Source organism: Sphaeramia orbicularis, chromosome 1 (assembly GCF_902148855.1).
Source record: "Sphaeramia orbicularis chromosome 1, fSphaOr1.1, whole genome shotgun sequence".
In the NCBI taxonomy this organism is placed as follows: Eukaryota; Metazoa; Chordata; class Actinopteri; order Kurtiformes; family Apogonidae; genus Sphaeramia; species Sphaeramia orbicularis.
In genome coordinates, this window is record NC_043957.1 from 48,841,888 (window position 1) to 48,986,066 (window position 144,179).

Below are 144,179 nucleotides of genomic sequence, written 5' to 3' on the forward strand. Positions count from 1 at the left end.
TAGCTGTGATTTACTAAGTGTATCTCAGTGAAACGAAATGTCTCCTCTTAATCCTAGAGAAAAAGGTGATGTGGAAATGAGTGAAAACAGTCACTGAAGATCATTTATCTGCAGATTTGCTCCTCTCCTGATCATTTTTTTTTTTTTTTTAGAAAACAGGTCCCCAGAAAAGAAGAAGAAGAAAAAAAAAAGCACTGATGTGTTTTTAATGGTATCAGTAAAATTTCACCCAAGAATAAAAGTTTACCCGTTAACAGAGTGATTCAGCTTGTGTTTAACTTTATTCAGAGGGCGACATGTTCATTTATAAATGAACATCAGTTAAATTATAATTATAAACTAACATCAGTTAAAACTAGTGCAAATAAAAAATTCTGCATGCGAGTCGGATTAGATGAATAAAAAAGGCTGGAGGCATTGTGCACTGTGGAGTGTCAGATCAACAATACTATTGTTTTAATTAGATGAAGTGGTACACAATGCATAAGAATCCAGAGCATAAACAACTGGACATTTCAAATAAAAATACTTCACATAGAAACAACTTAAAAACAGAAATGTAAAAAAAATGTGCTGAGCAAAAAAAACCCAAAAAACAGTAAAAACAGGTTCTAAAACGCCAACTCTTCAGTTATGAGTGTCGACAACAAAAAGGCAAGCAAAGTCATTAGTGGACGGCGTTCTGTTGTAAACATAAGGTGCAGGCTCTCTTTACGACAACAGCATTTTTTTAGTGTAATCATCATTTCTAAGCACAAACATCTTCCTTCAAATTCCTATCAAAAGGTGTATTTTATAACAACGTGACAGTTTTTCTTTCATCACAATTTTCTTCCTTATTGAGATTAAAAATTAGAATTATCGGGAATACTATCAGTGGTGGGAGTTAGTGTGAAAAAGGCAAATATGGTCTGCTGAGATGCATTACAGAGAGCCCAAGTGATGGTTAGCAATTCATGAAATTTTCACAGCATCGGATGTTTTGTTTTTTTTTTTTTTTATGGCATCAGCTGCGAAACAAAAACATGTTGCGATTAGCAGCAAATGGAAATGTAAAGTAAAGAAGCAATAGTTTGATTGTATGTCAGGTGATCGTACGTAAACTATTAATATCCCAGTTTGGATTTGTACTTTTATCTGTGGACATTTACATCTACATAGTCTAAGAGTACTAGAGATTACAATATTAACACCTATGCATAATGTCTTATAAAGTACAGCTACTACATGTACACATCGATTTGTTCTGAGCAAACCTTATATTACTGTCGTGTTCCCCCCTAGTGATTATTAGAATAAAAGTCTTTCACATCTGGTAAAATACATCGTCAAGATTATTTTTGGTCACAACTGTTCAACTATCATACACGTACGTTTTACATTTACCTTCAGTCTCCTCTAAAACTCACTGACGTCTTTACACCAATGACTCATAACAGCGTTTCCCTTTGAAAACAGTCTTTGTGTTGAATCTCAGCCAGACAGTGAGATCTCATAGTCACTCATTGACAGGGTTCGACCAACTTTCCTCACATTCTTGGCGTTGGTTATACGAGCGGCCACCTCCACCGGCTTCTCGAAATAATGCACCAGGGCCTGTTCGGTGAGCACAGACGCCAGGAACTGCTCGAAAGTGATGGCCCAGTCCTTATCGATGCTCGTGCTGTGGGGCAGGCCTCTGTCGTGTGACCCGCCGCCGTGACGCCTGTTTCCTCTGTCGCCGTTGGAACCGCTGTCGCTTCGTACCAGCACCGTGTCGTCCGCGATATCCTCACACTGCAGCTTCTCATCCAGCTCGTGGGAGCCAGCGCTGAGCACCGAGTAAGATGACATCGACGTGTCATCTTTGGTTTCGTCGTCAGATATGAGCATGGCGGAGGACGTGCCCGTCTCTTTGGGCGAAGAATCCTCCAGTTTGATGTCTTGCATAGGTGGCAGCTGCTCGCACCCTTCGTCTCCTTTCCCCTCGTCAAAAGGGCTGGACTTGTTCTCCAGGCAGGTGGGGACAAACATCTGCACCTGGTCCTGGTCCTGCTGCTGAAACACTGCATCAGGACTCGCTTCCTGCATCGGTTTGGGGTTTGTAAGATCCCTCATGCACACGCTTGTTTCTGATTTAGTCTCTGGATTGTTGTCCTTTCTCGCAGCGGAGGAGAAGAGCTTCCCCACCTCCCCCATTTCCAGCAGCAGACTGGTGACCGTGGCTGTGGCGTGATACAGCTCCTGCTCTGCCACATCCTCGCTGAACATGCTGTAGAGCGTCTTGCAGAGTTCGATGAACTGGCTCTGGAGGACAGAAACACAATGAAGGTCAGTGGCGGTCTCCAGGGTTTGACGGTGCGCTGGAGACCTGATTAGAAAGGAGTGGAAAAACAACTGAATGTGCGGTTTACTCCTTTTTCATCACAAACACAGTTAAATTTCATCTTGATTCACTTCAGTCCAGTTGGAAACATATTACTGCTGCTGCTGTTTTCTATAAAAACACCTCTACCGGATGGATGTAGTGTACAGTGTTTATGGTATGGAGAGAATCACATTCAAACTCAGAGATAAAACTGATATTTTACAGAAAATTGGTCAAAGTGCCTCATTGACGTTGTAACTGTGAGGCCGGACTTTGTATAATTTCAATGGACCCTAAAACGTTACTGTAAAGGAAACAATTTATATGGGTATACGAGTATATTGATGTATGTTGACTAGATGCTGCGCTAATGTTAGACTCTCCCCGCTGCTGTCTGTTTGTTCTGTTATTGTAAGTATTTCTGTTAAGTGTTTCTCAAAAACAAAAATGAAAAGTAAATAAAAAAAAAAAAACACCTTTACCTTCACACTTATGCTATATACAGGGTGGGGAAGCAAAATTTACAATGAACATTTAGTTGTTTTTTCTCAGCAGGCACTACGTCAATTGTTTTGAAACCAAACATATATTGATGTCATAATCATACCTAACACTATTATCCATACCTTTTCAGAAACTTTTGCTCATATGAGTAATCAGGAAAGCAAACGTCAAAGAGTGTGTGATTTGCTGAATGCACTCGTCACACCAAAGGAGATTTCAAAAATAGTTGGAGTGTCCATAAAGACTGTTTATAATGGAAAGAAGAGAATGACTATGAGCAAAACTATTAAAGAGAAAGTCTGGAAGATACTATTAAAGAAGAATGGGAGAAGTTGTCACCCGAATATTTGAGGAACACTTGCGCAAGTTTCAGGAAGCGTGTGAAGGCAGTTATTGAGAAAGAAGGAGGACACATAGAATAAAAACATTTTCTATTATGTACATTTTCTTGTGACAAATAAATTCTCATGACTTTCAACAAACTAACTGGTCATACACTGTCTTTCAATCCCTGCCTCAAAATATTGTAAATTTTGCTTCCCCACCCTGTATATATATATATACACACACACACACACACACACACACACACACACACACACACAGTTGGACGTGCACTTCAGTTACACACCTTAATTTTTACCTATTAAGGTTTTATTTGTAAAGCCTTAAATTAGTCATATGTAATGTTTACGCTTTAAAATCTAAAGGTGACATAATAGTGTTAAAAAAAAAAAAAAGAGTTCTGACATAAATGTTGAAGACGTCTGTGTATTGCAGATATGAACTAAATCAGGCCAATATTATGCTGTGAATGTATACAACCACTAGGGGGAGTAGTGAGTTACTCTGCCAGTCATGTATGATGGTGAAAATGAACACAAAGGCTACAGGTGTAAAAAAAAAAAAAAAAAAATCTATCCATCTATATATAAAATAAAGTTGAAAAAAAACAAAAACAAAAAAAAAACCAAGTGTTTCTTCTAAGCAGGTGAGTTTGATTAAGAAGTTTATGAAGGTATACACTAACTGTTATGTTATTACATTTGTTGATCCGTGGTTCAGACTAAACTGTGACAGCTCTGACCTTGTTTGGACGATTCCAAACAGATCTTTAGTGCGTCCGTTGATAACAAAAAACGTACAAAAATCACAGGTGATTCGTGCTTTTACTGTGGGTGTTTTGTGCCTAAAACAGAGCTGAGCTAATAGAGTTACTGTAGGCTGTACATTATTGCCTGAATTTTCTTCTTAATGCTCTTTAACAGACATGGTCTAAACAATGACAATAACTTTCTACTTTATTCAGTGAGTGCATATTGTTTATTTGTTGGTGTTTCTTAAGCCCTGGGTGTGTTCTACAGATATAACATGGAACTCCTTTAAGTGCCAATATGCCACCACTTTATTAAACTGGTTGCAGCGTCATTATTGAACACATACTTTGCCACGTACATTAAAGCTTATCAGAAAAGTATCAAAACATCAATTTATAACTATGATTACAATTTTCTTTTTTTTGGACTGTAAATGTTTTCATTGTGCTCTGTTTGTTTGTTGTTTACTGTTTCTATCATTATTTCGTGTTTACTCTGTGCTATTTGTGCTCCCAGTGTCACTGAAAATTAGGACAGCCCCCATCCCTCCCCCCCTGCAAGAGCTGCACATGCAGATCAAACATGTCAAAACTATTCTTTTATGTTTCTTCTGTGGTGGAAAAATTTACTTTTTATATTTTATACTCTTTATATTTTATACTGTTAGTACATCTTCTTTTAATGCTGAGTCATTATTCATTATGTGTGATGTTTACCACTCTGTAACACCCCCAACCCAGGAACGGAGTTCTTGCCTTGAGTTAAAACCCAAACACCTAAATGTCTGAATGTGTAGATAGAGGATGGCGCCTGCACTCCAGATTGGATCCAAGCAAGGTTAGAGTGAAGAGGTCATCATGACCTCTTCACGGAGCAGAGAAGGAGTAGTAGGGAGTGGTACGATGTACGTAAGGAATGACATCATAGTTTGAGGGGGTTGGATTTGGTTCTATATAATCTTTAGTTTTCTCTTGTTTAATCAGACTTCACTTACAGAGTTTCTCTGTGATTGACTTCTCAATAAATGCATTTATTTATTTGAACTCTAACTTTCTCTCCTCCTCTTTGTGTGTGGGTTATCAGTTGAACATTTCCATAGCACTTCATTGCTGCAAAAATAACTGTATTTCTTAAGGCGTTAAGTAACTTAGAGGTGATTAATGGTGGAGGGTGTCCTGTTCTTCTCTGATGTACTGTAACTGGTATCACAGGATTCTACTGTACCTGATTGAGCTTTGGCAGGTCCTTTGTGTTCTCCAGTTTGGACCTGCTCTCCTGGTTCCACAGTCTCAGGTAATGACGATATTCAGGAGTGTTCAGTTTCTTCACTGTAATATTTACAATGAGTGTATTATCAGTACATCAGTCACAAACTCACATTATGGATTTATACAAAAGGTACAATAAGCGGCAGCCCAGTAAAAGTGTACTGGTAAATAAATTAAATCAACGTTGTGCACATTGAGTGTAGCTACTACTGATGAGGATGTCGTTTCAGACACGCTGCAGTTTTCAGAACATGAGAATCACACTGATATTTTGACCTGCCAAACTCTGACGACAGTTGAGTTACCTCACACATCATCTTTCTTCTTGTCGGTAAAATGGAGTGCAGTGCGTTGTACGAGGTTTCTATATTTAGCCTCACCTTTCTCAGTCTTAAATGTAACTCGGACAAAGCCATCATCCTTCTCACTTCTGCACTTGGAGTCATGGCCTGGAGACGAAGCAGGACAAATGTTAGACATTAATCCTTCAGTTCAGTTAAATGCTAATTTAGTACGACACTCATATGATCCATTTCCAGTCTCTGTACATTTACCGTAGCTCTAATTCCTCTGCCCTATTTCTTTGCTCTATTTCTCTACATCTGGAACAGCTAACTATTTAAGTAACGCTCACATAAACCGTATTATTAACACTTAAATAATGTGTGACTTGTGATTTTAATGCACCGTGTATCTAAATTCCTGTTGCTCTCCATGAACTAATTTTAAAGCCATGGTGGTTTCATGTGATTACTTGTTTTTTTTTACCCTTAATGAAGTGACAGATACCGTTAAATGTCGCTCTTAATTGTGAAATAAACCCTGATAGTGCGAGATAAGGCCTGAACTTGACTACTAACTAAAGAAATCAATAAGAAATCAATTTAACAAAACTTATTACTCATCTTACAGAGTCTGATCAAATATATGGATCTGAAATGAATATGTCAATGAATCCAGCAGATTTAATGACACATAAGTTAATGTGTGAAGTAACAGTGAATTCCAATTCTCTAACTTATGATCAATGGATCACATGCTGCCACAGTGAGTTAGTCATGATGAACAATAATTCATCATGCATCCTGTATTAATTCATCATGAGTCACACATTGACTGAGCACTAATGTGTGCAATATTTACCACTATTTAGTTCAGTGTTTAGAACAGTATCATCCTTATCATCTAAAATATAATGTAAAAAGCTAAAATAAAGCTAAATCTAATCCTAACAGCAGTTTTCAGCTCAAACAAAGTCTTCAAACATTAGATATTTGCAGGCTTGTGCCTTACACATGTTTAACCTAAATACAGTCGTGAAAAAAATTATTAGACCATCAAAAGTCATCAAAACCAATGGTTATGCAATCAAGTACTAACTCCTGTGTGTATCATGTGACTAAAACAGACAGAAAAGAAAACTTGGAATACCTAAAAGCACTGTTTTGGTCAGTACAATGCCATAGATATTGATGTAAGAACTGAAGTGATTTTGGTTATTATCAAGAAAACATGGAAAATGGCTAGATATCAGCTCTGAAATTAAACTCTAATGAGCTATTTTTGTTGTTATCATTAGATTTGTCCAAACAAATGTACCTTTAGTTGTACCAGGCAATAAAATGAACAAGAAACTGAAGAAAACAAGGGTGGTTTAATAATGTTTTCCACAACTGTATCTAAAGACTTGTTATTGTTGCTTTGATAGGTCAGTCTGAATAATGCAGTCTGTAGTTTCAAGGTTCATTAATACACATAGTTTCCATGCAAACATATGACATGTCCATGACCATCAAAATGACAGCATGAGTCATTACTGTACAAAACAAACACTGCAGTGTTTTATTTGTCAAAGAAGAAAACAATGATACTTTTTCTGCTGACATTTAAAGGGGACCAGTATTAGTCATGCTTTGTGCTTTGTGTATTACTTATAAGTAAGAGATGTGCAAAGTCAGTGAAAAAAAAAGCCATAAATGCACCACACTGGACATTTTTTATGTGAATTACATGCGGGGGTAGAACCTATAGGAAGCAGTCTGGGTGATGGAGTGCAAGTAAACAAATAGCAGTCAGTGAGTGAGACTGAGTGGAAAGCATGTGTTTGTGTTTGTTGTTTGTGCAGCTTTGTACTCCGCCATTGTCCTAGACATGTGACACCACACTGGTAACATGTCTATGACCACGCCTGACTGACGGACCAGTGACTTGGTACTCATGCATACTTGACAACAGGCTACGGCGTAAGTTACCTGATGGATCCGCTAGTATTATATGTGATCTTTTGAAATACCTAACAATGAAAATTCATTACAGGTACCCTTTAAGTTTCACTTGAAGGTACGGGAGACTTTTGTCACCAATTTTTCATCAAATCTGTAAAACCCCAGTCATATCCTCAGTATCACAAATCTCTAAGTCTTTCTGTGATTACTCACCTGAATCTCTTCCCTGATGGTGAACAATTTCAAGGTGTACTCCACCATAAACAAACCATTTGTTTACAGAGCTGGAAGGTAACTCGGGCATCTTCAGAATTTTGTCGCGACATGCATTGTGGGAAGCGGAGGTTCGCGCAGCCTATGAGCGCAGCTGCTTGGCAGTGGCAGCCATAGACAGCGGCAGCTGCAACAAACACAATGAGGAAATGACTGGAGCTCCGTTTCCCTCCATCCGTTTCCGTGTTTCAGCCGTTTCCACTTCATGTTTATTTCATCCATATAATATCAAATGGTTGCACTGCCATTGCTGCTGCCAAGCAGCTGTGTGCATAGGCTGTGCAAACCTCCACTTCCCACAATGCACATCGCAACAAAATTCCGAAGATGCCTGAGTTACCTTCCGGCTCTGTTTGTAAACAAATGGTTTGTTTATGGTGGATGGCACTTTGAAATTGTTCACTGTGAGGGAAGAGATTCAGGTGAGTAATCACAGAAAGACTTATGGATTCATGATACTGAGGATATGATGAGGTTTTACAGATTTGATGAAAAATTGGTGACGACAGTCTCCTGCACCTTTAATGGAAAGTAAAATACTCTTTCTAACAAACTGATGTAAAATCATAAACTATGTATGTGCTTTTCTCACACAAGGGACAAACTTGTTTAAAGAAGTTCATCAGGACTTCTTCTGTTTTGCATGAAATAAAAGGTTTTATTTAACACTATCACATTAATTAAAGATACGTTCTGATCCGTAGTTCTTACCAATGGATGTTTCTGGTGTGATGTCTTCAAAGAAGTACTGGGTGGCCTCAAAGGCAGAGTCGGGTTCTTCCTGTTCATGAGTGATCTCTGAGAGGAGAAAATGCAAGCTTTTACTGCATGTACTACTGCAAGTGTTCTCACCATTTTACTTGTCATTTTATCCAATCTTCTGCAGGATCATCATATTATTAAATGTTAATAAAAGCTGAGAGTTCATTAAACTGAGAACTCATTTTAAACCTAAGTGAATACTTAAAATGTTCCTGTTATGCTGTATTAAAAAAAAAAAAAAAACGTGCTGACAAATGAAATCCAAAGAAAGCCAACTGCCTCGTGAAGCGACACAAAGCGCTGACTCTTCAGTCGGGCAGCTCTTTTATGTAAAGCTAATAATCCCACTCCACAGGAATTAATTGTATTCTAAAGTCTAATTATTTTTACTGGAGCGTTGAGTCCACACTCACTCACCTGGTAAAACGTGCATTTTGTAGAGGAGTTTGAGCTTCTCAGTGAGATCCCCATGACAAAGAACACCTACAAGACAAAACAATAAATGGGATTCATCACCCTGCGCGCAACATCAATTATAACTTAAGATGCGAGTCCAGGATTCCAAGGCACAAAACAACATTTGCAAATTCAGTGTTTTCATGTGTGGCCATGCGACAGTGGAACACATTACCAACGGAGCTGCTAACAATTACAAACTATCACACATTTTTCCACAAGGTGAAAAAACAGCTACTCTCTAACCAAACCTGTAGTTATAATGTAACATGATATAAAGATGCTTTGAGTGTGTGTGTGACAGACTGCAGTGGGAGGAATCAGAGTGAATGGTTGGATGTGAATGATTTTTTTTTATATAGAAGGAGTTATAGAAATGCATCTTACACTGTTCTTTGCTTATTTTAGTTTTTATTTATACCTGCTTTTTTAACCCATAAAGACCCAGAGTTACTTTTGTGTGAAATCCAAAATATTTTGTTCTCTATATTTAACTTTTCTCAATTGATTTATCCAAATTTATTATGACATAATCCTCTGTATTTTTAGTTTTTCAGTGAACATTAGGTATTTTCCTGTATTTAATTTACTGATTATGTAAATGTTCATAAAAGCTCAGATTAAAGTTGAAGGTTATATCAAAAACAGAGAAAACTGAAGAAAAAGTGACTTTTTCGGCAAAATACATCATTAACTGAACATATAACAACTGCCTATGGCCGCTTTTATTTATCAAACTCCATGGGTTTCACTGGTGAATCAATGTTGTAGAAGATGACAGTGTTTCTACGGTAACTACGGAGCCTCTGAATGTCCAAATGGGTCATATCTGATGACCATGAAAAGATGACAAACTGTATTTTACCTGAAATACTTCAACATACTGATAGGTTTAGTGGTTCAGAAGTTATTAAACATTTTAGATCAGTAGATGGTCTTGGTCGTCAGTGGCTGTTTGGGTCTTTAAATCAGCACTAGTGCAACAACCTGGAACACTACATCTGTCCTGTTTAAGGTTAATGTATATTGTGCATCATCCCTATCTAGATAAATAAATAAAATACAAAAATGACTTAAAACTCCATGAAACTCTTTTTCACTCACCCAGTCCGCTGATGAACTCTCGGAAGTTGATGAGGGCGTCTCCGTTTTGGTCCAGAAGCCTGAAGAAGCGCAGCGCCAGTGGGTCCGAGTGGGCCCCGTTGGCCCAGGGGAACAGCAGGTTGAAGAGGCCCTTGAACTGCTCCACATCGATGCGGTACTGCTCCAGGTAGGGCAGGCTGGGGTCGTGGCGCTCCGTGGGGTTACTGCTGCCGCCCCAGTAACAGCTGGTTAGGTGCTCAGCCTGAGGACCACAGAGGAATAAAAAGAACATAGCATTCATTTGCAGCACATAATAAGGATAAATAAAGACAAGGACAAAGACTGTTTTTTTGTTTGTTTGTTTGTTTTTTCCTCTTTTTTACTCCAGTATCACTTACACTGGTGTATGAATGCGTATGAATGTTCGGTGGTGGTCGGAGGGGCTGTTTGGCGCGAATTGGCAGCTGTGGCTACATATGCAGTTTACCACCATCAGAGTGTGAATGTGTGAGTGAATGAATAATGGATCCATAATGTAAAGCGCTTTAGGTGACTTGAAAAGCACTAATAAAATGTAATCCATTATTATTATTATTATTATTATTATTATTATTATTATTATTATTACCTCTGCCAGGAGGTATTGTGATCGCTTTGCTTTGTGTGTGTGTGTTTGTTTGTTTGTTAGCAAGATAACTCAAAAAGTTACGGACGGATTTTCATGAAATTTTCAGGAAATGTTGATACTGGCACAAGGAAGAAATGATTAAATTTTGGTGGTGGGCCACCCCTGATCACCACCAAAATTTAATCATTTCTTCCTTGTGCCAGTATCAACATTTCCTGAAAATTTCATGAAAATCCGTCCGTAACTTTTTGAGTTATCTTGCTAACAAACAAACAAACACGCACGCACGGGAGGCAGATCTGTCTTGGCGGAGGTCTGTGCTCTCAGAGTGCTTTTCTGGTTATTATTATTATTATTATTATTATTATTATTATTATTATTATTATTTTCCATAGTTCACATGTTTATTCACATACCAATTCACCATTCTCATCCATTTATCTGACAATTACATCTGAATCACACAGACAATACAGAAAAGGATGATTGGTTGTTTGGTCCTCCCTCAGCAGTACAAAAGATGTAATTTATACAATACAAAATGAAAAACTAAACTCCCAAGAACAGGAATGCTGAGGTGCAAATCTGTGATATTAAAAAGTTTAAAGAAAAAAAAAAAACAGACACAAAAGGGTTAAAAAGGAAAAAGGGATGAAATGGACATAAGACATGGCCTTAGAAAAACAATGGTTGAACTGGTGTGGCATATCTAATCCATCTTTCCCATCTTTTCAAAAACAGACCTTGCTGTAGTCTTATTGCAAAAGTAATTCTTTCATCTTAAAAAGTCATAAATTATGTCAGTCCACTTTACTGTAGGTTTTTCTACTTTTGGCCACTTTCTTGTTATCTGTGTTAAAATCTGAAATAAATATTTGTCATTAGAGGAGACATTTTCTGATGGTAGAACTCCTAAATATAACGATACAAACTCAAAAGGAATGTTTCTCTGGAATACTTTTTGTAAAATTGTATAGACCTCCTACCAGAAAGGGAACAATACTAAATAAAACCAGAATATGTGAAAATGATTTGCCTCGATGCATTGGCACTGTTTCCAGCATGTAACTGAACTGGTATAGTGTGTTTTTTGAGCTGGAATGATGAAAAATCTAATAAGGTTTTTCCAGCAAAACTCTGTCCATATTGTTGAATTTGAAGTTTCCCATTCTATCTCTCTTAAGTGTTCCAAATCTTCTTCGTTTAGATTTCCTTCCCTCTCCCATTTCAGTTTTCCGTGCAGTGACATGCCTTTCATTCGTTGTAAACCCCTATAGAGTCTTGAGATGTGTTTTTTTGTCCCGAGTCTGAAGCATATGTGTCCATAAGTACTTTTAATAACATGTTATCTCACTCCTCTTGTTTGATCTCTTTCCCAAAGACTGCTTTTTTTTAAATAAATAAATGTGGCTTGACTAATGAATTATGTTTACAAAGTAGAAACATTACAACACGGCCTTTGGAAAACAATTTCACTCTTGAATAAGTTGAGTCATTATCAACGCTGTCCCAATACAAAGTGGCACAGTGTTGGAAAAAATTAATCTTGACTGTGTGTTTATGCAGGCCTGCAGCACATGAGGAGCTTAAACTAAATGATAACAGATGAAGAGACACGTAAAACAAAGGGCTTTTATGGATTTTATTGGACATGCCTCCTTGTGATTTCCTCTATTTTATTTATTTATTTATTTTTTAATTTTTTATTTATAAAGAGCACTTACAAATGACAATGCCACAATCTGTTACATTCTTCCTCATACACTTATTTATCTATTTATTTATTTATTTATTTATTTATTTATTTATTTATTTATACCATAACATTTACATATGAACAGTCACAGATCATCAGAGTATTTCTCCATGTAGCTCTTTCAGATGTTTTTAGACCTTTAGGTAAACATTGGTGAGAACTATTTTCCACAAGAACATTGGAAGCTTTCACATTGGAAGGTTTTTCAAAGACAAAATTCCTGTGTAGCAGTATAATGAAATAAAAAAGGGTTCAGGTTAAAGGTCATAGGCAAAAGAGAGAGAGAGAGAAAAAAAAGTCTAGATCAATAAGACACTGTTTCCTGACCCTTTTCCAATAATTTAAGAGAAGTCTGGTCTTATAGGTTTGACATACTCAGTCCATTTACTCCAGATTTTGTAAAATTTCTCTTTCTGGACTCTAAGGGAATATGACAACCGTTCCATCATGTAAATTTCATGAATAATATCGATCCATTCATCTATAGTCTATGTTTTATTTTTAACTTAATGGCTGGACTTTTGTATCTAGAGCAGTAGTTCTTAACCGGGGTTCGATCGAACCCTAGGGGTTCGGTGAGTCAGTCTCAGGGGTTCGGCGGAGGTCAAGACACACACTCGACTCATTAGTCGGGTGTGTGTGTTGGGCTAGGTCCGTGTATGTAAACAAACGGCTTCGGAGACTCTTTCTCTGATTGACATCCAATATACGCAGTGTATTGTTGTTGCTTATAGCACTACAACACATCCGGAAGTGTTTATAATCTCTTCCACTCGTCTGACGATGAATTATTTGAGTATTTTCCACATCGTTGTTATGATTTTTGCTACTTCCTGTTAACCACGGAGGCAGCCATGTGTAGCGTTTGTTTACATTTTTCGGTCACCGCACTGGTCAGTTACAATAATGTGACAACCGACGCACCGCCGCGGATGGAGAAATCGTATTACGCTAAAGCCGAGCTAGTGCCGTAATAAAACAACGATCACAAAAATACTGAAGGAGTATAACGAGAACTTTTTTTTTTGATACACTTCATGCAATTATCTTTTTTTTATGTCAAAATTGCGTGGTTCGGAAAGTTCGGAGCAAGATGAAACGAAAACCGGGTTGACATGACGGCCTACACATACATATACACAACAACAGAAGTCAGACTGATTTGCAGTAAATATTCATTATTATTGGAGCCTGATGGAAATTAGGTGATGGGTGTGTGTTAAAATGTTAAAAATGATAAATAGCATAAATACAATAAGTTCATTATTGGAATACATAAGGTTAAAAACTAAAACCATTTCAGTGTGGTAGTATTAAAAAAGATCACGTCTTTGTGAAAAGGTATGTAATTTGTTGTGAGTTCATGCACTGTATTGGTTTTGTTCTTTGAACACAGTGATGTTAATGCATGGTTCATTTCGTGCACCAGTAAAACATATGCCTGTGTCATGAATTTGAAAAAAAATCATATTGTATTTTTTAATAAAGAAGGGTTCGGTGAATGCACATATGAAACTGGTGGGGTTCAGTACCTCCAACAAGGTTAAGAACCACTGATCTAGAGGCTGTAAATGTGAAGCCTCAAAGCAAGAATTTTCAGTCTATAACTCACCTTGAAGAGAACGTAAAGCTCCTCCAGCTCATCGATAGTGAAGGCAGTCTCTGTTACAATAGTTCTGACCTGAAACATGATAAAATTACATTAAGTATAAATACAAGTTAAACAATTACATTGACTGTGAAAGGAAAGCAAAAAATGACTAGAAAGTGGTGCCATATCGATGCTATAATATTCAACATAACTGACTGAGAAATGCTCTGATATCTGCACAAAAGGCTGAGTAAGTGCATTACAGTTCAAAGCTGAGTCAGAGGACAGTATTTAAAAAGATTTAACATATACGGGTTAATGTGTCCTTACCACGTTGCGTTTAGTTGTATCTTCAATTGTCTGTATGACCCGCAGCCGCTGTTTAAAGCGCATCTGTTCAATCACATCTGCACGGATCGAGCCAAATTTCTGAAAAATAAGATAAAAAAAAAAAAACATGGACATGTCATTATAAGTCAGCCATAGTAAAAGTGGGCGTGGTCAAGGGCGTCACAGATGGACTGGACAGCCCGCTACTTTTTGATTCATAACTTTTGAACCAGATAAATTTAAGATAAATATTACACATAATCGGAAAGGTTCAAATGTTATCTTAAACATACTCAAAAGGCAAAATTTAGTTTCAAATGTTCTTGAATGAAAAGTATCAAAAACTACTGCGTCACAAATGGGCAAAAAATTAATGCCTATTTTTTGCATGACTTACAAAGTTCTCAAAAGTGAAGTTCCTATGACATTTTCATCCTAAAATTTAATCAGTATATACCTTAAACTCTTTTCAACCTAATTATTGGTTAGAGGCTAAATATATTTTATCATACCTAAATAGCAAGAGTTTTGAAAAATGGCAGTGTCACGTACGGACAACAAAAGTAAATATCAAACATTTTTTATTTCAATTATCAAGATCAAATAATTTTTTCTTTATAATATTTATGACATACAAATAATATCAACATTATATTCAAATGTATTTTGCATAGATATATGTATTTATTAATTTTAAACACTGACTTAAATAATATAACAGTCAAATATCAATGTATTTGGAATAAAATCAGTTTATTTATGAGTTTATAAAATGAACCCAGAATAACAGCAGAAAACGTTGTCACTTTCCAAACATTTCACACTCATAAAACTCCTCAAATTTATTTATTTTTTTACAAATTTTTTCTCATTTCAAAATACATTTCCCTGAAAATATAAGTAATTACCTACCCCAAAATATAAGTTTGGTGTAGATTATTGTAATTGAATTTTTTTGACCTAGGCCCATATTCCTAAAGATTCTAAGTGCAAAGAGTTGCTCCTAGTGGCCAAATTCTAAGAAAATTCTTAGAATCATGGTGTTTTCTTAGAATTTCCCCTAAAAATGAAGAGTAGATCCTATCATATTGTGAGGCAATTTGTTTTTCACACATTTTGTAGGATAATTTTAAAGTATAGCTTACTATTCATTTGACAGATAATTTTTTTTATGTGAAATATTATTTACAATTACACAGTCTTCATAAGATTAGATTCTATGATTAAGTTTATCAATTTGAGGGTCCATCCCTTGCCCATTATCACCAAAAGTATATTTCTTTCTAGCTTTTAAGATCAACCAATCACAGCTTTTGAAATGATGACTCATACCTAGCAAAATAAAAAGCTATTCCTAAAGAATCCTAGCCCTGAAGAGACCTCCTAAGGCACAGGTGTCAAACATGCGGCCCGGGGGCCAAATCCGGCCCGCCAAAGGGTCCAGTCTGGCCCCTGGGATGAATTTGTGAAATGCAAAAATTACACTTAAGACATTAATCCTTTTAGTTCAGGTTCCACATACAGACCAATTTAATCTAAAGTGGGTCAGATCAGTAAAATACTATCATAATAACCTATAAATGATCACAACTCCAAATTTTTGTCCTTGTAAATGTAAAAATTTTCCTGTCATTTTACTGTATTTACACTAAAACAAACTAACATTTCACAACAACATGAATAACCTAAACCAATATGAACATTTTAAAATGTTTGAAGTGTAATTTTAACAATATTGTGCCTGTTATTAAATCTTTTGCATATTTGTTGATCTACTGTGATCTGTAAGTTGTAATTTACACATTTAAATGACAAACTGGGACATAATATTGTTAATATTGCACTTAGTTTTTTTAAGAAATTTCAGTTTGTTCGTGTTATTCACATTGTTTTAAAGGATAGTTGGTAGATGTAAACATTTTCATCTCATAATTTTACTTTTTTCGCTCTAAAACATAGAGGAAAGTTTGGAGATGACATTATTTCTATATTATTATGTTATTATTTCACTGGTCTGGCCCACTTCAGATCAAATTTGGCTTAATGTGGCCCCTAAACTAAAATGAGTTTGACACCCCTGTCCTAAGGTGAGATCTGTTCAGAGCAGGGAAAAGGACTTTTAAGGGGCTTAGCAGTTCCCTAAGCAGAGGACAAAATGGCCGACAGAAGCAGCAGGAGGGATATTCTGCAAACACCGGATGAGAGTGAATTAACCCTTTCATGCATGAATTATAAGAACCTCAGTCAATATTTTTTTCTTGAGTGATTTTATTCCACTTCATGCATGAAAAAAAAACATGCAACTGATTTTTATTTTTTTTTTTTTAAATAAACATTTTTTTTCATGGAGTTACAAAAATGTCCACTCAGTTGGACATCATGTGTTTAATTTTTTTAAGGAAAGGAACATGTATTTAAAACCCATCATCAGAAAGTATGATAAGATAAGATAAGATAAGATAAGATAAGATAAGATAAGATAAGATAAGATAAGATAAGATAAGATAAGATAAGATATACTTTATTGATCCACCAAGGGGGAAATTGAAGCTTGTACAGCAGTGCAAGACAGTATGGGTCAATACAATAGGAAAATAAAGAGAGAAAAATATAAATAATATAAACAAGTGTGTTAAAGTGGCTAAAGTGACAAAAAATGGCAATAATAACAATAATAAAGTTATATACTGTGTGAAAACGATGATATAAAAACATTTTTAATGCCGCCAATCTGATGTTTTCTCACATTTTAACATACTCTAATACTAGTTATTACTCACTTCATGGAAATAACATGCAAAAAAACAAAAGATTGATTTTTAATTGATTCACACTCAAGCATGTTAGTGTAGATCAGGTTTATCCAGAACAGCACAGTTACAGTAATGGTCTGAACGTCAGTGTATTATGGGATGGTGCATAAGTGTCCACTGTGTTGGCTGATATGAACCTAAAACAACAAAACCCATGAATATACAAGAGAACAGCTGGAGAAGAACTGTCCACTGGAGTGACCACTGTGCATGAAAGGGTTAATTAAACGCTACAGATTGGATCGTGCAGGAATCATGTTTGTGGTTGATCTCATTACAGATGCGCTTACTTCTCCAACCCAACGCCACAATGCAATACCAACCCAAATGAAAGTCATCACAACACTGAGGTATTTGGCAACAGGGAAAATGCAACAATGCAGCAGTGATGACCTGGGTCTGTCATAACCCTCCATCAGCAGGGTCATCACCCAAACACTGGCAGCATTGTCACAACCACATATTGTGAGACAATTTGTTTCATTTCCACTGGATGTCCGCACTTTACAAACTCACAAAAGGGCATTCATGGACATCGCAGGATTCCCCGGTGTTGTGGGTGTAATCGATGGCCCCAGTACCAAAACTGAGTTGAAATGTTGAAAGTTGAAAGTGCAAAAATTACCAGCATGCCAATTAATATGAGCAAATAAATATAACTATGTGAATACTGTGCAAGTGGGCCTGAGTTTTTTCACACATTTTGTAGGATAATTTTAACCCTTTCATGCATGGTGGTCCCTACAGTGGACAGTTACTCTACAGCTTTACTCTTGTATATTCATGGGTTTAGTTGTTTTAGTTCCATATCAACCAACACAGTGGACACTTATGCATCATCTCATAAACTGCAATTCATACCATTATTGTAACTTTGCTGTTCTTGATTGGTTCTTGAGTGGAAATCAATTGTTAATATTTATTTTTTGCATATTATCTCCATGAAGTGAGTAATAACTAATATTAGAATATGGTAAAAATGTGAGAAAACATCAGATTAGCTGCATTAAACATGGTTTCATTTCACTGTTTTCATATCACTTTATGATATTGGGTTTTAAATACATGTTTCTTTGCTTCAAGAATAAAATTCATGCTGTAGCTGAGTGGACCTTTTTGTAACTCCATGAAAAACAGGTTGATTTAAAAAAAAAAAAATGCAATCACATTGTTTTTTTTTTTTCATGCCTAAAGAGGAATAAAAACACTCAGGAAAAAAAAAATCTTGATTAAGGTTCTCATAATTCATGCATGAAAGGGTTAAAGTATAGCTTACTATTCATTGAACAGATATTTTCTTTTATGTGAAATATTATTTACAATTACACAGTCTTCATAAGATTAGATTCTATTATTAAGTTTATCGATTTGAGGGTCCATCCCTTGCTCATTATCACCAAAAGTATATTCTTTTCTAGCTTTTAGGATCAACCAATCACAGCTTTTGAAATGATGACTCATACCTAGCAACGAGGTCAACCACACCTCCTCACTAAGATAGGAATTTCTGTCCGTTCCTTGCTCAGAGTTCTCTGAGAGTGTTCTGGAATCACTCCTAAGCTAAGACTTCTTGCTAGGTTACGTGAGGAGCTCTGTGAGAGGATTCTCAGAATCTTTAGTAATACGGGCCCAGATGTTTACCTTCCCTTGACTTCGCTCAAGTGGAAAAATACCAAAGATCACAAACCGGCTGTAGGGATTCGCCAGTAGATCGACAAATTTTACACTGTGATCACTATGTCAACTTAAATGGAAATTCTTAGTGAGTGAAAAGAACCAAACGAATAAAAACAAAGAAGACTTTCACATCCTTCTGTTTTACCCTCACATTTCGTCCCCTCTGGAAATTACCCATCTGAGAATGAGTCATTCAGCGTCTCCCACATCAGTAAAACCACCCGATCAAAAAAGGTATGAATGTTGAGTAATGCAGTTATGTCAGAAGCAGTGTAATATCAGTTGTTTACAATTTTCTAAAGTAAACTACATTTCCACTACACATAGCTACATAAAAACTGAAGTAATAACACATCTATCCAGAGGGGGAGACAAACTGCTTCTAAAACACCAATTTCTCTGGTTTTCAACACTGGGTAATTAAATCTCTAAATGCTTCAGTGATCATTTTAATATAAAACCATTGTTGTGACTGATACCAATTTAAGCATAGTAACAATAACTAAATACAATCTATGATTAAAATCTGTTGACACATTCCTCTAATAATAATCTAACTAATAAAAAAAAAAAAAAAAAAGGAGATTGTTGGATGATAACTGGATCTTCACAGTGTGATGTTAACTATTAAACACAACAATCACAGTAACAAGTTGACTGATGTTTCCTCCAACAATACAGAGTTTGACATTTTTAGAGAAACACTACAATAATATATTTCACTTCAATTTTACATCTAAATATACTGTACATTATTTAACTAAAGTATGACTAAAACTAAACCCATTTTCCTGTGCAAATTAATAAAGCTTTGTACAATGTTTACATTAGTAAAAGTACTGGATTGTATTTCACAGCTGTCATTGTTCACTTCTTCAATTTTAGTAAAGATTACATTTTATTAAAGTTACGATTAAGACAGCAAACAACAGTTGTTATCTCATCTGATTCTATGTATCTGAAGCTGAGGATGTCAAAAAACAAACTAAAAAAATGACACAACAGCAAAAGGAATGACAATAATGACAAATGTCAGAATATAGTTTTATATTGTGCTAAATATTGTTGCATTGGTGTGGTTAGTTTTGTATATTATCAATACTGATGTTTATAAACTATATGGACAAAAATATTGGGACACATCATGTCTACAGTTTGTAAGATGTCCTGTTCATGCTGATTTGAGTGAAACACATCAATATTTCCATAATATTTAATGGGAGATTTTTCTTCCTAAGTGAGATGTGAAGAAAGTAGATGGTTAGTTGTGGTAGAAAATTATTATTTACAGTCAGAGCAGGAAAAAATGATTTAGAAATTTAGGGGTAGAACATTTAAATAGCAATGATGACTGAATTGTGCTGTCAAACAATCAAAATCTTTAATCAGATTAATCACAGGGTTGCTGTGGATTAATTTTGATTAATCATGATTAAATATTTATTTTTAATCTATATTAATCGCATTTCATTTTGCATGAGCGAACAGACTCAAGAAAGAAGGGAATATATATATATATATATATATATATATATATATATATATATATATATATATATATATATATATATATATATACATATATATATATGTATATATATATATGCACTTAATGTGCTTATTAAACACCTTCAACAGTTTCAGCAAAACAACTTGAAACAGCTATTCCGTCTTGTATTTTTTGTTTTCATATTTCCATCCAGAGGGCCAACGTGCTGTTTAGTGTCGTCCATCTTTATGGGTTGGTTCTGCTGCCTGTCACTACCGGATCAACTGTCCATTTGTTCATGCATGACGGTAACTCTACGTGAACAAACTACCTAAAATGCGTTGGCAGGGACGTTCACAGTCATTCTGCGCTGCAGATGGGTGAACTGTATTAAAATTTTTAATCAGATTAATCAGAATGATGGATTAATCCATGTTAATGTGTTAATTTTGACAGCCCTAATAAAATTCAATCAATCAATGTTGAGCAAAATTAAGTAAAAACTATCTCTGAGGCATTTTGGAAGCAAAGATAACAATTTTCACAAAACTAACCAATGCAATGATATTTATCAGAATCAACAGATGACATATCATGTTGTTTTTTCATGTACTGTAGATAGTGGGTATTACGATGGCGACTCTGCACTTATCAAAGATCTGAGGAAGGTGTGTGGATCTGTTTTCTGCTCTAGAAGAATGTAAACAAACCTAAAATATAGATGTGAGTTTACACTAACATCCGCCTTTACCATTAACCTGTTAAACCCTGACCATATTTTCGGGGGAAAAACGCCTAAAAAGACATACCCAAAGTAAATGAAGAATTACTCCACAATAATAAGGTTCATATGGGTGTTCTTGGTGTCTATGGACATTTAGAGATCTCACAGAATCTATTCCCATTGTCTAAAATATTGTATCTATTACTATGCCTGAGTAAACTGTAACAAACTCAAAGAGAAATTAGAATTTTTTATCCTCGCCTGTTTTTTTTCGGCTGGATTGACGATGATATGCATAAATTAATTGTTCGTGTCGGAGATTTTTAATAGCGTATATTTCACCCCACAAAGATTAAAAATCATGTTTGAACATTAAAGTTTGTACTAAAACACACTTTCGATGTACTTTTATTAACATTAGGGTCTAAACTTTGAGCAAAAGTTGAAAAAAACATCCATTGTCCTGATTTATTATATTTTTATAGCAGATGAATAGTAACCCTTTCATGCACGAATTATGAGAACCTTAATCAAATTTTTTTCCTGAGTGTTTCTATTCCTCTTTACAAATGAAAAAAACAACGTGATTGAAAAATTTCGTCTGAAAAATACATAAAAATAATAAAAAATAAAATAAAAAATAATGCAAAAAAATTCAAAAATATGTTAAAAAAAATAATAATGAAAAACAAAAATTCTTATGAACGTATTTTTCATTAAGTTGCAAAAATGTCCACTCAGCTGGACACCACACGTTTAATTTTTGATGCACAGAAACATGAATTTAATGATAAATTGTGTGAAAACTATGGGGAGGTCTTGTGATTCTGGGGGTTTATCCTCAGGAGAGATCTACATAATGTTACCAATTTATGTCAGAAAAGACATGTAGTGTCTTAAAACTTTAATAAAGATATGTGTAAATAAAAAAAAAAAAAAAAAAAAAAAAAAGAACAACAAAATCCATGAATACACAAGAGAACAGCTGTAGAATAGCTGTCCACTGTAGTGACCAGTATGCATGAAAGGGTTAATATAATTTTTTCGGCCCGCGGGCAGGCTGATAGGACTAAAGGGGTTTTAAAGTTAAATACCTCATAGGAGCTGCGGACCAGTTTGAAGATGTCCACCTCTGGATGTGGTTCTCCATTGTCTGTCAGTAAAGAGTGCAGGTGGGGGATGGGAGGGAGGGTGCTGTCCTTATTGGTTACACTGTCCAAGTACCTTCAATTAAAAAAAAAAAAAGTCAGTGTTAAAATTACCAGAAATAATCAAAACAAACTAATCTTAACTACTCCACCATCTCCTTCACCTGCCCAGTACAGTCATGGCCTCGCCGTCGTCTTTGCAGCCCAGCAGCTGGTGGATGTTAGCGTGCAGCACGGAGAGCGCCAACTGAAAGATGACCTTGATGCCGTCGTAGAAGAAGCAGTCCACCACCACCACCGCGCTCTCGAACGGCATGACCGACAGGAAGAGGGTGAGGAACCAGGACAGAGAAATGGTGGAGATGACCCCCAGGTCCTGCATGCAGTCGTACAGCTGGGGAACGTACTCCCGGGCCAGTTCCTCAAATACCCCCTGATCCACCAGAGCTCCTGGAGAAAGGGAACCACGAGGAGAGGATACTGACACTTTAATGGAGAAAGTGACTATTTTTGGTAATTTTCGCATACATTACAAGACAGTGACAGCAACAGTTCCAGTGAGGACAGTGAATCACCAATCTCAGGTCCAGTGTGGTCTACAGGGTCTGTAAGGTCCACCTCTGCATGAACAGTGAGTGGACCTGCTTTGTTAGGTACCATGAAGTAATGGTACTAATGTAAGGAATGATGTTCAGAGGGAGAATGTGGATGTGGACAGGGGTCTGGATCAGCACTTACACTGTAATGTTGTAATAATAATAATAATAATAATAATAATAATAATAATAACACTGGTCTACAAGGAAAATGCTTCCAGAATAAAAGTAATGAAATTTTACCACATGAGAGTCACTGATAAAGGAAAATCAAATCAAAAATGCTGGTTGGCTGAACTTTCCAAGATACAGCCTTGGGTCAAAATGTGAAATTCAAGAATTAACGAGAGAATGGGTTTGACTCAAAAGGAATATTTGTCTCAGAGCTACAAGATCTACTTCAAAACACTGTCTGCACATTAGAATACATTCACTTTACAGGTTCTATTTAGTGGAAGATTTATCAAACTATTATATAAATGTACATAAACCAATATATATGTGTAATAACACTTTATCATATACCTTGAAAACATCAGCAAACCGGCACTTTTGTTATTTATTTTCCAATTAATCTTATTAAAATACATAACATTTAGCACATTTAATCTCTGAAGCAAATCATTTCTAAAAAAAAATTGTAGACCAGTGTAATAATAACTTTACTTGTATAGCACCTTTAAAAATAAAGTTTACAAAGTGGGCAGACAGAGGGCAAAACAGCAGGATACACGAAGCAAGTAAAAACACTAAAACAGAAGCAACACAATTAGAGAGATGTATGAACAAATTAATAATCAGACAGGATCAAATTTAAAAATTAAAATTAAAAATTAAAAGTTAAAAAGGGACAGACATCACATAAAAGCACGTCTATAAAAATGTGTTTTAAGAAGTGATTTAAAAGATGTCACTGATTCCGCAAGCCTTATCTCCTCGGGCAGGCCGTTCCAAAGTCAAGGGGCCCTGATGGAAAATGCCCGACTTTCGATTTAAGCCTCAACTTTGGAACAGCCAGGAGTCAGTAAAAGTGATGTTCTAATGTTCTTAAACATTTGTTCCTTTCATCTTATGTGTTTTTCTTGTATGCTTTACGTTCGCCAAGGAACAGTGGAGGTTATGTTTTCATCGGAGTTTGTCTGTCTGTCTGTTTGTGTGCAAGATAACTTAAAAAGTTATGGACGGATTTGGATAAAATTTTCAGGAAATGTTGATTCTGGCACAAGGAACAAATGATTAAATTTTGGTGTATGTGTGTGTGTGTGTGTCGGGGGGGGGGTGATCTGCCTTGGCGAGTGCTTTTCTAGTTTTATATTCACTTTGTGGATTTTTTTTTGTTTGTTTTGGCCACTTATGGGTAAGTTACCAAATACGGAAACTTCATTGACCTTGATTTTCTACATAGCAATAACGTTTTTTTTTTTTTTTTTTTTAATTTCACAAAAATAATAGTCTTGTTATGTGCTCCAATAACACACTAAGGTTGAAAATTTGAATTTCAGAGTATTTCTATGAGTGACCTATGAAGGGTTAATCATAAAGGGTCTGTCAGTAACACAAATTATTTACATTAGTTACGGTTAGGAACACATGACTCCTGATAATTAATGCAGGATGTATGTAGGGTTGTCACGATTATGATGTGGAACTAGTCAAGAAAATAGGACATTTCTATTTGTTTCATTAAGCGTTTTTTTTTACTGTTCTCTGTAGGAAGAACAGCACATATTCTATTTAGTACTTTATTATATTTAACCACATAAGACGCTATCAAAAGATGAGGACCTGTACGTTAGTTTCTATCCAAATGAATTGCAAAGTTTAACACAATTTTCAGAAATTTGGAAGAAGAAAATGTAAATACATCCACATTTCCATCTACTACTGTTATGCAAATATTAAAAGGTGGTTCATCATCATGGTTTAAAAGTTTGCCCATTAAAAATCTTATTTCATACAATAATGGTGAATATCTGCGGCAGCCTCAACTGAACCGCTGGTCTAAATCAAACCTTTCATCTTGTTAAAGCCTTTGTCTATGACGTCTTTCTGCAGCGGTCTATACATAGCAGCATTTCTTGGCTGTTTTTCATCTCACATAATTACCATCTTTCGTTCTTCTCACGGAGAGACTCAAATAGACACTATCAGGATGTTGTGATCTGGATCCGTGGAGCTGAAACGAGTTTAATCGGCTAATTTAGTGTCATATCAACTAATGGACCAAGTCACTGTGCATTAACTTTCCTTAACTGAAGATCAAGTGAGTGTGAAGTGACCATTTAAAGGAGTGGTATTTTGCTTTTTTTAATGGAATTATGCCTTTTAAAACATTTCCCTGTGGTCTACATAAACTGTAAATGCTATGCTTGGGTCTGAATTTTTCATTAATTCAACTCTACAGGTCCATCTTCAACCCTATTTCTGAATAATGACACCAGAAAGGTTGTCTTGAGCGCTGGCCCTTTAAATGCACATGAGCCACTTCACGCCCCGCCCCCTCCAGGTTGTTGGCCGTGCTTTCTGTCCCGTTCAACCAACAACTGAACATTTTAGGTAATTGGTTCGAAGTTTGGACATATTTTCAGTTTTTACTACAACCGCTGCTGCTGACAAACAATTATGTTGTACTCAGAGAAACGTTCGTCCGATGTCTTGACCTTATATGTGCAAATGTCATGATGTAACTAGTTATAGACGTAACAAATTAAGAAGGAATTAAAATGGGTTGTAGGAATCTACTCGATTTTCGCCAAAAATGAATATAAAGATAGCTTTGCAGCACCTGGAGGGTTCAAATTCAAACTTTATGAACTGTTAGGGTCCAAATACACAAATAAATGAACCAAAGACTAATAAAAGTGGGTTTAGCAAAATATGAGCCCTTTAAAGCCACAGTGATTAATTGTTTGTTCATGGTCAGCAAAAGGAATTCATGATACATCCTGCATTTTTTCCACACATTAAATAGTCGAGTCATGCACTGGTTTGTAGGGCTGTGCAATTAATCGAAATTCAATTACGATTTCCATTATTACACTCAACGATTACAAAAATTATGTAATTGAGAAAAAACGATTATTAATTTTGAGTTGTTTTAATTCACGCGCACGCAAGCTACCATGAGCTGCTCCGCCCCGCCCCCCTCTAAGCTACAGTTGCCAGCTAGCCGGCAGGTCCACCCCACCAGGAAAGTCGTACCTAGTGATCTTGAAAAATGGCAAGAGAATCACAGGAGAAGCGCTTGGTAAACAAAAAAGGCAAGTCAAATTTAACTGTACGGAATCACTTTGGGTTTGATGAAGAAGACGAAGAGCAAAAACACATCACGTCCAAAAAGTGTTTGGTAGTTGTGTCCGCACCGACTGCTAACACAACAAACCTTTTTAACCATTAACAAGTTGAACCACCGCTACCTTTATGATAATCTGATGAAAAACCAAAACACAAAAAAAACAACAACTCCGTCTACAACTTCGTCCGCAATGCAATCTTCAATCTCCGAATCTCTTTACGCTGCAACTCCCTACTCATCAACATCGGAGAGAAAAGATAACAGAATCCATTGGCCATGACCTGGTTAAAGGTATGTGCTCCATAAACACCATTGACAACTGGGGCTTCAGACAGATGGTGAATACACTGGACAAACGCTATGTTTTGCCTTCAAGACATCATTTTACACGAGCTGCTACTGCACTGAACATACTTGAATTTATAATTTGCACTTTACGTAAGGTTTTTTTTTTTATTGCTCCAGTTCTATGGCAAGTCTATAGCAGTTTAATTACAATGCACAATTTGTTTACAAAAGGAAACATACTTGAATTTACAGAATACTTATTTGCATTCAAAGATTTTTTTTGTTTCATACAAAAGTGAACATACTTTAAGTGTTTAAAAGCTTTATTTATGTTTATAGAGTGTATTTTACTTTGTTTTGCAAGAAAAAAAAATAAACAACTTTAAGGTTAACAAATAATCGTTTTTAATAATTGGGATTTCAATTATTGCTAAAATAATCGTGATTATTGTTTTTTTTCTATAATCGAGCAGCCCTACTGGTTTGCATTACTCAAGTATTGATTTGTACCAAGGTTATTAACGTTAATGAAAACTAACAAAATGACGAAAACTAGAATTGAAAAAACATTTTTGTTATCTGAAATAAATAAAAACTATAATTAAAAGAAAAAAAAAACAATAACTAACTGAAACTGTATTGCCTGCTTATGAAACTAACTAAAACATATAAAAATTATGGATAAAATTCCCTTCGTTTTTATCAATGTCGGATTGATACAAAATTGATTTATTTCACTCCAGCAATTTTAGGTGTTGGCACCATACGGCACTTCATAGTCCGTCACATGGTTTAGAGTTGCCTTCTGGTCCCCACTCTGGAAACATGGAGACTAAAGCAGCAAAGTCCTGTATGGTATGGTGTTTATGTGAATAAGACAGCGAAGAAGAGAAAAGATATGAAAAAACTAAAACTAATACTAGAACTAAACTAAAACGAAGCATTTAGAAAAAAACAAAAACTAATGAAAACTAATAAAAACTTGCAAACCTGCTCTAAAAACAAATTAAAACTAACACAGGGTGTTACAGGGTGGGGAAGCAAAATTTACAATATTTTGAGGCAGGGATTGAAAGACAGTGTATGACCAATTAGTTTATTGAAAGTCATGAGAATTTATTTGCCACAAGAAAATTTACATCATAGAAAATGTTTTTATTCTATGTGTCCTCCTTCTTTCTCAATAACTGCCTTCACACACTTCCTGAAACTTGCTCAAGTGTTCCTCAAATACTCGGGTGACAACTTCTCCCATTCTTCTTTAATAGTATCTTCCAGACTTTCTCGTAATAGTTGTGCTCATAGTCATTCTCTTCTTTCCATTATAAACAGTCTTTATGGACACTCCAACTATTTTTGAAATCTCCTTTGGTGTGACGAGTGCATTCAGCAAATCACACACTCTTTGACGTTTGCTTTCCTGTGTTATGACCCTGGGTCATAATTTGTCTATTTATATGTATGTGTTTTCTGTTTAGTGTGTGTGTTCTCCCCCGACCTGTAGGTGTGCTGTGCCCTTTTTGTGTCTGTTTTGTTGCAGGTTGCTAATTGGTGGATCGTGATTGCCTGGCCCCTTTAAAAATGGCCCTGGAGCTTCCATCCGTGCTCGCTCTTGCCTCCTGCCAGCTCTCAACCCTGTGTTCGTGTGTGTGACCGTCAGTCTTCGTGTGCCTCTGAAAAATTCGATTGATTGTATTTGTAAATAGTTTTTGTTAAATTGAACCTTTTTCAGGTAGGGGAGGTCAGCTCTTTTGTTTTTCCCATTTTCTCCTGTTTTTGGTTAGGTAGTTAGGTAAGTTTTCTGTATTTTATTTCTTGCATTTATTTTGGATTAGGTAAGTTAGTTTAAACTAGAAGAGATTTTGTTTGTTGTTTTAGCCGCTCCCTCCCCTAACCCTTCCTTAGTTGTTGAACAAAATACTGATAATAAATATTGTGAATTTTAGTTTTTGACTGACGTGTGTGCTTGGGAGCTGGGAGGGGACAAAAGTTGAGCATATTATGTTTGCCCTGGTGAACCCCTAGGCCGGGGCGTAACACCTGATTACTCATATGGGCAAAAGTTTCTGAAAAGGTATGGATAATAGTGTTAGGTATGATTATGACATCAATATATGTTTGGTTTCAAAACAACTGATGTAGTGCCTGCTGAGAAAAACAACTAAATGTTCATTGTAAATTTTGCTTCCCCACCCTGTGTGTATATATATATATATATATATATATATATATATATATATATATATATATTTTTTTTTTTTTTTTTTAAAAGGAGTCATAGCAAAGTTAATTGTACGTAAAAGTAACAAAATCCCCAAACTGAACTCGAGCAGAAATTAATCAAGATTACATCACCACTAGTCATATTTCTGAGAGAGCAAGGCTTTTGTTGAGAAAAAAAAAAAAAAAAAAGCTCCTGATAATACATCAATTTTAACTGAGATGTGTAAAAATGTAGTACTTTGTTGCAAGTCTTAAAAAAAAAAAGACTAAGATATATTAGAAACTGAAGTACTTGAATTAAGGAACAATAAAGACTGACACTGATGGTGATTGGTTTCAAAACAACTGACGTAATGCCTGCTGAGAAAAAACAACTAAATGTTCATTGTAAATTTTGCTTCCCCACCCTGTAGAGAAAAAAAAAGTCAAAAGTCAAAACTAAATAAAACTAAACTATAATGAAAAATCCCAAACTATTAATACCTTGATTCGTACCCTTACTATAAAGTGTTACTAGAAAAATAAATCTCATTTTGACACAAATGCATAACCACATGCCCACACTGACCTACGACTCTGGTGTTGTAGTAGTCAGGCAACATCCTCTCACAAAGCGCCACAAGCAGCCAAAAAGCCTCCTCTTCTTTGGCGTAAAGCAACAACACTGATGTTACAATATTCATGGCCTGTTAAGAAAGTTAAAAAGAGTAAGAACACTTCATTAAGGGCTCGTTAGTTTTCCAGTAGATTATGTAGAAATCACACCAAAGCGTGCGTTTACCTGACAGTATCCGATGTTGGGGTTTCTGAATGCGTAGGCGGTCAGGACCCTCCGGAGGGCAGCGATGCCCATCTCATTCTGAAAGGCAGGATGTTCAGGCAGAGAGCGGTGCAAGTCCCTCTCAATCTCCTCTGTCGCTAGGTTGTATTTTCCCATCGACTTCTCCACCAGGTCCTCGTAGTACCCAGGGTGGGTGGCCATCTCGTTGATCGCACCTTAGGAGACACAAGGTTTAACTCAGTGGTTCCCAACCTTTTTTGGCTCATGACCCTATTTTAACATCACAAATTTCTGGTGATCCCAGACATTCAAAACTCAGACAGTTTTTCTGCTAAAATTATTTTTTTTTATCGTCAAGGTCAAGGTCAAGGTTACTTTATTTGTATCCGTAGGTAGATTTGTTTTGTAGTCTAGGTGATTGCTTTGGTATAACAATAATACATATATTGAACATGTAAGACAGGTACTTGATCACGCTTACAGACAGGACAGAAAGTGCTCAGTGTTCCACCATTCATCAGTATAGCAGCATGGATAAGTAAACGAATAAAATAAATAAATAAGATCAAATAAATAAAAACAAGATGCAATAGAACACAATAAAAACCAGAAAAGATAAGAAAATCCGGGATAAAAACCAGAATAAGAACAAAATTTTAAAAATGTAAAAATTTTCATGTAATAATCATGTAATAATTTGCTATACTATGTTGCAAATAAACATTAATTTTTGACGACATTTAGTCTATATAATGTATATTATTATGAACGGAGGCAGAAAAGCCAGGTGTAGATTTCTGCACCATGTGAGAATTTTATTTTCCTTGATCAGGATATGTGTAACAGGGTCAATTACAGGGGTTGGACAAAATAATGGAAACACCTTCACCTCAAGATGATAATGCCCCAATCCATACAGCTAGAATTGTTAAAGAATGGCATGAGGAACATTCTAATGAAGTTGAGCATCTCGTATGGCCGGCACAGTCCCCAGACCTCAACATTATTGAGCATTTATGGTCAGTTTTAGAGATTCAAGTAAGACATCGATTTCCACCGCCATCGTCTCTAAAAGAGTTGGAGGGTATTCTAACTGAAGAATGGCTTAAAATTCCTTTGGAAACAATTCACAAGTTGTATGAATCAATACCTCGGAGAATTGAGGCTGTAATTGCCGCAAAAGGCGGACCTACACCATATTAAATTATATTTTGTTGATGTTTTAAGGTGTTTCCATTATTTTGTCCAACCCCTGTATTTCGCAGCAATGTGGGTATGTATATGGTATTGTGTATTGTTATAATTACACCAAATTCGTTCATTTTATTTTCATTTCTTTTGGTTGGTACCTGACATTGTGGGTCCTGTGGAACTTTTGGTTTGGGTCTGTTCCCCAGCGAGCGATTTACAGTGTGACACTGCATGTATAACTGGAGTTTTCGCACCTTTGCCTCTTCCCTTTTGTTCCGGATTTCTGTAGGAGAGGTAAGCAGCCGTGTAGTTCGTGAAAATTTTTGGTTTAGCCTCTGTTAATTTAATTTTTTTACATGAACCGGCTAGTTCAGGCTGTATCAGGTGCTTATAATGTGCTTAAACACATTTCTGTGTCAGTTTGGTTTATGTAGGAGGTTGTTTAACAGGGGATACTGACCGGAGGTTTTTGTGTTTTCTGTCGCTTGTCAGAACAATAAACGGAGACTGCCTCCAAAGACACATGTGCGGGTCTCCTCATTAAAAGAACACAACGCAGAGTCCGACACCACCGGTTACATATGTACAGTCAGTCCAGCTTGGATTTACAAAGCTGACAATTAATACTGAACAAACAAGAACTCAAACTATGAATTATGAAAGAGCTGCAGCATCTGCAACTGACCACAATGAACATTTGAAAGATAAACAGAACCACGGTGCTTCAGTTTCAGCTTCACAGTTTGTCATGTCTTTTATAGATTGGGATTGTCTCTCTCAACTCACCATATATTTTTTATCAGTAAGTTTTTTTTTTGTTTGTTTTGTTTTTTTTTACAAGAAATTTCAGGTGACCTCATTTGAATTCCAGGCGACCCCACTTGGGGTCCTGACCCCAAGGTTGACAAACACTGGTTTAACAAGTGTTGTTTGTGATGTGGTGAATCACTGGCACCTCTGTTTTAAAATAAATAAATAAATAAATAAATAAATAAATGATTTACAACAGCCAATTTAGGGAAAAATATTATCATCTGCAACTATTTTGATGAAGTGACAGACTATGATAAAAAAAAAAAAAATCATCACTTCTGGATATTTTATTACACCAGCACAGAAATCTCACGGTACAAGATGCTGGAGACTATGTGGTGAAAATAAAGCCAGTCATTTTCATATATTTTGGGATTGCCCTTATATTGTGCCTTATTGACAGGCTTTGAAGAAAAACATGGAGAATATTTTCAAAGTCCAGTTTCTATCTACATTTGAATCCATATACTTGGGAAAGGAGAAACAGGGAATAACACATTCACAGGATAAGTATCTATTCAGAATATTGTCGGTGGCAGGTAAAAAAAAAAGCCATCACTAGGAAGTGGCCAAACAAGGATGCACCAGAAATGGAGGACTGGATAGAGGTTATAGATGACATCTATAGGATGGAGAAGTTGACTTTTTCTGTCAGATTTGATTCAGACAAATTCACCAATTATTGGAAAAACTGAGTTGATTTTGTAACACTATTAAGAGCTGATTTTACTTGATAAGAGTAACGTGCATATAGACCCATGTAAACCCTTGGTTCATGCTACACACTTTAAATGTTTGGTGTTAATCTTATACAGGAGAAAAGGGTTTTTAGAAGGAATGAATGGAATGGGAAAAACACTTATTATTTCTTTTATTTTTATTATTTCTATTTCATTGCTCCCCTGTATGAGTATGTTTTTTGTTTGTTTTTCTTTACATATATTAGTTATACACTTGATGTAAAATGCTGATATGATAATGTTGTCTGAAAAAATAATCAAAATTACAAAAAAAAACATCACTTCCGTTAATATGTCATTAATGTCTGTAATGTACTCTATGTGATCATTTCCACAGCTCACACATTAACAGGGGGTCCCCCAAGGCTCTGTGTTGGGCCCCCTCCTTTTTGCCATATACACCACCTCACTCAGTCAGATCATCCACTCACACGGCTTCTCATATCATTGCTATGCTGATGATACCCAGCTCTATCTGTCATTCCCACCTGATGACTCCACAGTCTCAGTGCGGATCTCAGATTGTCTCTCTGACATATCTGCATGGATGAAAGCCCATCACCTTCAGCTGAACCTGTCCAAAACTGAACTGCTGGTCTTCCCAGCTAAGCCAACCATACAGCAGGACATCTCCATCACTATTGACTCCATACCTCTGGCTCCTACCAGTGTAGTACGTAACTTGGGAGTCATGATTGATAATCAGTTGACCTTCACGGATCACGTTGCCTCTGTCACCCGATCATGCCGTTTCACTCTGTTCAACCTAAGAAAGATCAGGCCATACCTAACCGAACAGGCCACCCAGCTCCTGGTGCAGACTATGGTTATCTCCCGTCTTGACTACTGCAATGCTCTTCTAACGGGCCTCCCAGCTTGTGTTGTCAAACCACTACAGATGGTCCAGAATGCAGCAGCGCGTCTGGTCTTCAATCAGCCTAAAAGGGCACATGTCACCCCCTTACTCATTGAGTTACACTGGCTACCCATAGCTGCCTGCATCAAATTCAAATCTTTAATCCTATCCTACAAAATTCTCAGTGGGTCTGCTCCTGTCTACTTAGGTGCACTGATAAAAGCTTATGTCGCCCCACGACCACTCCGCTCGTCTGGGGAACGTAGTCTGGTGGTCCCCAGACCTTGTACAAGACAATCCAGGCTCTTTTCATGGGTCGTTCCACGTTGGTGGAACGCTCTACCAAGTGCTACAAGAACAGAGTCATCCCTGCCTATCTTCAAGAAGCTCCTGAAGACCCAGCTCTTCCGAGAGCACCTCCTGTCCTAGCACTTTCAAACATTCCATTTTAAATATTCTAATAAGGTTTTTCCCAGGATAACCACAGATTCTTTCACGATTATCTCTGGACCTGCTGTGGTGGTCCGGCCTCTTCCCTGCCCTCATCATCACCACTCACTTATCCTCAACCGCCTCCATGTGTCTCCCCCTACTCCCCCCTCTCCCCCTCTCCCCCAGTCTCTATCTCTATCGCTCTCTCTTTTTCCCCTTCTCTACTCTCTCTCTTTAACCCCAACTGGTCAAGGCAGACGGCCATCCTCCAGGAGTCTGGGTCTGCTCGAGGTTTCTGCTGTTAAAGGGAAGTTTTTCCTCACCACTGTCACCAGTCACAAGTGTTTGCTCCTGGAGGATTCTGTTGGGTTTCTGTAGAATTGACTTAGAGTCTGGTTTTGACCAACTCTATATATAAAATGTCAAGAGATAACTTTTTTGTGATCTGGCGCTATATAAATAAAATTTGATTGATTGAGTGATTTAATTGGTTTTCCCCTGTAAGTCGCTTTGGAAAAAAACATCTGCCAAATGCGTAAACATAAACAGTCATCTGACAGCCACGAGACAGTGGTGTGACATTAATGCCACATAGTTTGATGTTTTCTTTTTCTTTTGCAGGACTGAAGCTGATATTGTACTTGCTATGAAAAAATGACGTGTCAGCATAACACTGAAAAAATCTAAAAACTGAAAACAAATTAAGGCCATTTTACAGCCTAACAGTGCACATCCTATCCTGTAAAGCAGGGGTGTTAAAGATGCGGCCCGGGGGCCATATACGGCCCGCCAAAGGGTCCAGTTTGGCCCCTGGGATGTTTTTGCCAAGTGCAAAAAATTCCAGTCTTGAATTGAATTAAGCAAAAAAAAATTTTTTGCTTGAATTAAGGAAAAAAAATCTTGAATTAAGCCAAAAAAAAAAAAAAAAACTTCAATTAAGTAAAAAAATCTTCAATTAAGCCAAGAAAAATCTTCAATTAAGTAAAAAAAAAATCTTCAATTAAGCAAAAAAAAATAAAAAATCTCAAATTTAGTAAAAGATTTTGAATTAAGCCAAAAAAAATCTTAAAGTTAAAAAAAAAAAATCTTGAATTAAGCCAAAAATAATCTTCAATTAAGTAAAAAAAATCTTCAATGAAGCAAAAAAAATCTCAAATTTAGCAAAACATCTTGAATTAAGCCAAAAAAATCTTCAATTAAGTAAAAAAAAAAAACATCCTGAATTAAGCTAAAAAAAATCTTCAATTAAGCTAAAAAAAAAATCTTGAATTAAGCGGAAAAAAAATCTTCAATTAAGTAAAAAACAATCTTGAATTAAGACAAAAAAAATCTTCAATTAAGTAAAAAAAAAAATCTTGAATTAAGCCAAAAAAATCTTCAATTAAGTAAAAAAAATTCTTCAATTAAGCCAAAAAAAAATCTCAAATTTAGCAAAAAATCTAGAATTAACAACTTAATTTTTTTTCTCTTTGCTTTAGTGCAAAAAATAACATTAAATTATGAAAATATTGACATTTACAAACTATCCTGTAACAATGAAATGTGAATAACCTGAACAAATATGTACAACCTGAAATGTCCAAAGAAAATTAAGCATAATTTTAACAATTTTTCTGCCTGTTCCTCAGTGTTTAGTGTCTTTGTAGAGCTGATCCATAATGCACATGTAGAAATGATATATTGAAGAATAATATTGTTAAAACTGCACTAAATTTTCTCACATTTTTTAATTTAAATTTCAGTTTTTTCAGTTTTTTTTTTTTTTTTTGGGGGGGGCGGGGGGGTAATTTATAAAACTAAGTATTTTCATAATTTAAATGTTTTTTTGTTTTTTTTTTTACCTCCGCCAAGGAGGTTATGTTTTTGCCAGGGTGTGTTTGTTTGTTTGTCTGTTTGTTTGTTTGTCTGTCCGTTAGTGTGCAACATAACTCAAAAAGTTATGGACAGATTTGGATGAAATTTTCAGGGTTTGTTGGAAATGGGATAAGGAAGAAATGATTAAATTTTGGTGGTGATCGGGGGTGGGGGGGCCCACAGGGGGGGCCACTGATTAGCCTTGGTGGAGGTCTGCGCTCTCCGAGTGCTTCTAGTAGGTTATTATGTTATTATTTTTCTGGTTGGGCCCACTGCAGATCAAATTTAGCTGAATATGGCCCCTGAACTAAAATGAGTTTGACACCCCTGCTGTAAAAGCCTGAAACAGATTGTCATCAGTCCATATTCCAGAGTTTAGGGGCTGCAGGTTTTACTCCGAACAAACATTCAGCTCAGTCACACCTCAGTAACTGTCAGACAGAGGCCACCGAACTGGTTTTTACACCCTCAGCTCTGAGAATAGACACAATTAGGGCAACAATCAACCAAATCAAATAAGCAACACAACAGGCATTACGGTAAGAAAACCTGCTTTCAGATTGTGCAGGTAAGTGTGACTAAGGTGAACACTGTGCAGCTATGACAACAGCCCAGTGTGCCATAAGTGGGTCACCGGAGAGGCAAGGAGGAGGTGTTGACATCCCAGCAGCTCCTCAGAACGTGAAGCAGTACATGACTGTGCATGAAACAGGAAAGTCTGGAATCTGAACACACCTGAATGTATCACATGTTGTTATGTTTGGTCTTATGTGTTGCCTACAGCTAAAAGTGATTATCCATTTGCATACCAGATGTTTGGAGTTCATAACATTACACTGACGTAACGCACCATGCGGAATATTTAACACAGTTGAGACAGAGGTAGATGATAAGGCCAAAATAAAAAAACTTGACTTTTTTTCCACAGTTATGGATAATTTACATTTTTTCTGGGTGTTTTCTCGCTTCATGAACTTTTTTTTAACGAAAACTTGCCAAAATGTTGAAAAAACACAAGTGTACAGGGTGGGGAAGCAAAATTTACAATATTTTGAGGCAGGGATTGAAAGACAGTGTATGACCAATTAGTTTATTGAAAGTCATGAGAATTTATTTGCCACAAGAAAATTGACATAATAGAAAATGTTTTTATTCTACAGGGTGGGGAAGCAAAATGTACAATGAACATTTAGTTGTTTTTTCTCAGCAGGCACTACGTCAATTGTCTTGAAACCAAACATATATTGATGTCATAATCATACCTAACACTATTATCCATACCTTTTCAGAAACTTTTGCCCATATGAGTAATCAGGAAAGCAAACGTCAAAGAGTGTGTGATTTGCTGAATGCACTCATCACACCAAAAGAGATTTCAAAAATAGTTGGAGTGTCCATAAAGACTGTTTATAATGGAAAGAAGAGAATGACTATGAGCAAAACTATTACGAGAAAGTCTGGAAGATACTATTAAAGAAGAATGGGAGAAGTTGTCACCCCAATATTTGAGGAACACTTGCGCAAGTTTCAGGAAGCGTGTGAAGGCAGTTATTGAGAAAGAAGGAGGACACATAGAATAAAAACATTTTCTATTATGTCCATTTTCTTGTGGCAAATAAATTCTCATGACTTTCAATAAACTAATTGGTCATACACTGTCTTTCAATCCCTGCCTCAAAATATTGTAAATTTTGCTTCCCCACCCTGTATGTGTCCTCCTTCTTTCTCAATAACTGCCTTCACACGCTTCCTGAAACTTGTCCAAGTGTTCCTCAAATATTGGGGTGACAACTTCTCCCATTCTTCTTTAATAGTATCTTCAAGACTTTCTCTTTAATAGTTTTGCTCATAGTCATTCTCTTCTTTCCATTATAAACAGTCTTTATGGACACTCCAACTATTTTTGAAATCTCCTTTGGTGTGACGAGTGCATTCAGCAAATCACACACTCTTTGACCTTTGCTTTCCTGATTACTCATATGGGCAAAAGTTTCTGAAAAGGTATGGATAATAGTGTTAGGTATGATTATGACATCAGTATATGTTTGGTTTCAAAACAATTGACGTAGTGCCCGCTGAGAAAAAACAACTAAATGTTCATTGTAAATTTTGCTTCCCCACTCTGTATATATAATGTCGGTTTTTCCATTGAATCACAAATGCGATGATTTGTTTATTTATTATCACGAGAACACATGAAAAATTATTCCATAAACATGGTGACGAATGTAAATATCATGTTGATTTACAGATATATTCATTATTACTATATATTACCCCTCTATCTCATACTAAATTAAAAAATGATTTGGTTTCCTGGCGTGTCCACACATACCACATCATGTTTCTGCCGTGGTCCTGCCTCTCTCCTCCTTCATCGTCATCACTCACTTATCCATATAGTTATGATAGTGTTTATTATACAGTTCCGTAGATGTTCTAGTTCAGTTATCTGTGCATCAACTGCATCCACGTGTCTCCCCCTACCTCCCCCCTTCTTCCCCTGTCTCTCTCTATCTCTATCGCTCTCTTTTTTCTCCTCCTTTGCTCTCTCTCTTTAACCCCAACTGGTCAAGGCAGACGGCCATCTTCCAGGAGTCTGGGTCTGCTCCAGGTTTCTGCTGTTAAAAGGAAGTTTTTCCTTCCACTGTCACCACTCACAAGTGTTTGCTCCCGGAGGATTCTATTGGGTTTCTGTAAATTGGCTTAGAGCAGGGGTGTCCAAACTTTTTGTCCAGAGGGCCAGATCTGATAATGTGGACATTGCCAGGGGCCAGTGGTCCCTTCAGACATTTTTTAAACAGTAAAAATTACATATAAATGCGCTGTTCTACAACAATTTTATTTTCATTGTCACAATATTGTTTTTTTAAATGGCAGTGTAACCAAATCTAAGCCACTCAGGTGTGAACAAATAGAAAAAAAAAAAAAAAAAACAATTCTGCCTTCCTTTCACATCTGGAGTCAGATAACATAGAACAAACTGTACAGCGTATCTTAAACATCCAAGTTGATAAAAATCTTAACCCCACATTCATTTTAAACATGACTTATATGAGTAATCATTACTCATATATTACTCAGTAATGTAAAGTCTGTTAACGTTTAAGATTAAAACAAATGACTCTTACTCTTTGAAAAAAACATTCAGAAAGTAATATTTTGTGTCACATCTATAAGTACATAACACCAGCAGTTAGAGGCAACTAACCTGGCAACTTGGTAGCCTGCCTTGGTGGCGAATTCATTGAACTCCCAGGTTCACATGAAAAGTCACTGTTGTGAGTTTAAAGCAGCTTGAATTTGCTTCACTTTTTCGGAACGCTTACTCCCTGCTAGCTTGTTGTATGCGTTAGCATGTTTTGTCTGCTCGTGTCTCTTTACATTGAATTCCTTAAACAAGGCAACAGTCTCTTGACAAATTAGGCAAACATAATTGCCTCAATTTTCAGTGAAAAAAAATTGTAATTCCCATCTCTCCTGGAAGCGGCGGCCCTCACTGTCAACTTTCGTTTTTTTATTTACAGGCGCCGTGGTTAGAAATTAGCGAAAAAGGTTCACGGAGAGGTCACAGGGCCAGATAGAGTTAGAGTGGTGCTGCCACCATGAGGTGAAAGGAGAAACTGCATTTTGAACCTTTTATGATTCATGTACTCGGTTCAACAGTCCAAGCGGGCCATAAATAATACATTATAAAACTGAAGCTGTGGGCCGTATAAAATCTGACCGCGGGCCGTGATTGGCCCCCGGGCCGGACTTTGGGCATGCCTGGCTTAGAGTCTGGTTTTGACCAACTCTATATGTAAAGTGTCATGAGATAACTTTTATGTTATGATTTGGCACTATATAAATACAATTTGATTGATTTCATTGATGTTTCTTTTAAAACTCTTCTTCTTTGCTTGTTGTAACGTCCGTCAACATCCGTTTTTTTTTTTTTTTTTTTTTAATTCAAGTGACTCTAGTTGTGGAAAAAGATCTTTTCATTGCAGTTTTGCTTGATATACTATTTATGCTACGTGTGAAAAACCACCTCTTGCCAGTTTAAAAACTTGTAATCAAACAACAGAGTTTTGGTGAAATTGTCATTTTTCCAATAGCTAAATTTTAATGTGCAAGTTATATTTGCGCAATTTGAGGGTCAATGGAAAAGCAACTCTTGTCAGCAAAAGAAATGAAAATATTATGACACCTTTACTTCAGGTTTTCGTGTTACTTTTATTATGTGTGATATTCACCAACAGATAGACCAAGGGATTATTTTTCTGAGGTATGAGAGATGTGCAAAAAAAATCCCTCAAATGCATTAACACCAAAGTAACAAACCTGAAAGTACAGATATTTATGGTAAAACATAGGGAGTAAAAGTAAAGCACAGATACCTGAACCTCTACTTAAACACTGTGATGGGTGAATTTATATCATATCTATTCTCCTGATCATAAACACAGCCTGGTTCTCTCTCTATATTTGTGTTTCAGTAGAATTTGGATTGCACATTATTTACTTGTGTTGTTGTGATCAAACGTGAGCACGTGAGTGTGTTGGGTGTGGCACAGTTTACAGCAGAATTATTTGCGGTATTAAGTGTATCTTGTTTATTTGACTCACCAGAGAAGAGCAGCCATAATTCCCCTCTCATATTCTCAGGGATTCCCTTGAGGACCAGCTCCTTGGTCTTCTCAGTGCGGTACATACACACTCCCTGTCCGTACTCGGTGAAGTGGTTCTTCCATGCCTGCTCCTTTAGGAACTCCTTAGCCTGACAAACAAAAAGCAACCCACTGTTTCAGCCACATGATCCTGTCTTTACTCATCACAGCTGCAGTTTGGACAAAATTAACCCGTAAGGACCCAGTGTGACTTTTGTGGCAATTCCCAAATAATTTTTTTCTCTCTATTTATTGCCATTTATTCTAATAGTATACTCTGAATTTTGCATTTTTTTCCAGTGAAAATCATCTGTTTTCTAATGTTTAACTGACTGATCATGTAGATGTTCATAAAAGCTCAGAGTAAAGTCAAAGGTTATTGTACCAAAATGACACAAAATGCAGAAAAAGTGGGTTTTTTATTACCTCTGCCAAGGAGGTTATGTTTTTGTCGGCGTTGGTTTGTCTGTCTGTCTGTGTGCAAGATAACTCAAAAAGTTATGGACGGATTTGGATGAAAATTTCAGGAAATGTTGATACTGGCACAAGGAACAAATGATTAAATTTTGGTGGTGATCGGATGTGGGGGGTGTGGGGGGGCCACGGGGGCCCACTGATCTGCCTTGGCGGAGGTCTGCGCTCTCAGAGTGCTTTTCTAGAAAACAGAGCGCAGACCTCCGCCAAGGCAGATCAGTGGGCCCCCGTGGCACCCCCACACCCCCCACCCCCACATCCGTCCATAACTTTTTGAGCCATCTTGCACACAGACAGACAAACCAACGTCAGCAAAAACATAACCTCCTTGGCAGAGGTAATAATAAACCCACTTTTTCTGCATTTTGTTCCGTTTTGATTGTTTCTGATTTCCTGAAATTTTCATCCAAATTCCTCCATAACTTTTTGATTATCTTGCAGACGGATAGACACACAAACAAACAAACAAACAGACAGACAAACACTGGGGGGGCACTGATCTACCTTGGTGGAGGTCTGCGCTCTCGGAGTGCTTTTCTAGAAAAGAGAGCGCAGACCTCCATCAAGGCAGATCAGTGGGCTCCCGTGCCCCCCACCCCACCCCCGATCACCACCAAAATTTAATCATTTGTTCCTTGTGCCAATATCAACATTTCCTGAAATTTTCATCCAAATCCCTCCATAACTTTTTGAGTTATCTTGCACACGGACAGACAGACAGACAAACAAACAAACAGACAAACATTGGGGGGGGCACTGATCTGCCTTGGTGGAGGTCTGCGTTCTCCAAGTGCTTCTAGTCTTATACATCTTTATTTATGCTGATGAGTTTCATGTGTTTTAAAAGCCCAGTTAAATGCAGGCACTGGAATCATCTTAGGCTACAGATGAAACTTTTGCTCAGCAGCAATAATCTAGGCTACGTACCTGTCACTTTATTTGTTTATTCTATTAATCCATAAAGACCCAGTGCTACTTTTGTGTCAGTTCCCAAATGAAATTTTCTCTATATTTAACCTTTCTTAAGTGATTTATGTACAGTTTTTATAATATTATCTTCCGTATTTTGCATTTTATCAGAATAAATCTGGTATTTTCCTGTATTTAATTCACTAATCATGTAGATGTTCATAACAGCTGAGATTAAAGTCAAGGGTTATTATATAAAAAACAGAGAAAACTGCAGAAAAAGTGACTTTTTCAGTCAAATATATCATTAACGGAACAAGTCCAATCACTGTCATTGATCCAACTCCATGGGTTTTACTGGTGAATCAATGTGGTAGAAGTTGACAGTGTTTCCATGTTCTCTTTGGAGCCTCTGAACGTCCAAATGGGTCATATCTGATGACCATGAAAAGATGACAAACTGTATTTTACACCAATTATTTACATGTATTGACGGGATTAGTGGATGAACAGTTTAAATCAGTAGATGGTTTTGGTTGATGGTGGATGCTTGGGTCTTTATGGGTTAAAAAATATATATAATTCAGTTTTGTTTTCATGCATGAGGTCTGATATATTTTATAATCCTGAGACATGATGCTGTGGAATTGAGGTAAACAACAAAGGTTTCTATTAAAGGTTTCTATTAACAGTAAGTCTCATTGCATCTTTACTTTTATGCAGTGTCAGAGAATGAAAATAGGCGTTAAAACTAGAAGCACTCGGAGAGCGCAGACCTCCGCCAAGGCTGATCAGTGGCCCCCCCTGTGGGCCCCCCCACGCCAAGGAGGTTATGTTTTTGCCAGGGTTTGTTTGTTTGTTTGTCTGTCTGTCTGTCTGTCCGTTAGTGTGCAACATAACTCAAAAAGTTATGGACAGATTTTGATGAAATTTTGTGGTCTGCGCCCCCACCCGTGGGCCCCCCCACCCCCGATCACCACCAAAATTTAATCATTTCTTCCTCATCCCATTTCCAACAAACCCTGAAAATTTCATCCAAATCTGTCCATAACTTTTTGAGTTATGTTGCACACTAACAGACAGACAAACAGACAGACAGACAAACAAACAAACCCTGGCAAAAACATAACCTCCTTGGCGGAGGTAAAAATGCTGAAAATTACGCATACAATAATGACATTACGCCCACGTGCTATGGCAGCATAAAATCCATAAATACAAGTGTGTATGTGAGACTGTAAACAGAACAGATTACACTTAGGAGTCACGACAGTCGATGACGTTAAGGACTAACTTTAGGATTGAAATCAACAAAATGCATTTAACTCACCAGCTTTGGGTTGAACTCTTCAGGTGAACGGCGGCGGTACATGGTCATGAGCGCCTGTGTGGCTGTGGGGACACTGCTGTCGTTCAGGTTAAAGGTGCGCTCGCCCTCCGAGCCTAAACTGTGCTGTGGGCTGCTGGACAGTAGGGATCCATGCTGCGAGTAAACCTGGAAATGGCACAGGTATCCGAGTAAAAGTCAGAGTAATCCAAACATGTGTGAAATAAAAACAAAGAATGGATTAAACAAGTGGTTCCAGGCACAACAAACCCTGCCCCTCGTATGTATAGTGGTGCGCAAAAATATTAGAACACTTGTCAAATCTTACGAAACTGGTGCTTTATTTGTTCCCAGAGCCTGAATTTCACTTTTTTACCATTGCAAAAGGTAAGGACAAAGGTACTGAGAATATTTCACCTACAAATTTATCAGTCCAGTCCTTTTTTTACATTTTACTCTAATATTTAGTGTGGCCCCCCTTGGCAACAGTCTAAGGAAACTCTAAGGAAACTCTCTGGAATGAGCTTCTGAGAGTGTGGAATGACATTGGGGTTGAAACTCTCAGAAAATACATCGACACAATGACAGAGACATGTGCCGCTGTGATTGTTGCCAAGGGGGGCCACACTAAATATTAGAGTAAAATGTAAAAAAAAAGGACTGGACTGATACATTTGTAGGTGAAATATTCTCAGTACCTTTGCCTTTACCTTTTGCAATGGCAAAAAAGTGAAATTCAGGCTCTGAGAAAAAAACAAACAACCGGTTTTTGAAGATTTGACAAGTGTTCTAATATTTTTGCACACCACTGTATTGTAGCTTATTTTGGCATCGATTCAGCTGATGTCATCATGTCTATGTGAGTGCTGATGTCAGTATATCAGATTCCTCTATATATGTGCCAAATCTGAAGTAAATTGAAACCAAAATCAATGCTTTTATTGACATTTGAAATTTCACTCATTATAAATAAATGGAAAAAAATGAATTTTAAAAATTCATTTAAAAAAATGGATAATTGGCCTACTTTTCCCAAAATGTAATCACATCTATTCTGAGTCACTGGCAAACTATAAACTCAATTTGGTATGAATTCAACTAATAGTTTTGCTGCTACAGACATGTGAAATTTCATCCATTAAAAGTAAATGGGGAAAAAAAGAAGAATTTAAAAATTCATAAAAAAGTTTAACTTTGACCTACTTTTCCCAAAATGTATTGACGTCTATTTTGATCCACTGGCAATCTATAAACCCCATTTTGGTCTGAATTCACCCAATAGTTTTGCTGCTACAGATATTTGAAATTTCACCTATTATAAGTACATGGGGGAAAAAAAGATTTTAAAAATTCATAAAAAATTTGAACTTTGACCTACTTTTCCCCAAAATGTAATCAGATCTGTTCCGGGTCACTGGTAATCTATAAACCCAATATGGTATAAATTCAAACAGTAGTTTTGCTGCTAGAGTGTCAACAAACAAACAACCAAACAAATCGAACCAAAAACAATACCCCTTCCCTCCCCTTCAGGGGGCGGGGTAATAATAAATAAAGTCTGACCTCATCATCTGAGCTGTTCAGGCTGCCGGTAAGCTCCCTCTCCAGGTAGATCTTGGAGGTGGTCTGCTGCAGGAAGTCGGAGATCCTCTGGACCAGGAAGTCTCGGTCCTTAAGGTTGGCGAACAGGAAGGTCATGCGATTCTTGGTGCTGATGGACAGAGGGCTGGGTAACACATTGGAACTATCCGCTTTCTCTACGATGGTTACCTGAAGAACATAAGGGAAAAGTAACAAAGTCGGTCACTACGGAGTAAAAAAATAACTAATGCACACATCATACATGAGCTGAGTATGTGATAAGCAACAAAGCCCTGATAAAACATACATATTATTTTTCTGTCAAAACGAGACATAAAGAGCGCATTGTGCTTCAGAAACTGTTACATCATTCATACAAATACAGACAAATATATCCTTACAGACAAACAATATCTTGTGACTTTTGCCACAATGTTTCCTCACAAACATCCTTAGTAATTTGTCCTCCACAACTACACGTGGCAATATTCATGAGTGTTAAAGTCAAAATAATAAACTCACTTTTCAACTCAAGTTTGTTTAAAAGTGACATTTCTGAGACAACTGGCAGCACAAACACAAGGAAAAAACTGTGCCAAATGTCATGTGAATTTTGTGTTAGAACCATGTTGAATAATTGTTTCATGGTAAAGTTTGTATTTGCAAACTAAAATGTATAGTTTGTGAAATAATGTTTGGTAGGAAATAAACAGGGCATTTGTGAAAAATGTTTTGCTTGTTGACTTTTGGCAGGAAATGAGCTCCATATATTAATAGATTAATGCAATTTTATGTGTCTTTTTAGAGCAGACTGGCGTTGACAACCCCCTAAAATACAATATTAGTCAAACATACCATCATGTCTTAGCCGTCCTAATGGTTTACTTCAGCTTATACTGACTGATTCTGCTTTAAAGAACTGTGAGCAACAACCTAAGACTTTTTTATTGCATAATGAGATTTTAACTTTTGAAAATATTTATAAAATAATAATTAGATTTTACTCATACAACAAAGTGCACAGTCATATTAACATTGTCTGTGTTGTTATTGTTGGGTTTTTTAGTGGTTGTGGAGAATAAACATATCGTTACCCTCATTACCTTAGTCATATTTTTGGCCAAATTGTGATATCTGTGTAACTTTAGTCTTCTGCTGCTTCATTTTACGCAGATATCAAAATCTGGCCAAAAACATTACTTCGGAAATTATGCTATAAGGCTAACCAATATGAAACAATTCCAACAATACTACTATGATTTTGTCTGACCTCGCGAAGGGGGATGATGAGGCTGCACATCGTTTCTTCTTTGCTGGTGAAGCAGATGTAGTTGGTGGAAACAAACATCTGTCCCAGGATGTGCATCTTATTAAAGGGAGTCCACAGCGTGCAGTCCGTGTGTCCGTCCAGCTTTTCATCTTTAGGCAAACGAAAAAGGGCACGATAACGCTCACTCTTAGCTCTTGCGTCCAGATCCCTGAAAAACATAAATTACATAACAATCACATTAGATTATCGTGAAAGTCAGTATGATAAACAAGTATATGCTGGTACAGATAAAATAAATGTAATGCTTATGAAGCAAATTATGCTTAAAAATATTTAGATTCTTACAATACTAAATTACAAATACCTTTGTGAAACAACCTTCTACAGTAGATGTTTGATTCCCAATGTTTAACAATTATGTCTTGGCGGAGGTCTGCGCTCTCCGAGTGCTTTTCTTGTTTACAAATGTTTGTTATAAGTATATTGCTTCAATGGAACTCCTTTCCAGTTGAGTAAATCAAGTCGCTATTAATACAGAAGACTTAAATACTTAGTTTTACAGACATTATCATGGTAAATGGGATCCATTTTGGAGATACATGATATTACTGTTTTGCTTCAGCAACTGAGTCATTCATCACTGAACATGGTCCAAAATAATTTTCTAGACGTAATTATGCATTTGACTGAGCCAGACACACCTATTTTTAAAATAAATCCAAAGTGGGCAAAACAGATAGGATACTAGAACATGTCCTTTACAGACAATGAAGGATTTGTGTTGACAACTTAAGCAGCAACTAAAGAATGGAATTAAGAAATCAACATAGACTATTATGTCTTAGTCATAAACAACCAACATGTGGACATTGAGTATGAAGTATATACACACACATCTGTGGCTAAAATGTAATGATTTTATTCATTTATTTGGTAATAGAAACATCCTATTGAGTGGAACAAATTAGACTGTGCTGTAATATATTAGAACTGTCTTTCTTGATTGTTACCTCCACCATGGAGGTAATGTTTTCATCGGGGTTTATCTGTTTGTCTGTGTGCAAGATAACTCAAAAAGTTATGGACAGATTTGGACGAAATTTTCAGGAAATGTTGATACTTCCACAAGGAACAAATGATTAAATTTTGGTGGTGATCGGGGGGGAGGGGGGATGCTGATCTGCCTTGGCGGAGGTCTGTGCTCTCCGAGTGCTTTTTTAGAAAAGATAGTGCAGACCTCTGCCAAGGCAGATCAGTGCTCCCCCCCCACCCCCAATCACCACCAAAATGTAATCATTTGTTCCTTGTGCCAGTATCAACATTTCCTGAAATTTTCATCCAAATCCGTCCATAACTTTTTGAGTTATCTTGCTAACAGACAGACAGACCAACAAACAGACAGACAGACAGACAGACAGACAGACAAACATCGGGGTGGGTGGGTGGGGGGTGGCACTGATCTGCCTTGGCGGAGCTCTGCACTCTCCAAGTGCTTCTAGTTTGAAATATTTCTATGACATGAATAACGTTCCTTTCTCTTGTTTGTTTTTTGCGTCCCTTTTAAAACAACAGGGGACAATGAGCTCTGTTGGAAATGCTCGTTCATTTACAGTTCTTTCTGTTTCTACTGATTGACGAGCACTGTCACCGTCAAATACAGCAATAAATGAACTCCCTGAAAGTGTTATAGAAGAGAATGCATCATACTAATGAAAAACAGCACTGTGAAAACAAAAATATGTCAAAAGAAGTTGAGACCTTGAGAAGTTTTCTACAGTTTTAAACCTTAATAAACTGTATTACAGATGCTGACTGGTTTAATATGTGGAAGATACACCAAACATCCACTAGTTTGTGGATCTGGAGGGAGTTTTCCTGGAAAAACCTGGTGCATTTCTTTATTACACCTAAGAAGAAAAGTAAACAGACAGCAGAAATGTTGGAGGGAATGTAGAGAATTAGAATTTGATGTAGATCACACACGTTTTTTGGAAATGTGATGAAATAAATGGGTTTTGGGAACTGGTGTGTAGACTACGAAAACAAATAATGGGGTATGAGATTCCAATGTGCTGTGATGTTCTGTATTTTTGTAACTTATCTGATGGAAATGTAGTAGGAAATGACATATACTTGGTTAAGATACTTTCAGTGGCGTACAAAAAAAGCTATCACAAGGAACTGGGGAAGGACAGAACTAACAACACAGGAACAGTGGGTCGCAATTATTGATGGAATTTATACTATGGAAAGGGTGACTCAGACTGCGACTACAGGAAGCACAAATGGACAAAAAGCAGAACAAATGGACTGTTTACAGAGCTAAGAATGGGGGAAAGACTGGATAAAGGAAATGCATTGAAATATGTGTAATGTACCCATGCAATGTTGGTTTGTTCATCTTTTGTTTTGTCAAATATATGTGTAAAAAAATTCAATAAAAACTTAAGCAAAAAAACCCCAAAAAACTTAATATACTGCATTAATGACAAATCTACTACATGTTCTTAACATGGTGAATCATAATTACTGATAACTATAAATATTCCTGAAATGCATCTGTTGTTACCTCCAGTGTTGGGAATAACGGTGTTAAAAATAATGGCGTTACTAATGCTGTTATTGTTTTCCAGTAACAGGTAATCTAATTAATTACTATTTAAATTGTTACAATGCCGTTACCGTTACTGTTACCGGCAGTGAAATGTGGCGCGTTACTATGCACTGATATCTAACAGCTGTTATCCGTCCTGGCTCGCTCAGCCAGGCACGAGAGGTGTGACGTTCGTGGACGAGTCGAGTCTTTTGAACGGCTCTTTTCAGTGCAGGATAAGAACCGATTCATTGCAAGCCGTTCGTTCACGAGCCGTTCTTATATTCAAATCGTCCACGCTGCCTTCACCTGAACGACTAACGATATGTCCGAGTTTGAGTTGTCCACAGCACACCCCATTCACTTGAACGCAGCTACGTGTGCAGCTAATTTAGGGGAGGAGTTATCAGTGAGTCCGACTGACTGGACTGAAGACATTTACTGCTGTATCCAGGAGGAGCGACTGAAAAAAGTGGAGATGTGGGATTAACTGGAGGAGCATCTTCTTCCTATAAATGCAGATATGCACTTATGTGGTAGAAAAGCCGGGCCCTGGTGGACCCCAGCCTTATCACAGTTATGGTATTCAGTACCTGTCTGCTGTTCTACTCTATGCAACTGTCCCGTGAAACACGCTCAAAAATCAGTTTCCTTTTACATATTTGAAGGTTTTTCAAAAAAGTAACGCAATAATTACTTTCCCTGGTAACTAATTACATTTATGAAGGAGCAATTCCATTACTAATTCAATTACGTTTTTGGGAAAGTAACTAATAACTATAATTAATTACTTTTTAAGAGTAATTTGCTCAACACTGGTTACCTCTTCAGTGCAGACACCTTCTTAGGCGACTTCTTCTTCAGTTTGGGCAGTGAGCGATCCTGTTCAAAGCCTTTGTTGTCCAGTAGCTGTCGCATGGCGATGTTTGCCAGCTGCTCTGCCAGCTTGAAGGTCTCGTTGATGTTGAGGAAGACGGAGAAGACGTGCTCGTTGCTGCGGGTGCTCACCTTGATTACATCAGGCAGCAGGAGGGTGGCACTCTTCTCTAGTTGGGTGATATCAGCCCAACGCACCACCAGTTTGGCTGAAATAGACACAAAATGATAGAAATACGTGCAGAAAAGTCAGTTTTGCATGAAGTTACTGATGTATAGATGCAAACAAAATAAAAGACAAACATTTAACCCTCCGGTATTGCGTCCAGCAAGGCCCTTACTAAGCACCAAGTGTGCCTTTTTGGCACACTTGTGGAATAATGGCAAAAAAATTTTCATACAGTTTGTTTTTAATTCTTTTACACTTTTTTCTATTTCATCAACTTGAGCTGTAAATAAAAATACCAAATACTCAATAATTGTCACATTTTTTAACCCTTTAAATGCTGTGTTTGTATTGTAAACAAACCCTTTTTTTTTGGATGCAAAAAACAAACAATCCAAAAAAATTTTTACAACATACTACATAAAAAGTGGATCACATATTATTTGATTTTTGCAGCCTGGCATATGTCAATGATTAACTCCAACACTGGTTAATTTGTATTAATATTTTTGGCCAAATGTTCAAAAATACTAGCATCTGTCACCGAGTGTGCGTAAAATGCACACCTATAAATCAAACTATTAAATATTATATATTGATTGATTTTTCTGCTTCTAATTTGATTTTACTTTTGTAAATCAAGCTCAGCCCTAATCATACATATCCAATGGAAGAAATAGTGCGTTTTAGGCACACTTGGGAGACAGATGCTAGTCTTGTAATTTTCTTTTCTTTACAATGTGCACATTTTAGTTGGTGGCCAGAATTTTAAAGATCATACAAAAATGAACAACTTTTGAATTCTAACCTTATTTAAATTGTGAAAAATAATATGAAGTTTTTTAAAACAAAGTGCAAAGTGTGCCTAAAAGGCGCACCTGGATACCGGAGGGTTAATATCATAACAAATAAAAGACACTTAAAAACAATACTGGAATCCAAATCTAGAGGGAAATGGGAGCCACAATCAAGCCTGGTTGTAAATAAAGGTTTAAGCATTATTTAGTTTACTCTGACTATAAAAATGAATTTAAGTACCAGAAAATTCTATAGAAAGAGAAAAATCTGATCATTTGTGGATGTAAAATTGAATATTCAGAGAAAAACTAAAAGCTGTGCCATTTCATACTGGTTGAGCTTATCCATTCTTTTATTAGAGTATAAACATTACTTTCATAAAAAAAAAAAAATTCTAGATAAACTCATGTGACAGCAGGTAATAATTGTTCCTCTAGCAGTTCGAAAAGGCTGTGGGGAAACTAAAACTCCAAACAGGATTGAAATGGTCAACATCAGACGCTCACAAACTATTCATATCAGGGGTGTCAAAAAAAGGGTCCAATTCAGGCCTTGGGATGAATTTCTGAAATCCAAAAATTACACTGAATATATGAACAGATATTAGTCAAAGATGTCAAAATCATTTGAGTTCAGGTTCGACATACAGACCAATATGATCTAAAGTGGGTCAGACCAGTAAAATACTATCATAATAACCTACACTGCAAAAATCTCAATCTTACCAAGTGTACTTTTCTTATTTCTAGTCAAAATATCTCATCCCACTTAAAATAAGACTTAATCACCTAAAGAGTAACTTTTCAGTGAGATATAAGAACTTATTTTTAGACAAAAGATCTTGAAAATGTTATTTCAAGAAATCTTACCAAGATAGTTTTCACTTGTTCCACTGGCACAATTTTTGTTTGAATTAAGCAAAAAAATATTGAATTAAGCACAAAAAACGCTGCCAATGGAACAAGTGAAAATGATCTCTGTAAGATTTCTTGAAATAAGATTTTCAAGATCTATTGTCTGAAAATAAGTGAATAATAATATAATAATTATAAACAATAAAAAGTGAAAAGTTCCTCTTTAGGTGATTATGTCTTATTTTAAGTGTGATGAGATATTTTGACTAGAAATGAGAAAAATACACTTGGTAAGATCTGGATTTTTGCTGTGTATAAATGACAACTCCAAATTTTTCTATTTGATTTAACCCTTTCATGCACGAATTATGAGAACCTTAATCAGAATTTTTTCCTGAGTGTTTTTATTCCTCTTTAGGCATGAAAAAAACAATGTGATAGAAAAATTTCTTCTGAAAAATAATAATAATAAAAAAAATAATAATTATTGAATAATGAATAATATATATTTTTAATACATTAAAAAAAATTAATAATGACAAAAAAATTCTTATGAACCTATTTTTCTTGAAGTTGCAAAAATATCCACTCAGCTGGACACCACACGTTTAATTTTTGACACACAGAAACATGTATTTACTGATAAATTATGTGAAAACTATGGGGAAGGCTTGTGATTCTGGGGTTTATGCTCAGGAGAGATCTACGTAATGTTACCAATTCATGTCAGAAAAGACATGTAGTGTCTTAAAACTTTAATAAAGATATGTGTAAATAAAACAAACAAAACAAAAACAAAAAACAATGAAAAGAACAACAAAATCCATAAATATACAAGAGAACAGCTGTAGAATAGCTGTCCACTGTAGTGACCACTATGCATGAAAGGGTTAATATAAAAAAGTAAAATTACATGAAAATTCTTACATTTACACACTATCATTTCACAAAAACTGTGACTAACCTGAAAAAATGTACACGACCTCAAATGTCTTAATGTATTTGTCATAATGTCTCAATATTCTACCCGTTACTAAATGTTTTGTGCCTTTGTAGATTCACTACGATCTGTAAGTTGTAATGCCCAAGTAAATTACAAACTGGGGCACAATGTTAAAATTGGCCATTTTTTTTTCCTTAAAAAATTTTAGGTTGTACATTTTATTCACATTTTTATCATGTAAGCTTACTTTTTCACTCTAAAACAGTCAGAAAAGTTTGGAGTTGTCATTATTTATAGGCTATTATTTTAACCTGTTAAACCCTGACCATATTTTCAGGGGAAAAATGCCTAAAAAGACATACCCAAAGTAAATGAAGAATTACTTATAATACTTATAATACTAAGGTTCATATGGATGTTCTTGGTGTCTATGGACATTTAGAGACCTCACAGAATCTATTCCCATTGTCTAAAATATTGTATCTATTACTATGCCTGAGTAAACTGTAATAAAATAAAAGAGAAATTAGAATTTTTTTATCCTCGCCTGTTTTTTTTCGGCTGGATTGACGATGATATGCATAAATTAATTGTTCGTGTCGGAGATTTTTAATAGCGTATATTTCACCCCACAAAGATTAAAAATCATGTTTGAACATTAAAGTTTGCACTAAAATACACTTTTGATGTACTTTTATTAACATTAGGGTCTAAACTTTGAGCAAAAGTTGAAAGAAACATCCATTGTCCTGATTTATTATATTTTTATAGTAGATGACTATTAACCCTTTCATGCACAAATTATGAGAACCTTCATCAAATTTTTTTCCTGAGTGTTTTTATTCCTCTTTACGCATGAAAAAAACAATGCGACTGAAAAATTTCTTTTGAAAAATAAATAAAATAAAAATAATTCCAAAAAAAATTCAAAAATACATAAAAAAAAAATAATAATGAAAAACAAAAATTCTTATGAACCTCTTTTTCATTAAGTTGCAAAAATGTCCACTCAGCTGGATAATTTTTTCGGCCTGCCGGCGGGCTGATATGATTAAGGGGGTTTTAATGGTCTGATCCGTTTCAGAGCAAATTGAGCTGAATTTGGCCCCTGAACTAGAATGAGTTTGACACCCCCGATTTATACGATTGAAAAAACACAATTTCAGTGAGTCAGTAGGATGTAATCCATTCCACGCCTCTGTAAGATCTGCGCATGTAAGGTGTTGCTCATGTGAATCAGCCGTCAGTCAAGTAAAGGCAGTCGTGAAGTCGAGCTTTTTTCACTTAAGGCAGCTAGCCAAAATCAAACCAATCATTTCAAAGCAGCATTTTCAGACTGTAATCCACACCTTTACCACCACTCGGCTGGACTACTGTAATGCATTGCATTTGGGGATTAGTGGGTCTTCCATCACTCATCTACAAATGGTACAAAATGCTGTTGCTTGTCTTTTAACTGGCGTAATTACCTCCGCCAAGGAGGTTACGTTTTTGCCAGGGTTTGTTTGTTTGTCTGTTTGTTTGTTTGTCTGTCCGTTAGTGTGCAACATAACTCAAAAAGTTATGGACAGATTTGGATGAAATTTTCAGGGTTTGTTGGAAATGGGATAAGGAAGAAATGATTAAATTTTGGTGGTGATCGGGGGTGGGGGGGCCCACGGGGGGGCCCACTGATCAGCCTTGGCGGAGGTCTGCGCTCTCCGAGTGCTTCTAGTTTTATTTGTTTTTAAATCCCTCCATGCTCTTGCACCACCCTACCCCCCTGAGCTCCTTCACACTTACACACCGACTCGCTCTCTAAGATCAGTCGATCAGCCGCTCTTGGTGGTGCCGAGAACAAAGCGTAAGCTCCGAGGAGATCAGACCTTTGCTGTTGCTGGTCCCAGATTGTGGAATGACCTGCCTAAAAATCCTCAATCTTACAACGTGTATTTTTCTAGTCAAGATATCTCATCAGACTTAAAATAAGACATAATCACCTAAAGAGTAACTTTTCAGTGAGATATAAGAACTTATTTTTAGACAACAGATCTTGAAAATATTATTTCAAGAAGTCTCACCAAGATAATTTTCACTTGTTCTATTAGCAGATTTTTTGCTTGAATTAGGCAAAAAATCTTGAATTAAGCAAAAAAAAAAATCTGCCAATGGAAAAAGTAAAAATTATCTTGGTAGATTTTTTGAAATAATATTTTCAAGATCTATTGTCTGAAAATAAGTTTTTATATCTCACTGAAAAGTTGCTCTTTAGGTGATTATGTCTTATTACACTGGTCTACAAGGAAAATGCTTCCAGAATAAAAGTAATGAAATTTTACCACATGAGAGTCACTGATAAAGAAAAATCAAGCAAAAAATGCTGGGTGGCTGAACTTTCCAAGATACAGCCTTGGGTCAAAATGTGAAATTCAAGAATTAACGAGAGAATGGGTTTGACTCAAAAGGAATATTTGTCTCAGAGCTACAAGATCTACTTCAAAACACTGTCTGCACATTAGAATACATTCACTTTACAGGTTCTATTTAGTGGAAGATTTATAAAACTATTATATAAATGTACATAAACCAATATATATGCATAATAACACTTAATCATATACCTTGAAAACATCAGCAAACCGGCACTTTTGTCATTTATTTTCCAATTAATCTTATTAAAATACGTAACATTTAGCACATTTAATCTCTGAAGCAAATCATTTCTAAAAAAATTGTAGACCAGTGTTACCTCCGCCGTTTTTTTGTCATCGGGGTTTGTCTGTTTGTTAGCAAGATAACTCATAAAGTTATGGACGGATTTGGATGAAATTTTCCGGAAATGTTGATACTGGCACAAGGAACAAATGATGAAATTTTGGTGGGGATTGGGGGGGCACCAATCTGCCTTGGCGGAGGTCTGCGCTCTTTGTGTGTTTTTCTAGTTTTAAGTGTGGTGAGATATTTGGACTAGAAATGAGAAAAATACACTTGGTAAGTTTTAGATTTTTGCATATCAGACAGGCCTCGTTGCCTGTTTTTAAATCTCTACCTAAAACTCACGTGTTCTCTTTGGCTTTTTGACACTCTTGCAATGTTGACATTTTGATTACGCTGTCATATTTTAACTTTTTATTTATTGGACTTTATTGTTTCTTAATGCTTTCATTAATTTTATTCACTGTGCTTTCAGTCTTCTTTACAGCACTTTGATCCACTATGGTTGTTTTTAAAGTGCTTTATAAATAAAGTTGAATTGGAGCAGACTGAGAAAACGGGGTCCCAGACATATTAAGAGTAAACAGAAGCAGGTCCAACCTTCTTTTCCTAATAAGTAGGAATAGAAGCACAGGTGGTTGATGCTGAGGTAGAGCCAGCCCTGTCGAGGCACTTTGCCTTTCCAGTAGCTGCAGGAGTAGTAGTTGACCAGCTTCTCCTCCTCCGGCATCCCAAACAGTTTACGAAACTTAGCGCTGGCCTCTTTGAACTTGTCTGTGTCGTCGTCCTCTTTGACGTCATGGTTTTTGTTGTATTCTGCGATGATACCCTGAGAGGAGAAGAAAGAGAAGAAGATGCATCTGTCTGCGTGATTCCCAGAACACTAGAACGATAAACATTTTTATGAAGGTGCAGCTTCAACATGTTTTCAGATAATATTTCTTCCTTTATTTACTCCATTTATATATAGAGTAGCTGATGTGTTGTGTTTATTTTACAATGTCTGACCAAGATCTGTTACAGGTTCTGTTTACAGACTGATGTTCACTTGTTGGACTTTTTCCCTCAGGATGGTTCTTAAACTACACAACAAATATACCGGTAGAGGAGAGAAATTTGATGTCCTCTCAGGACTGAAAATGACAGAAAACAGACATTGGGAATTGCTAAAACGTCAATTTATTTTTGGCTGATTCTCCAAAATTGGAAACTCCCCAGTCCGCCTTCAGATTCTCGTTGGGTTTGTGAGGTACATTATAATCTGAAGTTTGAGAAACTCAGATTTACACTAAAAGGCTCGGTGAAATCATTTCAGGTTACGTAGGATCATTTTTTGAACTCCATACATTCGTTGGACTTTTCCTCCGAGTTGGAGGGTTGAGATGTGTACATATTTATTTACTTTTTTCTATTAATTTTATTACCTCCACCAAGGAACAGCAGAGGTTTTGTTTTCATCTGGGTTTGTCTGTTTGTTTATCTGTTTGTTAGCAAGATGACTAAAAAGTTATGGACGAATTTGGATTAAATTTTCAGGAAATGTTGATACTGGCACAAGGAACAAAGGATGAAATTTTGGTGGTGATTGGGGGGGGGGGGGGGGGGGGGGGGATCTGCCTTGACGGAGGTCTGTGCCCTTCGAGTGCTTTTCTAGTTTGATATTATGTAGGGATGTCCGATAATATCGGCTCACCGACATTGGCATAAAAATGTAATATCGGTGAATGTCATTATCGTTTTTTTTGCCTATCATTAAAACCGATAAAATAATGCCTTGATTTCACCGGCATTTACCGACACGTAAATGAAGCATTGTTTGTAGCTGAAAGAAATGTGCAGTTTTCAAAATTGTACAGTAGAGTTGCCACACTGTAATAGACTCTTGGAGGGAGGGAGAGAAAATAAATAAATATGGCATTTTTTCCACAACTTAAGTTGAAGTATGTATTCTTTGCACAGACAGTGTTTACATTTTGAAAGCCTTGTTGCATTTGAGAATGCATCCGATGGGGCATCACAATAAAATTAGGCATGATGTGTTAATTCCATGACAGGAGATATGTGATGTTACCTAAAATTAGTTTAATATCCCACATATATCGGCAGCGGTATCGGTAGATATCGGAATCGGAAATTAAGCATTGGACAATATCAGCATATCGGTTTTTGGCAAAAAAGCCAATATCGGACATCCCTAATATTATGTATTCATTTTTGTTTGTGTGTATGTATGTATGTATATATGTATATGTGTACATGTATGTATGTTATACCTTATGCTGTGCATCACTCTGTCTAAAATGTTCAAAATGTTCTATAAATAAAACAAAAAAAAAACTTCCTTTTTTTTTTTTTTACTGACAGACAAAACAGAAAGGGAAAATGGAAAGCCTTGAACCCAGACCAGTAAAAATGATCACCCATCTGCTTGAATGACAAAAAATGACTCTAAACCTGAGTTTGGGAGAGGCAGTAGTAGAGCTTGAGTAGTTACCTGGACTTTTCCTTTAACAAAAGTGGTAATGTCATTCTCATTCTCAAAGATGGAGAGCGTCTGCAGCAGGTTATGCTCCAGCCACTCCCAGTGCTCTGTGATCTCTTTACGGGAGGTTCCTGTGGAGGGGGGAGGAGGAGAAATATGAGCAGCATGAAGGTGTTACGTTTCAGAAATAAGTGCTTTAATAGCGGGGGTCACACATTAAACATAACGTTGCGTGGTAAAAGAGCATACATGGCTCCAGATATTAACATTTAACTTGATAAATAACTGTTTACATATGACTATTTAATTGTCTGCACTGGGTTGGGAGTATCTTTAAAGAAAGACAGGACCCATATTCCAAAAGTGTCAGCTCATATCGAGCATTGCAACTAAAATTAAATGTGTATCTGTTTTTGTTTTAAGCAGCAACAGTAAAATGACAGTTTTGTTATTGTTATCTGCAAATTTTTGGGCTACTGAAGAAAATGACTGTAGTAATGGCTTCTATTGTGGGCCATTATCTCTCAACAGACAGCCCTTCAGTGAGTGCATATCTACTGCATTAGCCATGTCTGCCAGATGACTCTCCTGCTTTCTCTGGACTGAGGAAGTAAAAACTAAGGGGAGGGGTGGAGCGCCTGGCTTTTGTTGGCCTCAATTTCTGATACAGGGACGTCAGTATTGCTCATTTCATATTGTACATATACACACTTTGTACGCTGCCATTTTGTAAAGTATTCTTATTTCTAAGCATCATCACTAGGGGTGTGTATTGGCAAGAATCAGGCGATATGACACAAATTACAATACTAGGATCACGATACGATATAGCATGATACTGTGAAAAAGGCCATTTTTTGTTTGTTTCTTTTTTTAAATGATTATTTCCTTGAAGAATTGAATTACACCAGAAATATGCACAAATACTAAACACATTTTTATTTGATCACAACAGGATCTAATGCTATATCACAAAATGTTCCTGTGTTAAAACTTAAATTATGTTTTACAGACATTACAGTTTAAGATCCTGCTCAAATGTTCATATTCTATTAGTTCATAACGAACATCGTAACATTATTTTTGTACAGTCCCAACAAAGGAACAAACATTATTTCATAAAAGAGTGTTAAATTAGAATAAATATAATATAAACAAAACAAAAAAACTAAAATGAACCGCCATATCTGCATTTGAATAAATACCTAAAAATATCGATACAGTACTTTTTAATATCGATACAGTTCTGTGAAATGAAATATCGCGATATATTGCAGAACCAATATTTTCTTACACCCCTAATCATCACAGTGTCAATGATACATGTGATGGTTAGTAAAATCCGTAAATAGAGACAGAGGTAGACGCTCTTCTTGATAACACACACATTGACACACATTAATTGTACATGTGTAAATGTACAAACATAAGAACATGGCTTTTTTATAGAACTTCTAACTACTACTGTGAGTTTCACCATGATGTTTCAGCGTATGTATTACAGTTATATGCTACCCATAACAATCATGTAAAATCTGACATGTGTTAAGCAGTGCATTTTTTTTTTATTTTTTACCTTCTTTAATACTGAATTTGTTGGCTGTTGTTTTTTGACATCATTACAGCTAGCAATTGCCAGTCAGCAGACTGTGACTCTGATGCTAGATAATGAACAGGGATGCATTTTCCACATAGATGTGTATTAGTGGGTGATATATGAGCGGATTTGCACTCTTGTCCCATCTCACTCCTGCCAAAAATAGTCCTGTCCTTTCTAAGTCCAAGAATAATGACTCCAATCCCATCCCCTTCCCTAGTTGTGATCATTTTTTAAGGCAGTAGTATTCTGACAACGCAGTGTTTTTACAGCACCTCTGACATCGCACATTTCACAAACAAGTAATTATTCATACCAGAATTCTGCACATGTAGAACCTGACCTATTGGTATTCTGATTATCACTCCCGCCTGCTCCTGGCCAGTGTTTTCCTGCCCTACCCTCATCAGCTGATAAACACCGAAGCCTTGCTTTGTCTGTCCTCTTTTTGTTATTTTGCTTTTCGATGACACTGAATGATCACCTCTGGATTCATGAGTTTGAACAAAAAGGTTCTTCAAACCCTCCCAGCTTCTTCATTTTCCTGACATATTTTAGACCAAACAACACCTCCTAAAAAATATGCAGATTAAGTGATGGAGACTGTTTGGTGAATGGATTAAATGTATATTGAATGAAATGGTAAAAAAAAAATAGGACCAATGGCCCTGTAGCTTACCGGCCAAATTAAAAGCTTTGGGAAATGTATCCAGATGCTTTTTATTATCACCCAGTTATGTGTATTTATTATATTACAGAAATAGCCCATGTTTTGGTCATATTCCAATCAGATCTGTAAAAAATTCAAATTCCAACTTGATATCATTGATACTGATTTATTGGATCAATCCACTTCCTATCTGTTATAATGGGAACATTTTTCAAAGTCGCACCAAATCCAGAATCAGATCTGGATCGAAATATTTTCACTAACTTTTGTTGACATCATCATAAAGAAGCTGTATACCAAGTTTGAAGTCAATCGGAATTGTAGTTTCGGAGAAGAAGACGATTGAAATTTTTGTAACGGACGACAGACGCCAACGACACCGACGGATGCCGCATGACGACAATAGCCTACAGCCTGTCGGCCGGTAAGCTAATAAGGGTCCAGATATGAGTCTGCCTGGCTAATTTGGAGGAATTAGTGCCACAGACTTTGACTATTGAGCCACGAGTTACAAATGTAAGTTTGCATGAACAGAATATGCAGATTACATTATTTTAACATAGTAGATCCCATAAAATCTTTGTTGAAGAGCATCAAGTGATTAGCGGTAACAAAAAACACACGAGTATTGATTTCTGCCCCCATTCCTGTAATCCTCCCCTTTAAAACCACTGGGGCATGATGTAATGCTTGGCATTTGGCAGCTAACATGGGAAAAGGCAGGATATTAGGACATCATGTGTTGTGTGGTGACTGGGTGAAGGATGTGCAGGAAGTAAAACAGACATTTCTAAAACAGACTTTAATCTAAACATGCAGGGAGGTGTCAGGATATACCTAAGAAGTACCTATAACCGTATTCTTAATTTATTAAAAAAAAAAAAAATCTAATGTTCAGTGGTTTGCTCTCCTTTAATCAGAATATATTTCCTCACAGTTGTTTAAGTGCACATACCATGAGCAATGATCCAGTAACCTAAAGAGTCTGGAGTCTGGTACAGGATCCTGTACGGGGCCACGCGAGCACTAGAGTCTAGAACCACATCCAGAGTCCCAACCAGCAAACCTGCAGCGAAAACACAGAGCAATGTGATTAAACACGTCATCAGAAACATACATGAAACCTCACAGCGGATATTTTTACATAATGGGGCAAATAAAGACAAAAAAAAAACCCTTGAGGCAAATTAAGTGCAAGGTCAAAGTGTAAACTGTGAAACAGACTTTTCAGACATGTTCACTGTAAATGATCATATGAGAACAAATACATTAATAGTTTCCGACCATTTTTACGCCTTCAGGTGAAACCCATGAGGTGATGACTTGAACATGATAAAATACTGTGACTAAAGTATTTACCCCCAACATTACTCTCTGTTCTTGCCAGCACATTAGTCCTGTGATCTGCACATATGACTCTACATCTGATTGTTACACAACGCTGCAGAACATGCTGACCCCTGCCCTGACATATTAACTACATTAATGTCGTTTTATAAGTATAAACTTTATGAAATATCAGAATTACTTACTATTTAAATAATCGACCACATGTATATTTGCAGATATCTTTTAGACTTTGCTTATTAAAAAGATTATTAGTATCTCAAACTTATTTTATGGAGTGAACTTATTGAAAAAAGTTACCACACTCATCAGTAACCATTAAGAATTTCATGAATTGCAGTGAACAACATTTCCCAGAACATCTCTGCACTGCACGGTGTTTGTGAGCTTTGATTATCCTCCCTTCAGTGAAACTATAGATTTAACTATTATGGGAGACGGGTTATTTTTGTAGCGAAGCTCATTAAAGTCAAAACATAGTATGAGTCATAGAGAGAAGTGAGAAAAGGTGAGGGGAAGAAGCTGAAGTGTTTTCTGCATTTACAGTGTGAGCTAACCCCACTGACGTCCCATTAGACAATTCACACATTTTTAGACACACACAACGCATTTTCTGCCGTGAAGTGTTTTTATATCAAAACAACAGCTGACTGCAACTCATTAAAATAACATTATACTTATTATTATTACAGCTTATTCACATCATGTTAAATAATGTGTATTTATATTATGTATTGTAAATTTTAGCTTAAATATAGGAATATAAATCAAATAAAATGAACTACAACAGTAATAAAGATCACTGGAGTATATCAGTTATGAAAATATATAACACTGGCCTATTTGTTTTAAGACACCCTGATCTGGAAATCCTGCAAACTTTGTGTTTAAAGGTTTAAAACTGTAATATCTTGACATGTCTAAGCACAATAGAGCCGTTACTGCGTTGTATACATTCTTGTTATTGTGGTTTATGAGTTCCTCAACATCTTGCATGTCCTACTTTCCCTTTACAACCTTACATAATTACTTATTAAACCATTTTAAAGCCTTGCTTAACCAAAGCTGACACACATTTATGTCAGTGACCGATCGTCTCCGTAGAGCTGGTAGGAAAACAAGAATAAAAACAACAAAAAATCAGACAAAGTTATGGAGGTATAGAACATACTAAATAAAATTAAAAAAAAAACAATAAAAAGAGATCACAAGGGAGTAGTATTAAAACTTATTTTGAGTTATATTTCATTGGGGTAATGATACATACATGATGTAAACAGGTGACTGATGCTAATTTGGCATCTGTTAAAGATCTAGTCCTTCAAGGACAAAGATGGGCTGAAGATTGACTTTTAAAGTCAACATTCATTAAAGACAAATGATGTGGAACGTCATAAATGCTCTGTTATATTATTTCCGGTGCATTGCCATTCAAAGAAAACCACTAATTTCAGCCTTAATTTCACAAACTGTCTCCATTTTTTCTCAGTTTGTGTTGTAAAATAATACAAAATTTACTTAGTGTAGTAATAAAATACTATAATAAAAGCTTTAGCATTTCCATATGCCTGTCAAACATGTTTAACACAAGCGACAGTGAAACTGAGACAAACCAGCATGCCACATTCTTTAGTCCCTTTACATAAAAAAAGCGTTAACTTCCTCTTTAACAAAGATCACAAGGTTAAAACAGTCACAGCCAAAAAGCCCAAGAGTTGCTCATAGGTCGACCGCAGAGAAGTCACTCAGTAGGTGTTTCCTCTGAAAATAAACACCATTATTTACAGTTCTGAACTGAAGACGTGTGAAAAATTCATGAAAAGCTGCAATTAGGTCTCCAGTTGTTCTGTATGGTAATGAATGGTGCAGCTGGAGTGTGACTTCTGGTTTAACACAGGAAGGACGGGGGGTTACAAGTGACAGCGGAGACCCCTGAATGTGTAAGACCACTCGACACCCACCCTCGTCACCTTCAAGTAAATCTGATCTAAGTGAAAACCAGAAGAGACTAAAGACCTACATGCATTCAGGTTTTCACTTAGATCTCGCGCTTCTTTGTTTTTTTTATGGGTTCTTTTATGATATGATAATAAAAGTTAGTCTAACATTGGTGTTTCTGTGCAATAGCACCCAGAGAATCACACGCTTTTGTAGCTTTAACACATCAAACAAAACCCCGTGTGATGGCAAGTTCCATCTCACACCCCTGCATTTACAGTGACAATTTCCTTCCACACGCTGAATGAGTGGGTGCACGGTCCACAAAACCAAGAAAACACAAACACAGGAACAAATGGTACATGTTCTGCCTGTTATTTCTGGGTAGCAGGAAAACTCCACAAATCTCTTTGTGACAAGACCAAGCCATAAAATCATGTGACGTTGTTGTTCTGTTCTACTAAGAGACAAGAACAAGAACACAATCATACTCTCTATTGTTAACCCATAAAGACCCAGTGCTACTTTTGTGGTACGTTCAAAATGATTTTTTTTCTCTCTATTTAACCATTCTTAAGTAATTTTATTGTAATATTATCCTCTATATTTTGTGGGTTTTTTAGTGTAAATCATGAGTTTTCCTATATTCACTTTACTAATCATGTCGATGTTTATAAAAGCTCATGTTAAAGTTGAGCATTATTATACCAAAAACAGAGAAAACTGAAGAAAAATCTACTTTTTCAGCAATGATATCAATAAGTGAACATAAATCCAGTGTCTCCATCCACTGTCACTGATCCAACTACATGGATTTTACTGGTGAATCAATGTTGTAGAAAATGACGGTGTTTCCACGGTAACTATGGAGCCTCCAAACATCCAAATGCGTCATATCTGATGACCATAAAAACACAAAAACCTGGATTTTACTCCAATTACGTCCATGTTTTAATAGGATTAGTGGCACAACAGTTATTAAACATTACAGATGAGTAGATGCTTTTGATTGCCAGTGGTTGTTTGGGTCTTTATGGGTTAAAGCAAAGCAAATCACCTTGTCTGAATCACTCATTTTAATCATTAAAACAAGAAACCAACACAGCAAGGTTCCAAAAAGCTACTTGTTTTCCTTTCTTATTATACAAAAAAAAAAAAAAAAAAAGAAAGGGGATGCTTGCTTATGTAGGACGGTTGCATTGAGTACAGAATGGATCACAATCTGCCGTGGACATCGAATCAGTGCTGTTTCAGATCACAGAAACCTGAACCAAGAGTCATATGCAAATTTCAGCATCAGCTCCACATGTACAATCATATGTATTTTACAGGTTATCTCTCAGGATTTGATGTCTGCGGTAAAAAAAAAAAAAAAAAAAAAATAGAACCAATGGCCCTGTAGCTTACCGGCCACATTAAAAGCTTTGGGAAATGTATCCAGATGCTTTTTATTATCACCCAGTTCTGTGTATTTATTATATTACAGAAAAAGCCCATGTTTTGGTCATATTCCAATCAGATCTGTAAAAAATTCAAATTCCAACTTGATATCATTGATACTTATTTATTTTTTCAATCCACTTCCCATCTGTTATAATGGGAAAATTTTTCAAAGTCGCACCAAATCCAGCATCGGATCTGGATGGAAATAATTGCAATACCTTGTGTTGACATCATCATACAGAAGCTGTATACCAAGTTTGAAGTCAATCAGAACTGTAGTTTCGGAGAAGAAGACGATTGAAATTTTTTCCCATAAGAGCTCATGTTAAATTTTCCGTCAGTTCCCGGATCCAGAAGAAGATCCTGATCAGCATATGGACATGATGTTTTGGTCATCTCCGCATCAGGGCTGGACTGTAGAAATTTACACCGGATATCATTTATATTTACTGAGTTATTGCATCGATCCACTTCCTATCTTTTATAATGGGGACATTTTTCAAAGTTGCACCTAATCCAGAATCAGATCTGGATCCAAATAATTTCACTAACTTTTGTTGACATCATCATAAAGAAGCTGTATACCAAGTTTGAAGCAAGGTTATAATAGTTTTGGATTTTTCGTTATAGTTTAGTTTTATTTAGTTTTGACTTTTTTTTCCCTCTAATTCAGTTAGTTTTAATTCGTTTTTAGAGCAGGTTTGTGAGTTTTTATTAGTTTTTGTTATTTTCTAAATGCTTAGTTTTAGTTTAGTTTTAGTTTTGTTTTTTTTTTTTTAATATCTTTTATCTTCTTCACTGTTGTATTCAAATAAATCCCAGACAGGACTCTGCTGCTTCCTCCCAACTTTAGTCTCCATGTTTCCAGGTAGAGTGGGAACGAGAAGACGACTGGAAACCACAAGTGACGAGAAGCGACGGACTGTTAAATATCATATGGTGCCAGCAGCTGAAATTGCTTGAGGGAAATAAATCGATTTTATATCAATCCAACACTGACAAAGACGAAAACTAAGGGAATTTTATCCATAATTTTTATATGTTTTAGTTAGTTTTGTAAACACACAATACAATTTCAGTTAGTTATCGTTTTTTTTTCTTTTAATTATAGTTTTTATTTATTTCAGTTAACGAAAATGTTTTTACAATTCTAGTTTTCATCATTTTGTTACTTTTCGTTAACGATAATAACCTTGGTTTGAAGTCAGTCGGAAATGTAGTTTCAGAGAAGAAGACGATTGAAATTTTTGTAACGGACGACAGACGACGACGACGCTGACGGACGCCGCATGACGACAATAGCTTACAACCTGTCAGCCGGCAAGCTAAAAAACACAAATCGGTAAGAACACAACAACAAATTGGCTTAGCACGCACTCACAGAGTAATCTGATATGGTCCAGTTTCTGACATACAGTAATTCCCAGCCTTATTTTGAAATACTGCTCTGCACTGTGAACTATTGTGCAATTTTGTGCCATAAACACTGCCGTGCAAAATTGTGTAACAAATAACATGACAGCCTGATTCGGACTTTTTACGTCTCATGAATAGATCTGGTGTTACTTGTTACTCATTTAACTTTCCTTTTGATTCACAGTATTTTTGTGGTCACATTAAGACAACAATGGTGTTAATGTCCTGCAGCGTATTAAAAACTCAGTCATATGTTCCATGTTTGCATACCATACACAAAAGGCTTTATCTGGACATGAAAAGACACCTATCAGCTTTAGCCGATATTGTAAATTATATTTAAAAACATGCAAATCAGAAAGTACAACTCTAAAGGTAAACTCTTCTGCAGGTTTGTCAGGTCAAACTGTGTTTCTACATAGAACTGTAATCATTTCTGACAGACTAATATAATATGACAAGGCACATTTATATTAGTAGTTGTCAACATGGGGTCGCTAGAAGGTTGTGGAATTAAAATAAAAACAAAACATTAAAGGTTCAATATAGAAGATGTGTATGTGCTTCAATTAAAGTTTATTTTAACCCTATCATGCATGAATTATGAGAACCTTAATCACAATTTTTCCTCCCTGTTTTTATTCCTCTTTAGGCATGAAAAAAAAAAAAAAATGTGATTAACATTTTTATGTGAACCTGCTTTTCATGGAGTTGCAAAAATGTCCACTCAGATGGATATGATACATTTAATTTTTGAAACCAAGAAACGTGTATTTACTCATATACTGTGTGAAAACTATGAAATAAAAACACTTTTAATGCAGCTAATCTGATGTTTTCTCATATTTAAACATACTCTAAATACTAATTATTACTCACTTCATGGGGATAATATACAAAAAAACAAAAACATTTTGGTAAAGAAAAAAATGATAATTACAGTCTATTAACAATCAGCAATTGGTTTACACTCAAACATCTCACTGCATATCAGGTTTATCAAGAAAAGCAAAGTTACATGATACATAAGTGTCCACTCTGTTGACTGATATGGAACTAAAACAACAAAACCCATGAATATACAAGAAAACAGCTGTAGAATAACTGTCCACTGTAGTGACCACTATGCATGAAAGGGTTAATTAAATGCTCTAACACAAAAATAAAAAAAATGTAGTCCCCTGTGGAACGGACAGGACTGAAAAAACACCATCCAATCATTGTAACCGGCCCATCGAAATGATTGAACAATGATATGTCTATCAAACTCAACTGCCATTTGTCCCTCCCCCCTCTGCGCGTACCCCTCTTCATGCATGAATTGTGCGTTCTCAGAGATTTGGAGCACTTGTTCAGGAAACGAAACCAGAGCCAGAGCTTGTTTATATTAGTTATATTAGGATGGAAAGTTCACCGGCAAACTGTTTTGTCACTAACATAAATCACTAGAAAATGTAACGTTAGTCAGATAGGTCTGAACTGGGGCTGTTCTGTAAGAGTGGTGGTGTTGGAGGAGACTGAATGAGGTATGCATGGATCGGAGCCGGGACTGCAAGAGCCGTCGGAGCTGCGGCGAATTGTTGCCGTGCAGCGCTTGTGAACCCTCGAGAACAAGCACTGAGCGTGCCAGTACTCTGGAGGCGTGGCTTCGGGGGCATGTCTAAAGAAAGGGGTTTGGACTTTTGAATTGAGTAGTTTCAAAATGTAGCTTGCTCGAACTGTTTTTCTAAGATCTCATACCCCACCTTTGTATGTATCTTTATTTAGGCGGGACAGTGCACATTAATGAACACATTTATACATTCCATTTCAGTATAAACATGTAAATATGCCAGAGTTAGCACCAATGCTAATTGTCATTCGCAGTCCCCACTTAACCCTTTCATGCATAGGTCACTCCAGTGGACAGTTACTCTCCAGCTGTTCTCTTGTATATTCATGGGTTTTGTTGTTTTAGTTCCATATCAGCCGACACAGTGATGCTTAAGCACCATCCCATACACTGACATTCATACAATTACTGTAACTGTGCTGTTCTTGATAAACCTGATCTGCACTAACATGTTTGAGTGTAAATCAATTGTTATTTGTTAGACAAAATGTATTTTTTTTGCATATTATCTCCATGAAGTGAGTAATTACTGGCATTAGAATATGTTAAAATGTGAGAAGACATCAGATTAGCAGCATTTAAAATGTTATTATTTCATTGTTTTTATATCACTTTCTGATATTGGGTTTTAAACAAATGTTTCTTTACTTCAAAAATTAAATGCATGGAAGTTTTTGTAACCCCATAGAAAAAAAAAACAACACTCGACTGATTGTTTTTTTCATGGCTAAGGAGGAATAAAAATACTCAAAAAATAAATCTTGACTAAGGTTCTCACAATTCATGCATGAAAGGGTTAACTGGTTGTAATCAGGGTGTGAAGGAGATTTTAAGCAATATAGTAAAAAAATAGTCCCACACTCCGACCTGGAAACAATCATCCATTCATTCATATTCACCCAACCTGATTACTGCAACTCACTTCTGTCCGGCATCAGCCAAAAATCAATGTTGCGCCTCCAACTGGTACAGAACACAGCAACTAGGCTTCTCACTGGTTTTAACAGATGACATCATATCACTCCTATCTTCGCATCCCTTCATTGGCTCCCTGTGTGTATTAGAATTGATTTTAAGATTTTACTGATCACTTTTAAAGCCCGAATGGGTCTGGCCCCAAGTTATATAGATGAGATGCTAGTTGACTATGAGCCAGTACGCAGCCTTAGATCCTCAGGGGGGCAGAGGGCTCCTGGCTGTTCCAAAGTCGAGGCTTAAATCGAAAGGTGACCGGGCATTTTCCATCAGGGCCCCTCAACTTTGGAACAGCCTGCCCGAGGAGATAAGGCTTGCGGAATCAGTAACATCTTATAAATCACTTCTTAAAACACATTTTTATAGACTTGCTTTTATGTGATGTCTGTCCCTTTTTAACTTTTAATTTTAATTTTTAAATTTGATCCTGTTTGATTATTAATTTGTTCATACATCTCTCTAATTGTGTTGCTTCTGTTTTAGTGTTTTTACTTGCTTCGTGTATCCTGCTGTTGTGCCCTCTGTCAAAGCACTTTGTAAACTTTGTTTTTAAAGGTGCTATACAAATAAAGTTATTATTATTATTATTATTATTATTAGTAGTAGTAGTAGTAGTAGTAGTAGTAAAAATCCTCCAGGAAAACATCTCGCACCCCACCTTTAAGTTTTGGCTCTGCTGTTCTGAGAGTGTCCAGTGTGTTGACATGAACAGACTCCATTACTAAAGCTAACGGCTGCAGCTGAAGACGACATGAAGACAAGCACTGAAGAACTCAGAAATAAGCATAAGCATTTTCATGGAAATTTAGCCAGGTCCCCTAGATACAAATCTATGCAATGGCCATTATCATGGAAGTCAGCACCACAGCCTTTAATTAGCTTAACAATGGAATCAAATGACTAAAGACCGTATGAATGGAAGCACATGAGCACCCACAAAGTTGGTTTTGTTAGTTTACCTGAAGTCTTGTATAATCTAGTGGCGGCAGATTTACAAAACAAAACACGTTTATGAGAGTGAAAGTGTGAATGCACGAGTTTCTATCTTCATGAATTTGGGAGTGTCTGTAACCAAGCAGCTAAAGCCAGTTTTCCAACGCATCACAACAAAGGACATGGCTTCTTAAAGAGACTCCTGGAGGACATGGACAATGCTGAGTGAGCTGCTAGCTGACAAAATGCAAAACGCTTCTTTGTTTTTGGATCAATAGTCGCTTTTTCACTGACCCTCAAACTGTGCGAATATAACCTGCACATAAAAATTACCCTAATAAAAAAACGGGCGTAGTGGTATTTATAGTGGTATATTATGCAAAACTGTGATGGAAAGACCTTTTTGCGCAACTAGTCACGTGAACAAAACAAAAATGGATGATGATGAATGTTACGACAAGCGAAGAAGCAAACATGGCGCAGTATGTGTGGACACAGGAGGAAACCGAATCATTTTTTAATTTAGTACGAGAAAGCATACTACAGAGTATAGAGTAATGGTGCACAATATATCGCTTGAGCATCGACATCACGATGTATGTGTGCGCATTAGTCACATCGCAGGTCCTGCAATGTAGGAGGCAAATGAACTCAACGTGTTCTCATCTAATTTCAAGGGTACCCAACACATTGCACGCAGCGATCCACCAATCACAATCGTTTTTAATCACTTTGGAGTGAGTCACTGGTAACAATATTGAAAAATGAGCAACAAACAAGAGAAAATCACCATAAATGAAGACTTGGTGCCAAAAAGAAAAGCAATGTCAGTTATCTGGAATTATTTCAGCTAGAAGAAGGATGATATTGAAATACGTGTTCTGTGTCGATAGTAGGTAGGAGGTAACACAACTAATTAGTTTGACCATTTACGTATTAGTATTTTTTCATATCGCAATATATATTGCAGGGTTAAAAAAAAAAAAATCACAATTATCAGTTTTTTCCAATATCGTGCAGCCCTAGTATAGAGTACTACAGGGTGGGGAAGCAAAATTTACAATGAACATTTAGTTGTTTTTTCTCAGCAGGCACTACGTCAATTGTTTTGAAACCAAACATATATTGATGTCATAATCATACCTAACACTATTATCCATACCTTTTCAGAAACTTTTGCCCATATGAGTAATCAGGAAAGCAAACGTCAAAGAGTGTGTGATTTGCTGAATGCACTCGTCACACCAAAGGAGATTTCAAAAATAGTTGGAGTGTCCATAAAGACTGTTTATAATGGAAAGGAGAGAATGACTATGAGCAAAACTATTAGGAGAAAGTCTGGAAGATACTATTAAAGAAGAATGGGAGAAGTTGTCACCCGAATATTTGAGGAACACTTGCGCAAGTTTCAGGAAGCGTGTGAAGGCAGTTATTGAGAAAGAAGGAGGACACATAGAATAAAAACATTTTCTATTATGTCCATTTTCTTGTGGCAAATAAATTCTCATGACTTTCAATAAACTAATTGGTCATACACTGTCTTTCAATCCCTGCCTCAAAATATTGCAAATTTTGCTTCCCCACCCTGTATATATCTGTGAATCAATGTGATATTTATGTTTGTCGCCATGTTTATGGAGTGACTTCTTGTATCATCTCGCGATAACAAATTAAAAATCATCGCATTTATGATTTAATGGAAAAACCACCATTACACATTTCTGTTTTTTCAACATTTAGTAAATATCGGTAAAGTTTTGCGCATATGTCCAATGGAAAAGTGACTAATGAGATACGTTGGAGTAGACCTGTTAGACCTGTCAGACTCGTAGGTGTCAGAGCAGGTTGTGAAGGACCCCAGGCTCTATTTACAGTTCGCTCAAGAGCCCCGAGAGGCACATACCACATTCCTTATTAGATCCCTCACTTTCTGCACACTTAACTCCTTCTCAGTTTGTCTCTGGAAGCTCTTCATGAATGACCGTCTCTGCTCATGAAGCCACGAAACCCAATTTTACTAATGCTGCCCTGTCATTAGGAATCGGACGGCAGCAGAACCAAAGGGCAAAGCAATAACATATTTGTCATTTAGCGCTAAACCTCAGCACTACTGAGCCAGCACAGACATTAGGGAATGAGCCTCTGTAGTTTGTCCCACTGCTCTCTGCTTCAGCTGTCCCTGGAAGACGTGGTCGCGGACAGTGCCAGTGTGACTGGGCGTGTGACTGAGTGCCAACTGGTACTCAGTACAAATCAGCTAGCTCAGAATTTACATAACAATGACATCATCCCCTGGCACCACTTACCACACTTACCACTGCCACAACAAAGAAAAAAAAAAAAAAATCACTGAGGATGCTGCGGCTCTTATTTTGAATTATTAATATTCAACAGCATCAAGTCACTATATTATAAACTACATTTACAAGTAGTGAAGTCAGTTTAGAAACCTGGTACCAAATCTGAAGCCTGAAAAACCTGTTTACACTAGCAAGATTAAAAATTAGATTCTGTTTGTCTAATGGAACAATTAACAGCACAGCTACAGCTGAAGACTCTGACCTTTGAAAGAAGATGGAGACCAGTATTCAGTCTTACTAGAATGGATATTTAAGCCTGGATTGTTTTTTTTATTTTTTTTTATTTTTTTATTTTATGTCCTTTTCTTCATTGTAACCAAATGTTTTATATTGTAATCTTGGGCCCAATCTCAGGACAAACGTTGTTACTCTGTACATTGTTTTTTTTTGTTTTGTTTTATTTTGTTTTCTTCAATAAAAGTTAAAAAAAAAAAAATTAGATTCTGTAATCGTCCTTTTGATGTGCCATGCAGTTATTGGAGAGGAAATAACGTAGGGCAACATGCAAGGCTTACTGTAAAGACTGCACATACTTTGCTCTCATGTATTTTTCTGTGCTTATTTATTAATACTATTTTGAATAATATTTTACATTTTTTTTGTTAATATATATACAGGATGGGGAAGCAAAATTTACAATATTTTGAGGCAGGGATTGAAAGACAGTGTATGACCAATTAGTTTATTGAAAGTCATGAGAATTTATTTGCCACAAGAAAATGGACATAATAGAAAATGTTTTTATTCTATGTGTCCTCCTTCTTTGTCAATAACTGCCTTCACACGCTTCCTGAAACTTGCGCAAGTGTTCCTCAAATATTCGGGTGACAACTTCTCCCATTCTTCTTTAATAGTATCTTCCAGTTTTATAGTTTTGCTCATAGTCATTCTCTTCTTTACATTCTAAACAGTCTTTATGGACACTCCAACTATTTTTGAAATCTCCTTTGGTGTGACGAGTGCATTCAGCAAATCACACACTCTTTGACGTTTGCTTTCCTGATTACTCATATGGGCAAAAGTTTCTGAAAAGGTATGGATAATAGTGTTAGGTATGATTATGACATCAATATATGTTTGGTTTCAAAACAATTGACGTAGTGCCTGCTGAGAAAAAACAACTGAATGTTCATTGTAAATTTTGCTTCCCCACCCTGTGTGTGTGTATATATATATATATATATATATATATATATATATATATATATATCTTTACTTAAATCCTTACTTTAACTATTACTAACCATTATGCTGCTGTAACACTGCACATTTTTTTCCTAATAAAAGGATTATGTTATCTTATCCAGGACCATTTGAACTTGGGAAGCGATCCTTTTAAATATAGCTTAAAATTCAGTGAGTTTATATAAAACACACATTGTCACATGTTTGTTTGATCTGCAAGTAATTTCTGAACAGAGATAGGGAAAAAAAATTATTAGTGTTCCTCTTATTACAACTTACTGATAAGGACTTACTATTAAAAACTTACTATGACAAAATGAAGAATACGAGAACAGAAACACATCTGACTAATACTGATCCACACAATAACCACAACTGCATAATCCCACCTCAAGTCGAAATCAAAACAGTACAATCTTTTGCAGTAATTTTTGCGACTAGTACCTACATATATGTACAGGACACGAAGAGTAGTAAATATCAATCTCCTAATAAAGACTCTGACAGACCACCCTAGTATTATATTTTAGCACATTCTAAAAAATAACAGTGCTTTCTCTTATTTACGATGCAAAACAACAGTATCCCATCCATCAAACTTGAGATCTTCTGTGTGTTTGGAAGCTGAAAGCAACGAAATGACACAAATTTAACCAAGAACACGTGGACAAATCAGGACAGCAGGCTACCGGAGTGTCAACTGTCAACCTTGGTCATGGATTTCCATTTTTCTCCTGCTGGTTTTGCTGCTGGTTGACCCATTTTAGATAAAAATGAGCAGGAGGGAGGAGGAGGAGGAGTGAGAGAAGGAAGAAGGGGCATGATTCAGCATGAGCCAGCAAACAGACAGACATGTCTGTGGCTGGTGGTCAAAGAAATGCACTGTTGTTCACACTCTGCAGCCACAGCATGAGCCCAGTTGTTTTTGTTTGTGTTGATATGATGCTTAAAAAAAAAAAAAGGAAAAAAAAACATTTCCCCTGCAGATAATCTATTGGATGCAATAGAGGTGCAATCTGTGTGTGAATGTATAGACCAGGGGTGTCAAACTCATTTTAGTTCAGGGGCCGCATTCACCCCAATTTGATCTCAAGTGGGCCAGACCAGTAAAATAATACCAGTGAAAAAAGTAAAATTATATCGTGATCAGCTTTACATCTCCAAAGTTTCCCTAAAAATCTGAATAACATGAACAACTTGAATTGTCTTAAGAAAAACAAGTGCAATTTTAACAATATTACGCCTCGGTTTAACAATTTATCATTTACACATGTGCATTACAATCACACAAAATATTTAGTAACAGCCAGAATATTGGTAAAATTGCATTTACTTTTCTTAAAACATTTCAGTTTGTTCATATTTGTTGAGGTTATTCATGTTTTTTGTAAAAGTATAGTTTGGTAATATAAAAATTTTCATGTAATTTTACCTTTTTACACCAAAAAAAGGAGAGAATTTGGGGTTGTCATAATTAGGGATGTAATGATTACTGGTATAACGATGAACCACGGTAAAATTCCTTATGGTTAGTATTACCGTTTAAATTCTAATTATCATGATAACCGTATCTGATTACCGTATTTTGAAAGAGAAAGAGACTATCCATCTATCTATGAAAAAGAAACTAAAACAACTCAAACTTGATATGGAAAATGGTCAAACAGTGGCGATAAGGTGTCATCTTTAATGCACATTTGTATGTTTGATGTTTACATGTTAATATTTGAATGTTTCTGCCAACAGAAAGTACATTATGCCTATGATTTTGTTTGTTTCTTTGAACGTTTTGAGCACATTTCAACAATACCACAATAATAATGGTAACCATGATAATTTTGGTCACAATAACCGTGATATGACATTTTCATATCATTACATCCGTAGTCATAATTTATAGGTTATAATGATAATATTTTACTGGTCTGACCCACTTGAAATCTAATTGGACTGTATGTGTCTGTGTGTGGAACCTGAATTAAAATGATTTTGAGACCATTGATTGTAAATATATTCAGTGTCATTTTTGCATTTCACAAATTCATTCCACGGGCCAGATTGGACCCTTTAACAGGCCGGATTTGGCCCCCGGGCAGCATGTTTGACCCCTGTGGTATAGACTGAATGCCCTTTGATCCTGACATGGTGTTGTTTCTGTCCACTTTATCAAAGCAGCTGTCCTTCTCTAAAGCAGAAGGAATAAATCGATTGGAAAGAATCAGGGGTTTCTCCACCAAACTAAGGTGAAAGGCCACCTGCGACAGCTGATTGGTCACGTGATCTCTACATTACTCATCCATGTGTTTCCTGATGTCCATGGTCCACCTAACACGCTGCCACTCAAATATTATCATTTTCCATCGCAGTTCATCTCCAATACATTTACTTGTTCCTCTAACACATGGATGTCAAACATGCGGCCCAGGGGCCAAAACCGGGCCGCCAAAGGCTCCAATCTGGCCCGCAGGATGAATGGATGAATTTGCAAAGTGCAAGTTAGGGCATCAAACTCAAAAATAATATCATAACAACCTATGAATAATGACCACATCAATTTTTTTCTTTTTGATTTAGCACAAAAAACATTAAATTATGAAAAAGTTTACATTAACAAACTATACTTTAACAATAAAATGTGAATATCCTGAACAAATATGAACAACCTGAAATGTCTAAAGAAAATTGAGTGCAATTTTAACAATATTCTGCCTGTTACTAAATGTGTTGTGCCTTTGTAGATGGGATCTGTAATGCATATGTATAAATGATAAGTTGAGGCATAATATTGATAAAATCGTACATGTATCTCTTAACAAATCTCATTTTTTTCAGGTTACTCACATCCTTTTTGTTTGGATAGTTTGTAAATGTAAATATTGGCACAATTGAATGTAATTTTTTTGCACTTAACAATTTGGAGTTGCCATTATTTACTGGCTATCATACTATTATTTTACTGGTCCGGCCCACTTCAGATTAAATAGGGCTGAATGTGGCCCCCCGGAAGAAAATGAGTTTGCCACCCCTGCTTTAACACATACAGATGAATCACTCACCCGCTAGTCCTCCGCCTCCATCCCCGTGGCCCTTCCGTTTCTGGAGGATAAAATACGGATTCGCTCTTTCGGTGATCCATAACGCGCCCGCCAGTAACACATCTTCGGGACTGACCCACATAATTCCTGTGATTTTAAGGTCTCATTGAACACACAGAGACCATCCAACTGGTCAGGACGTGGATGTGTGATGGTGTTCAGCGGAGGATTACTTAACTGTTAAAAAAAAAAAAAAAAAAAAAAAACACACACAGATGGAGGCCTGATACCGTCCTGTTCGATCCCCCCCCCCACACGCCTTAATATCATCTACTGTCAGATGTCCGACCGAAAGTAAGACGCGCAGACGAGCGTTTCTATAATTAAACCAGCTTTGGCACGGACCGGATCGGATCGTTATAGCTATAGGCCTGTGTCAGCCCACAAGCAAAAAACAAACAAACAAAACAAAAAAACAGGCGCACAAACCCCTCTTGTTTTGCACCGGCTGCCTCCTGTGTGCAGCGCAGACTGGGTTCTATATAAAGTCCTAGTTTGTGCGTCGGTGCGCAGCCTGGTTCTGTCGGATCAGTCTTTGTTGTCCATGTTCCGGGGCAAGTGCGGCACTGGGCACTGACGGCGCGTGCGGGCCTTTTTTTATTTTTTGCGCAGAAAGTCGCGTTTAAACGAGTCGTAAACAGTCGCTGAGGTCTGCAGGTGGAGATGTCTGTCGGCGTAATGAAGCACAAAGACAACACCGCCACCGTGGAGACACAGAAAACGCTCTAGTTCTCCTCCTCCTCCTCCTTCTCCTCCTCCTCCTCTGTAGCGCCGCCGCTGCCGCACGGTCGCTAAGTAAAGCGCGAGCGTCACAGAGGCGGCGCGAGACGTCAGCTGTCAGGAGGAGGCACGCGGGCAAGTTGATACAAGAATAAAGTTAAAGTTAATTTAAGTGAACTTCAACAAAGGGTCTTTTTTTTTTTTTTTTAATTTTTTTACCCCGCACCCCGAAGGAGAGGCAAGGGGGATTATGTTTGGGTCGGTTTGTTTCTTTGTTTATAACACTTCAGCAGCAAAACCATTGGTTGAATTCATACCGAATTGGGTTTATAGATTACCAGTAACTCAGAATAGATGTGGTTACATTTTAGGAAAAGGAGGTCAAAGTTTCAAATTTTTTAAAATGAATTTATTATTATTATTATTATTATCATTATTATTATTAATAATAATAATAATAATAATAATAATAATAATAATAAATTTAATAATAATCCCATAATGAGTGAAATTTTAAATGTCTGTAGCAGCAAAACCATTGGTTGAATTCATACCAAACAGGGTTTATAGATTACCAGTTACTCAGAATAGGTGTCATTACATTTTGGGAAAAGCAGGTAAAAGTTTAAATTTTTTATGAATTTTTTCAAATTTTTTCCCCCCTTTTTTTATAATAGGCAAAATTTCACATGTCTGTAGCTGCAAAACTATTGGTTGAATTCATACCAAATTGGGTTTATAGATTACCAGTGACCCAGAATAGATCTGATTACATTTTGGGAAAGTAGGTCAAAGTTCAAATTTTAATGAATTTTTTTTTTTTTCCCCCTTTTTTTTTTTTTTTTTTAATAATGAGCCAAATTTCACATGTCTGTAGCTGCAGAACTGTTGGTTGATTTCATACTAAACTGGGTTTATGAATCACCAGTGACTCAGAATAAATGTCATTACATTTTGGGAAAAGTAGGTAAAAGTTTAAATTGTTTATGAATTTTTTTAAAATCTTTTTTTTCCCCATTTTTTTTATAATGGGCAAAATTTCACATGTCTGTAGCTGCAAAACTATTGGCTAAATTCCTACCAAACTTGGTTTATAGATTACCAGTGACTCAGAATAGATGTGACTACATTTTGGGAAAATTAGGTCAAAATTCAAATTTTTTATGAATTAAAAAAAAAAAAAAAAAAAAAAAATCACGTTGAGTCCAGCTATGCAACTTTAGAAATAATTGGACTAACTGATTATTGACAATAGTGACAACTCAACATTAGGTACAATAAAAAATTTTAATCAATGTAATTAACCCATAAAGACCCAAATATACACCAGCAAACAAAAGCGTCAAATGATCTAAAGCGTTTAATACCTGTTCATCTACTAATCCTATCAATACATATAAATAATTGGTGTAGAATAGTTTGTCATCTTTCATGTCCATCAGATATGACCCATATGGATGTTCAGAGGCTCTGTAGTTACCGTGGAAACACCGTCATGTTCTACAACATTGATTCACCAGTAAAACCCATGAAGTTTGATAACTGACAGTGGATGGAGACACCTGGTTTATACTCAGTTAATGATATATTTTACTGAAAAAGTCACTTGTTCTCAAGTTTTCTTTTTTTGGTATGACAACCCTCAAATGTAATCTCAGCATGATGATTAAAGCACATAATCAGTAAAATAAAAACAGGAAAATACATGATTTTCAATGAAAAAATACAAAATGGACAGGATAATATTATGATGAATGTTGATAAATCACTTAAGAAAGGTTAAATATAGATAAAAATTAATTTAGGAGGTACCACAAAGATAACACTGGGTCTTTATGGGTTAAACAGACAACAAAAGACAGGAAAGTACTGGTAAATGGACGGACCTGTTTAGACCCAGATGGTTCTCAGAATGCTTTGTCATGTGTCCCATTTGAAACCTGGTTCCACTTTGGATACTGGGTTTGGCGTCTTGCTCAAGGACACTTTGACATGTGGACAGAGGATGAACCATCCACAGCTACCCCACATATAAATTAAAATAATGTGCAAAAACTTCAAAGTCAGAAAACAGAATATCAAAAGGTCATATTAAAGGGCTGTTTTATTGAAATTTTACTAAATATGTCGAAAACTAAAATAGTAAAGTATATTTCCATTGTCATGGTATAAGCAGAAATATTATGTATCCCATGATGCTTTACACCACAACAATAACATATTAGTACAGCGTTTTTCAACCTTGGGGTCGGGACCCTACGTGGGGTCGCCTGAAATTTCTAGCACCTGATTTAAAAAAAACCTTTACTAATAAAAAATATATGGCTGCCAGTTTTTAGCACAGGAAAGATTTCTCTCACGGAATCCTGACTCATTTAAATAAAATGTTCGATCTTTTTAAAATTGTGTTTATCTGTGTACCAGTACCCCTGTTATAAAGTTTATCTTATTTTTTTGGTCAATTTCAGGATATGGTATTAAGGTGAAACACTGACAAAGTTGGTTATTCATATTCTTGGATTTAATACTAGTATCCTGGTTAATTTGTAATGCTGTTTACCATTTGGGCACACTCCTATGGTGTACATATCAGTAACCAGTTATGAAATCTAACATTCCTGTAACTATTAGCATAACCTTATATTAATTCAGTGTTTTTCAACCTTGGGGTCGGGACCCCACGTGGGGTCGCCTGGAATTCTAATGGGGTCGCCTGAATTTTCTAGTCATTGATTAAAAAAAACACACAAACAAAGAAACAAAAATGAACTAATAAAAACATATGGTGCGTTGACAGAGACAATCACATAACAGACATGACAAACTGTGAAGCTGAAACTGAAGCACTGTGGTTCTGCTTATCTGTCAAATGTTCATTGTGGTCGGTTTCAGATGCTGCAGCTCTTTCATAATTCATAGTTTGAGTTCTTGTTTGTTCAGTATTAATTGTCAGCCTTGTAAATCCAAGCTGGACTGACTGTACATATCCTGACCAAGGAAAATAAAATTCTCACTTTGTGCAGCAATCTACACCTGGCTTTTCTGCCTCTGTCCATAATAATATACATTATATAGCCTAAATGTCGTCTAAAATTAACGTTTATTTGCAACATAGTATTGCAAACTATTATATGATCAAAAACAAATTGATTTAGCAAAAAAAAAAAAAAAAAAAAGTCTCCGTGTTGAATGTTCGGGGTTGCCAGAAATTTGTGACGTTAAAATGGGGTCATGAGCCAAAAAAGGTTGGGAACCACTGTGTTAGGAACTAAAAATTAAACATACAACACAAACACATAAGAATGAAAGGTAGTTTTGTTTGGTTTCCTGCTCTTCAAGGCCTTTGAAAAACAGGATGTGGGAAGTGGGGGAGCACCGTTTTTATTCAGTTTCACTCGACTCAAATGAGACATAGCTTCAGGCAAATGTTTACAAACTTTCCCCTCTGAAAAAAACCACAGAGTTAACACAGGAGCCTGCAGGACTCACATCTCCAGTCTGTTACTGCAGATGTTGAGGCCACACCGGTTTCATTTACGGGTTTGTGCACAACCAGAGCATTGTAGGTAGGTCAGGGGGTGAAATGACATTAACATCTGAGAACTGTGACCTTTTAATATTACGACGGGTTTATTAACGCCACACTATAGGTTTCGTCAACCCACTGGAACCCCTTTCAGTGCTTACATGAGAATACTTCCATCCTTTGTAAAAAGTGTATAGGCTAAATTTTCTTTTATTTACTTGACTTAAAGGGTCTTCTTCTTCAACCTGGTAAACCTGATAAGTAAATAGTCTATATAATTAAATCTGTATTTCTGAATATAAAAAGGAGCCACTGTTCTATCGAAGACATGTGCTGTATCAGTGTCAGAACATAATGTTCCTTCTTTGTTCCTGAATCATATCCTTATTCACTGCAGTTTTTCAGTTCTTCCTTTAAAATAAGGGAAGAACTTGTTTTTGTTCTTCTAATTGGTCACTGCTGTTGTTTTCTCCCTCCTCCAATGAGAGAAAAAAAACAAAGAGCTCATGTCAAAGCTAAGACACACTTGTTTATTTTTTGTTGTTCAAAAAATAAAGACATTAACTTTTCCCATCAAGATAGAAAAAAAAAGATTAGTAATCATTAACAGGCAAAACAGATGACTGATAGAGTCACATAAAAAAATTAGAAAACAAATGTACTGAGTACCGTAACAGAACATACAGTAAATACATACAGTACATAAAACAAAAGAGCAAGACACACTTATTTTCCATTGAAATCGAGGATAGTTCATATAAATTTCTGCAAGTTTAAGGTAAACTACAGAGAAACAGAATTATTTTACCCTATAAGGAGAAGTGTCCATATACCCTATTTGTGTACGCATGTGCATTACACACGTTCACACTCATTTCAATCCTTTATCAGCAGCGTGTTGGGGTTTTTTCTTACAAATTTTGAGTATTCACTTTCAGGATCATTTATTGGAAAAGACCATTGTATCGTCATGGGAAAGCTTTAATATTTTACTTTATATTAGAATGAAGTGGGATTTTTTGTGTAAGAATTTCCCCTTGAACCTCATCACATTAGAAGGGACAGTGTATCGTGTGATCATATCCTCCTGAGACCCAGGAAAGTGAAAGGTGCAGCTTTTTTACATTAACCCTTGTATGGTGTTTGAGTCTGTGGGACCTGTTTTCATTTTTTATTAAAAGAAAAATGATGAGTAATTGGTTTTTTTTTTTAAATGAATTTTTTCCTCTCATATCTTGATTACATTGCATTAAAAAAAAAAAACTAACTAAAAAACGAGTAGCACTTGATTCGTAAATGTGATCCAGCAAAGGCAAAAGGCAAATATTAAACATATATGCTTTTAATGTTGCTTAAAAACCTAAAAATGCAGTGGGTCCACCACATCCACGGACACTGGCTGAATAACAAAAATCTGAACACCACACAAGGGTTAAAGGAGTGATATTTTGCTTTTTTAAAATGGAATTATGCATTTTAAAACATTTCCCTGTGGTCTACATAAACTATAAATGCTATGCTTGGGTCTGAATTCTTCATTAATTCAACTCCACAGGTCCATCTTCAACCCTATTTCTGAGGAATGACACCAGAAAGGTCATTTTGAGCGCTGGCCCTTTAAATGCAAATGAGTCACTTCAGGCCCCGCCCCCTCCAGGTTGTTAGCTGTGCTGCTCTGTCCTGTTGAACCAACAACTGAACATTTTAGGTAATCGGCTTGAAGTTTGGACATATTTTCAGTATGGACTCCAACCACTGCTGCTGATAAACAATTATGTCGTACTCGGAGAAATATTTGGCAAAAGTCTTGACCTTATATGTGCAAATGTTGTGATGTAACTAGTTATAGATGTAACAAATTAAGAAGGAATTAAAACAGGTTGTAGAAATACACTCGATTTTTGCCAGAATTAATATAAAGATAGTTTTGCAGCACCTGGAGGGTTCAAATTCAAACTTTATGAACTATTAGGGTCCAAAAACACAAATAAATGAACCACAGACTAATAAATGTGGGTTTAGCAAAATATGACCCCTTTAAATGTTTGTCTTGATTGGAAACTGCATAATGCAAGAGTTTTTTCGTATACATTTCTAAAGTTATTTTTATTTTTTTTTTTAATGGAATGTCTTTTGCAATGGACAGTATTTTTTTTTAAGTAAAACTGTCAAACTTTTGTCCCCTACAGAGGACAAAAAAGCATTGCTGGGTCTCAGGAGGATATGATCTCTTTCCCATCTTCGCTGCATACATACAGTACATTTTCAGGATGCTGCACTGCCCCCCTGTGGCCAAATATTAAACTAGAAATAATGCAAAATAATGCAAAAGTAACATTCATATACTCCAACAGAGGGTAACATACGATTATTATTTTTCTTTGGTTACATTTAACAGAGGAGTATGTAGACAGGACAATATGACACCCATGTCATTTTCTACACCATTATACATTTTTGGCCAGTCCACTCTCAGAGAGGTTTCCACTGGATGTTGGAAGCTGAGTGAATGAAGGGACTTGCATTGAGCTACTTCAAATCACTCTGTAGGCTTACTTGATTTCACTGTTGCTCAAGGTTTGGGCTTTGCACACCCCTTTGCCGACAACTTCCAAGGCAGCTCCCTTGTAGGTTGCAACACACTGGGCATCTGTCTGCAGGTCTGGCTGAATCTGCTCCCAGATCTTCTCTGCAGGGTTCAGCTCTGCGTCCGGTTCACCTGCAAGCAAGTCAGTTTCACAGGTGAGGAGTTTTTTCGAAACTTCATGCAGTGGATTTAGTCCTGTGCTACAAACAGTGGTGCAAATCCTCATGTGTAACAACTCCACATTGTTCATGGAGGTACGCTCAGTCATGAAATAGCTTTTCCTGTAAATGCCATTCAAACTGCACTATTTTTACACTTTCTGAAAAACAGTTACTTCTAACAGTTCAATACCTGGCACCTTAAGTATCAATGGGTGGGATTCAAGGGGAGCTGATAGAAATGAAACATTCAGTGGTTTTTCATATTTACAGTGGTGGAAAAGAAGTTTCACCCCACGCATTTGTGATATATTTCATTAAAGGTGGAGTAGGAAATGTTTTCCTGGAGCATTTTTTACTATATTGCTTAAAATCCCCATCACACCCCAATTACAACCAATTAATTAAGTGCTCAAACAGAAAAATAAAAACATTTCGTCACCTGTGGAACAGACAGGACTGAAAAAACACCATCCAATTATTTTAACTGGCCCATCGAAATGACTGAACAATGATAAGTCTATCAAACTCAACTGCCATTTGTCCCTCCCCCTTCTGCGCATACCCCTCTTCATGCATGAATCATGCTTTCTAAGAGGTTTGGAACACTAGTGCAGGAAACAAAGCCAGAGCCAGAGCAGAGCTTGGCTAAATTAGCTATATTAGGATGGAAAGTTCACCAGCAAACTGTTTTGTCACCGACATAAATCACTAGGAAATGTAACAGTCAGATAGGTCTGAACTGGGGCTGTTCTGTAAGAGCGGAGGTGTTGGAGGAGACTGAATGAGGTACACATGGATCCGTGAGCCGGAACTGGGCGAACTGTCACTGTGCAACGCTCGTGAACCCTTGGGAACAAGCATTGTGTGTGGCAGTACTCTGGAGGCGTGGCTTCGAGGGGATGGGGAAAGGGGTTTGGGCTTTTGAAATTGTGTATTTTCAAAATGTAACTTGCTCAAAGTGTTTTTCCAAGATCTCCTACCCCAACTTTAAGAAACACTGGTAAGTCATTGAATTCTGCCAAGTATTGTTCCGTTCTCCAAACCCACACGCTCCCTTCTGCACATGCTCAGTTCCACTGAAGTCAAAACTTGAAGTTTCAGCAAGTTAATGAAACAGATCCAGGACATGACATGTAGAAACGGTCAAGAATTTGATTATTTTTTCTTGTTAACAATAAATAATTAATAATAATTTCATTTGCATATGTTTGCATCTGTCTAATGCAGCCACATTGTTTGAAACAAAAATGATTTTTCCACCAATATTTCATAATATTTGAGTCTGAAAACTTTGTTCCAGTACTGTAAGTTTCATTTGTGTGTAATCACATGTAACGGCAAATTATTGTTTCCATTATCTTAGAATAACACATTTTTATCTACAAAGTAGGGCTGGCCAAAAGATCAGATTTTTCATTCATTCATTCATTCATTCATTTTCTGAAACATTTAATCATCTGGAGGGTTGTGGGGAAGCTGGAGCCAATCCCAGATACCAACGGGTGAAGACAGGGTACACCCTGGATGTGTCAGCAGTTCATCACTGACATTTACAAACAAACATTCACACCTACAGGCGGCTTAGATTATTAAACTTTATATAGATGGTGGGAGGAGGCCAGAGTATCCATGGAGACACACAGACAAGAGGAGAACATGCAAACTTCACATAGAAAGGCATCAAACCCAGGATCTTCTTGCCCCACCATCCTGCCCACCAAGAGATCTTTTGAAGTACAAACATGATCCATGATTTTACCACCTCTTAAAATACAGGCAAGTTACAACTAAAGATTTCAACGACCAAAGGAAAGTTTTGACACCTATTATTAATTTGTGCAATGGCTCAGTTCGATCACCACCTTGAGTTTACCTCTTCTCATCGTGGCCTTATCCTCCAACAAACCCACTCTGCTGTGCCGCCAAGTGTCTTCAGCAGCTTCCTATTGGTCAACGTCTAAGAGGAGTGGAGTTTTGTTTAGGTGTCACATAAGCAGTTATGGGCATGGACTTTAAACAGTAAGATTTTAAATATATGGTCAGTCAGGGTGCTTGTTCTTCCTCCAAATAAAAATTCCAGAATCCCCCCCAAGACCTTGACTTTATGTACTTTATACTTGTGTGCCAACTTTTTTTGGTTGAGATTGTACCTGTTGTGTGTAGTAGAAAAGTTCATTTTAATAAATGTATGAATGAATGAATGTATAATTCATAGTAAATGATGCTTTAAAGACAGAAACATTTTCAAAACCTATAAAAATCACAAAAGTGACAAAAGCATGAATATCACACAAACAAGTTTCATGAGAATCATTCCAGTACTGACCAGGTAGTGAAATCCTATCCAGATTTTTATATGTTTTCCTCATGTATTTCTTATCTTACAAGATTATGTGCCTTTCCTCTATGAGAGAAACTTTTTCCATTCTTTATTACAACTTTCACACAAAATTCCAGACTTCATACTTTTTAAGACTTTCAAGACCTGTGCAAGCACCCTGTTCAGAGTATGAGGACACATTAGGATTGGTGTTTTTAGAGGAATAGCTGCTGAAGCTGCTCTGATGATCTGGTCCACAGATAATCTTCACTTTCTAAAGACAGAAGCATTTTGTGTATTATAAGCTGGGTCAACTACGTGACAATCCTTTTGCAAACTCTGCTGTCTGACTGACACAGATTCAATGTGTAGTACCTGTGATGGTCTGGAAGGTAACTCTGTCTCCTGGAGATGCTTCAGGTGGAGGTTCGAGGATCTCCACCTTGTCCGGTGAGGTGGCACATAAGATTATACCATTGGACACAACATCTTTCATCACCTCTTGCTTCAGGTTACACAGCATGACAACCTTGTGGTTCTGTATCTGCAAGAGAAAAAATATATTTTCAGATGGTTTTTAATTCAATGTACTCTGCCCAAAGGTTTGTGGAGTATGTGCCTCATTATATAAATTATATAAAGTAAACAGATAGGCTCTGAACTTTTAGGTCAATGACCCCCCTCCACCCCTCAGGCCAAAATAACAGAGTGAGCAAAAATGTTTCAGGGGATGCAGTAAAAAGTTAAATATGCAACAGTAGAACAATAGTCCATTAAAGGCTGTGCCTCTGTTTGCATCTGCTGCAACAACAGTTTATATAGTTGACAAAAAGTACTAAATGCAGTTAAGCAGTGAAAATCATTTTGTTAACTGAAATTAAAGTAAAAAAAAAAAAGAAAAAGAAAAAGAAAACAAACACCTATTTTCAAAGCCGTAAACTAAATAAAATCTAATGCAACATGGAAAAAAGAAATTATTAATTACCGTACTTTCCAGACTATAAGCTGCTACTTTTTTCTCATACTTTGAACCCTGCGGCTTATCCAACGATGAGGCTCATGTATAGATTTTTACGGGTTAACGGCCTCCAGGGGGCGCTCTAGCAGGAAGCGCAAAAGGGAGACAGACAGGTGGAAGAGGTGATGCAAAGAGAAGTTTTAAGCTGAACTTAATCATTTTGTGTGTCATGCAAAAACCTCATCATGGAAAACACACGAAGTAATGGATATGATGCAGCTTTTAAGTTAAAAGCAATCGATGTGTCTGTCCAAGAAGGAAATAGAGCTGCTGCACAGAAGTGCCAGTGAGAGTGACAACGGAAGAGAGACTGAGAAGGTGTGTGACGGAGCCTTTCTGAAGCTGTTCAGCTCTGACACTGGAGAAGATGACTTCAGTGGTTTCAGTGCGCAGAAGGAAGATGAAGGTAGTGATCAATGACTTTTCTGGGTTTTTTAACCAGCCATATTCCTGCTGTTTTCCTGCCATGTTACAGGCACTGTTTGGAAAAAAGCAGTTAAGGTACAGAAATAAATATTTAAATAATCTTTCTGTTCACCATCTTTCTGTGTAAATAACTCATGTTACAACGTGGACACCTGCGGCTTATAGTCAGGTGCGGCTTATAGCCCGGAAAGTACAGTATTTAAAAAGAACTGCATGTAAAATCAACCTTGTTTTTTATTTTATTTTCCACAAACTTTAATGTTTAAAATAGAATTGCACAATATTGGACCAAAAATAAACAGCTAAACCTTTATCCTCGTTTTTTTTCAATTTCAATAAATCAAGGCATTCTTCATACTAATTGAAACAGCAACACAAAAACTAGACAAAGACTAATTTCAAAGTACTTGTGCACAATGAAACTGAAATCAACAAACAATAAAAACAAATGGAAACAAGAGAAAAAGTCAGCAGAGGTTACTAATACCCCCACCCCTCTGCAACAGTTGACCCCTCCTGCTCACTGATACCCTGCTTAGTCAAGGATTCATTTTTAATTTTAATTTAAAGATAACTGTAAACTAGATAAAGCTAAATCACTGTCCTTTTTGGGTAGTTCACTTAAACCAAGACAAATATGATTCTACCCACGTCTTAACTTGGAATTGGGTGAATAGTTTACGAGAAATTGATTGGATTACCCTGACAGTGTCTAGTTACACAAAATTTCCAAATATATTTTTGTATTTCTTTCAAGTGTGAAAACACATATCTCTATTAAATACTGTATTTTATGATGGCACAATGACCTTTACAGTCACAAATTTCAAGATGCACATAGAACCTTTACTGTTATACATAACACTGCAATAGTTTCCTGACACCTTGTCCTTTCAGTGTTTCCTTCAAATATAATGTTGAAGGTTGTCCAGCAGATGTCGCCATATTTAACTGCATCAAACACTGCAAAAAACAGAACCATTTCAGCAAAATGACTTTACATTGATTCAGTGGTTCACAGAACTTCAGTTTCTCCATCACGAATTGACTCCAGAGCTTTATTACCCCCGCCAAGGAACGGCGGAGGTTATGTTTTCATCGGGGTTTGTCAGTTTGTCTGTTAGCAAGATAACTCAAAAAGTTATGGAAGGATTTGGATGAAATTTTTAGGAAATGTTGATAATGGCACAAGGAACAAATGAATAAATTTTGGTGGTGATGGTGGGGACTGATGTGCCTTGGCGGATGTCTGTACTCTCTGAGTCTAGTTTGTTATAGAATAAAAAGGGAACGGGTCACAACTGGACATGAGGCTGTTTGACAGTTGTCCATTTACTTTTAAGCCTCTGAAAATGGAAGGAATATATATAAAATAGTTGTAATTCCTAAATGGTTAGAATATTTTTGCTAAACTCCTTGAATTGAGACTGAAACGGCACACCTCAGTCACATCTTAACTGTTTTATTTCACATCTGCTCTGATGTACAGAGGCTAAAGTATAAAATTTGTGTCAGTGTACATATACTTAGGGACCTAACTGTATTTCAAGATTCATATAATTTTTATTGTCGATTCACTAGATGCACAGGACAGAGAATTGAGATACTGTTTCTCTCACCTTGTTAAAGACCATGCAGTCATATAACGAATAAACTACAGCAGAATATTACGTGTACATGTCAATCTATTTATAGTAGCAGCAAATACAATTCATGTATTGGTAAAAATAAATTCTAAAAAAAAATTACACTATTAAACATTCTATCTATCTATCTATCTATCTATCTATCTATCTATCTATTTTAAAAATTAAATTAATAAAAAATTGAAATGAAAAAAATTATGTTTGAGTACAGAGGTCTCTTATACATAAACCATGGGGATTTGCAGTGTAATTACCGGATCTATAACAATGTGTGGAGATAAAAGTTACCTGATAATGAGGCATTTCGTCATGTGAAGGTATTACTCTACCTGGGCCACAGAGATGTGCTGACCCAGCTGGTTGACCACTGTCCTGGGAGCAGCCTCTCCCACATCCACCTGTAGGTACAGGCCGTGATAGTACTGCAGGGCTGTGATGACACATCCAACGCGGAGGTCCAGCCGGCTCACCTCCACTTGGCCTGCATCCTGGCTCGTGGGCTCGTCCTGCGTCTTCAGATCTTTCAGCTTTGTCACTTCTGGTACTAAGGAAAGACACTTACTGTGGTCACCCAAATAGCAGAAACAGTGGACGAATGAAGTCAGGCCAGTTTAAGACGTCATGTAAGATGAGACAAATAATGGTTTATGCCTTTAGCTTTTCAAATACTGCACTCTGCTGTACATAAAAAATAGCTAAAAGAAAAGAAAAACAATAACTAGATCCTGGCAAAGTAAGGGAATCTGTGGTGTGGTGACTTTCTCTTGCTGCTACAAAAAATATAGCAGTTAAACAGATGATACTATCCCCAAAATGACTGTAGGATGTTAAAACATTTTATTCTTCATGAAACAGCATTATGAGTGGTCACCTGAATTTAGGTCAAATGGAAAAAATGTTTAAAATTATGTTTTATATTAGTAATTTTCCACATCCTTCTAAATACCAAGACCACTAAAACTAAGTATTAATATGCTATGCAACAGATATTTAAAAAATTTTCGTCACTTAAAAATCGTATTTTTTTCAAAGGTCCACTAAATCCAGGTCAGACAGTTCAACAAGTGAAAGATGGTAGAGTCACCATGTTTGGCATCCTCCTTTAGGGTGTGAGCATGTGTTTGATCCAACCCCTGTAGAAAAATTGGGTCCCATTACCTGAACCTGTCATAGTAGCATGTATGCATGTACGCATGAATGTATGTATGTATGTATGTACGTACGTGTGTGTATATATATATATAAAATTTTTTTGAATGATAATAAATACATATTATATAATAATAATTGTAGTTATTATATGCAGTAATGCAATACCTCTACTGCATCCTATTATGTCTCATTTAAAATTCTCTGGAATATAATCTAATGCTATAACTGAGGCCTACCTTATTAAACTGATTTCTCTACTTTGGATCCAAAAGTGGTCACATTAGTGAGTGAGGTTAAATTGTTTTATTTTATTAGTATCTGATAATAAAAAAAATGACAGTTTTAAGTGATTTAAAGCATTTATAATATTAACCCCACCATTCTCCTGCAACCCCCCCCCTCCATTTTTTGTAGACCCACCACTGTGTGTGTATACATGTATGTATGTATGTTTTTTGGTATGTATGTGTGTATATATATGTATGTATGTGTGTGTGTACATATATATATATATATATATATATATATATATATATATATATATATATATATATATATATATGTGTGTGTGTGTGTGTGTATATATGTATGTGTGTGTATTTGTATGTATGTACGTGTGTATGTATGTATGTGTGCGTATATGTATGTATATATGTATCTATCTCACCTGACTTTACTCTGCAGACCTGATGGTTTTGGGGCTGAATGACAAAATCTCTACATGTAGCCAAATCGTTGGTCATCCTCCTCCAGATGTGTGCATGTGTGTTCTGCTCATCCTTTGCAGAAACAGTACAGCAGGGGTGCCCAATCCTGGTCCTCGAGATCTACTATCCTGGATGTTTTAGATGTATCCCTCTTCCAACACACCTGATTCAAATGATAAGCCTATCACCAAGCTCTGCAGAAGCCTGAAAATGACTGTCAGGTGTGTTGGAAGACGGAAACATCTAAAACATGCAGGGTAGTAGCTCTCGAGGACCAGGGTTGGGCACTCCTGCAGTACAGTAACATGTTTGGTGACTGGCCATAGTTTTTCTCATTTTACCTGAAAATGCAGTGAGGCCGGGGATCTTGTGTTTGATGTTTCCAAAGTTTATACCATGTATTCTTCTAAAGAGATCAACACCTATCTATCTACCTGTGATCCAACTAATGCCCCACACCTTCCCAGACCTGATGGTTTTGTGGCTGAATGAAAACATCTGTACATGCAGGCCCCAAAATCCTGCGAGAAGGAGGGGCAGCAGAGGGAGGAGGAGAATGGAGGAGAACATGAGAGCAAACAAATGTCCAGTGTGCACGTGCCCACACTGCACTAACACTTGACCATCCGCGCGCACACACACTCACCTTTGAGCTTGTTGTATGACGGTACTCGTCCGCGGAAGCCCATCTCGTGCAGCTCCCGTCGGACGGTCCGTTTGCTGACACTGACTCCGGTGACACTCTGCAGCTCTGTAGTGACGGCGGCTACCGACGGTAGACACTGCTCTAGGGCCACCTTCTCCAGCACTTGTCGGTCCACCTCTCTGAGCTTGTGCGGTCGGCCGCACCGGGGCAGAGCCGTGGTGATCCCTCCGCGCTTCCAGTTCAGGATCACGCGACTCACCGTGGACCGCGGCAGGTTCAACAGAGCCGAGATTTCACGCACTGACTTCTTACACAGATAACATCCCACCACGTTGCCACGTTGGAACTCACTGAGCTCCTCACTGCGACCCATTTCCACGCTGACACCGAACCCGAACTAAAAAAAAAAAAAAAAAATCTTTTCCACAGACGATGCAGTTCGCGTCACTAAAGATATAAAACGACCTACTTCCTGTCTCCTCAGTGGGCGTGATCAGAAAGTCGCGTGGATGAAAAAAAAAAAAAAAAAAAAAAAGCAAATAAAATAATAATACTGTAACGTTACGTTTTATGGGTGTGTAAAATTATTTTTCACAATCATTACTCTCCTTTTTTTCCCCACTCATATGAACTCCTCCAGCCGAGATTTGTTCTGCGAGATCTCGCGAGACAACGCACAGACGCAGCAGTAGACCTCAAACAAACTAAATTTTCTTTAAATCTCTGAGTCTGTCCTATGTCAATTGGATGTCACAGTGTTCATAACATATGTGAGTTGTGAAAAATCGTTAAAATTTTTACTTAGGTAACACTGGGGTGGAAGAATTGGTCGAAATCTATCAATCACGTTGACTTCTGCCATAGGAATAAATGGGCGGGGCAGTGGAGTGGAGAACTTTATGACTTTATCTTGGCATATTTTTTTATTTATTTTTCTTTTAAGGATGGGTGCAAACCAAAAATGTGTGTTACTTCAACCTACTGCCGGAGTGTCCACGCTTTGGCCTAGACCTGTTGCTGCTCTGAAACAAGCCAAGAAACACAGTCTAATCAAACCCTAGTGTAACAGTCTAATATCCATACTAACTGTCCACATGCTGGGAAAAAAAAAAGTTACTGGACATTCCATGCATTTGTGATACATTGAATTAATAAACACTCTTGAGGCATTGAACTCTACCAAGTTTTGTTCCGTTCTTAAATGCACATCCTCCCTTCTGCACATGCACTGTTCTGTCAAGGACAAAAGCTGGATTTTAGCAGATAATGAAACAGATCCAAGATATGAGAGGTTGAAACTGTCAAGAAATTAGTTTTCTCTTTTTTTTTTTCTTGTTAACAATAAACACAAATAATAATTTGCATGTATTTGTGTCTGTAAGCATTTTTTCCTCATATTTCATGATAATATTAGATTGTGTAAAATTTTAAGGGTATGTGAAAGCTTTTTTCATTGTTCATACTTACTGCTGCTTGTTTGTTTAGTTTTTTCCCATATTTAAGTCACTAATCTTGTTGATGTTCATTAAACCTCAGATTAAAGTTGATTGTTATAATATCAGACGCAGTGAAAACTGAAGAAAAAGTCACTTTTTGAGCAAAATAATTAATTAACCAAGCATAAAACCCAGTGTCTTGATCCACTGTCATTGATCCGACTCAATAGGTTTTACTGGTGAATTAATATTGTAGAAAATGACAGTGTTTCCACGTTCACTATGGAGCCTCTGAATGTCCAAATGGGTCATATCTGATGACCATGAAAAGATGACAAACTGCATTTTATACCAATTATTTACATGTATTGATAGAATTAGTGAATCAACAGGTATTATACTTTTTAGACCAGTAGATGTTTTTGGTCGCCAGTGGCTGTTTGGGTCTTTCTGGGTTAAATGTGCTATATAGATAAACCGTGACCTTGATGCATACCCTAATTTCTAGTTAAGAACATAAACAAGTTTGTCAAAATTTGTAAAACCAGAATCAAATTTATTGTAATTTACAATCAGAAACATTCCTACATGTGCAGACACTGCTACTCATTCTTACATATTTCTTTTATAATACAAACTAGCAATGCTGTTACTTCTGCCGGGTATAGAGTACAATATGCGGACACCCCCCAAAACCAAATACACAACAGTACAGTTAAAAGATCACAACATTACACAACAAGCATTAACTAGGTCATGTGCCATTTTCTGTACCGTAGCCCTCTTTTCTTGAAAGATTTACATTTTAAGAAGTCTTTCAGTGTTACCACTCTCCAATCTCTGCAGGGATAAAGTGCAAGACAGGAAGGCTTAAACAAATAAACAGATAATGAAAACTAAATAGAGTAACACTTTATTGTACAAGTTTAAAAATTCGGAATATTTCCCTAATATTTTCTCAGGAAAAAGTTGAAAGTTTGGTATTTATAGGAGAGTCAAAGACTGTGTGCAATTACTACATTCATTCCAGGCAATGAATTATAGAATCTTGTACTTGATAGAACAGGTTAAATTCATACAAAACCATTTGTCTACAGGCAAGCAATTCAATAAATTGAAAATAAGGTTTTGGATAACATAGTGTGTTTGTACGAACACTTAAAGGGAATTATTTGGAAAATAGAGAAACAACCACAGATAATTATCCTGTGTTATTTTCTGAGCCTTATTACACTGAGTACAGGTCTCCTCTTTTTTTCTACTTATTCTGTATATAAAATACTACACTGAAATACTGTAAACAGATTTAATTGAGAAGATGACCTCAGAGCTGAGTCACATTTGTTGGTTTCTCTGTTAAAAAAAAAAAAAGGCTTTCCCCAAACTTGTTTCAACAGGCAGTACCAGCCAGACTCCAGTGATCTGGCACTGAAAATGAATGTGCTGTGCTTCATCTTGTCGCTATGCCAACCAAACAAATGGAGTCAAGGTGACAGAAGAAAGGTCCGACTCATGGGAGTGAGGAAAACAAGCAAAAAGGGGGGAGCAGGGGGAATTGATGTTGAGTGTCTCTGGTTTTTCTTAGGTGCTGTGCTGTCTCATTATCCATCGGTGACGTACAGAAACTTAAAGGCCCAGATAAAACTGGCCAAGACTTAAACATCTGCATCTATAATGTGCTCACATTCTTTTTCTGGATTTGAAAGATGATCTCATAGAGGCGCATCATTTCAACCTTATTATCTAGAAATTTAGGAAAATATAGATGCAGTCGGATGAATATTCAACTGCATATTTCGATAAAGCACCATCATAAACAAAGCTATATAACATCTTAATTGTTAGACCAGTATTGTCTAAAATGTAGTGTCTATAGGTTGAATTAGCTGCAACTAAGATGAACATAGCAACAGAAAACACTACATTACATTCCTCTTAATGCCACAAATTTAACTTTTAGCATTTGCCCGAGTACTCCTCAGTGACTGATCGAAACATGGGTGTGTGGACATGTGTGTGTTGTATAACAGAGTCCCAGGTGGCTCAACAATATCACGGAAACAATGACTGGAAGAGAAAATCACCAGTTAATTCCACTGGCTCCGTGGGTCTGTGCTTCTTTACTGTGCAAGTCTGCAGGAATGTGGTGTTAGAGCCAGCTGATCACATATAACATTTATACAGAAGAAGTATGTGAAAGGGCCATGACAGACCAAGAAAAAGAGAAGTTGAGTTATATATATAAAAAAAATAAAAATGAATTAACAGTCAGAATCACTATGGAGGTCAACAGCTGTGTCCATGTTACATAATAACTGCCCTAGTGTATATTCTGCATCTAAATTTTCATCACTGTTTATTTTGACAATTGATAAATCATTTATCTGATTAAAGAACCAGGAAGAAGTAAACAAAAAGAAAAAAAAGGCATTGATTTTCTTCCTTTTTCAGTTCACTTTCAGTGTCAAAAAGGAAAGATGAGCACACATTTCTCAAATCAAAGCAGCATCTTCAAAAGTTTTAAAAAATATAATTGGGATGCGAATGGATGCAGCTTCATGACCAACTGACAAATCACAGCAGCTTTCATCTTCATGGTGTGTCTTTTTGCAGTTAGTGCAAAAATCAATCACCAAACTTTTTTTTTTTTTTTTTTTTAAATTCTAGGAGTAAACTCACAGCCAGTTCTAGCAAAGAAGGCATTTCCTCGGAAAACAATGTCATCAAATCTGTAGATACAAAACATTTTTTAGTCTACATGTGTGTAAATGCGGTTACAGATTTAAATTACAAACGTGGTGTTTATACTGATTTTAATACTGACCATAAGTATTTTCTTAGTTTATAAGACACCTGTGATGGGTCTTCAGTTTTCATTCTCTTTCTAACCACAGGCCTAGATATGAATGTTTACTCTCAGTCAGTTTCTCAACTCTGCATGTTCTGTAAGCTACTTTATCTCTAACAATACCACAAGGTGCAGCCTAACCCAACTCCCCAAAACTTCCCAGGATAACTCCAAGGTCTTACATTCTGTCTGTCTTTATCTTATTTTCTTTCTTCTGGTTAGAAACAGTGTCATACATCATATTAATCAATCACATTTCAGCTTAGCGCAGGCTACTATAAGTTAGACTGACTTCCTGGACAGGTCAGAACTGACTTCTGAGAGAGGGCGAAGCTTCATCTGTCAGTTTCTCACTTGTGCACAATAAAGGAAGGCCTCATTGACAATCAATCCATTCTCCACAAATTTCTTTGTCGTTTACACCTCCACAACAGTGGCTAATATTAGTATGTAATATGGACACAGCAAAAGAGTAAGTCCACACTAAGAAGGCAAATTAGAAAACATGTATTCTCTTGTTTTAAGCCTCAGACATTGCTACCAGCTGTGCTTATTCAGAGTGGAAAAGTCTAAAAATGCTGGCCTGGAATTTGAGTTTTTAATGATGAAAACAGCTTTTGTTAAGTGGCTTTTTGCAGGAGCCCAAACAGATGTTTGAGCTGCTTAGCTCTGCAGAGGAACAGAGCTGAGTCATTCCCACTCTGGACCAGGTGGAGGCAGTCATGCACCATTTTGCAGTTTGTTGGCTGAAAAAGACACAGGTCAACAACAACAACAACAACAACAACAACAAAAAACCTGAAATATTAGTGTGGATGTCTGTTGTTTTCACATGTTGACAGTTAAGAAAAAGAAAAGAAAAAAAAAAGCTTAAAAACACACTTCTCTCCAATCACATCACATTAATCAAATTACATTTTTAGGCATCTTTTCTTACATAGTTTTAGTTTTTCTTCTTACATAACCGTCATACGCACCTTTATATTATTATTTAGGTTTCATATCACATACAGATGCTATTTATTTCCACTAAGTCGCCAAAGGAATCAGTGTAAAATGAAGAACAACAACAACACTGTTTAAACACCACTGATAAGCCTGGCACACAGACTTCTTGTCATATTTATGTTGGCCAACTCAAAGGAACTGGTTGTTATTGGCAAACAAACTGTGTATCTGTAATTAGCAGCAACGTCTACAGCACTAGTATAAACATGTCCCTCGTAGCAGACAGCAGGTAGTGATGACTGGCGACATGTGTTAATTTGTGAATCAGCAGCAGCTTCAAAAGGGCAGTGGGTGACATCACTTTAAATTGCTTGTTGTTTTCTATGATTGTCAACAGTGAGGACGGAAATATGTCGCTTGGGTTTGGTTATTTCCTCTCCACAATAGGATTAATCATTTGGTAAAGTATTAAAAATCAACATCTCACAAAATAGACACAAACAGTTACATTTAGAAATTACAGCATAATTTGTGCATACATATTTCATCTCCGTAATGTCACGTGACCACATAAAATGTTAAAACCTACACTTCAAGTTCTGATGAGTAAAATGTGGCCAAGTCTGAGGGAAAAAAAAAAAAGAACAAACTGCTGGTGGGAGTTCACACCAATTGTACGGGACCCCGAACGGACTGCTGTTTTAGGCTGTTTACGCGTTGTGTCTCCACATCACATCTGTACAGCTGAACATCTGTTTAACGTTGGCAGTGATCTCATACCACAACAACCATCTGCACATATTTCTACATACTTAAAGCTGGAGCCCAGTGTAAAAGGAGGCCCATGTTGTGTCCAGCAGCAAGGTTTTTGGGTGCAAAAAGAAAAAAGTCTTTCCATCTTCGCAAGTTGAAAGAATTTCTGTTGAATTGTGTGGAAAAACTGGGTCACCACAATGTAGGAGCTGTGAGTGGCCACCCGATCACCATGGAGGTCGAACCGGCAAAACGACGATGTGCGAGACACTGAGCAAGCCACATGTCCACAGTAGTGTTTTCTTTAATGTTGGTAAGGATAAGCAAGAGACGTTTTGTGCTGTTCTGGGTCGTATTGCTCATTGGTCCATCTTCTGTGAGGCCACTTCCTCTCGTGGCCAAAGATGTGTCTCCAGGAGCTCCTTCACTCTTTGTGCTCGACTCTGATTAGATCAAGATTTGGCCCCTTCACACTCCAGCTCCGTTGACAGGTCCACTTCAGACATGCCCACATCCACACCCATGATGAGTGAAGTGTCTGATTCACTGCTGAGCTGTGGCTGGTGTTCACCTAAAGCAGGGCAGAAGAGACACAGGCAGTCAGGACTGGATAGAGATCAGTGAATTGGAAGAAGTTCTTTAATGTTAAGGTTGTGATCAGATAATGGGGAGCTCTACAGACGTTTTGGAGACCATTTTCTAACAAAAAAGAAAAAAAAAAAGAAAAAAATGAAAGCTGTTAATTTATCATTTTCTTAAATGAGAGAACAATACCAATTTTGTGGCAACACAAAATAAATAAAGGGGAAAAAATTGAAAAAAACAAAATGGTGATAGAAAAATAAAAGTCAGATAAAACTTTAACCGGACCACACGAGGGGATATTCTGAACATTTTGTGTAATTTCTATAAAATTTAGGCATGTGTAAATATCCATAGGACAATGGAAAACTATGAGAGAAAATCTATAATACTGCTACTACTACAAAGAGGAGAAGAAATAGAAGGAGCAGAAGAAGGAGAAGAAGAAGGAGAAGGAGGAGGAGGAGGAGGAGAAGAAGAAGAAGGAGGAGAAGAAGAAGAAACAGAAGGAGCAGAAGAAGAAGAAATAGAAGGAGCAGAAGAAGCAGAAGAAGAAGGAGCAGAAGAAGAAGAAGAAATACAAGGAGCAGAAGAAGAAGGATGAGGAGGAGGAGAAGGAGAAGAAGTAGGAGAAGACGGAGAAGAAGAAGAAGAAGAAGGAGAAGGAGAAGAAGAAGAAGGAGGAGGAGGAGGAGGAGGAGGAGAAGGAGAAGAAATAGAAGGAGCAAAAGAAGCAGAAGCAGAGGCAGAAGAAGAAGAAGGAGGAGGAGCAGGAGGAAGAGGAGGAGAAGAAGAAGGAGGAGGAGGAGAAGGAGGTGAAGAAGAAGGAGGAGGAGGAGAAGGAGGAAGAGGAGGAGAAGAAGGAGGAGGAGGAGAAGAAGAAGGAGAAGAAGGAGAAGGAGAAGAAGGAGGAGGAGGAGAAGAAGAAGGAGGAGGAGAAGGAGAAGAAGGAGGAGGAGGAGGAGAAGAAGGAGGAGGAGGAGAAGAAGAAGGAGGAGGAGGAGAAGAAGAAGAAACAGAAGGAGCAGAAGAAGAAGAAATAGAAGGAGCAGAAGAAGCAGAAGAAGAAGGAGCAGAAGAAGAAGAAGAAATACAAGGAGCAGAAGAAGAAGGATGAGGAGGAGGAGAAGGAGAAGAAGTAGGAGAAGAAGGAGAAGAAGAAGAAGGAGAAGGAGAAGAAGAAGAAGGAGAAGGAGAAGAAATAGAAGGAGCAAAAGAAGCAGAAGCAGAGGCAGAAGAAGAAGAAGGAGGAGGAGCAGGAGGAAGAGGAGGAGAAGAAGAAGGAGGAGGAGGAGAAGGAGGTGAAGAAGAAGGAGGAGGAGGAGGAGAAGGAGGAAGAGGAGGAGAAGAAGGAGGAGGAGGAGAAGAAGAAGGAGAAGAAGGAGAAGGAGAAGAAGGAGGAGGAGGAGAAGAAGAAGGAGGAGGAGAAGGAGAAGAAGGAGGAGGAGAAGAAGGAGGAAGAGGAGAAGGAGAAGGAGGAAGAGGAGAAGAAGAAGGAGGAGGAGAAGGAGGAGGAGAAGGAGAAGAAGAAGGAGGAGGAGGAGGAGAAGGAGGAAGAGGAGAAGGAGGAGGAGGAGAGGAAGAAGGAAGAGGAGGAGGAGGAGAAGAAGGAGGAGGAGGAAAAGAAGGAGGATGAGGAGGAGAATTTCAGTAATAATAATGCAGAAGGGCAGAATGATGACACTATTACTAATAATAATAATGCTCCTCTTCATCACTGTGGAGAACAACAATAATCCCAGTATGAACAACATCATGATCCCCATCACTCCCAGTACCTAACATTATGAGTCTGATGGAAGGCCCCCAGTCAGTCCAGTCCAGGAGGACGGCATCATGAAGGGGGGAAATCACAGGGGTTATGGAGGTGTCTGCAGACCCCCCCTGAGTTTTTTCTCAGCAGGCACTACGTCAATTGTTTTGAAACCAAACATACTGATGTCATAATCATACCTAACACTATTATCCATACCTTTTCAGAAACTTTTGCCCATATGAGTAATCAGGAAAGCAAAAGTCAAAGAGTGTGTGATTTGCTGAATGCACTCGTCACACCAAAGGAGATTTCAAAAATAGTTGGAGTGTCCATAAAGACTGTTTATAATGGAAAGAAGAGAATGACTATGAGCAAAACTATTACCAGAAAGTCTGGAAGATACTATTAAAGAAGAATGGGAGAAGTTGTCACCCGAATATTTGAGGAACACTTGCGCAAGTTTCAGGAAGCGTGTGAAGGCAGTTATTGAGAAAGAAGGAGGACACATAGAATAAAAACATTTTCTATTATGTCAATTTTCTTGTGGCAAATAAATTCTCATGACTTTCAATCAACTAATTGGTCATACACTGTCTTTCAATCCCTGCCTCAAAATATTGTAAATTTTGCTTCCCCACCCCGTAGTTGAAGACAGATGAGATAAAATATGATGTTATCGTCTCACTAAAAAAAAAAAAAAAAAAAAAAAAAGGACAGAACCAGAATCCAACAATCCACACTGACTGCAGCCGGAAAGAAAGATGGCTGCAATAGCGTTAAGGACAGCGCTCATTATTCTGGGCTAAAGACAGAAGACGATTGGTGATCCATCACTGGTGACGCACAGCGGCAGACATCCTGACAGGTCGGCTTGTTCGTCTCGTGCTAAATGCCCGTCAGTGTCACAGTCTCCACCAGCTCATTAGCGCTGCGACAGATCACCTCTAATTTACATTTTAATTAGTCTCGAGAATAATACCTGCTCGTTTCCGCCTGATTTACTACTTGTCAAACACACACAAGTAAACAGAAGTCCTCGTGACAGAAGCTGCTGCACCTCGTAGTAGACGATCAGGAAGTCCTACATCACACTGAGAAAGTACCTCCAGCTTTTGTTGTGCACATTTTGCAAAAAAAATACTCAAGTTTCTTTCTTTTCTTTTTTTTTTAATAGCAAATAAAATACTAACATAAAAACCTATAAAAATGAAAAATTCAAATTTTTCTCTTTGATTTAGTGCAAAAAAATTAAAAACAAATTAGGAAAATGTTTACATTTATGAACTATCTTTTCACAAAAAAAAATTTAATTACCTGAACAACCTCAAATTTCTTCTCATTTTTAGCTTACCGGCTGTCATCTGTCATCGTCTGTCGTCCGTTACAAAACTTTCAATCGTCTTCTCCGAAACTACAACTCTGATTGACACTAAACTTGGTATACAGCTTCTTTATGATGATGTCAACAAAAATTAGTGAAATTATTTGGATCCGGATCTGATTCTGGATTTGATGGATTTTGGATTCTGGATTTTGAAAAATTTCCCCATTATAAGAGATAGGAAGTGGATCGATGCAATAACTCAGTAAATATAAATGATATCCAATGTAAATTTCTACAGTCCAGCCCTGATGGGGAGATGACCAAAACATAATGTCTACATGCTGATCAGGATCTTCTTCTGGAAGAAAATTTAACATGGGCTCTTACGGGGAAAAAAATTTCAATCGTCTTCTTCTCCGCAACTCCAGTTCTGATTGACTTCAAACTTGGTATACAGCTTCTGTATGATGATGTCAACACAAGGTATTGAAATTTTTTAGATCTGGATCTGATTCTGGATTTGGTGCGACTTTGAAAAATTTTCCCATTATAACAGATAGGAAGTGGATTGATCCAATAAATCAGTATCAATGATATCAAGCTGGAATTTGAATTTTTTACAGATCTGATTGGAATACGAGCAAAACATGGGCTATTTTTGTAATATAATAAATGCACATAACTGGGTGATAATAAATGGCATCTGGATACATTTCCCAAAGCTTTTAATTTGGCCGGTAAGCTACAGGGCCATTGGTCCTATTTTTTTTTTTTTTTTTTTGTATTTTATTTATTTATTTATCTAGACAGGGACAATGCACAATATACATTAACCTTAAACAGGAGAGAGATGTAGTATTCCAGGTTGTAGCACTACTGCTAATTTCCACCTGTAGTTACAGGGCAGGCTGATGTTATCATTAAAAAAATACACATTAATAAAAACTAAAACAAACAAAAAGTAGTATAAGATGCATTTCTCAAAACGACGCACTCAAAACGACCTTTCTGGTGTTATTACCGTACTTTCCGGACTATTGGCTGCACCTGACTATAAGCCCCACCCACCCCGTCTCCAACATCTCACCATCAATTCATTGATGCCAAGCTTCCGTGTAGCAGCTCTATTTCCTTCAGTGACAGCCACATCAATTGTTAGCCCAGAAAACATCAATTAGTCACATCATTTTTAAGGCGCAGGTTCACAGCGTGTGGAAAAAAGTCGTGGCTTATAGACCGTAAATTACATTACTCAGAAATAGGGTAGAAGATGAACCTGTGGAGCTGAATTAATGAAGAATTCAGACCCAAGCAGAGCATTTACAGTTTATGTAGACCACAGGGAAATGTTTAAAAATGCATAATTTCATTAAAAATGTAAAAATATCACTCCTTTAAAAGAAAAAATAATCTGTGTTGATAAGATTTGCGCTTTCTCATCTTATATTACAGGCTTTGTTTTCATCTCCCAAAATTAATGAATTTTTAATAAAATACTGGGGCTAAAAATAGGACCAAGTACATGAACAGTAAAATAAATACAGGAAAATACCAGATTTTCACTGAAAAAATGCAAAATGGAGAGGGTAATATTATAATAAATAGTGATAAATCACTTAAGAAAGGTTAAGTGGGTGCTTCTATGAAACAGGGTACATTTTGGTATCTGGCAGTTTGTCAGCTTTTTAAACACGATAATAAAAGAGAAATTTAGACATATTTCCCCCCAGGATGTACCTAATGATGACCTCAGATAAATGCTAAAAAAGTCTACTCTTATTCTGAGCCATCCCAAAATTAATTAATTTTTATTCAAATACTGTGGCCAAAAATAGGACCAAAACTGGGACAGAAAAAGCTACCTAGGTGTCAGTGCATTTTATCTAGAAAACATGGCTTGAAATGGTTTTATTTACCATTATAAAGTCACTGTGTTAAATCTGATGATCCCAGTGGTTTTTCTAATGTAGACATGTGTTTTTTTTTTATCATGAATCGGCAGTCTCGTTCCAGGTTTCGTGCATAATCCATCGTGTCCACTTGCGTTACATGCAGAACCTTCCCATTTAGACGCATACAAATTGTTCCATTTTAAAAAGCAAAATATCACTCCTTCAAAAGAAAAAATAATCTGTAGATAAGATTTGCACTTTCTCAGTTTATATTAGAGATTTTGTTTTCATGTCCCAAAATTAATGAATTTTTAATAAAATATTAGGGTCAAAAATAGGACCAAAACTGGGACAGAAAAAGCTACCTAGGTGTCAGTGCATTTTATCTAGAAAACATGGCTTGAAATGGTTTTATTTACCGTTATAAAGACACTGTTAAATCTGACGATCCTACTGGTTTTTCTAATGCAGACGTGGTTTTTTCATGAATCAGCAGTCTCATTCCAGGTTTCGTGCATAACCCATCGTGTCCACTTGCGTTACATGCGGAACCTGCCCATTTACTCGCATATAAATTGTTCCATTTAAAAAGCAAAATATCACTCCTTCAAAAGAAAAAATAATCTGTTGATAAGACTTGCGCTTTCTCATTTTATATTTGAGATTTTGTTTTCATGTCCCAAAATTAATGAATTTTTAATAAAATATTGGGGTCAAAAATAGGACCAAAACTGGGACAGAAAAATCTACCTAGGTGTCAGTGCATTTTATCTAGAAAACATGGCTTGAAATGGTTTTATTTACCATTATAAAGTCACTGTGTTAAATCTGATGATCCCAGTGGTTTTTCTAATGTAGACATGTGTTTTTTTTTTTTAGCATGAATCGGCAGTCTCGTTCCAGGTTTTGTGCATAACCGATCATGTCCACTTGCGTTACATGCGGAACCTTCCCATTTAGACGCATATAAATTGTTCCATGTAAAAAAGCAAAATATCACTCCTTCAAAAGAAAAAATAATCTGTAGATAAGATTTGCGCTTTCTCATCCTATATTAGAGATTTTGTTTTTACGTCCCAAAATTAATGAATTTTTAATAAAATATTGGGGTCAAAAATAGGACCAAAATTGGGACAGAAAAGCTACCTAGGTGTCAGTGCATTTTATCTAAAAAACATGGCTTGAAATGGGTTTATGTACCGTTATAAAGACCCTGTGTTAAATCTGACAATCCTACTGGTTTTTCTAATGCAGACATGTGGTTTTTTTCATGAATCGGCATTCTCATTCCAGGTTTCGTGCATAACCCATCGTGTCCACTTGCGTTACATGCGGAACCTGCCCATTTAGTCGCATATAAATTGTTCCATTTAAAAAAGCAAAATATCACTCCTTAAAAAGAAAAAACTAGAAGCACTCGGAGAGCGCAGACCTCCGCCAAGGCTGATCACTGGCCCCCCCCGTGGGCCCCCCCCACCCCCGATCACCACCAAAATTTAATCATTTCTTCCTTATCCCATTTCCAACAAACCCTAAAAATGTCATCCAAATCTGTCCATAACTTTTTGAGTTATGTTGCACAGTAACGGACAGACAAACAAACAAACAAACAAACAGACAAACAAACAAACAAACCCTGGCAAAAACATAACCTCCTTGGCGGAGGTAATAATCTGTTGATAAGATTTGCGCTTTCTCATCTTATATTGGAGATTTTGTTTTCATGTCCCAAAATTAATGAATTTTTAATAAAATATTGGGGTCAAAAATAGGACCAAAATTGGGACAGAAAAAGCTGCCTAGGTGTCAGAGCATTTTATCTAGAAAACATGGCTTGAAGTGGTTTTATGTACCGTTATAAAGACACTGTGTTAAATCTGATGATCCTACTGGTTTTTCTAATGCAGATATGTGGTTTTTTCATGAATTGGCCCTCTCATTCCAGGTTTCGTGCATAACCCATCGTGTCCACTTGCGTTACATGCGGAACCTGCCCATTTAGTCGCATATAAATTGTTCCATTTAAAAAAGCAAAATATCACTCCTTCAAAAGAAAAAAATAATCTGCTGATAAAATTTGCACTTTCCCAGCTTATATTAGAGGTTTTGTTTTCATCTCATCTGAGTTTTTTAGGCTGTGATCCATATAAAGTCATACCATACTCTCTCCTTGAAGAAAAACTGTTTACAAAGCTAAAATAAGCTAAAAATCTCTGCAGTAATGGCCTCAGATCCTGTTTTAACCTTTACATGTCAGCGTTTAAACCTCTGACAGTCCCTGAGGCAGTGCAGACTGACCAGGACTTTGGCAAAAGTTACTTCATCTTTTCTTTCCATTCTTCAAACACAGTGTGAAAGTATGCCATAAACTTGAAGCAGATTCCTGAGCAGGCAAAGAAGAACAGCAGGGCTGACGATGAAACGACCGGGAAGACAGAAAGTTTAAATACATCAAGCTGGACAGACTGATGTGAAAATCTAACACAGACTCATTACACATCTGTGTGAACCACATAAACAGATGGTAGATTTAGAAGCAGCGTTTTGCATGTTTCATGACTTTTTTGCGTTAAATTACTCTCCAACTGTCAGATACATTCAAAGGAGGATCCAATGAAGAGAGAAAAAAAAAACAAAAAACGTGACATTTAAAGGATAATAGTAATAGCATTTTAAATAAAACATCATAATTTCATAAAAAAAAAAAAAATAAAGACCCAACGTTTTGAGACACAGGTCATAATGTTAAGAAAAGAAAATGATAATATTTCAAGGAAAAACAGTTATGAGAATAAACTCATAAATAAGGTGACGTTTAGTCAAAGAATCTGTCGCTTATCTAGCATCTCATTAATATAAGTTTCACAAATAACAAAATAAGCTCCACAGATTCAAACTTACGTCATTGGACATAAAAATGTGACTTTTTACTTGTATAATTCAAATTTTATTCTCTTAACATTGTCTATTTTCTTGACATATTATTTCATTATTCTTGTAATATTAAGACAATATATTAACCATATAGGTAAACACAGTACAGTATATTATGTTAGAGACGTTATTGATGATGATTATTGTTGAGCTATTGCAGGGGTGTCAAACTCATTTTCTTTCAGGGGCGACATTCAGCTCAATTTGACCTCCAGTGGGCCGGACCAGTAAAATAATAGCATAATAGCCTATAAATAATGACAATTCCAAATTTTTTATATGCAAAAAAACAAAACAAAACAAAACATTAAATTATGAAAACATGTACATTTTTCAAACTATCCAAACAAAAAACAAAGTGAATAACCTGAAAAAATTAAATTTCTGAAGAAAAATTAGAAGAAATAAAACTAAGAAAAATTTGATCAATATTATACCTCAACTTATGATTTATACATGTGCAATACAGATCAGATCTACCGAGACACAAAACAGGCAGAATATTGTTAAAATTGCACTTATTTTTCTTTAGACATTTCAGGTTGCTCATATTTGTTCAGGTTTTTGACGTTTTATTGTTAAAGGATATCAGAGTTTAATGTTCTTTGCAGTAAATCAAAAAGAAAAAATTGATGTTGCCATTATTTAGAGGCATGATATCATATTATTTTTTTCACGTTAAACCAAGAAGAAAATTTGGAGTCATTATTTCTCGGTTATGATGCTACTATTTTTGAGTTTGACGCTCTTGACTGTTGATATCTTCTGCACTTTGCAAATTCATGCCACGGGCCAGATTGGAACCTTTGGCGGGCCGGTTTTGGCCCCCGGGCCGCATGTTTGACACCTGTGAGCTATTGCCTTTTTATTTCTAGAAACTATTTATCGAGATTTTCCATCACAGCAACGAGACAATAATTAGTGTTTTGTTAACCCTTTCATGCACGAATTATGAGAACCTTAATCAAAATTTTTTTCTGAGTGTTTTTATTCTTCTTCAGGCATGAAAAAAAAAACAATGTGATCGAGAATTTTCTTCTGAAAAATAAATTAAAAGAAAAAATAAAATAAAAATAATTTTAAATTTTTTTTAAAAATACATTAAAATAATAATAATACTGATCATAATAATAAAAAAATTCTTATGAACCTATTTTTGGTGAAGTTGCAAAAATGTCCACTCAGCTGGACACCACACGTTTAATTTTTGACGCACAGAAACATGTATTTACTGATAAATTGTGTGAAAACTATGGGGAGGGTTTGTGATTCTGGGGGTTTATGCTCAGAAGAGATCTACATAATGTTACCAATTCATGTCAGAAAAGATATGTAGTGTCTTAAAACTTTAATAAAGATATGTGTTAAAAAAAAAAAAATAAAAAAAAAATACAAAAAGAACAACAAAATCCATGAATATAGAAAAGAAAAGCTGTAGAATAGCTGTCCACTGTAGTGACCAGTATGCATGAAAGGGTTAATTACTTTAGTAGTTGTGATTGTTTTACAGCAGACAGTGAATTAACTACACAATTGGACTCAGTTAAAAACCAAACTGTGACGGTCGAGGTCATGTCTCCATTTTTCCCCTGCAGATTCTGAAGATGTGGATGTTAGCACTGAACCCACCATAAATTACTTCTGAATCTTTGCAGGTATTTGAATGGCTTTTCCCACTGCAGTGTTATTCCAACACTGGACAGACTTTGTAATTGAATTTCAACAACAGACTCTGACATGTACTAGTACTACTATTAACATACAATACTGCCTGACAAATAATACAGTTTTCCTCTAACTATTCCAAATACACACAGTATAGGTGCCATATGCATGGTTTGTGTTACTGATAGCAATTTCAGTTTTGTTATTAATTAGTGATTAGTAATTTTATATTTTAATTGCATTTAAAAAGGTGTTACATGATTGTAATTTAATATTTGCATTATTATTTGCACGGTCATGGTGTTTTGGTTATTTCATGTCAATATACTGACGAGTTGCTAAGGATAAAAATAAGAGCCTGTAGCTTTAAGAGAGTCCGATGAGCTGGGGGGTGCTACGTGCCTGGGGGGTATACGGCATTAGAGCTGACATGTTTTCTGTCCGTGTTCGGACTGTGTGGATAAGTTTGTATCTATTTTAGCCGTGTTTGGACAGAAAACATAGGCAGTGGATTCCTGTATGTATTTACTTTTTATTTTTTGTATTTTGCTTAATAAATCTGAGAGGATTAACTTTTGTGGAGGACATAGTTTTTACAACACGAGTCAGCCATAAGCTCCAGTGGAAGGTTTTATTGGAAAACCTACACACAGACAAGCTTTCTCTCAAATTCAACATACAGCCATAAACATTTGATCTTTATAAGACAGACTAAATCCTTTTTTTTGACGCATTTTCAGCTTAAAAAGGGTAAGAACTAAAATAGTAAGTATGAACATGTGGATGCACTAAAAAAAAAAAAAAAAACAGGAGCGGAGGTTTCAGTTTAGGACCTGGGTTTTTACATAAGGTGGTAAAATGCTGTAAATATTTATATATGTGCTGCTTGGATCAGGTTGTGACTTTCTGAGCAAAGAAACTACTACTGACACAAATACACTACTGGTGAAAACATGAGCAGGTGGCCACCAGCCTGGTTTTGAGCTTTAAAATGAAAAGCAGAGAAAAAAGCTTGTTTTATCCATGTATTTGTGTAGAATTTGAATAAGTCCCATTATAAAGTTCAGGTGCATGAAAAAAATGATGTGGCTTCACTACAATGAGCAAAAAAAATATAGACAAAGCCCCCCCCCCCCCCCCCCCCCCCAATAGCCATATTAATTTAAATTAATTCATATAAACTCAAAACGGATAGTAACTGTTACAAATAAATTATTACAAATATTAAATTATTTAACTCGTCGTATTGTGGCTGCCTCCGCTGCTACTGCCGCCACAATAATACTAGCAAATTAGGCTACTGGCATTATTACCTCTGCCAAGTGTAACGGCAGAGGTAATATTTGTTTGTTTGTTTGTAATTTGTTTGTCTGTTTGTTTGTTTGTTTGTGTGTCTTCTAGCAAGATAACTCAAAAAGTTATGGACGGATTTGAATGAAATTTTCAGGAAATGTTGATACTGGCACAATAAACAAATGATTAAGTTTTGATCTGATCTGCCTCGGCGGAGGTCAGCGCTCTCAGAGTGCTTTTCTAGTTATCATATATTTTGTATTATTACAACAATTATTATTTTCCCCCTCACTCCCCCCTCTCTCTTTCTCACTTTCATTCACACTCCCCTCTTCCCCTCTTCCCTATCGCCCCTAACCAAGCTATATTGTTTAGCTGCTCTTTACATTTATGATCGTTTTCATTGTAATATGATATTGTCATTGTTACTTCTGCCAGGAGGTATTGTGATCACTTTGCTTTGTGTGTTTGTTTGTTTGTTTGCAACTTTACGGGAAAACTATTACAACCATCTTTACCAAATTTTCCCACAGATAGGCCTAGGCCCTGGGACAAACCCATTAAATTTTGGGCCAAGTAGGCCAAAGTTCAAGGTCACAGCAAGGTCACAAAATCTCAAATTTTCCTATCTCTCATCATTGAGCAATTTTCGAAAATTCATAAAAAATTTAAAATGACCCCGATTAGCCTCCAATTTGATCCACCCATAGCTTATAACAACATCTTGTATCTGGCACAAAATTGTCCACATCCACTGTGGAATGTGGACTCTGTGGACATTTCAATTTAAGATTGAAAATCCCATTTACGACACATTTTTCATTCTAACTCAACAAATATTGATTGGAATTTAATCTAATTTGACATACACATGACTGGTACTAAGCTTCAACTTTTTCTGCTGTGTGGAAAAACCTTGAAACTGTTTAATTACCTCCACCAAGGAGGTTATGTTTTTGCCAGGGTTTGTTTGTTTGTCTGTTTGTTTGTTTGTTTGTTTGTCTGTCCGTTAGTGTGCAACATAACTCAAAAAGTTATGGACAGATTTGGATGAAATTTTCAGGGTTTGTTGGAAATGGGATAAGGAAGAAATGATTAAATTTTGGTGGTGATCGGGGGTGGGGGGGCCCACGGGGGGGGGGGGGCCACTGATCAGCCTTGGCGGAGGTCTGCACTCTCCGAGTGCTTCTAGTTTAAAAAGAAATAGTCGATCCACATGTGCACACCATTCGGGGTGCTTGGCGGAGGTTTGCGTTCTCTGAACACTTGTTGTTGTTTGTCATTACTCTAGTTAACTATCGCTCATAAAAAAAAAAAAAAAAAAAAAAAGTGACCCAACACTGAACTTCCCGACCACTTTTTCCACTAGCATTAAACTTCCTTGTGCCTTTCTGCTTCGTGTGTTAAATAAACGTGTGCCATCTGTACTCACTGCTGGCGATGACGTGGCTTTCTCCTGCCTGAGGCGCTGTCCCCACATCAGCGTGGAGCTGCTGCAGGCCCACAGCTCTTCCATCTGGATCCAGCACCACTGAACTCTCATTCACCGTGATTTCACTGGCTCCGCTGATGGGATTGGTTGGAGGACCCCCGACCGACGTGTCATAGTCTGGAGGAACGTCATCGGAGCAGTCAGCGTTGAGCTAGATAAACACACGACACATACACCATGAGCATGTCAGTGTTTGTACGAGTCATAAGAGCCGTCGGTTTATTCAGTTAAGTTGCTTTTATTGAGTGTGACAGTAAAACGGGGCCTACCGGGATTCCCAAGGCCTTGAGGATGTTCATTTTACACATGGGACACGTCCGGTGGTCTTGTAGCCACGGGTCTACACAGTGTTTATGGAAAACATGCCTGAACAAACAAATTAAACATATGACACATGGAAAACTGCACAGGGAAGCAACTATGATGTGTTTTTTTAGAGATATTTATGCCTTGAAACCCTGAAAACCGATAAGGTAAGATGAGAGAGAGAGAGAGAGAGAGAGAGAGAGAGAGAGAGACAGAGAGAGAGAGAGAGAGAGAGAGAGAGACAGAGAGAGAGAGAGACAGAGAGAGCGAGAGAGAGAGAGAGAGAGAGAGAGAGAGAGAGATTTTATTTATCCCAAACTGGGAAATTATAGTGTAGCAGCAGCATGACACACATACAATAATAACAGAGTACCTCAGCAAACATGAGTAAAAAAGAAATACAACACAAAAGCAAACACTAAACATAATAAATTTTAAGTATAAAAAGATCAGTATGAGTAATTGTAAAAGTTGTCAGAGTTACTTACTTGCAGGGTAATATCCTCACAACATCATTAGCCTTATATCCTTCAATGCAAACTGCACAGTTGTCAAAATCTGACTCTGTCTCCTAAAATACACAAAAGAAAAGGAAGCCATTAATGGTTCCAACAATTATGCAAAATGCATATGTAGAGTGTACACTGTATATTAATAATCTCACATTTAGACTAGTACAGTATAGATGGGACAACATTGTCTTGTTGAATTTAACATTTTTGAAACAGTTACGATAAATCATCTCTGAAGTTTATATAAAATCCTCTGTTTTCAGAGTGAATATATTCACCTTGTCTCCTTTCTTAATGGTGCGTGTTTGAAGCTTACTGATGGCTTTTTTGGCAGCATCTCCCAGACGTCTCTGTGGAAAAAAACATCAAATTCATCCTGACAAAAACGTTTTTCTTCCATCCATTCACCCTTTTTCTCTGGAACTTCACTTTAACTTTTTACCAGCTTTAAGATGATCTATAAATACAATTTATGATGCATTTTAACTCAGATGCAACCTATTTATTTCATACGTATAATAAACATGATACATGGTCAAACAAGGGAATGTTTGCATTTGGGTCTTTATATGAAGCTGGGTTTATTTTGGTATCTGGCACTTTCCCAGCTTTTTAGACCCAATAATAAAAGAGAAATTTGGACACATTTTCCCTCAGGATGTACCTAATGATGACCTTAGATAAATGCAAAAAAAATTATACTCTTACTCTGAGCCATCCCAAAATTAATGAATTTTTATCCAAATTTTGGGACCAAAAATAGGACCAAAATTGGGACAGGAAAAGCTGCCTAGGTGTCAGTGGATTTGATCTGGAAAACATGGCTTGAAATGGTCTTATATACCACTATAACCAAAGACGCTGTTAAATTTGATGATCCTGGTGGCTTTTTTAATCCAGACGTGTGGGTTTTTCATGAATCTCAGTCTCATTCCAGGTTTCATGCGTAACCCATCGTGTCCATTGGTGTTACATACAGAACCTGCCCATTTAGACGCATATAAATTGTGAGTGATTTTGCAAACACTGATTTTTTTGAAACACTCTGCCTTACATAATTATCGTACTTTCCGGATTATAAACTGCTACTTTTTTCTCCTTTTGAATCCTGCGGCTTATACAGGGTGACCCAAAAAAACGGGAATTTTTGAAGTGCGTATTGGCAGACATGAGCAAGTGGCAGCACTGCGAGACAGTGACCTTGAGCAAGTAAACACACCCCCATTTTAGTAACCACTGGCGGCTGTGTGAGAATTGTTCAGTAACCGTGTGATCTCAAGATTCGGTAACGTTCCCTGGCCCCCTAGATCGCCAGATTTGTCCGTTTGTGATTTTTTCTTGTGGGGCTATCTCAAGAGTAAAGTGTACACGACTGGACCAAGAACTCTGGATGAGTTAAAACAGAGAATTCAGGATGAAATTCACAGTATCCCAGCTGAGATGTTGCAGCAGTCAATTAGGAATCTCAACAGCGGATTTCAAGAATGCATTCGTACAGGAGGACGCCATCTACAGGAAGTAATTTTTAAAAAATGAAAATTCCATCATTGTTTCTTAAATGGCGTGTTTTAAGGTTTCAATTACTATGAATAAAATATTTTTCCTCCATCATTCTTGGTTTTATTGGATTGTTAAAAAGTTCCCGTTTTTTTGTGTCACCCTGTACAACGATGCAGCTCTGGTACAGATTTTTACAGGCTAACAGCCTCCAGGGGGCGCTCTACCAGGAAGTGCAAAAGTGAGACAGACAGGTGGAAGAGGTGATGAAGAGGAGAAGTTTTAATCTTGACTTTTAACAATCATTTTGCATGTCATGCACAAACCCTCATCATGGAAAACACACGAAGACACACACACATATTTTGCAGCTTTTAAGTTAAAAGCAATCGATGTGTCTGTCTAAGAAGGAAATAGAGCTGCTGCACGGAAGTGCCATTGAGCAACAACGGAGGAGAGACGTAGAAGGTGCGTGACGGAGCCTTTCTGAGGATGTTCAACTCTGACGCTGAAGAGGACGACTTCAGTGGTTTCAGTGAGCAGAAGGAAGATGAAGATAGTGATCAATGACTTTTCTGGGTTTTTTAACCAGCCTGTTCCTGCCGTTTTACTGCCGTGTTACAGGCAGTGTTTGGAAAAAAGCAGTTAAGGTATGGAAATAAATATTTAATCTTTCTGTTTACCATCTTTCTGTGTAAATATCTCAAGTCACTACGTGGACACCAGTGGCTTATAGTCAGGTGCAGCTTATATTCTGGTGCGCCTTATAGCCCGGAAAGTACGGTAGTTCAATTCCCAAAATGTACCTGTGAAAGAATAATAAGATATTTGAAAAAATAGTAGTGTGTAATTTTTGTGTCCTTTTTACCGTGTTAGATGCAGATTTTTGTATGCGCACGTAAAAAAAAAAAAAAGTGTTATATCTCAGTAAATATTTCTTTTTAAAATAGACCCAAAGTGCTTCTAAACTTGCTTCATAACATTAATCTACATCTTGTGAGAACTTTTAGCCCCTCTGTCCTGCTTTTAGGGACCAGTTTCACAGAAGTACCCATTTTTAGACTCAGTTTAAGGTATGTTTTGGGACCAATAAAAGGCCACACACACACAAAAAAAAAAAAAAAACCCTCAAAAATTCAGTTAACTGACATGAAAACATACTGATACAAACTTGAACCATAGTTTCCAGCCAAACTAACCACCATCTGTTTCACCTTACTGCTCAGATTGGAAGCAGATTCGTGGTTGAATTCTTTGTACTATATAAATCAATATAATTCACAGTGAAAATGAAAACAGCGGTTGCCATGGCACCCACTCCTGTCATAACAGGCGGGGTGATGGATTGTCACTACAGACGTCACTAGAACGTCAGAGGCGGTCGTTCGTAATACAGAGAGGGCAAAACAACTATTTGCATTGCAGGCTTGGTGGACCAGAGGGCTGAGCTGGTTGATGGTTCACTGGTTCGGCGTGTCTGTGTTGGGCCAGCTGTCAGCCTAAATATGGCCTCTTCAGCCTCACGGGGACGACGCCACACGGAAAAATACACGGATCAGAGTCAAGACCTCAGCACCATCAGCCCTATTAGAACCACAGCAGATACTATTAAACTAAAAACACACACACCCACACACACACAGACAGTTGTACCTGGTTGCGGTCTCGTGCGTTAGCGTAGCGAAACCTCTGGATGTAGTAGAAGACCAGCCACGCCAAGGAGATGATCATGAGAACGATGAAGGAGATGGAGACAAACACCACCGATGTTCTGCTCACGTACTTCTGCAGGTTACGGGTTCCTATCGTGATGTGCACCATGACCACAACGTCCTGCTCCAGCAAGGCCACGATCTCTCGACCTTTGTGCTCCGAGATCATGATGGCCACAACATCACCTGTACCTGCAGCACACGCCACAAAGACGAAAACACAGAAGAAATGACTGAAAATAATCACACACATAAAGAAACACTGTAGGTACTGAAGCCTGATGGCACCATCCATCAGTCCATCCATCCATCCATCCATTCAACCAACTGTCCCTCCATCCATCCATCCATCCACCCATCCATCCAATCATATGTCCATCTATCCATCCATCCAATCATACGTCCGTCCATCCATCCAACCAACCAATCATCCATCGAACCAACCATCCATCCGTCCATCCATCCATCCGTCCGTCCATCCATCCAATCATACATCCATCCATCCGTCCGTCCATCCATCCATCTGTCCATCCATCCATCCGTCCCTCCATCCGTCCATCTATCTATCCATCCGTCCATCCAACCAACCAACCAACAACCAACCATCAATCCGTCTGTCCATCCATCCGACTATCCATCCATCTGTCCATCCCTCCATTCATCCAGCCATCCATCCGTCCATCCATCTATCCATCCGTCCATCCAACCAACCAACCAACCAACCAACCATCCATCCCTCCATCTGTCCAACCAACCAACCAACCAACCAACCAACCAACCATCCATCCATCCATCCATCCATCCATCCATCCATCCATCCATAATAATTATAATAATAATCAGGGTTCCTAAAGGTTTCTCCATTTCACAGCCATACTGTTAAAAAAATGGTGACTCCTAGAATTACGAAAAATGTATTTATTTACTGCAGCGCCTTGTTTCTTACCATTCCGAGTCACTTCTGACCAGGGGCTGCCAAATTACAAATAATTGGTTCCTAGTGAGTAGACTAACGTTACTTTCTTTGCAGCTGACATTTCCCAGACACATAAACACAAAACATCCAACAAGTTTATGGACCTACCACATCAAATTTAATACTTTTAAAGGACTTTAAGGTATTAACCTCCTAAGACCCATCTATGGGTTTTCTGTCCACATTTGTGGACAAGAGTTTCACAACTTTATAAAAAAAAAAAATAAAAAAAAAAAAAAGAGAAAACTGTCCACCACAAAGGACATTCCATTAAAATTTTGAAAACTGCATCTGAAAAAACTGTTGCATCATGATGTTTCCAATATAGGCACTTATTTAATAAAAAACAAAAACAGCTTGCACTTTGCTGACATTTCCTGGCTCTTAGGAGGATAAATGCAGATTTGTACATTCAACACTTTTAAGACTTTTTAAGACCCTGCAGGAACCCTGAATAATACGCGCACTCATTTGTTAGCTTATTACTGTGATGGAAAACAAATGCTTGTTTTCAAAATATCTGACTTGTTTTCTAGACACTTTGGTCCTTACATCATAATAGGATCAAGAATTGAAACCCTGTCACTTTAAATCTGTGTCAATAAGTCCAAAAATTTCCAATACATTTCCCTAAATTTTGTCAACAGTGTAGCTTAATATGTTATTTAACACATCATAGGACAATTTAAGTGAATTTCCAGGGGGAACTGCATGTTAAGCACTTTGGCATAAACCTTGTCAAAATCAGTGGCATTTTGATGAAACCGTGTCACTGAGCAGATTTTAAAATATTTTTGGTCAAAAAATTTATTTTATGCAATCATCATCCTTAATATTTTCAAGTACTTACAAATACCTACTGAAATATGCAACACACATTGATATAAGTTGTATATGTACAAAGTTAGAGCCCATTGAACACAACACATGTAACTGTGTCACTGCTTGACTTCACCAGTTTGTTTTTTGCTGAGTGGTATCATTAACTTACATTACTTTATATCAACATGTGCTGAGCCCTGTGTAAACTCTTGTGACCTGTGATTGGTAAACACTTGGAATATTCATTAATTGTGTATTAAAAAAAAAAAAAAAAAACCTCAACATCTTACGTAGTAAGTAGTAGAGATGTAGTGATTGAAGCAACATTTCTATTAAGAGGTCAGTGTCTGTGAGCTGTACCAAAAGAAGACGAGGGTTATCTCTCACATTAGGACACTCAACTATGGACAAGCATTAATTCATGCAGTAAAAAAAAGCCTAAAAGAAATATTGAAAACACTGTGCTTACAGCTCTGATTACATTTATTTCATTTGCTGATACAAAAAAATCATATCCTATCTCAAATATCTTTCAGATACAGGTACAAAAGATGTTGTAATGTCAAAGCTTTTGTTGTTCACACCAACCAAAGCAACAGATGGTTCCTGGCAGGACACCTGTGACAGAGAGGGAGGCTTTAGCTGCTCAGGCTAAGCTCCCAGCAACCTGCCTGATCATGAACCAACACAACCTTTGACTCAGGCTTTGGTTTAGAGTACATTTATGACCTTGGAGATCAGCCTACGTACTTCTAAGAATAGAACTTTTAGGGATTTTCCATTTCCTCATGAATACATGGTAGTGTACTTTAATTTCCTTAACCAGATTAGAAGAGATTTTTCATATCGATGACACTTTCCTGCTATAAAAACATCATTACTGTTTCAATTTACTTCAAACTTGGCACATATATAGAGGCAATTAATATTCTGACATTAGCACGTGCATAGACATGATGACATCAGCTGGATCGATGCCAAAATAAGCTACAATATGTGCGAGGGGCGGGGCTTGTGCCTGGCACTACTTGTTCATTCTGTGCTTTTTAGTTGAAGGATATTAACTCTGGTCTACATTCAAAGATGGTAAAACACAAGAAAGAAGACTTCAGACCTGAGCTTCAGTAGAAACATCCCAAAACCTGGTAGTTAACCCTCTGGTATCCCATCCAGCAAGGCCCTTACTAAGCACCAAGTGTGCCTTTTTGGCACACTTGTGGAATAATGTCAAAAAATTTTTCATAGTTTGTTTTTAATTCTTTTACACTTTTTTCTATTTCATCAACTTGAGCCGTAAATAAAAATACCAAATACTCAATAATTGTCACATTTTTTAACCCTTTAAATGCTGTGTTTGTAATGTAAACAAACCATTTTTTTTTGGAATGCAAAAAACAAAAACAAAATTTTTTTTCCAAAATACTACATAAAAATCGGATTACATATTTGATTTTTTCATCCTGGCATATGTCAATGATTAACTCCCAACACTGGTTAATTTGCATTATTATTTTTGGCGCTAGGTCAAATGTTCAAAAATACTAGCTATCACTGTCACCAATGCCCATAAAATGCACACCTACTGTATAAATCAAACTATTAAATATTATATATTGATTTATTTTTCTGCTCTAATTTGATTTTATTTGTGTAAATCAAGGTCAGCCCTAATCATACATATCAAATGGAAGAAACAGTGCGTTTTAGGCACACTTGGGAGACAGATGCTAGTCTGGTAATTTTCTTTTGTTTACAATGTGCAAATTTTAGTTGGTGGCCAGAATTTTAAAGATCATGCAAAAATGAACAACTTTAGAATTCTAACCTTATTTAAATTGTGAAAAATAATATGAAGTTTTTTAAAACAAAGTGCAAAGTGTGCCTAAAAGGCGCACCCTGATACCGGAGGGTTAAGGACTAATGAAAGCACGATTATAAATATATTCCATTTCTGCATTTAGATCTGCTTAAATCAGCAAATGTTTCACACACTGATCCTTTAAAACACACAAGAATCTGTCTACAAAGGAATTTTTCTAGAGAGGCTGTAATCGAATTGTCATGAACCTAAAACAACTCAAAAGTTTCAAGTGACATTAACAGTTGTACAGTTGTGGGTTGACATTTCCAGGAACAGCCTGAACACAGTTACATCATATTTCCTCTGCTGCCTGTTTTATGACTGAGGCTCCATGAAGTCATAAAGGCTTCCCATGGTGTTTCACTGCCTCCGTCAGTCGCTACAAACCAGTGGCTGCCGTCACCAGCGATCCGACGATTCCTCACATCCTGCAGAGCGGTGCATAAACACATCCACACCACACTTTGAGGTGATTCTTACTCAAAGCCGAGCCAGCTGTGTTTCCTGAGCGGCTACAGGCTTTTTATCCAACAATCATCATTTTCAGGATGCAGTTGCAATGCATTAAAGGTGTCAGTGTCATAAATCCCTTTATGCAACAGTCGTGTTGTAAAACCTGCACAGCTGCTTTGTTTCCTGGCTTGTGGTGATGCCTGGTAGTGAGACCTGAACTTTGTATTTAAGCCAGAATCAGCACAAGCAGCTGGAAGACATCAGCTATTTTCATCAAGACTAAGGATAAGAGAATACAGGATATTTTAGCTCAAAAGATATATACTGAACAACAAAAGAAACGCAAGTATGTTTCGGTATTGGTTTATAAGGGGAGTTTTATTATGAATATTGGTTTCATATGAGATATTTATATCCAGCTGTGAAATTCACAGTGGATCTCTCTTGCTGTCCTTGTAGCACTGAGTTGACGGTCACGGAGATGGGCCAAGCGAATATGGCGATCCTGATTACGGGTGGTCACACGTGGTCTTCCAGATCTTGGTCTGTCCCGAGTGGTCCCTGTGTCACGGAATCGTGTCCTCAGCCTACTGATGGTGGACTCGTGCACTTGCAGACGTCTGGCAAAGTTGCGAGCCGTTAAACCAGCATCAAGCATACCAATGGCGCGTTCTCTCAGATTATCGTTAAGGCGAGGCATCGTGGTAATGCAGTAACTTTTGAATCTTACCATTTCTTTTTATAGCCCCCGGATAAACAAAGGGAATTGCCATTCCCATTTGTTGCTCCCACTACCATATCACTCAAAACGTACCGCACCTCCGATACTTTGTGCTCAACACCACTCGTGGTCGTGTTTGCCTGCAAACACACGCTCCAATGGTTACAACTCACTTATTGTAATGTGTATCTCAGTAAACAACTCAACAGGACAGCTGAACTCTTGCCTAAATTAACGACCAAAACTTGCGTTTCTTTTGTTGTTCAGTATATTTTAAATAAAATATCTGTTGAATATTTTGTTGGTCGCCAGCAAGAAAGTAATCACCAGGAAATGGATGACTGACAAACTACCCACATTAGAAGAGTGGATAGAATGTGTTAAAGAAAAGTCTCTAATGGAGAAACTCACATTTGCTTTGAGACTAGAACATGACAAATTTGAGGAATGCTGGAAACCATGGATGGACTTTATGAACACTCAAAGGGAACAAATCGTGACACCCATTGTTGTTTAGCTACTATTACTGTTGTTTGCGTTATTATTTATTTATTTATTTTATGTTTTGCTGTTTAAAAAAAAAAGGAGGCAGGGGGGTCAAGAAGTGAAAAAACTGGAGATATACATAGAAAAACAATTGTATACAGGGTGGGGAAGCAAAATTTACAATATTTTGAGGCAGGGATTGAAAGACAGTGTATGACCAATTAGTTTATTGAAAGTCATGAGAATTTATTTGCCACAAGAAAATGTACATAATAGAAAATGTTTTTATTCTATGTGTCCTCCTTTCTCAATAACTGCCTTCACACGCTTCCTGAAACTTGCGCAAGTGTTCCTCAAATATTCGGGTGACAACTTCTCCCATTCTTCTTTAATAGTATCTTTCAGACTTTCTGGTAATAGTTTTGCTCATAGTCATTCTCTTCTTTCCATTATAAACAGTCTTTATGGACACTCCAACTATTTTTGAAATCTCCTTTGGTGTGACGAGTGCATTCAGCAAATCACACACTCTTTGACGTTTGCTTTCCTGATTACTCATATGGGCAAAAGTTTCGGAAAAGGTATGGATAATAGTGTTAGGTATGATTATGGCATCAGTATATGTTTGGTTTCAAAACAATTGACGTAGTGCCTGCTGAGAAAAAACAACTAAATGTTCATTGTAAATTTTGCTTCCCCACCCTGTAGATAGACTGTTTTGTTTTTTTCTGAAAAGAAAAGAAAAGAAATATAGAAAATCAACACTGTAAAATGTTATATGTGCATGTGAATGTAAAACATGTAAATTCTCCATTACAGAATGGAATAAAAATTTGAATTATTAAAAAAAAAGAGATATATTTTAAAAGAAAATGCATCATCTGAATGATCTGACATGGACTGAAACAGGACAATACCCAAGCTAACTCAACCCTCTGATCATGATGGGATAATACGAGGGCTGTTCAATAAGTTCATGGCCTCACCCAGAAATACTGGTTGTTATAATACAGGATGTTACATTCTTTCGTGATGGGATAGTGATGCTTGAACATCGATGGACCAAGTGCATTGCTGTAAATGGAGATTATGTTGAAAAATAAAATATAAATTGTCAGTCTGTGTTGTTCTGTTCTGGGTGAGGCCATGAACTTATTGAACGGCCCTCGTATTGTGACTCACTGACCTGCTTCTTTACCTTACTGTACTTTAAATTTTGATACTGCCCTGTCTGTACTTGTTGACATCTGTTGCTTCTTATGTCTTTACATTTTCATTTTATTGTCCGTTTGTTAAAAAATGTAAAATTTGTCAAAAAAGAAGAAAAGAAAATGCATCTGAGCAGAAACAGCAAACAATGATGATAAGAGATATCATTGTGCTGTTGGTACATACGTTAAGTGTAAGACATAAATGGTACAAACGGCTTGTGTGTGCAAAAACCACAACAGAATAATCCAGTTGGCATTAATTCCACAGTTGACACAAAGGTTTATTCTGTATTATCCTCTGCCGGCTATCTCACATTGTGCATGTATTAAGCAAACCCTGTTACAAATGGTGACCAGGAAAACAAACGTGTGTATTTGGATAGCAAACAGATGGCAGTGTGCTGTTCTAATCAGGTTCTCACATTTCATTATCAATGTTTTGTGTTCTGTTTTTTACTCAGGAAAATGTGAAAGTAAGCATGAGGTGGGAAGACAGTTACCAAAATACTGAATCTTAATCACTTACTGGTGAATATAAATGTTAAATGTGGAATAGAAATACATGACTGGGCACATAACCTCAGATGTAAACACTCCTCCTGCAGATTTATAGTTTTATTAAGCATGTACACACACTTTGGGAAGATATAACAGTACAAAACATTATTTACCTTTGTATAGGTGATATTAACCATATCATTCCTGTGTCAAATCTCACAACCTCACAATCTGAGTTTGCATATCTCAAATGTCGGTGTATGTGTATGGCCAGGTTCAGTGCAGCCATAATTAGAAATAAGGAAAAGGATAATAAGAAATGTAAGATTTCCCTAAGCCTTGACTCTTATCTGCTCTTCTGCTCACTGTGACGCAGTCAGAGCAGACAAAAATAGCTGCTTCTAAAACAGGAGGGCAATGTCTGAGACTAAACTTATGAGAGGATTCAAGATTTCACAGACACCGAGCCAAAATGTACAGGGTGTCCACAAAAGCAACTGATGACATAAGTTAATCAGGTTTGTTCTAGTGGCGGAAAAAATGATTAGACCACCCCATGTTTTCTTCAATTTCTTGTTCATTTTAATCCTGGCACAACTAAAGGTACATTTGTTTGGACAAATATAATGATAACAACAAAAATAGCTCATAAGAGTTTAATTTCACAGCTGATATCTATCTATATTCCATGTTTTTTTGATAATAACCAAAATCACTTCAGTTCTTATATCCATATCTATGGCACTGTACTGACAAAACAGTACATTTAGGCATTCCATGTTTTCTTTTCTCTGTTTGAGTCACATGACACACACAGGAGTTAGTACTTGGTTGCATAACTATTGTTTTTGATGACTTTTGATGGTCTAATAATTTTTTCCACAACTATGTTTGTATCAGTTATGCTTTTGAGTAGTGGGGTTGACCAATAAAAGTACTGAATTTATTACTTTGAAAAGTTTTAAATTTAGCGGTAGGTTTACGTAGGTTTTCGAAACAAGCGCAGGACAAATAAAACTGCTTACAGGCATCACATATTATTATGAAACGTTAATAAATTTACAAATAGAAAAAAATAACTGGCAAAGTGGACCCATATTTCTACCTGCAGTAAATGACACTAATTAGCATATTACCTTAGCTGCTTCTAATACAGGAGGGCAATGTCTGAGACTAAACTTATGAGAGGATTCAAGATTTCACAGACACCGAGCCAAAATGTACAGGGTGTCCACAAAAGCAACTGATGACATAAGTTAATAAGGTTTGTTGTACTGGCGGAAAAAATGATTAGACCACCCCATGTTGTCTTCAATTTCTTGTTCATTTTAATCCTGGCACAACTAAAGGTACATTTGTTTGGACAAATATAATGATAACAACAAAAATAGCTCATAAGAGTTTAATTTCACAGCTGATATCTATCTATATTTCATGTTTTTTTGATAATAACCAAAATCACTTCAGTTCTTATATCCATATCTATGGCACTGTACTGACAAAACAGTACATTTAGGCATTCCATGTTTTCTTTTCTCTGTTTGAGTCACATGATACACACAGGAGTTAGTACTTGGTTGCATAACTATTGTTTTTGATGACTTTTGATTGTCTAATAATTTTTTCCACAACTATGTTTGTATCAGTTATGCTTTTGAGTAGTGGGGTTGACCAATAAAAGTACTGAATTTATTACTTTGAAAAGTTTTAAATTTAGCGGTAGGTTTACGTAGGTTTTCGAAACAAGCGCAGGACAAATAAAACTACTTACAGGCATCACATACTATTATGAAATGTAAGTAAATTTACAAATAGAATAAAATAACTGGCAAAGTGGACCCATATTTCTACCTGCAGTAAATGACACTAATTAGCATATTACCTTAGCTGACAAACTTAACCGAACACCACCAGGTTCAGCAAAACAACTCAAATAAAAACCTGCTAATAACCAATTTGTGCTAACTTTAACTTAAATTAGAAACTCCATAATTTGTAGTTATGGTGGTTTGTTGCTACCTGATCGGTTCTGGAAATACCAGATCAGTTAAATGGGTTCCACGCATGTTTTCCTTTTTACAACAGTTAAGAAATATTTAAGACGGATGGTTTGAGAAAGCGCTGTCGCTATCAGATTGGTTCAGGGAACTAATAATTAATTCAATAATAATAATTATACTATTCATACTTTATTTATACTACTATATGAGAAGTATTTAGTGTTACACACTCATAATCATCGCAAGAATGAAAAGAAAAGTGTCGGATCAGTCCTATTTGATTAAATGTGATGATTTGTTTATTTGTTATCGTGAGATGACATGAGAAGTCATTCCATAAACATGAGGACGAACGTAAATTTAGTGTTGATTTACAGATATATTCATCTTCATTCTATCCCATAGTAAGTTAAAAAATGATTTGGTTTCCTGGTGTGTCTACACATACTGCGCCATGTTTCTTTTAAAATTTTTCTTCTTCTTCACTTGTTGTAACGTCTGTCAACATCCGTTTTTTTTTTTTAATTCATGTGATGCTAGTTGCGGAAAAAGGTCTTTCCATTGCAGTTTTGCGTGATATACCAATCGCGCTACGCCTGAAAAACCACCTCTTGCCAGCGCAAAAAACTTTTAATTGAAAAACAAGAGTTTTGGGGAAATTGTCGTTTTTCCATTAGGTACATTTTTATGTGCAAGTTTGAGATTCAGTGGAAAAACGACTAGTGATGCCATTGCCACCATTGATGAGGGTATGATCCAGGCAACATGGCAAGAAATCCAGTACTGTCTTGATGTGCTTTGTGTGCTGCGTTCAAGGCCGTTTTTTGAGCCTGTAAGTCACGACTTCAAACCACGACTCATGACTTTGTAACGTTCCAGGCAAGTCACGCCAAACTGCCTGAGTGCAAGGAATTGTGGTAGTTAGATGTAAACAAACCAGCATGGTGGACCGTACATTATGCTCATTTACAATCATTTCTATCACCAAAGGTATTTGTTCTTTGCTTATTTGAGGGAAACGGAGGAGGAAAAATAGCGCATACGGCAAGAGAAGCTGTTCTACCTTTTATGTTATATTATTTGTATATTTGGATACGTATTTGGTATTAATTTATTGTTCCACTCAAAGGACTGAAAACTAGCTAACACTAGAGCAGCTGCTGATTATGCAGAACATTTGCAGATAAATAATGTTAGAGCAATACCTTGTTTTAATAAACAATCTGCATAAACACCGTATCCATGGGGGCCGCCATTGCTACGTGATGTCAGAGCTCGGAACTGGGAGTACATCGATCTAGTACGAGTTCACGGGTGGGAAGTCACAGGTTTGACTGACATTCCAGTGGATTTTCACTGGTAGAAGGTTGAAAAAACACGAGTTAGGGGATGCCTGGAACGCAGCATAATGGTGCCCTTATACAGGTGTATTAAGTGAAGTGAAGAAACTTCAATATCTACTTTTTATTTTGTAATACTTTCCACAGATTTACCTATTCATTTGCTTGTGTAATAAGTTTATTAAATTGTAAATAGACTTTATGGGCACCCTGTATAGTACAAATAAACACTGAGTGGGTTAATTTAAAGGGCACCAGCAGTGTTCAGCTCAGTGCATTTAACGTCTTTAGCAGGTTTAAAATCTGCTGCTGGTGTGGATAACCCTGGAGCACAGATTACTGCAGAATTAACTGGCTACCTTCATTAACAACCACGCACAAACAGGAGATTACAGGAGGACACGCTGCAAATGTGTAAATAAAACACTTCAGAGGATTTCATTCAATCAGAACATCCTGTGAGAGATGAAACATTACTGATGGACACATGGGCTAAAAGTCTAAAAACTATGGAAAATGTGGTGAAAAAAAGAGAAAAAAAAAAAAAAAAAAAAACGTCCAGAGCGGATTGATTGTGATTAACTGACCTGTTTTCACAGCTCGAGGTAAAGTTCAACATTGCTCAACCTAAAACAGCTGTGAGTGGTTTGCAGCCCTGACAACTGTGGATTTTATGGCCCAGCTGTGTTCGCTCCACACACTAAAGCCTTCATTGTTTCATTCACAGCCTCACATTAAAAGATCCATTCCTTTGTCTCTCTGCACTCACTGTTACCTTCCTCCTCGCAGCCTTTTTAGTCTCTTACGCCTCTGTTTATATTTAGACGATGCCATGACTCCAAGCAGGGCAAGTCTTTAAAATAGCCGCATGCCTCTCATCTTTTGTTGGAGGTAACCTCGGGCCATGTGTGGAAACTCTTGTTTGTCAGGTCAGGAGCAGAGACCCAGGGATTGTGAAGCAGTCAACCGGATCTCCTGGCTTTACTTGACCAAAATAAACAACACTCCTGTGATAAATATCAAAAGTCTTGGAGTCTTACAGTCTCTTGTGATGGGATTCTGCTGGAAATTACTCACAGTGGCCTGACCGTATGACGTCAGGTGTCGTGTGCTTTTTGTTTGACCATCTGTTAAAGTGCAGATCCTTTAGTTAAACAGCCGTCCTGTATTCTGTCATTGTCCGGCACAGGCATGCTGCCCTGCCGCACCTTTATGAAAACTAGCAACAACCTGAGAGCACATTTATGATGGAAATACAGGACAAGTGTAAAACAAGGGCGCGTTTACACAGGAACAAAGTGTTTTGCTTACAAATGACACGTCGATTCAGAAAGAACTGCCCATAAAATGTCAAAAGACACATGACACAGAGAAATAAATCTAAGAATTGTAGTTCCATGGCTTTACACTAATGCAAAAGACATCTTCCACAACAATAGGACATTTGTACATATCTAGATCCCTGCATGAGCTATATTATAATACATTATAAAGTACAGGGTGGGGAAGCAAAATGTACAATATTTTGAGGCAGGGATTGAAAGACAGTGTATGACCAATTAGTTTATTGAAAGTCATGAGAATGTATTTGCCACAAGAAAATGTACATAATAGAAAATGTTTTTATTCTATGTGTCCTCCTTCTTTCTCAATAACTGCCTTCACACGCTTCCTGAAACTTGCGCAAGTGTTCCTCAAATATTCGGGTGACAACTTCTCCCATTCTTCTTTAATAGTATCTTCCAGACTTTCTTGTAATAATTTTGCTCATAGTCATTCTCTTCTTTCCATTATAAACAGTCTTTATGGACACTCCAACTATTTTTGAAATCTCCTTTGGTGTGACGAGTGCATTCAGCAAATCACACACTCTTTGACGTTTGCTTTCCTGATTACTCATATGGGCAAAAGTTTCTGAAAAGGTATGGATAATAGTGTTAGGTATGATTATGACATCAGTATATGTTTGGTTTCAAAACAATTGACGTAGTGCCTGCTGAGAAAAAACAACTACATGTTCATTGTAAATTTTGCTTCCCCACCCTGTATATAAACCATTTCACCTAAAAAGCACCAGGATGGACTTTGAATCATCTTTTTAGGAGCAAAAACAACAAAATAAGAATTAAAACACAAGTAGAGTGATAACATTTTTTGAAAAGTAGTTAATAAAAACAAATTCTCATGTCAATATTTGGAAAAAGGGTCGAGTGTTCGTTTCTCTCCTGTTAGTCCTTGTCTATTGTGAACCAAAATAAAAATGTGACCTTTACTGTTTGTTCTACAGATGTTATTTACTGATTTAGTCACAACCTGGTAGTGACAAACTGCTCTTTCTGATGTTATTTAAACAGATTAGCTCTGAATCAGCCTGCACCGCCTCTGGAAAACAGGTGGAAATGTGACTCTTAAGAAAAAACTTGAGAGTCACATCTGTGTTTTCATGACAGTTTGCATGGGATTAAACCCTAAGGAGCACTGGGTGTGTTGAGTAAACAATGTTCACTGTTTCACAGTAAAAATGTGCTTTGAGCAGATAACTAATACTTCTGAAAATCAAACAAAAGCTTTTTTTTTTTTTTTTTTTCTTAATGTTCACAATTCTTCTGTGGGTTACTGTGAAACTGCAGCCTCTGCTTACTGACAAAAACTCAAGTCTTGCATCCACAAGTTAAGACACTATTACGATGGCTGTTTTTTCCCTTTTTGCTTCATTCATAAATTAGTATGTAAACAGAAAACTCAGACTATGCTCTACAAACAGCTGTCGGTGCAGAACATGTTACCATTTATTTGGTATTTGCCACACACTGACAGATATTCTGTCAGATTCACAGACAACACTCAGCCTCTAAGTCACAGGTGTCAAACATATGGCTCGTGGACCAAAACCAGCCCACTAAAGGGTACAATCCACCGCTTGGGATGAATATGTGAAGTGCAAAAATTACACTGAAGATATGAACAGTCAAGGATGTCAAAATGACTTCAGTTCAGGGGCCACATTCCAAACAATTCACTTTCAAGTGAGTCGGACCAGAAAAATACTATCATAATAAGCTACAAATGATAACAACTCCAAGTTTTTCCTCTTTGATTTAGTGTAAAAAAGTAAAATTACATGAAAACATTTACATTTACAAACTATCCTTTCTCAAAATTGTAAATAACCTGATAAAATATGAACAACCTGAAATATCTTAACTGTAATTTTAACAATATTCTGCCTGTTAGTAAATGTTTTGTATCCTTGTAGATCCACTGTGATCTGTTAAAATAATGCACATGTGTAAATGCTAAGGAAACTTTATAAATTTAAACATTTTCATTACGTAATTTTGATTTTTTTTTTTTTTTTTAATTGTTATTATTTTACTGGGCTGACCCACTTGAGATCATATTGGACAGTATGTGTCCCTTGAACTAAAAAGAGTTTAACACTTGTGCTCTAAGTACTATAATAGATTAAATGAAAGCCAATCTGTGTTCATCTTTGTGAAAGGTGCTGCCAAATGTTTTTTTTAGTGCTTTTTTAATTAGCAAAGCTGAACTCACAAAGTGACAAGATGACATGAACTGCATTGACACAACAGGTGTGGATAAAGGGATGTATCGCCACCTAATAAGTAAAATTCACAACAGATGGAAGTTATAGTTGATGTGGATGTGAAGAGTAAATAATTCAGACGTGTCAAATGTTGTGTGCAGCGCAGTGCATTCAATAAACACACAATTCCTGCTTTTGCCTTTTTATGTATAACCTATTTTTCCCCTTCTTTGGTTAACCAGACTTTGTAATTTATCATAAATGAGTGTATCGTGACAATGATTAACTGCTATCACGGGACATTAATCATGCAGAAAAGTTTACTGGGAACTAACTTTGTGCATCCCCATGACAAAAATGAGCGCTCATGTGTTTAACTTTGCATTTAGTCTTATCTTTATGTTCCTGTATGTTGTCTAAGGTATTTTGGAGACAAATACACTATAAACACTTGTTGTTAATGGTCACTTCCATGGAGAAATCAAGAGTTTTGTCTAATTTCATAAGGGGGGGGCTAAGAATTTTGGGCTCAACGGTACATTGAAGGTTGCAGCAGTTTGTTACACACTTAAAACACCAAAATCCGCACTAACATTTCCACAAACTAAACAACTACGGCTTGTTTTCATTCTGAGTGTTACAACTATTGACTGTACAGCTGAGTTCACAGTTGCAGGGATGACTTACACTACAAACAAAAACTTAAGGATATTTCTTTTTTTTTTTTTTTTTGTCTTTTTTTAGGCATTTTTGCCATTTGTAAATAAAACTATGTCTGGTCATTTAAAAAAAATGTGTTTCAATTCAATTCAGTTCACACACAACACAGTAAAAAGCGCTGTGCATCAATCCTAACTGAAAAAAATAGCCCAAAAATTAAAAATATCCTTCACTTTTTGTTTGTAGTGTATATGAGGGTAGTTAATAAGCTCTGTTTCTGCTGTCTGGCCTCTTGGACATGAGTGGACTGTGGACACCCGTAGTGGGGTGGTCTGGAAAAGTCAGTAGACATGTATGTGCATTATTCATTATTTGTTATTGTGTATATATATATATATATATAAATATATGTGTCGAGGCCCAAAATGGAATCCGGCCAGATTCAATGGAATTCTATTCTAGGCCGGCCTAGAATGGAATCCTGCTGCTATAATGTTATTTTTATACCATGTTTAATGCAAATGATCCATAATTCCATAATTTGTCATAATTTTACATTTTCAGTCTTACATACCTTGAGTAACTATTGTCCATTTCAGTCGATTTCACTGTACCATATATTGGTGGGGAGTTCCACTAGGTTCTATTTGTAAATAAATTGTATTATAGTTTACAATTAAAATGTTGTTTGTTTCATTTTTTTTTCACATATTTGCAAATTCCATGTATTGATTTTTGTAATAATTTAGATCATTTGCATTAAACATGGTATAAAAATAACATTATAGCAGCAGGATTCCATTCTAGGCCGGCCTAGAATAGAATTCCATTCTGAATCGGGCCAGATTCCATTTTGGGCCTTGACATATATATACACACATACAAATATATATATGTGTGTGTGTGTGTGTGTGTTGATGTAAATTTATGTGAGTGTATATACAGATATTTTATTTTTATTCTCCATTGTAAACATTGGTAATTGTCTATTTTTATGAGTGGATGTATATATACAGGTGGGGAAATATGTATTAAGTATAGATGGGTATGTTTGTGTTTTGTAATACTTCCCAGATAGTATAATCATTATGGGCGGATGTACGGGCCCTAAATGGCCCAAAGTAGGTGAGCCAAAATCAAACCTAAAGGAGGCCAAAATTCATCTAAAAATAATTGTGGACTTCCAAAATTTAGCTATAAATGTCCCAGAAAAGCCCCAAATCCCCACAATCCAGCCAAAAAGTAGCCAAAACTGACCCAAAGAGAGGCCAAAATTCACCCAAAACCAATTGTGGGCCTCCAAAATACAGCCATAATTGCCCCACAAGAGCCCCACAATCCAGTCAAAAAATTCCCAAAACTGACCCACAGAGAGGCTATGCCAAATGATTGCTCCTATCACGCCCCCCCTCCCCAATGTCTACTGCTATGCTAACTGCTCTATTTGAAAAAAACAAACAAACAAGTAAACAAACAAACAAAAAAATGTATTTGGGGGAAAAAAAGCAAGACTTAAATCATTTCATGTTTTTATTCATGGCTCCTGGAAATGTCTGATGGAGCTTGTTAATCTCTTAACAGACACTCAACAGGCACAACTCCTTCAATTAACACTTTGATTTTTTTTTTTCCTGGGTGTTTTTATTCCTCTTTAGGCATGAAAAAAACCCAATGAGATTGATTTTTTTTAATTAACCTATTTTTCATGGAGTTACAAAAATGTCCACTCATTTAGATACCATGTGTTTAATTTTTGAAGCAAATAAACATGTATTTAAAACACAATATCAGAAAGTGATATACTGTGAAAACTATGAAACAAAAGCATTTTTGATGCAGCTGATCTGATGTTTCTTCACCTTTTATCATACTCTAATACTAGTTCTTACTCACTTCATGGAGATAATATATAAAAAAAAACTATTTGTCTATGAAAACTGTCAATTACAGTCTAATAACAATTAGCAATTGATTTACACTCAGTCAGGTTCCTGCAGATCAGGTTTATCAAGAACATGCAGTTACAGTGATGGTATGAATGTCAGTGTATGGGATGGTGCATAAGTATCCACTGTGTTGGCTGATATGTACGGAGAGAAATTTGTTTCTTTATTCATCAATCAAAAAGAATGGATTTGCAATTAAAAAGAATAAATTTGCAACCAAGAAAGAGATTTGAGAGCAAAAGACAGTAAGTGGCAATCCAAAAAAAAGATAATTTTGCTTATAAATCAGTCCTCATTGCTTGTGAGTTAAAAACTTTTGCCTAAGACTTCAAAAGTTTTGCTTGAAAATCACTCCTCTTTGTTTGCAACTTCAAAAGTTTTGCTTGCGAATTTAACTGCACTTAATGGGCGGGGCCTACGCTGATGGATGAAAGAAGAGTTTCTATTGGTGGGTTTGTCCTGGCTCCAGCGCCGGCTCCAGTTTCCACCTTAAATCCACTTCTCCGTTGTGTTATGTTACTGGGAGGTCAGTTGATAGTCTGCTGCTCTTTGAAATTGAAATGTGTCCCATAAGTAACAAATTACACTAAATATCGTCGGCTACAGCCTGTCCATTCACAGCCTGAGCAGAGTATGGAATGAGTGAGAGAGTTACAGGGAGGAGTTGAGAGACAGCAGGTGTAGGGTGGAGACAGGACACCTGGACCACAGCTCGGTGCCAGGTGCTCTGGCGCACAAAGAGAAGAAGGCTTCTCTCATCCATCAGTGTAGGCCCCGCCCATTAAGTGCAGTTAAATTTGCAAGCAAAATTTTTGAAGTTGCAAACAAAGAGGAGTGATTTTCAAGCAAAACTTTTGAAGTCTCAAGCAAAAGTTTTTAACTCACAAGCAATGAGGACTGATTTACAAGCAAAAGGATCTTTTTTTTTTTGATTGCCACTTACTGTCTTTTGCTCTAAAATCTTTTTTAGTTGCGAATCTATTCTTTTTAATTGCAAATCCATTCTTTTTGACTGATGAATAAAGAAGCAAATTTCTCTCCATAGATATGCAACTAAAACAACAAAACCCATGAATATACAAGAGAACAGCTGTAGAAATGCTGCCAAATGCATAAATAGAAGAAATAAATAGAATAGAAGAATAGCTGTCCACTGTAGTGACCAGTAGTGATGTGACGTTCACGAACGAATCGAATCTTTTGAACGGCTCTTTGAAATGAACGATGGGAACCAACTCTTTGTAAAGAGCTGTTCTTTTTTCTTTTTTTTTTTGATTAATAACAGTGATTAATCACTGTTGTGTTTTGTGCAATTTTTTCCGTATGTTTACACACATTTGTTGTTTGTGTTTTGAGGACAATAATATGTTATTTCACAAGAAAATGTTATATTTTCTTCTTCATTTTTAGGCTACAGATTAGTCCACATAATGTACCGTGATGTTTTTTTTTTGTCAAATTCCAGCATTTGCCTAATGTCACCTCTCATGTCATGTATTTAGCCCACACATTTGAACTAACTATTCTTTTTAAGATAGTCTTTTAAGATAGTCTTTTGTAAGATAGTATTTACTGAAGCGCCAATTAAACACCCTTAAAATGTAATATCAATCATCACATATAGCCTATTTAGTCATTAAAACATTGGTGTTTCAAAATAATGCAAAAACCATAAAAGACCCAGTCTTTTGAACGGCTCTTCTCAGTGAACGGCTCCCTTCAAAGTAAGTAAGTAACTAAGTAAGTAAGTTAGTAAGTAAGTGCCAAAAGTCCCATCACTAGTGACCAGTATGAATGAAAGGGCAAAATAAAGGTTATTAACCCTTTCATGCATAGTGGTCACTACAGCGGACAGTTATTCTCCAGCTGTTCTCTTGTATTTTCATGGGTTTTGTTGTTTTAGTTCCATATCAGCCAACACAGTGGACACTTATGCACCATCTCATGAACTGCAATTCATATCATTACTGTAACTTTGCTGTTCCTGATTGGTTCTTGAGTGGAAATCAATTGTTAATTGCTATTTTTTTTGCACATTATCTCAATGAAGTGAGTAATAACTAGTGTTAGAATATGTTAAAATGTGAGAAAATATCAGATTAGCAGCACTGAACATGTTTTTATTTCATTGTTTTCATATCCTTTTCTGATATCGGGTTTTAAATACCTGTTTCTTTGCTTCAAAAATATAATGCATGGTGTAGCTGAGTGGACATTTTTGTAAATCCATGAAAAAAAAACTCAGTTGGGTCAAGTCACGCACCTGTTGACTTTGAATCAAAAAATTAGAATTGAGATAATGATTTCAAACTTTTTGCAGTTCAATAGTATAACATCTTGAGTTTCTAAATCCATTAAAATTTTTGCCAAAAAAGGATTTTCAAGAAAATTACGGAACTTTTTATACAAACTAAATTCTAACTAAACTAAATTCAAACTAAGTTCTCTAAGAATGAATAATAACATAATTTATCACTGCTATAATTTGTAATCTCAATCATATATTTCTGTTTTCAATATAGTTTTATGACACACCCTTTCATCATTATAAAAATAATTTTGTCTGAAAAATTGGTGGGAATTGCTTTTTTTAAGCATTTTAATATCAGATGGTGCTGGTTATGTGGGGAATTTCACTTTTCTCAAAAAACATGTTTTTTTTAACCCTTTCATGCACAGTGGTCACTCTAGTGGACAGTTCTTCTCCAGCTGTTCTCTTGTATATTCAGGGTTTTGGTTGTTTTAGTTCCATATCAGCCAACACAGTGGACACTTATGCACCATCCCATAATACACTGACATTCAGCCCATTACTGTAACTTTGCTGTTCTTGATAAACCTGATCTGCAGTAACATGTTTTAGTGTAAATCAATTGCTAATTGTTATTAGACTGTAATTGACAGGTATTTTTTAAACGTTTTTTTTTTTTAAATTTTGCATATTATCTCCATGCAGTGAATAATAACTAGTATTAGAATATGTTCAAAAGTGAGAAAACGTCTGATTAGCAGCATTAAAAATGTTTTTATTGCATAGTTTTCCATATCATTTTCTGATATTAGATTTTAAATACATGTTTCTTTGCTTAATTAAATACATGGTGTCCAGCTGAGTGGAAATTTTTTTTTGTTTTTTTTTAAATCGATCACATTGTTTTTTTGTTTTTTTTATGTCTAAAGAGGAATAAAAACACTGCAGAAAAATATCTTGACTAAATTTCACATAATTAGTGCATGAAAGGGTTAAATTACTCATTAATCAAATGAGCTAAACCAATGTTTGTATTGTTTTTTTTTCATGCCCAAGGAGGAAGAAAAACACTCAAAAACTTAACTAAGGTTATCATAATTCATGCATGAAAGAAAGAAAGAAAGAAAGAAAGAAAAGTCAGTCAGAACTCTGAAATGTCAGAAGTGGAAAAGAAAAGCAGACCTGGTGCATGTGTGTGCATGTGTGTGTGCATGTGTGTGCATGTGTGCATGTGTGTGCATGTGTGTGTGGTGGTGGTGGGGGGTTACACAGTGGTGGTGTGTGTGTTACCTGGATGGGGCATGGTGATGGTGTCGTTGGCACCGGCCGAACCCACATTATAAACTACAACCGCAGAGGCGTTGGAGCTGGCGGCGTTCCGGATTTTATCCCGAAACGTGCAATTCCCAGCGGCCACGAACGCCACCCAGGCGGTGTTCGGAGGCACGGATCGGAACCGGACGTTTGGGTCGCACGCCTGTCTGTCCTGCGGGAGGGACGGAACCAGAACCAGACCTCGGGCTTCCTTCTTCGGGGAATGCTCTCCGTATCGGCCGCACTCGGTTTTTTCCGTCTTCAGCTCGGAGGTGACCGGGTCCAGGTAGGTGATGTTGACAAAAGCCGTGTACCACTCCTCCTTCTCCGCCACGGTGAAGTCCAGACACAGCAGGTGGACGAAGCAGAAGGACAGCAGCCACGTCCACAGAGCCAGACTGCGGCAGGCGCGGATCAGGGACGGAGCCATGGTGTGCGGCTGTGGTGCGTTCACGGACAGCTGCAGCTTCTGGATTTACACCCAAGTTGTGCGTAAAGCGAACATAGCACACGGAGCACAGGCCGATCCTCCCAGACGGTGTGCAGGCTGCGGGCAGGACTCTACTGCCCACCACCACCTGCAGGAAGAACACACAAACCCGTCCTGTGTTGTTGTTCACTGTCAGCTGTTTGGGAGCCGCCTCCGGATTGGTGGATCACCGGGATCACGTGACGAGACAGCGTGTGTGCAGCCAAAAACAGTCACACACCAAAAAAAATGGTTGAAATCTTCCTCTAGTGCAGGGGTGTCCAACTCATTTTAGTTCAGGGGCCACATTCAGCTAAATCTGATCTGCAGTGGGCCGAACCAGTAAAATAATAACATAATAATATATAAATAATGTCAATTCCAAACGTTTCTCTATGTTTAAGAGTGAAAAAAGTAAAATTCCATGATGAAAAGGTTTACATCTATAAACTATCCTTTCAGACAATGTGAATAACATGAACAAACTGAAAAAAAAAAAAATTCAAGTAGTCATTGATTCTGCATAGAACATGCTGGTGAGATACACAACCATTGGTCCTATTTTTTTTTAATTATGATGATGAAGTTTGGGGTCAATACTTACAATTTATTTCACATACCACGAACAAACATACTTATTTGTCCCAAATCAGTGATTGCTTTTACCAAGAATGTATATTAAGGAAAAAAAAGAATTTAAATTTTGGTAAGAACAGGGCATACAGGGTGGGGAAGCAAAATTTACAATGAACATTTAGTTGTTTTTTTCTCAGCAGGCACTACGTCAATTGTTTTGAAACCAAATATATATTGATGTCATAATCATACCTAACACTATTATCCATACCTTTTCAGAAACTTTTGCCCATATGAGTAATCAGGAAAGCAAACGTCAAAGAGTGTGTGATTTGCTGAATGCACTCGTCACACCAAAGGAGATTTCAAAAATAGTTGGAGTGTCCATAAAGACTGTTTATAATGGAAAGAAGAGAATGACTATGAGCAAAACTATTACCAGAAAGTCTGGAAGTGGAGGAAGCAACAAAAAACGTACCAAAGCTTTTATTAAAGCTCTCAAATCCAAAATCCTAAAGGATCCAACCAAATCCATGAGAAAAATGGCAGTTGAACTTGAGGTAGACAACAAGACCGTTAGAAATGCAGTAAAATATGATTTGAAGTTAAAATCTTACACAAGAACACCAAAACACTTGTTAACAACAGCAACAAATCCAACTTTAGCAATTTTTGGGAATCATGTTTATGGCCGCCTTCTAGCCCAGATCTAAACCCTCTGGATTCTGCTGTTTAGGGCGTTTTAGAACATGCTACCAATAGAACATCACACAGCAATGTCGACTTTCTGAAAGATCCTATTAAAGAAGAATGGGAGAAGTTGTCACCTGAATATTTGAGGAACACTTGCGCAAGTTTCAGGAAGCGTGTGAAGGCAGTTATTGAGAAAGAAGGAGGACACATAGAATAAAAACATTTTCTATTATGTCAGCTTTCTTGTGGCAAATAAATTCTCATGACTTTCAATAAACTAATTGGTCATACACTGTCTTTCAATCCCTGCCTCAAAATTTTGTAAATTTTGCTTCCCCACCCTGTATATAAATAATGTCAATTCCAAATGTTTCTCTATGTTTAAGAGTGAAAAAAGTAAAATTCCATGATGAAAAGGTTTACATCTATACACTATCCTTTCAGACAATGTGAATAACATGAACAAACTGAAAAAATAAGTGTAATTTTAACAACATTCTGCCTCAGTTTATCATTTACACATGTACGTTATAACTTAAGGATCACAGTGGATCTACAAACACAAAAACATTTCGTAACAGGCAGAATATTGTTAAAATTGTACTGACTTCTCTTAAGACATTTCAGGTTGTTCATATTTGTTCATGTTATTCAGATTTTTTGTGAAATTATACTTTGTTTTTGTGTAAACACATGAAAATATTTACATTTACAAAGAGAACAATTTGGAGTTGTCATTATTATTTATATGTCATTATGATAGTATTTGACTGGTCCCGCCCACTTGAGATTGAATTGGTCTGAATGTGGAACCTGAACTAAAAGGATTGTTAACCCTTTCATGCATGAATTATGAGAACCTTAATCAAGATTTTTTGTCCTGAGTGTTTTTATTCCTCTTTAGGCATGAAAAGAAAACAGTGTGATTGAATTTTTTTTTTAATCAACCTGTTTTTCATGGAGTTACAAAAATGTCCACTCAGCTACACCATGAATTTTATTCTTGAAGCAAAGAAACATGTATTTAAAACCCAATATCATACAGTGATATGAAAACAGTGAAATGAAACCATGTTTAATGCAGCTAATCTGATGTTTTCTCACATTTTAACATATTCTAATACTAGTTATTACTCACTTCATGGAGATAATATGCAAAAAATAAATATTAACAATAGATTTCCACTCAAGAACCAATCAAGAACACCAAAGTTACAATAATGGTATGAATTGCAGTTTATGAGATGGTGCATAAGTGTCCACTGTGTTGGTTGATATGGAACTAAAACAACAAAACCCATGAATATACAAGAGTAAAGCTGTAGAGTAACTGTCCACTGTAGGGACCACTATGCATGAAAGGGTTAATATCTTAGTGTAATTTTTGCATTTCACAAATTCATCCCAAGGGCCAGACTGGACCCTTTGGCGGGCCGGATTTGGCCCCCGGGCCGCATGTTTGACACCTGTGTTCTAGAGCAATGGTTCTCAATCTTTTTCTGTCAGGCCCCCCTTTGGAGCACGAAAAATCTCCAAGCCCCCCCTCAACCCCAACAACATTGTACCTGTGGTGCAATTATTACTTTTATTGAAAGAAACATCAATATCATAAGAATACTTTTTGCTTTTCCTTGAATAACACTGGGTTACAAAAAAAATGTTTTTTGCAAGTTGTGGGAGGTTTTTTCAACTGAATTAGGACCATTTTGCACCGCTAAATCCAAAAATGACATCTGTTTTTCTCAATTAGGTCAGGTTTTTTTGCTAATTTGATTTTGAAAAATTTGATCTTCTCACAAAACTGATTACATTTTTGTGACTTTATCAGTTGATTTTTTATATAGTTCTCACCCAAAATAGGTTTTAAGAGAAAAAATGTCATTTTCTAACAGAATTCCCGTTAGGTACAATGGTGTATTCACCACAGATGTAGCAGAATACGTTTGCAAGATCTTCTAGTTGAAGCCGTTTCATTCCCCTGTAATATTAAAAAAAAACATTAATCATAAATTGGCAAAAGTAAAATCTTCAGAACTCGTTTATTGCAAGAAATATGAAAGAATTTTGTATCATATGATGTGAAAATGCCCATAAATGTAAGCAAAAATGTTAAAAAGCCAATATGTAGCATAGTTCAGAAAGTTGACCTGATTGAGCAAAATTGATGTGATTTTTGGATTCAGCACACCAAAATTATCCTAAATCAGCTCAGAAAACTTAAACAATAAATTTGTTGTTGACCAGTGTAATTTGTTGTGCAAATTAAAAATAACTTAGATTTTTGATTGAACAATACAAATGAACTCAACAAGATTGCCCCCTGAGACATTATTTTTCAAAAGAAAAAGAGGAAATGTGTAATTATCTTACAACTGTGACAATAAGATACTTTTTTTTTTAGAATAACAAACACATTTTGGTAACAAAGATGAACATTTTAATATCAGTGGCTGCAATGAGCCCGTTTACGTTGCACATCTTAGAACATCAAAGTGCAAATTGTACAAACTGTGCAAAAACAGAAACATTGCACATTTTTCTTTTCCAGTCCAGTCCTTGTCCACTCTCCAAACCTAAACTCTTTGTCTAGTGACAGATCACCATGGCAGTAGATTTGTTTGTTGTACGTCCCTAAAATGAGTCCAGGGTGCTCCAACGCTAAAACATTAGTTCCACCTGCTACATGTTCTAAGCTGAAGAAAAAATAAACACCTAGGAATGATCCCATGCCCCCCCTGGCAAGCCTTTGCGCCCTCCCGGGGGGGCCCACCCCACTTTTTGAGAAACACTGCTCTAGAGCAAGGGGTGTCAAACTCATTTTAGTTCAGGGGCCACATTCAGCTAAATTTGATCTGCAGTGGGCCGGACCAGAGAAATAATAATATAATAACCTATAAATAATAACGACTCCAAATTTTTGTCTTTGTTTTAGTGTAAAAAACAAAACAAAACATTAAATTATGAAAATACTTACTTTTATAAACTGTCCAAACAAAAAGGATGTGAATAACCTGAAAAAAATGACATTTCTTGAGAAAAATAAGTGCAATTTTAACAATATTCTGCCTCAACTTATCATTTGTCCATGTGCATTATGGATCAGATCTACAAAGACACTAAACACTGAGGAACAGGCAGAAAATACTTAAAATTGTGCTTAATTTTCTTTAGACATTTCAGGTTGTTCATATTTGTTCAGGTTATTCACATTTTATTGTTACAGGGTACTCTGTAAATGTAAATATTTTCATAATTTAATGTTATTTTTTGCACTAAAACAAAGAAACAAATTTGAAGTTGTTAATTCAAGATTTTTTGCTTAATTCAAGATTTTTTGCTAAATTTAAGATTTTGGTTTTTTACTTAATTTAATTTTTAATTTTTTGCTTAATTCAACATTTTTTCCTTAATTCAAGTTATTTATTTATTTATTTTTGCTTAATTGCTCAAGAATGCCCCCCCCCCCCCCCCAAAAAAAAAAAAAAAAAAAAAAAAAGAAATTTAACCCTTTCATGCACAGTGGTCACTCCAGTGGACAGTTATTCTCCAGCTGTTCTCTTATATATTCATGAGTTTTGTTGTTTTAGCTCCATATCAGCCAACACAGTGGACACTTATGCATATGTAACTTTGCTGTTCTTGATAAACCTGATCTTCAGTAACGTGTGTGAGTGTAAATCAATTGTTATTAGACTGCAATTATTATTTTTTCTTTAACAAAATGGGTTTTTTGTATATTATCTCCATGAAGTGAGTAATAACTAGTATTAGAGTATGTTTAAATATGAGAAAACATCAGATTAGCAGCATTAAAAGTGTTTTTATTTCATAGTTTTCACTGTATATCAGTAAATACACGTTTCTTTGCTTCAAAAATTAAACGCATCGTATCCATTTGAGTGGACATTTTTGCAGCTCCATGAAAAATAGGTTCATAAAAAGCAGTCAAATGCATTTTTTTTTTTTTCATGCCTAAAGAGGAATAAAAATGGGGGAAAAATCATGATTAAGGTTCTCATAATTCATGCATGAAAGGGTTAAATGAACCCTTTCATGCATGAATTATGCAAACCTTAAACAAGATATTTTTTCCTGAGTGTTTTTATTCCTCTTAAGGCATGAAAAAAATAAAAAATAAATAAAAAAATAAACCTATTTTTCATGGCGTTACAAAAATGTCCATTCAGCTAAAGAAACAAAGAAACATGTATTTACTGATATACTGCATGAAAATCATGAAATAAAAATATGTTTAATGCTGCTAACCTGATGTTTTCTCACATTTTAACATACCTGAATGGAGATACTGTGCAAAAAAAAAAAAAAAAAAAAACTTTTTGTTAAAAAAAAAACCCAAAACAGTTAATTGCTGTTCAATAACAAATAGCAATTTTTTTCCCACTCAAACATGTTACTACAGATCAGGTTTATCTAGAAGAGCAAATTTACAGTAATGGTGTGAATTACAGTGTATGGGATGATGCATAAGTGTATCCGCTGTGTTGGCTGATATGGAAATAAAACAACAAAATCCATAAATATACAAAAGGACAGCTTTGAACAGCTGTCCACTGTAGTGACCACTATGCATGAAAGGGTTTACCCTTTCATGCATGAATTATGAGAACCATAATCAAGATTTTTTTCCTGAGTGTTTGTATTCCTCTTTAAGCATAAAAAAAGTGATTTTTTTTTTATTAACTTATTTTTCATGGAGTTACAAAAATGTACACTCAGCTGGACACCATGCGTTTAATTTTTGAAGGTGGGAGAAATATTTAGCAGTAGATGTATTGCCTAATTTATATACATACTCTAATAACTTACTTACATCTGCCATTTCATATGTGCCTTTTATATCATATAATTATTGTGTATATGTACAGTATGACTGGTGGCAATACATGCAGTGTAAACCTGGTTGACTGTGTTACTGTCTATCTTACCTGACGCGCTTTTGTAAGACAGGTCAACAGATTAATAAAGAGATTAATGCTTTCCTGGTTAAATAAAGATTAAGTAAAAAAAAAAAAAAAAAAAAAATAGTGCACAATTCTCAGTCAAAATTACTGACAATGTCAACTACTGGCAAAACAATATTTTGATTCGCTATCTATCTATCTATCTATCTATCTATCTATCTATCTATCTATCTATCTATCTATCTATCTATCTATCTATCTATCTATCTATCTATCTATCTATCTATCTATCTATCTATCTATCTATCTTACATAAATACTCTGAAGAACATTTCTATTTTGATAAGATGGAACTCTAAATCAGTCCCGCCTATGTCAAAAGTTCCTACCCGGACAGATTTTCCGGACGGACTCAGCAGCTGTGACTCAACTCTTGGGGGTTTCGGTAAAAAGATTATTTATTGTTATTAAAAGTCATCATTTTGGAATGACACTAACGTGCTATGTTGGGGACTATATATTTAACTATGACATAACCAAACTGTGATGTATAGTCAATAATAAATCATGTTAATTTATTTTACTCACCATGTGGCACCTTAAAGTGTCTCTGCAGAACCTAGCCAACACACACGAACAGAACATTATAAATTTCCCTTTTTCTAACCATGAATACTTGTTGTCATAACATGTCCCATGTTATGAGTTACTAGTATTTTAATCATTATATTCCATGTGTATTTGACATCATAAAACTGAAGCTAACCTGATGCTACATGACTGATGCTCACTGTAATGCTAGCTAACTCTCATTAAGCTACATCACTTATGTGTCATATTTTGCAGGAAACGCAGAGTAGACCCACTATTTAGACACAAGCCCTGCTGCAGAAATGCCCAAAAAGAAAACAGGAGCTCGGAAGAAGGCGGAAAGTCGGAAGGAAAGAGAGAAACAGAGCAGGGCTAATCGGGAAAATGTTGATGTGGCTAAACACCCCTGTAACATCAACATGGTGAGTCTGTAAAAGTCATTTCACATATCCTCCTGAGACCCAGGGAAGTAAATGTTTGAGCTTGTTTTACATTAAATATTTGTCTTGATTGGAAAAAGGATAATGCAACAGTTTTTCAGATACATTTTTTAAATTTTATTATTATTATTATTATTATTATTATTATTATTATTATTATCATTATTATTTTTATTTATTTATTTGGAATGTGCTTTGCAGTGGACACCTTTTTTTTTTGTAATGAGTAAAGCTGTGAAACATTTGTCCCCTACAGAGGACAAAAATGCATTAGTGGGTCTCAGGAAGATATTAGAATGAATCTGATTATTATAACTGAATCAACCTATTGTGTTGCTGTTTTGCAGGAATGTGACAAATGTCAGAGGTAGGTATTACTTTATGTTTCACTTCATCTGAATTCAAGCAGAATTTCATCAGTCACACAGTAAACACTTTTCTTTGTATAATGTCACCTGATAGGAAACAGAAGAACAGGGCTTTCTGCTATTTCTGCTCCTCAGTGCAGAAGCTACCTGTATGTGCTCAGTGTGGTGAGTAAACTGGATCTGTCTGATATGTGAAATGCACTTTATGGATACTGGCCTTGCAGGTAAATGTCCAAAATCTGACCTTTTCACTCTTATGCGACCCAGATATGTTGTTTCTGACAAGGTGAAGAGCACAAATCACCTGGACACTGAAAAATTTGTGGTCCTAAATCCGATCTAGATTTCCTTGATTGCAATGTAACGTCAATCTGAGTTGTCAGTTTACCACTGCTTTTATGCGTGTGACTCAGTTTAGGACTTTGAACAGTTCACACTTTAAAAAAAACAGTGTGGCTGGAAAAAAAAAAAAAAAAAAATCAGGTCTGATGAATAAATATGAATTGAGCAATGTAAATGTCTCTGTTATTCTTAGCCATCTACCAGTTAATATTTGACATTACTCATGCAGTTTTATATTTGGTCTTTGGTTAATTTGTAATAGATGTAAAAACAAAAGAGAGACAGACTGAATCCCGTTCATCCCATCATGTAAAATGAATTGTTTTTGCTATATCCAATCCCATCATCATTTCAAATCCATATGTTTGTCATAAAAATAAAAGGAGGGCAGACTTCAGGAAGATTTAATAGACCAAGCAGCAAACACAGTGGCAAGTTCACCGATCTTCATATATCAAACAGGTGAAGTGTGTCTTAAAAGCCACTGTGTAGAATTTAACAGTGTCTTACTTTGACCCACACAGAGCCTGAATGTCAGTTATTTTACAACTGCCTTTAAATAATGTGAGAAAAAAAAACCAATACTTTAATAACCAAATGGCCTCAAAAGGTTAAGTATTCAGGATTTGTTTGTTGTTTTTTTATATTTGTCATTCAATTCTGTTTTTACTGAACAGTGTCTTTAAAATGTTGGTTATTTTTAGGCAAAATGAAGTGCATGAAGTCATCAGACTGTGTGATCAAACATCCTGGGATACACACGACTGGAATGGCCATGGTGGTAAGTTCAAACACTTCGGGTTTCACTTACGAAGCATGAATTCATACACAATAATATATAAAGCGAAGACTTTGAAGGGATTTCTAAATGTTACAGGATTTTTTTTTTTTTTAATGAGATGGTTGATTTTGTTCTATTTATATTAATAAATTAATAATTTTATGAATATCGTCAAGGTGTCAATGTATTCCTCAAAATTCTTAATTTTCTTAATTCATAAATATGTCACTCAAAGATCTTACAAGTTCCACAGACACAATATTTGTTTTGGAAATCTTTGTGAAGAATTTGTGAAATTGGTGATTAATGTATAGCGTTCCAGTGTAACAGATGAGTGGCGCTACCAAGAGTCATTCATGGGTGGAGGGGTTCAGGTATGAGATTTAGCAGCTTGAACATCAGTAGCACAAACATTAGTCAATAAGAAATGTAATGTTAGTTGGATTGAAATATGGTTAAGACTAGTTGAAGGAAATAACTATGAGGCCTGTTGCACGGTTATTTTTGTAAATGTAAGTTCTTGAATTTGATCAGAGCCGCTTGGAAAAATGTCTTAAAATGTCATGAATTTGACTTCCTCAAACCTGCAGATACCCAGTAGTACATTTGGCCTGACTGGTTTTGGGAGTGAACTAAACAACTTTGAATGATACACCTCCATTCTGCTGCATCTCCGTTTACTTTGATTGGTTTTCAGATAGCCACGCATTTGACGTCGCCACGTGTTGTTTAGTGATGATAGTTTTTTGTACCTTCCTGTAATTGGCCCAAAAGTCCTTTCACACTGAATCAGACTTTGGTTTAGTTTGATCATGACCAGGACCATCTCTGTCTATCAGACCACCTGTTTGGTCCACACTATGGTTCACGAGAGGTTTTACATCTGAAAATTTAATTGAGATGAAAATAAAGAGTCTCAAAGTCTGAATCCAAAATGAGGTTGGTGTGAAAGCACCCTTAGAGACTATTTTTATAGTGAAGTGTGGTGTTGAATAATGGTAGGGAATGCTTGACCTGTAGACATAAAGTCAACAAGACATCATTGAATCCTGTTCCACATTTGTGTGATAGGATGTCTTTTAAGGCTGCATCATACTGGAAAAAAGTGACATTGCAATTTTTTTAACCCTGTGATATGTATTGTGATATGAAAAAAACACTCAGGAGGATATAATCGCTGTGTGGTGCTGACATAAATGGTCAAACAAATTAGTTGTGATATTTCTCGCTGTTGCAACAGGTGGAAAGCACTATCGACACAGAACATGTGTTTCAGTATCATCCTTCTTGTAGCTGAAATAATTCCAAATAACTGATGTTGCTTTTCTTTTTGCCACCAAGTCTTCATTTTCGGTGATTTTCTCTAGTTTGTTGCTCATTTTTCAATGTTGTTACCAGCGACTCACTTCATGTGCAGGGATGTGGTCTGCATCGGCGAACTGATTAAGAACAACTGTGATTGGTGGATTGCTGTACGCAGTGTGTGTCAGGTACCCAGGCTGAAATTAGATGAGAACACGTTGAGTTCATTTGCCTCCTACTTTGCAGAACCCGCAATGTGACTATTGCGCACACATACATCGCGATGATGATGCTCAAACAATAAATTGTGCAGCTCTAAT

At 36.6% G+C, this 144,179-nt stretch overlaps 4 protein-coding genes and 1 long non-coding RNA gene across 6 annotated transcripts in view; 2 read left to right on the forward strand and 3 right to left on the reverse strand.

Moving 5' to 3' along the window:
- Positions 1-422: 422 nt before the first annotated feature.
- On the reverse strand, positions 423-76,197 carry tbc1d9 (TBC1 domain family, member 9 (with GRAM domain)). Its single transcript, XM_030140338.1, has 21 exons — positions 75,392-76,197; positions 60,082-60,192; positions 56,872-56,990; positions 54,978-55,206; positions 48,870-49,131; positions 45,454-45,661; positions 44,166-44,372; positions 42,606-42,770; positions 39,852-40,002; positions 29,355-29,569; positions 29,142-29,259; positions 22,336-22,621; positions 22,118-22,247; positions 14,321-14,419; positions 14,012-14,080; positions 10,037-10,277; positions 8,894-8,959; positions 8,426-8,512; positions 5,597-5,665; positions 5,173-5,276; positions 423-2,286 (listed from the first exon to the last, which is right to left on the reverse strand). Exons 1-21 carry the CDS (start codon positions 75,510-75,512, stop codon positions 1,474-1,476), a joined length of 3,870 nt encoding a protein of 1,289 aa, XP_029996198.1. The 5' UTR covers positions 75,513-76,197; the 3' UTR covers positions 423-1,473.
- Positions 76,198-82,201: 6,004 nt separating this feature from the next.
- Positions 82,202-90,910, reverse strand: LOC115423557 (aminoacyl tRNA synthase complex-interacting multifunctional protein 1-like). Of its 2 annotated transcripts, none has more exons than XM_030140422.1 (4): positions 90,340-90,910; positions 88,164-88,372; positions 85,120-85,288; positions 82,202-82,395 (listed from the first exon to the last, which is right to left on the reverse strand). In XM_030140422.1, exons 1-4 carry the CDS (start codon positions 90,710-90,712, stop codon positions 82,229-82,231), a joined length of 918 nt encoding a protein of 305 aa, XP_029996282.1. In that variant the 5' UTR covers positions 90,713-90,910; the 3' UTR covers positions 82,202-82,228. The 2 variants fall into 2 exon arrangements, with proteins under 2 accessions (XP_029996282.1, XP_029996273.1); XM_030140413.1 differs by having other exon boundaries at positions 88,164-88,378; positions 90,340-90,906.
- A 1,415-nt stretch (positions 90,911-92,325) lies between these two features.
- On the forward strand, positions 92,326-95,392 carry LOC115423605 (uncharacterized). Its single transcript, XR_003935989.1, has 2 exons — positions 92,326-94,573; positions 95,058-95,392. It is a non-coding gene; the product is annotated as an uncharacterized LOC115423605 (long non-coding RNA).
- A 59-nt stretch (positions 95,393-95,451) lies between these two features.
- rnf150a (ring finger protein 150a) lies at positions 95,452-133,995 on the reverse strand. Its single transcript, XM_030140389.1, has 7 exons — positions 133,352-133,995; positions 113,231-113,481; positions 110,359-110,430; positions 110,057-110,139; positions 109,532-109,628; positions 109,203-109,413; positions 95,452-96,895 (listed from the first exon to the last, which is right to left on the reverse strand). Exons 1-7 carry the CDS (start codon positions 133,803-133,805, stop codon positions 96,777-96,779), a joined length of 1,287 nt encoding a protein of 428 aa, XP_029996249.1. The 5' UTR covers positions 133,806-133,995; the 3' UTR covers positions 95,452-96,776.
- Positions 133,996-140,435: 6,440 nt separating this feature from the next.
- Positions 140,436-144,179, forward strand: part of znf330 (zinc finger protein 330) — a 10,640-nt gene continuing 6,896 nt past the window's right edge. Inside the window, exons 1-5 of the mRNA XM_030140403.1 lie at positions 140,436-140,480; positions 140,882-141,048; positions 141,414-141,433; positions 141,529-141,599; positions 142,481-142,557. Coding sequence (XP_029996263.1) covers positions 140,929-141,048; positions 141,414-141,433; positions 141,529-141,599; positions 142,481-142,557 — 288 coding nt within the window. The 5' untranslated portion in view covers positions 140,436-140,480; positions 140,882-140,928. The remainder of the gene's footprint in view (positions 140,481-140,881; positions 141,049-141,413; positions 141,434-141,528; positions 141,600-142,480; positions 142,558-144,179) is intronic.

Excerpts from the sequence above, each read along its gene's own strand:
- rnf150a (XM_030140389.1), bottom strand. The coding sequence starts at position 133,805 with ATGGCTCCGTCCCTGATCCGCGCCTGCCGCAGTCTGGCTCTGTGGACG. Across the intron at positions 110,431-113,230 it reads ACGCACGAGACCGCAACCAG|AGACGTCTGGGAGATGCTGC; the intron begins GTACAACTGTCT and ends TTTTTTCCACAG. Across the intron at positions 109,414-109,531 it reads TCAAGGCCTTGGGAATCCCG|CTCAACGCTGACTGCTCCGA; the intron begins GTAGGCCCCGTT and ends GTGTTTATCTAG.
- tbc1d9 (XM_030140338.1), bottom strand. The coding sequence starts at position 75,512 with ATGTGGGTCAGTCCCGAAGATGTGTTACTGGCGGGCGCGTTATGGATC. Across the intron at positions 42,771-44,165 it reads TGAACAGCTCAGATGATGAG|GTTTACTCGCAGCATGGATC; the intron begins GTCAGACTTTAT and ends TGCCATTTCCAG. Across the intron at positions 14,081-14,320 it reads ATACAACTAAACGCAACGTG|GTCAGAACTATTGTAACAGA; the intron begins GTAAGGACACAT and ends ATCATGTTTCAG.
- LOC115423557 (XM_030140413.1), bottom strand. The coding sequence starts at position 90,712 with ATGGGTCGCAGTGAGGAGCTCAGTGAGTTCCAACGTGGCAACGTGGTG. Across the intron at positions 85,289-88,163 it reads AGCACATCTCTGTGGCCCAG|ATACAGAACCACAAGGTTGT; the intron begins GTAGAGTAATAC and ends TTTCTCTTGCAG. Across the intron at positions 82,396-85,119 it reads TACCTTCCAGACCATCACAG|GTGAACCGGACGCAGAGCTG; the intron begins GTACTACACATT and ends ACTTGCTTGCAG.